This window comes from Pongo pygmaeus, chromosome 13 (assembly GCF_028885625.2).
Source record: "Pongo pygmaeus isolate AG05252 chromosome 13, NHGRI_mPonPyg2-v2.0_pri, whole genome shotgun sequence".
NCBI classification, from domain to species: Eukaryota; Metazoa; Chordata; class Mammalia; order Primates; family Hominidae; genus Pongo; species Pongo pygmaeus.
Genome location: NC_072386.2, coordinates 69,884,507 through 70,028,685, shown reverse-complemented (window position 1 = coordinate 70,028,685; position 144,179 = coordinate 69,884,507).

Here is a 144,179-nt window from a genome sequence, read left to right as displayed (position 1 = left end):
TAGAACTACTGGGTTCAAGCAATCCTCCTGCCTTAGCTTTCCAAGTAGCTGAGATTACAGGTGCAAGCCACTATGCCTCGCCCTTTATCTTTTAATGCTGTATTACTTTTCTAGGTCTGCCATAGCAAAACTCAGTTGCCTTTCTATATCTGTGGGAAATTGGTTCCAGCACCCCTACAAATACCAAAATGCAGGGATACTCAAGTCTCTTATGTAAGTGGCATAGTATCCATGTAACCAACACACATTTTCCCTTATACTTTAACTCACCTTGAGTAATTGTAATACCTAATACAATGTAAATGTAATGTAAATAGCTGTTATACTGTATTGTTTTCTGATTTGTATCATTTTTTATTGTTGTATTGTTATTTTAGATTTGATGTTGGTTGAATCCCCAGATGCAGAACCTGTGGATACAGAGGGGTGACCGTACCACACACTGTGTGACTTAAAACAAGAGAAAATTATCATTTTAAAGCTCTGGAGGCGAAAAGTCTAAAAACTAAGGTATTAGCAGGGTCATGTTCTCTTCAAAGGCTCTAAAGAATAATCGTCCCTTGCCTCTTTTACTTTCTGGTGGTTGTCAACAATCCCTGCCCTTCCTTGGTAGCCTATCTGTGTTACTTCAGTCTCTGCCTTCATCACCACATGACCATCTTCTCTCTCTGTTTGTATGTGTGTTTCTAAATATTTTTTCTTATAAGAATACTGATCATTGGCTTTGAAGTAACCTAATCCAGTATGACCTCATCGTAAGTTACATTCAAGTTCCAGGTGAATATGAATTTGGGGGGACACTATTCCACCCAGGGAAAATACCTTTTACAGTACTTTTTCCTTGCCTTTTGTACAAGGTACCCTGCATTTTCATTTTTCACTAGGCCCCAAACATTATAACTAGCCCTGCTCTCACCTTCTTATCGATAAAGCTCATGTTGGAAACATGGTTTAATGAGCCAGCCAAATGAATTGGCTAACTGAACCCCAGAATTGTACAGACTTTCCCATTCTTGCAGCTAGTTGGTTCTAGGCAAGCCCATGTGAGAGAAGCATGCCTATATAAGACTTATGCCTATGTGGCATGAAAGATAAATGCTTATAGCATTTGTGTCTATGGGCAGGCTGCCTCCCAAGATTAAGAAAAGAAAGGGCTAAACAAAGCATGGCCAGTTATTCTTTCCAAGTATCCAGTTAGACAGGGCATTTCACCAACCACCAGTGGTCAGAAGTATACTAATGAAATTCCCTTCTCATGGAAACAACATTAGGAATAAAAATAAAAATCTGTCACTAATACTCTACTGCTCTTAATTATTTTAATCCTTTGAACTATGCCTTTAAGCTCATAGTCAATAGAGCATGGCTAACCCCTTCAGGAGAAAGGATCAGAGGTTCATCAGAATATCCCTGCTCCCATTTTCATGAGGCTACTCATGTGGGTAACTCCCTGGGACTTCTGGTAGGCAACCTAGATTTTTGTCCCAGAAGTCTCTGAAATGGGTGAAAAAAATGCATTAATTAAATCAACTCCAAGGCTATTAATATCCAATGATTAAAATCAACTTTCTATTCTATTACCCACCCTAACATACATCTAGCTACAGAAATATGACAAAGAGGTTAAATGACAAATTAAGATGAAATATATACATAGTTATTTAAATAATATAATTTAAGGGTGATATCGACGTCCATATTTAAAAGTAAACCCTTCCCATTATCAAACTCCTCAGGGAGAAATTAAAGGGCGTATATTAAACCATCTTACAAATTAAGGTCCTAAAGTGATAAAGTCCAAGTTTGAAATCAAATTTCCTTGTCATTGTGGGTTAAACGTCAAAAATTTGAAAGGTCCATAAATAAGCCTCCCAAGTGTCTTATTTGGTTCATTCTCAGTGGCAGGGTTGTCTGTACCTCAGTGGGACTCAGGTCTCCTTTAATACTTGCTACTTGGCTGTCTCTCACTGATGTGAGTGTAGGTCTTCCAGGGTCTCAGATGTCTTATCAGTTTAATGCACGTCTCTCATAAACCATGTTTTTAAAGAGTCCAAATAGTTAATAATATTTAATAGCATTAGCCCCAGTACCAAGAAATTTAGAAAGTGAGCCAACTCCCAGCCCTTGGAGCAATTAAACTAGGCAAGATTTTGTTCCAAGAATCCAGTATAGAATGTGGTCAAAGAACGTAGCAGGAACTCAATGGCATTTGAGAGAAAGATAAAGTCAGTTTGGTTTTGGCCTCACTAGGAGGTCTATCAGTTTATGTCACTTACTTGAAATTTTTGACCTGTGAACTTAGAAGTTGGAAGATTCTTTTAGCATGAGGTTAATTTAACACCATGAATTTGTCTTTCAGTCTTCAATTATACTTCCTTTTTGATCACTCTCTTGCTTACACTTTAGTACTGAACTGATTATGGGTTCTATCTAATAATATTGCATCTGCAGCCTCTGGTGTGTCAAGTTTACAGTCCTATACCAAAATAGCTGTTTTCACTGCCTCCTGCTATTGAATCATATGGAACAAATAAAGCTGCTTTTTAGAGAACATTTTTCTCTCATGTAATGAACAGGTTCAAGATTAGCTTGAGTCTACTTGGTAAAGGGAGTCACTCAAGCCTACAGCAAGCCACATGTGTCAATGCCAACAAGTCCTGATTTCCCTACAACTGACTCTGTCTCTCAGTCAAGCCTACTTAGGAAAAGCTTTGCCTGAAAAGTAAGCTAAGGCAGGCAGCTGCCCAAGATTTTCTTGCCCAACAGACTCTTAAACACCTTAAAGTCCAGTGCCAAGTCTCTGTACAATAAGGATTCTCCTGGTCTCTTCTTCATTCTGTTTCACTCATTCTCTCAGCTACCTGCACTTCTTCAGAAACACCCATGCTCCTATGCTGTAGACTGCAGTCATCAGCCAAAATCAAAGTTATCTTATGGCTGGTAAAATGAGTTGAATGGTGGTCCACCAAGAATATGTCCATGTCCTAATTCCTAGAACCTGTGAATGTGACTTCATTTGGAAAAAAAAATGTTTTCATAGATATAATTAAGTTGAGGATCTTGAGATGAGTTTTCCATCCTGTATTATCTGGAAGGGCCCTAAATGACAAATGTCCTTATAAGAGAAGCAGAGAAGAAAATTTGAGATAGACTGAGAGAAGAACTTATGAACATACAAAGGGGAAGGTGATATGAAGACAGAGGTGGAAGTAATGTGGCAACAAGCCAAGGACACCACAACTACCAGAAGCTAAAAGAGGCAAGGAATGGATTCTATCCTACAGCATCTGTAGAGAATATGGCCCCGCTGACACTTTGATTTCCATCTTTGGGCCTTCAGAACAGTAAGATAACAAATTTCAGTTGTTTTATGTCATGAAGTTTGTGGTTATTTGCTACAACATGCACAGGAAACGAATACAGCAAGTATTAAACCTTTCCCCAGGCTTCATCAGTTTATTGCACAAACCTGCCTGGCCTAATCTATTTTCAAACCATCAAGGTCAAAACACTCCATCACACATTAAAGACCAAGGCACAGAACAAATTTTCATGGCAGTATCTAAACACTTTTCACATGGACAGTTGATTCTTGAAAATTATGTAAGAGTACAACGCTATTTTGGTTACTGTAGCCTTATAGTATAGTTTGAAGTCAGGGTTGTGTGATGCCTCCAGCTTTGTTCTTTTTGCTTAGGATTACCTTGGTTATTCAAGCTCTTTTTTGGTTCTACATGAAATTTAAAATAGTTTTTCCTAGTTCTGTGAAGAATCTCAATGATAGTTTAATAGTAATAGCATTGAATCTATGAATTGCTTCAGGCAGTATGGCCATTGTAAGGATATTGATTCTTCCTATCTATGAACATGGAAAGTTTTTCCACTTGCTTGTGTCTTCTCTGATTTCTTTGAAGAGTGGTTTGTAGTTTTCCTTGTAGAGATCTTTCACCTCCCTAGTTAGCTGTATTCCTAGGTATTTTATTCTTGTTGTGGCAACTGTTAATGGAAATTCATTCCCGATTGGGCTCTCAGCTTGACTGTTATTGGTGTATAGGAATTCTAGTCATTTTTGCACATGATTTTGTATACTGAGACTTTGCGAAGTTGTTTATCAGCTGAAGGAGCTTTTGGGTTGAGACTATAGAGTTTTGTAGATATAGGATCATGTTGTCTGCAAACAGGGACAGTCTGACTTCCTCTCTTCCTATTTGGATGCCTTTATTTCTTTCTCTTGACTGATTGCTCTGACTAGGACTTCTAATACTATTTTGAAGAGAAGTGGTGAGAGAGGGCATCCTTGTCTTGTGCCAGTTTTCAAGGGGAAGGCTTCCAGCTTTTGCCCATTAAGTATGATGTTGTCTGTGGGTTTGTCATAGATGGCTCTTATTACTTTAAGGTATGTACCTTCAATACCTAGTTTATTGAGAGTTTTTAATGTGAATGTTGAATTTTATTGAAAGCTTTTTCTGCTTCTATTGAGATAATCATGTGGTTTTTGTCTTTAGTTATGGGTGTATGTGATGAATCATGTTTATTGATTTGTGTATGTAGAACCAACCTTGCATCTCAGAGATAAAGCCTACTTGATCATGGTGGATAAGCTTTTTGATGTGCTGCTGGATTCAGTTTGCCAATATTTTATTAAGGATTTTTGCATCAATGTTCATCAAGGATATTGGCCTGAAGTTTTCTTTTTTGTGTTATATCTCTGCCAGTTTTTGGTATCAGCATGATGAAGACCTCATAGAATAAGAGAGGAAGGAGTCCCTCTGCTACAACTTTTTTGAACAAAAACAAACAATGGAAAAAGGACTGCCCATACAATAAATGGTGCTAGGATAACTGGCTAGCCATATGAAGAAGATTGAAACTTGACCCCTTCCTTATACCATATACAAAAATTAACTCAAGATGGATTAAAGATGTAAATGTAAAGCCCAAAACTATAAAAACCCTATAAAACAACCTAGATAATACCATTCAGGATATAGGGACAAGCAAAGATTTCATGACAAAGATTCCAAAACCAATGGCAACAAAAGCAATAATTGACAAATGGGATCTAATTAAACTAAAGAGCTTCTGCCCAGCATAAGAAACGATCAGCAGAATAAGCAGACAACCTACAGAATGGGAGAAAACTTTTGCAAACTATGCATCCAACAAAGGTCTAATATCCAGCATCTATAATGAAGTGAAAGTTATAAGAAAAAAAAAAACTAAAAAGTGGGCAAAGGATATGAACAGATACTTTTCAAAAGAAGACATATGTGCAGCCAACAAGCATATGAAAGAAAGCTCAATATCACTGATCATTAGAGAAGTGCAAATCAAAACCACAATGAAATACCATCTCACACCAGTCAGAATGCGTAGTATTAAACAGTCAAACAACAACAACGACGACAAAAACCAAACAGATGGTGATGAGGTTGTGGAGAGAAAGGAATGCTTATACACTGTTAGTGGGAATGTAAATTAGTTGAACCATTGTTGAAGACAGTGTGGTGATTCCTCAAAGACCTAAAGACAGAAATATCATTTGACCTGGCAATCCCATCACTAGGTATATACCCAAAGGAATATAAATTGTTCTGTTATAAAGACACATGTACATGTATGTTCATTGCAGCACTATTCACAATAGCAAAGTAATGAAATCAACCTAGGTGTTGATGAATGGTGAACTGGATAATGAAAATACATTACATATACACCATGGAATACTACAAAGCCATAAAAAAGAACAAAATCATGTCCTTTGCAGCAACATGGGTGCAGCTGGATGTCATCATCTTAAGCAAATTAACACAGGAACAGTAAACCAAATACTGCATATTCTCACTTTTAAGTGGGAGCTAAACATCAGGTACTCATGGATATAAAGATGGCAGCAGATAGACACTGGAGACTCCTAGAAGGGAGAGGGAGGGAGGAGGGTTGAAAATCTAACTCTTGGGTACCATGATCAGTACTTTGGTGATGGGGTCATTTGTACCCTAAGCTTCAACATCTCACAATATAGCCAGGTAACAAACCTGCATTTGTACCTCCTGAATCTAAAATTAAAATTGGAAGAAAAAAAACTGAAGTTATTCCTTTGTTTTATACTCCTTCATTTTACACCAGAGGCTGCAGTTCTCAAACTGTTCACTGGAATAGTCTCTTTCCTTCAAATTCCTTTTTCAGATTACTTTTGTTCTCAGGAGAGTAATGCGTTGTGACTGAAGGCAAGGAGACAAAAGGTATTTTAGGGAAAAAAAGTTCATGTAATGCACTCTGTGGACCAGTAGAGTCCAGAGGACTCTGTATGTCCCCACATTAACTTTCTATAACTTACATTTTCCGTGATCAAGACAAGAAAAGAGAGAGTGAGAGTGTTCGAACTCAGGTTGCCAGCTATGGTTTATTGTCACTATCACAATCTCATCCAAAGCTGGCCACAGGTTCATTTGATGTGACTGGAGATGAGTGCTTTAAAAATTGTCAAATTAAAGGTAATCCCACCTGGCAACTATAAATTGCTGTTATTATTAAAATATTTCTATTAATTATTAAATTTTTTTAGAAAATATATCACTTTGACAAATTTTATCTCAACATGTTTGCTTCTGCAAACTCAATGATCTCAGAATAACAACTTGCCATCTATCTAATGCTATTTAACCTCACAAGGACAAGTAAGAGAATATTCTATATCTCAAAAAATGTATATTGTGCCTCTACTCATTGGACAAGAAAAATAAAGAGGTAATTTTTTTGTAGAATATCTTTGCCCAAATTTCTTTGTATTGTCCTGAAGCCCCAATATGCATTATATGCTTGATGAATTTTTCCTCTTTGGGAAAAAATGGAAATAACATGACTGTCATTTATGGTTTTCAAATGAGTCTGACATATAATCATCATTTTTTCAGAGTTCCTGTGAAATCTTTGTCCAAAATTTGTACGAGCTTGTAATTTTTGTTCCAACAAAGGAAATCAACAGATTGATTTGAGCTCTCCCCAAATGATTACAAGAAATTATGGTTAAATGCCATATCTGTAAATGATTTCTGCCCTGGAAATGTTAGAAAGGGCTTATAATATTTCTCCTTTTTTTTTTTTCAAACAGAATTTGGATCTTAGCAAAGCTTTTTGTGCTCCACTGACCTTAGCCTTTTTTGGGGATGTAATTCCAAATTTGCTCTGACATGCTATAAAAGGAATCTTATGAGCAGAGGGCTAAAACCAATTTTGTAGTATATTAATTATGTCCAATGTTATTTTAAGTAGATGTTTTAAAATGAAAAAAATATATAAAAATAGTTTTACAGATCATTGTTCTTGGTTCTGAAACTTCTGCATGTCATATGTCTGATACACGTCAGCCCCAAGAAAGAAAAACATGCCAATGAAATAAGCCTGAGAAACAAAGTTCAAACTAGAGAAAGTCATGTAGGATTTTCCAAATGTTTCTTGTCATGATGAACCTTCCAGATCCTAGGACAGTAACACACATTTTGCGTGTCCTGTCACTAAAAGCATGTATCTTCTCTTGGTCGTAAGAAGGTCTAGAGTGATATTTACATGACAATAATGTGTGGTGAAGAGTGGGCCCAGCAGGCATGTTCATAATGATCAAATTGTATTGATCATATTTTAATCCAATACATTGTTCCACTATTAACTGGCAAATAAATGATGTATTTGCTTTCTAGAGATATTCCAGGAAGGCCAGAGAAACTGGATTCTTATCCATGTGGGATATCCACTGGTGAATTTCTTTCAGGGTAGACAAAAATGGATCTAGAATATAATCTTTACATATTAGATTCTTCACACAAGACCAAAAAGAACATCTGGGCTGCAAGTCTCCATTAGAAGAGAAATGTGGCATGACACTGTGTGACAATTGATGGTCCCTGCCCTACATCTTCTTAGAAGACTGGAGGCCTGTGTGGGCCACAGACAACTTGTGAGTTAAGGTAAAGACCTCCTCCTAGGTGCGCATGTGTTTATTACACATATGCCACCGTGCTAAGTACCCTACGGGCTACAGGAAAGAATGAGAAAGCACGATGTCTCCACGATAAGGAGCCACACAGGCCAGAGCGTGAGCTGTGGAATCAGCCTGGGTTTAAAGTCTGGCTGGGGCACTGCCACCTGAATCAACTGAGGAACGGTCACAGACTTAAATGTTGTTTTAGGGAATTTGTAAAAAGAAATGACAACACCCTGCCAGGAAGGGAGGTGGTAGGGGCAGCATCCTGTCAGGTCAGGGCACCGCGGCCTCTCCTTAGAAACCTGCGCAGGGGAGCTGGTGGCCCTAACGGCCAGGGCGGCCATGGAGAAGGCAGGCCTGGCTCCAGGCAGCACAGAGAGACTGGAGAGGCCCCGGGGGGAGCCTGGCAGGATCTGGATGGCCCTGTGTTTGGCTTCCAGCAGGCTCTGCCCCTGTGACCCAGAGGACAGGGCCGGCCAAGACAGGGCCACTGGGTATCAAGCCAGCGCCCAGGCCAGGTGCCAGGCGAGAAGGGCTCTGGCGGATCAGGCCCCGCTTCCCGCAGAGTCCTCACAGAGAGGCCCACTCACCCTCCGCAGCAGCAGGACAACCCCGGGTCCCCGGGGCTAGAGAGTCTCGCTGGGCCCGGCAGGGGGCCTTGCCCTTTCTCGCTGACCTTATTTTAGGAGCCTTTGCTGGGCCCACGCTCCCTGGTGTCCTCCTCTGTCAGTATCCGCATGGGGATGTCTCAGCTACCAGGGGGCTGAGATGAGTCTCAGCTACCAGGGGGCGCCCGGCCACCGAAGAGCGGATGACGGAGGAGCGTCACTTCCGCTTCTGTCCTTCTTCTCAGTATCACAGGCGCACAACTCACTGGAGACAGGCAATTTACTTCACATGTTTCTTCCCTGGTCTCGCTGCAGCCTCCCGGGCCAGGGCCCACCCCTCACCCTCAAGGCCTCCGCACCTGCCCGGGACACCCAGGCCCTTCCTGATTCCTGTTCAACCCGCGGCCGCCTCCTAGGCCCTCATCTCCAGGCAGCTTGTGCGGCACCCCTTGTCCTCTCCCGCACTACAAGGGCGACCCTCTGGGGTTCCTGCAGGCTATGGCCTCCGAGCCGCCTGTTGGGAACTCCCGGAGGCTGCCGCACCCAGGGTCCCTGAGGACCCTCCTCCTGGCCGCAAGGTCGCCCGCCCACTGCCTTCACCACTTGAGCAGGTCCAGCCAGGCTTCTGAAGGAGACAGAGGGGAGGGCCAAAGAAGAGCCCAGAACAGTAACGCAGGAGCATCACGGAGAGACCCAGGAGCAGGATGACAAGAAAAGGACTCCCGTAGCCAGAGGGAAGTGTCATCCACATCCAGGGCCCTGGAGACCCGGGGAGGCCTCACCTCTTTTGGGTGCAGGCCCGGGCCTCTGCAGGGAAATGCCCACCCCTACTTGTCGGAAAAACTCTTTACAGAGAGAAGGCCCAGGTGTCTCCAGTCAGTGAGTAGCTCCTTCTGGGAGGGCCATGAGGCCCCCAGCTCACACAGCCCTGCTGGAGTTGCCTTCCTCTTGGGAAGCCTGACCCGGCTCCAGCAGTGGTCCCGGCCCCGGCCCCGGCTGCTCCCTGCTGCCAGAGAAGGCGGCCCGGAAGGTGCTGGATGAAGACCACCCGCCCAGCTCTCCAAGCTTGCTGATGTCCGGGAAGGAGATGCAGATGTCAGGAAAGAAGAAGCCTTCAGCTCTTGCATCATGGAGCTCTTCTCCCGACAGAGCTGCCAGCAACAGGCCCTGTGAAAGGAAAATGTGGATTCCACCGCTGCTGCCTCTGGCCCCACGCTGCGATTGATGTGGGATAGAGGTGAGCTCTCTCCACTTGCTGAGCTTCTGTGCCTGCCCATTGAGGGATACCTGGGCAACTTGGAGAAGAGCATGGGGTGTAAACAGAAGAGAAAACTTCTTCAAGGAGAAAATGGAGGCTTTGGAGGATAAAACGGAGGCCAAGGTAAACTGCAGCACCACTCAGCCTGCCCTTGCTGTCTCCCCACCTGAAGAGACTTCAGACTCCCTGTCCCTGGCCACCTACACTTCGCAGGTCCCAGCTCCTCCGTCCGTCTTTGACTTGGCTGAGATGGCTGCCAGACCCCCCTGCCTGTTTGTCCACCTGACCCCTCACCAAAAATATCCAAAATCCCTAACTTCCCACTGTCTTTTTTTTCCACTGACTTTGTCCCTATATTGGGGGTTCTACCTAATGAGAAAAGAGGTTCTTCTCATTCTGGAGTAGCTTCAGCATTTCTCACTTCTGACCCCCAACACCTTCTAGCCCCACACCTGTCTCCTTCCAGCCTCCTTTCAGAAGAGAGCCAGCCCTGTGTGCTTTCCCCTCCTCCTCTTTCCTCTCCCACCTTTCTTCCAGGCCCTTCCACAGATCTCTGTTACCACCAGCAAGCAGATGATTTCCACAGCAGTCATTTCCACCATCACAGCAAACACATCTGCCCACCAGATATTGGAGCCTCCTTAAGACCATCAGGCCATCAACAGAGACGCCACTTCCCCTCCTAAGGCTGTTACTTTCAGAACTTCCTCAACCTCCAGGATGAGAGCTCTCCCAATTTCCCAAGTAGATAGCCGTGCACAGCAGGGGCCCCCTGGTAAGATTCAGTCTACATCCACCCAGCTACATTTATATTCCCCAGCGCCACCCCTCAGCCCAAATTTGGAGCCCCTGATTTGGCCAACCCAAACTGCAGCACCCTCCAGCCTACCCCTGCTGCCTCCCCACCTGCAGAGACTTCATACTCCCTGTGCCTGGCCACCTACACTTCCCAGGTCCCAGCTCCTCCTCCCACCCCTGACTTGGGCATTGCCTCAGCCCACATCTCCACCAGTTTGCCTGCACAGCCAGTCATGAGACCAATGGCAACTTCTAACCACACTATAAGTCTGGGAGCCACTGTTCCACTCACATTCAGGGTCCCCAGTGGGAAGCAGGAAAAGCCTGTGTCCCTAATATCCCTGTTATTCTGAGCCATCCCATTATGACACCTCCAGACACCTCCACTTTAGGGAGCAGCACCTCTGCAACATCATCATCTTTTCCTACCATTGATAGCAGTGCTGTGGATACTACCCTTATTCAAAAGCTGTCATCTTCCAGTCTGCCACTATCTCATGGAAGAAGTGCACTGTGCCTTACCTGGGGCTCCTTGGTTCTGGGTATTCACAAGCAACCCAGTGGCAACATTACTTCAGCCATGTCTCCACCAGTTTGCCTGCAGTCAGTCATGGGATCAATGGCAACTTCTCCACATGCTGTAAGTCCAGGAGCCACCTCCCAGCTCATATTTGGGGCTTCTCATGGGCAGGATAAGTCAGACCATTCTTTTATTCTGGGAAACCCAGCAACCCCAGCACCAGTTATAAGCCTAAGGTCTCCTGCAACCCAGCCACTCAGTGAGTGGCAGCATTATGGCAGCAGATCTCACTGGTGTGACATCACCATATTCCACATTTGGCCTGCCTGTCAATGTGCAGCCACATATGGTTAATAACTCAAGTGCTTTCCTCATTGCTACAGCCAAGTCTTCTATATTTAAAGTTGCCACTAGCATGCCTGGCAGTGGGGACAGTACTGCATTGGTTGGCAATTCAACTCTAGTCCCACTAGGGATTATGAGACCTGGAACCCCTACAGATGGTGAGAACATAGGGGTTAGCATGTCTGCCTCAGGCCCCAGTTCAACATCAGGAACATTGAAAGCTGTACCAGGACGGAGGAGAACAACCAGCACCAGTCTGTTCCCCCATTTAGTCAGGTAGCCTGGGGCTCACCTGCTCATACCACATGGGTAGTGGCTACAAACACCAGCAACATCTCTGCTTGTTCTACCTTCATGCCAAGTATCTGGCATGCACCACTCCAGAACCCAGGTGTTGCACCAAGAGGAGGCACACTCATTTCCATTGTCGGAGGCCCTTGTGCTTCCTTTTTCCATCAGTCCATGGTTGGCCCATCTGGACACAGGTGGTGCATCTACAGTGAATACCACCATAGCTATAATGAGAGGCCTTCATGTGCTGGCATGGCAGCCAAACACCCAAGGCCTCCTGGACAATGAACAAATGGTGTGATGGGGTTCAGCACCACAAATGCTGTGAGTGGCCACACTTATGGTCCCCATTCACCAAGAACACCTGAGGTCCACCTGGTACACACAGATGGTGCAATGCAGGACAAATAAGAGACAAATAAGACCTGCTCATATTTGAACTTTGCCCCTTGAGGAAGGGGCTCAGTCTCTTTAAGTTAAATTTAAGCTGCTCTCTCCCTTTAGAAGCTGGAGGCCCCAAACCTGTGTGTTTGTATGTGTGTTGGAGGACATGAGGAGGCTGATAAGCCCACTTGGAACCATAGAGTATTTGAGATATTCCCCTATGGAAGGTAGAGGAAACCAGCATGTGTCAGCTGTGCTCTCCCTGGCTTGACTGTTAACCTGGCTGCCCCAAGCCCCCAGCCAGTTCTCTAATATTTGAACTGACAGGATGCCCACTACTATTTACAGGTGTTACTTTTCCCCTTGCCTATATTCCTCAATGAGTCCTTATCTTTCCCAATTGTGTGTATTAAAACCTTGCTCTTACTAATATGCCTCTGCTCATGTGTTTTTGCTCTTTGATTCAACTGTGGAGGAAGAATTGACATGAGGGGTGATGTGTTGAGGCAGACTTTATGCAAAACTTTCTGTGTTCCAGGGAATAGGATGTGGAAGAAGCCACTTTTTCTGACTTCACAGGCTGAGTCCTGAAGCCTCCATGTGAAGTCTGAGCATCAAGGATGACAACCTAGTGAGATATGAGGTTCAGACCAGGGAAAGACCAGGTGGCCCATCCTTGCCTCTTCCATCTGTTCTTCTCTCCAACCACTCTTACCTCACTGGAGGCAATATATTTCCTGATGTGTGTTAGGAAATTGTACTTTTTTCATTTTTAAAAATGTATAAATAAAGGGTATTCAATTAGGAAAAGAGGAAGTCAAATGTCCCTGTTTGCAGATGACATGATTATATATCTAGAAAACCCCACTGTCTCAGCCCAAGATCTCCTTAAGCTGATAACCAACTTCAGCAAAGTCTCAGGATACAAAATCAATGTACAAAAATCACAAACATTCTTATACACCAATAACAGACAAACAGAGAGCCAAATCATGAGTGAACTCCCATTCACAACTGCTTCAAAGAGAATAAAATACTTAGGAATCCAACTTACAAGGGATGTGAAGGACCTCTTCAAGGAGAACTATAAACCACTGCTCAGTGAAATAAAAGAGGATACAAACAAATGGAAGAACATCCCATGCTCATGGGTAGGAAGAATCAATATCGTGAAAATGGCCATACTGCCCAAGGTCATTTATAGATTCAATGCCATCCCCATCAAGCTACCAATGACTTTCTTCACAGAATTGGAAAAAACTACTTTAAAATTCATATGGAACCAAAAAAGAGCCCGCATCACCAAGTCAATCCTAAGCCAAAAGAACAAAGCTGGAGGCATCATCCTACCTGACTTCAAACTATACTACAAGCCTACAGTAACCAAAACAGCATGGTACTGGTACCAAAACAGAGATATAGATCAATGGAACAGAACAGAGTCCTCAGAAATAACACCTCATATCTACAACTATCTGATCTTTGACAAACCTGAGAAAAACAAGCAATGGGGAAAGGATTCCCTATTTAATAAATGGTGCTGGGAAAACTGGCTAGCCATATGTAGAAAGCTGAAACTGGATCCCTTCCTTACACCTTATACAAAAATTAATTCAAGATGGATTAGAGACTTAAATGTTAGACCTAAAACCATAAAAACCCTAGAAGAAAACCTAGGCATTACCATTCAGGACATAAGCATGGGCAAGGACTTCATGTCTAAAACACCAAAAGCAATGGCAACAAAAGCCATAATTGACAAATGGGATCTAATTAAACTCAAGAGCTTCTGCACAGCAAAAGAAACTACCATCAGAGTGAACAGGCAACCCACAAAATGGGAGAAAATTTTCGCAACCTACTCATCTGACAAAGGGCTAATATCCAGAATCTACAATGAACTCAAACAAATTTACAAGAAAAAAAACCCCATCAAAAAGTGAGCAAAGGATATGAACAGACACTTCTCAAAAGAAGACATTTATGCAGCCAAAAGACACATGAAAAAATGCTCATCATCACTGGCCATCAGAGAAATGCAAATCAAAACCACAATGAGATACCATCTCACACCAGTTAGAATGGCAATCATTAAAAAGTCAGGAAACAACAGGTGCTGGAGAGGATGTGGAGAAATAGGAACACTTACACTGTTGATGGGACTGTAAACTGGTTCAACCATTGTGGAAGTCAGTGTGGTGATTCCTCAGGGATCTAGAACTAGAAATACCATTTGACCCAGCCATCCCATTACTGGGTATATACCCAAAGGACTATAAATCATGCTGCTATAAAGACACATGCACACGTATGTTTATTGCGACGCTATTCACAATAGCAAAGACTTTGAACCAACCCAAATGTCCAACAATGATAGACTGGATTAAGAAAATGTGGCACATATACACCACGGAATACTATGCAGCCATAAAAAATGATGAGTTCATGTCCTTTGTAGGGACATGGATGAAATTGGAAATCATCGTTCCCAGTAAACTATTGCAAGGACAAAAAACCAAACACCGCATGTTCTCACTCATAGATGGGAACTGAACAATGAGAACACATGGACACAGGAAGGGGAACATCACACTCTGGGGACTGTTGTGGGGTGGGGGGAGGGGGGAGGGATAGCATTAGGAGATATACCTAATGCTAAATGGCGAGTTACTGGGTGCAGCACACCAGCATGGCACATGTATACATATGTAACTAACCTGCACATTGTGCACATGTACCCTAAAACTTAAAGTATAATAATAAGAAGAAAAATGTATAAATGTATTTTGTATGTGTCTTTTTGTCTGATTTAGACTTAGGTACGTCATCCTTACAGATTCCCACTTCATCCAGAGGTTGGGCTTGGCATCCAGTTTCTTGCATGTAGAGGAACAAAGAAAGGAAGAGCTCATGCCCACTCTGTAATTATTCAAAATTTATGTTTACTTAGAATTTATCATGCTGCTTAAAATGATCAGAAAATATTCTCTTTAAAAACTGCTCTGGCTCTAGTCTAAATTACCAAGATATCAAATCACAAGAGTTACAATTACACCCAGATCTGTCTGACCCTAGCATTCTGCTACGTCTCCACTAGACTAAATTGCTGAAAATACAATCTTTTCTAAGGTATTTCACAACCCAGAAGAACCATCTCAAGATGGAGAAAAGAGAAAAGTACAAGCATTTCCCTCAGCTTCTAGCATATTAAACATTTATTCAGTGAGGTTGGGCTTGGCATCCAGTTTCTTGGATGTAGAGAAACAAAGAAAGGAAGAGCTCATGCCCACGCTGTAATTATTGAAAATTTATGTTTACTTAGAATTTATCATACTGCTTAAAATAATCAGAAAAGATTATCTTTAATAACTGCTTTGGCTCTAGTCTAAATCGCCAAGATCTGGCTGACCCTAGCATTCTACTAGGTCTCCACTAGACTGAATTGCTGAAAATATAATCTTTTCTAAGGTATTTCACAACCCAGAAGAACCATCTCAAGATGGGGAAAAGAGAAAAGTACAAGCATTTCCCTCAGCTTCTAGCATATTAAACATTTATTCAGTGAGGTTGGGCTTGGCATCCAGTTTCTTGGATGTAGAGGAACAAAGAAAGGAAGAGCTCATGCCCACGCTGTAATTATTGAAAATTTATGTTTACTTAGAATTTATCATACTGCTTAAAATAATCAGAAAAGATTATCTTTAATAACTGCTTTGGCTCTAGTCTAAATCGCCAAGATCTGGCTGACCCTAGCATTCTGCTAGGTCTCCACTAGACTGAATTGCTGAAAATATAATCTTTTTAAAGGTATTTCACAACTCAGAAGAACCATCTCAATATGGAGAAAAGAGAAAAGTACAAGTATTCCTCCTCAGCTCTACACTAAACTCTGTGCTAAGCCATGGAGATATAGAGGTGAAGACGTCTCTTGCCACAAAAAATTTACAATGTAGTCGGGGAGAGAGATGACCAGACCAAACATTTATCTGGATAGGTAGGTGCTGAGATAATGGGGAGCAAGTAGAAGAACATTAACTACTTCTGGGGGAAATGAAACATGAACTGCACATTCAAGGAGGAGAAGGGGACAGTCAAGTGGAAAAGGACTACTTCCGGGTCAAAGCAATAGGATTGAAAAGTTAGGGAAGGGAGGGAGATGACCAGTCAGTAGAACACCAGTGAGGTGGTCCGCTGTTGGTAAAGAGTGAAACCAAAGCTGGAAGGTGCACCTGCAGGGTTCAACAACGGTTGTATGAACACAAATTTAAACACCACAATGGGGCACCTGTCGTTTATTCTGAAAATCATGAAAGGATTGCAAGTGAAAAAATGACAAGATTATATGTAGATTATAGAAACCTCCCTGTGACTGTGTGAGAAAAGAAGTAAATAATGCCAGGGCAGAGGCAAGAAAGTTTAGTGACATTGTAGTGAGCCAAGCAAAAATGAAGCAATGAGCTCCTGGTCTAAAGGACCTGATGGCAGGGATGGTGCGGAGGTCAGAAAAGAGGGAAGTGAAATGGGTGACAGCAACAAGCCCAGGCCTATCCTCATCATCTGGTTTGAGTAAACAAACATGAGTGATTTTAGCAAAAATATAAGTTCTACTTTTCATAGTGTGAGATGCTGATGGAAAATCCAGATTCTATTTGGAAAGTGGTTCATTCACTCTATCAGTTTAAGGTATCTGTTGAGCATCTGGGATGTGCTGTGGACTATTGTAGGATTGTAGGCAGTAGTGTCAATTGCAAGAAAAGAAAAATTCCTCACTTTGTGGACACTACATTCTTGTTGAAGGCGAGAAAGAATATCAATGAGCATGCAAATTATCTGGTAGGTTAGTCAATAACAAATGCTATGGAGAATAAAGAAGTACGGGAGGATTGAGATTGTGGATAGAGAGAAGCGGGGTTTTTATTTAAACTGTGGACAAGACAAACCTCACTGGGAAAGTGAAATGTGAACATCAGAGGCAAATGGGCCAGATATCTGAGCAAAGAGCATCCCAGGTAATAGGAATAGTCACTGCAGAGGCTCAGGGGAAGGATGGCTGGGGTCCTCAGGGAGCAGCTAGTGAGGTAATGTGGATGGAATGCAGTCAGCATGTGGGAGGGAGAAAGGCACGGAGAGAGGGAAGGGAAGAGGACAGAGAAGATGTGGGGTGAATTCCTTGTACCACCATTTATTGGTTGTATAATAACTGTGGACTCAACCTTCAAGAATCTCAATGAAGCCAGTTCTTCTACTGTGGACTGTCTACCTGACAACATTTCTAAAAGGATAAAATGAAATAAAATAAAGAAGTGACTTATAAGCTATTGCTGTTATTGTTCTATACATACGAATCGATAAATGAATAGATGGATAGATAGATGATCATTAGAGAGATAAATAGATAATAGATATATAGATAATAGAGTTATAGACTGAAATTTTGTGTCCCCTCAAAAATTCGTATTTTGAAACCCTAACCCTCAATGTGATGTTATTAGGTGGTTGGGCCTCTGGGAGGGGTCTAGGTTTTGATGAAGTCATGAGGATGGAACCCCTGTGATGGGATTTGTGCCTATATAAGAAGAGCAAGAAACACCAGAGCTTCTTCTCACAGCCACACAAGGACATAGCAAGAAGGTGGCCATCCTTAAGCCATCTTAAAGATAGATAGATAGATAGATAGATAGATAGATAGATAGATAGATAGATAGTCAATAGATAGGTAGGTAGGTAGGTAGATAGATAATGATAAATAGAGATAGAGCGTATACTTATGTATGTATGCTCCGTGAGTGAATTCCTTAGGCAGTGGTCCTCTGATTGCCTTTACTAGGCAATTCTAATAGAAGAATCCTATTTTAAAGGGAGCATAAAAATGTTTACTTTTATGAAGTAAATACCTATAAAAATATGATAACTGGGACAAAAAATGCACAGCATTGTACCTAGTGCAATATTTATTAAATGAGTCCTGTAAAAACAAAACCATCACAAAGACACTAGTGGACTCCTCCTGTTGCCCTGCTGCCTGATTCGTTTACTGTCAGTTGCTTAGTACAATTCCAGAGGGTCAAAGTTCCTGCTCACTGGCTGCAGAGAATCACCTGCCCTTTGTAGTCAGAACTGCCTCTCAGAAGCAGGGTTAAAATCCATTTGCTTTTAATAGTCCTGCACCATCTCCACCATGACTGGCAATATTACCAAAAACAATTTTAAAAATTCATATTTATGACTTTTTTTTTTTTTGAGACAGAGTCTCGCTCTGTCGCCAAGCTGGAGTGCAGTGGCACGATCTTGGCTCACTGCAGCCTCCGCCTCCCGGGTTCAAGCAATTCTCCTGCCTCAGCCTCCCAAGTAGCTGGGACTACAGGCGTGTGCCACCACACCTAGTCATGAGCAGGGTTCCATCCTCATGACTTCATCAAAACCTAGACCACTCCCAGAGGCCCAACCTCCTAATAACATCACATTGAGGGTTAGGGTTTCAAAATACAAATTTTTGAGGGGACACAAAATTTCTTTTTAGTAGAGAAAGGGTTTCACCATATTGGCCAGGATGATCTTGATCTCCTGACCTCGTGATCTGCCCGCCTCTGCCACCCAAAGTGCTGGGATTACAGGCATAAGCCACTGTGCCTAGCCTTGTGACATTTTTTTGAAAAGGCCTTCAATTATGATTCTGATAAGACAAACTTTTAAAAAATATGTGAGAGATATAAAGATAAATTTGATTTTTATGTTTTAATGCACTTACACAGCTGAAACTATTTCTAAACAAATATAATTCTGTTTATTAAAATAATATATGAGCATATCAATTTGAATAATACTGAAATTCAACCCTTCTTACTCCAGTTCCCCTCTCCAAAGACAGTTTTTAGCTACTTTGCTGTTACTCCCATAAACTTTACGCTTATTCTGCTGTATCGTGACATACCCATTTTAGAAAATATTTCCACCACCCTAACATAAGGCAGGATGATAAACTCCCTCTCCCACTCATATTCCTCATCTCTTCCTTTCCAATATGTCATGTTCATTTCATTATTTTTGCTGCTTTTTTTTATAACTTCATAAAATTTTACTAGTTTACTGATGAGGGAAAGTGGTTAAAAGCATTGGTTCTAGAAATAGACCACTGGGTTTGGAATCTTAGCTCTTCAGCTCTGCAACCCTGAGTAATTTATAGAGGCTTCCTTTGCCTCTGTTTCTTCATCTGTAAATCAGGGAAAATGCTAATACCTACCATATGGGGTTGCTCATGTTATTTAAGTGGAATAATGCATTTTCAGTCTTTAGTGTCCAACACACAGATGTTCTCAGGAAGTATTTTCGACTATTATCAATTTCTTGTTTTATCAATGTTCACTCTAATCTCATGACTTTCTGTATGCACAGAACTGTTTTCCTACAGCTCCTCTGTCTTTCCTTTCCCCTTGCACAATTCACCTCTGTCAGTGACCTTTGCTTTTGTTTTTCCTGTGAACATTTCCATTTTTTCATGCACTGGCAGCAAACAAAGTATCCCATGTTTTATCCAAAGGTTGCCCCCAAGGGTTGAAAACTAATAAATTGTATTGACTAAGTATTGCTCAGTCCTGGGGAAAAGAGTGGAATAGGGATATATTTTCTTCTCTGCAGGTAGAAGACCCCATCTTGTGTCTTTTCCATCAATTTTTTAAAATTGGGCTATATTTTAGTTTGCTTTTTACTTCAACCACTATTTTGTCATGCAGATTTCATTGCTTTTCTTACCACTTGAATTGCCCTCTCCTTTTTTCTCCTTGCATTCTTTTCACACAGAAATGTATTTTGAATTTTCAAACTCAATATTGTTAATGTGACTGGAACCCTTTCTTTTTTTGAAATCTTGTGCCTCCCCAACTCCATTGGAAACTTTACAACCAAAGTAAGAACATAATCTCAGAAGAAAGAGGGCCAAAGGGACTGCTAAAATTGCTTTTAGGTGAGGCCAAACATGCTCACTATCCACAAATTATTTTTTTTTTAAAGTCTAATTCTGAATTCATCATCCTAAGTTCCCAGATCTGTGGTAGAGACAGGAATCTGGAATTCAACCACCACTCCGGGTAAGTATAATGCAGACAGTCCACATTTCGTATTCCTCCAAATGCTGCTTTAGGCCTTAGATGAAGGCTTACCAAAGGCCTATTCATCTCATCAGATAAATAATTGTACATAGGAAGTGGAGCTAAAACCCTAGTTACTAATAAGCAGAGTATTCACCCTAAATCTATTTCTCAGGAACTAGAAAGTGGCTTGTGGGAAATTTTAGAATTTCAGAGATGTGGATACATGTCTTTCTAGCTCTAGATATTTTCATTTTAGAGATCTAGAAACTGCTCCTGGCTGTAAAGAGCGTTCCCAGGCCTTCCCTGAAGCAGTCACTGCTGTGACCCCAGGGCAATGTGATGCAGTGAGGGCCTCCTGAACAACATCTCATTCTTTTCCTGAGATACAGTGAGGAAGGACTCTCCCAGAAGTCCCAGGACAGGAGTGTCATCTTCAGGTGTGCCTTCTGGATAGGAAAACTGAGGCTCCTAGAATCAAACAGCTGCTAAGTGTTAGAGCTGCAATCTAGATCCTGGATTTATCTAAGGCAGACAGCAGGATGTGAAACGGACCAGAAAAACAAAACCAAACAAAAGCTCTGATAAGTAATGTTCTGTCTTAGGTAAATAGCACCTTTTCTTTAAATCCATACTATTTTGTTAATGACTGGTGTCAGAGACTTTCTTGGAAGTAGGTTTCATAGAATGGAATGCAAATGAAAGTTTATGGGCAAATAGATAGGGGTTTCTGGGGAGAGTGCATTGAAGTTAAGGGTTCAAAACACAACCTAGATCAGTTTATAATTTGCCATCAAACTAACTGAAGCTGTTGTATAGAAATTGAGAAGTACTGATTGGTGAAATATCAAAGTTAGCCATATTAACAATCACTACAAAGTATTTTTCTGTTTCCCTCAAGGTTTTATTGATTTCACCAAATATATATCTCATGTATGCACTGAAAATGTAAGCCTTGAAAATGCTAAAATATTCGTGAGCCTAACCTTGATGGACATCAAAACTTATGACAGAAAGTTGAGTAAGTTATAAGCTTGGAATTTGTGTTTATTAACAAACACGTTTGTTTACCCTATGACAAGCACTATTCTAAACAATTTACAAATACAAGCTCATTTAATCTTTCAAATAACCACACTATTGGTAGGTATCATTCATAATTCCACTTTCTTTTAGGAAACTGAGAGCCAAAGCAGTTAAATACCTTGTTCAATTTCACGCAATTAATAGGTGGTAAAACCCAGATTTAAAACCAGACTATCTGAACTTTTGTCACTTGGCTGTACCACCTCATTATAAACCACATGTAGGGAAAGGCCTAAATTGACAAGATTCTGAACGAAAAGCAGAAGAGGGAAATGAGAAAGTGAGTGATCCCGGAACGTGGGGAGAATTTAAGTTCAGGAGTTCTCAGGGATGAGACCTGGGATGGAGCATGAGAGGTGGCTAGAATATTAACTTGAGGTAGCACCTAAATCCCCTGCCATAGGACTCTGTTCTCCTTAAAGTTCAGAAAGACAGGTTAGATGAAATGTAATGAAAAACAAGGTAGAAAGAAAAAGAATAATGTGACTTCAGTGATGAGCAGTAACATTTTTCCTTTTAATAATAGAAGAGAGGGTCTCTGGGGAAGGAAAGACCTCTTGCTGCCAGGTGTCTAGGCATTTATTCCCTGGATGAACATGGGGAAAAGTGGCAGTCATTGTATTGGTTTCAGAAATCCCTTAAACACAAAGCTTCAGTTCCCTGGAACAGAGTTAACAGCTGTGTGTCAGGCTCTCCACTGTGTCTGCCGTCACAAGTTTTCATTGGAGTAACAGTTCCTGATAGGTATGCATTAGTCTCCTATGACCACTATAACAAATTACCCCAAACTTAGTGGCATGAAACAAAATACATGTATTCTCTTACAGTTTTGGAGGTCAGAAGTCTGAAACCACTTTCACTGGGCTGAACTCCACAGTTGGCAGGACTGTGCTCCCTCTGGAGACTCGGGAACAGAATCCACCTCCTTACCTTTCCAGCATTCCTTGGCTTTTGGCTTCATCAACCCAATTCCTGCTTTATTACGTTATTTTTGTCTATAGTAAAATCTCCTTTTCCTCCCTTTTATAAGGGCACTTGCGAGTACATTTCGGACCCACCCAGAAAATCCAGGATAATCTCTCCATCTGAAGATCCATAAATTAATCCCATCTGCAAGATCCCTTTTGACATGTAAGATAACATTCACAAGTTCTGGGAATTAGGATGTGGACATCTTGGAGCAGTGGCATTATTCAGCCTACCACAGGTAGGCTATTATTAGTTATTATTTTTCTCAGGTGCAGAAAATAAAGCTTGTGGAAGTAATTTGTTTCAACGTTTCAGAGTAGAGATTTAAATTCTGGCATTCTGACTTTAGGACACACTCTGAACCACTGTTAACTTGTATTCTTAACCACTGCACATTCTTAGTTAACAGTTTCACTGAAGTACAAAGACTTTGGTGGGGCGTGATGGCTCATGCCTGTAATCCCAGCACTTTGGGACACTGAGGTGGGTGGATCACTTGATGTCAGGAGTTCGAGACCAGCCTGGCCAACATGCTGAAACCCGTCTCTACTAAAAATACAAAAATTAGCCAGGCGTGGTGGTGCATGCCTGTAATGCCAGCTATTCTGGAGGAGAATCGCTTGAACCCAGGAGGTGGAGGTTGCAGCGAGCTGAGAACATGCCAGTGCACTCCAGCCTGGGCGACAGAATGAGACTCCATTAAAAAAAAAAAAAAAAAAAAAAAAAGGACCAAGACTTCATTGGGTAAAATGCTGTGTACTGACTCCTCTTTCACTTTGGTGTGTTTATCAACCTTGTCAGAGTACAAGAGTTCAGAAAACGGTTATGCAGGGTTGCTAAGAGAAAGCATTTACTGTTTGGTTTGCTCTCGGTAATAGAGAGTTTTCTAATAGAATATGCTGGCAAGTAGTGTTACCACCACTTCATATATTTAAACACAAAATCAAAAACTATAGACATAAAGGTGTCAAGTACTTGTCTAAAGCATCCTAGAGGGCAGAGAAAAAGTTGGTCCCAGATGCCAGATGCCCAGGTCTGGATCCATCCTATCCAGGCCTGATTAAGCACCCATTTAGAGGGACTGTGGCTGATCAGCCAACACCTCAGACCTTACACCTTGGATTGAAGATGGAAACTAGCTGAGGGGTCACATATATTTGTATTAATCACTAATCCATAATCTGCTATTCCCATCCTTTGTGAGTGACAACTTGGCACTTTTAAAATTATTTTCTGCTTCAGAAAGAGCAGAGCAGCCTATGCCCCACTACCTGTGACCTACTGCACTTTTCAAAAGTGATTTGCCAAGTGGAACTACAAACTTATCGCCAATATCACACATCTATGGAAAATTCTGGTCAGGTTTTAGGCCCAGTCACAGTACATTTTTCTGAGGATCAGTAATGATTTGCTGAGGATCAGTAATGCTCTCCATATGCTGGCTGACAAGGGCACGATCTCTGCACTTATTATACAACATTTGTCAGTTCCTTTCAGACACGGTGATCTTTGGGATTCCTTAGGAATATATGAAGTATTTAGGCACTATTTCAAAAGCTGTTCCTCCCTGCATCCTCTCATTTTCTTTTTCTAAAAAAATTGTTGGTACATAGTAGGTGTATATATATTTATGGGGTACGTGAGATATTTTGATACAGGCATACAATGCATAATAATTACATCAGGGTAAATGGGGTATCCAGCACCTTAAGTATTTATCATTTTTTTGTATGTGTTACAAACAGTCCAATTATACTCTTAGTTATTTTTAAATGTACAATAAGTTATTGTTGACCATAGTAACAGTGTTGTGCTGTCAAATACTAGAGCTTATTCGTTCTATGTAACTATATTTTGGTACCTATTCCCCCGCCCCGCTCCCCGCCTACCACCACTACCCTTCCTAACCTCTGGTAAACATCGTTCTACTCTTTTTCTCCATAAATTCAATTGTTTTAATTTTTAGCTCCCAAAAATAAGTGAGAACATGCAAAAGTTTGTCTTTCTGTGCCTGGGTTATTTCACTCAACATATTGTCTTTTTTATGGCTAAATAGTGCTCCATTGTGTATATGCACCATATTTTATCCATTAATCTGTTGACAGATACTTAGATTTCTTCCAAATCTTGGCTATTGTGAATATTGCTGCAATAAACATGGGAGTGCAGAAATCCCTTTGATATACTGATTTTTTTCTTTTGGGTACATACCTAGCAGTGGAATTGCTGGATCATATTGTAGTACAATTTTTATTTTTTTGAGGAACTCCAAACTGTTCTTCATAGTGGTTGTATTAATTTACATTTGCAGTAACAGTGTACGAGGATTTCCTTTTCTTCACATTCTCACCAGTGTTTATTATTGCCTTTTAGATAAAACCCATTTTAACTGAGGTCGGATGATAGCTCATTGTAGTTTTGCTTTGCATTGCTCTGATAACCAATGATGTTAAGTATATTTTCATATGCCTGTTTGCCATTTATATTTTTGCTTTTGAGAAATGTCTATTCAAATCTTTTGCTCATTTAATTTGATTATTTGATTTTTTCCTATAGAATTGTTTGAAATCCTTATATATTCTGGTTATTAATCCCTTGTCAGATGCGTAGTTTGCAAATATTTTCTCAATTTCTATGAGCTGTCTTTTCACTTTGTTGATTGTTTCCTTTGATGTACAGAAGATTTTAAAATTGATACAATCTCATTTTTCCATTTTTGCTTTGGTTGCCTGTGCTTATGGTGTATTACTCAAGAAATCTTTGCCCATTCCCATATCCTGGAGTGTTTCCCCAGTGTTTTATTGGAGTAGTTTTAGAGATTGAGGTCTTTGATTCAAGTTTTTAATCCATTTTGATTTGATATGTTTATATGGTGAGAGATAGGGGTCTAGTTTCATTCTGCCTGTGGATATCCAGTTTTCCTGGCACTATTTATTGAAGAGACTGTGCTTTCCCCAATGTATGTTTTCGGCTTCTTTGTCAAAAATGAGTTTGCTGAAGATGTGTGGATCTATTTCTGGGTTCTCTATTCTGTTCCACTGGTTTATGTGTTTGTTTTTATGCCAGTACTATACCGTTTTGATTACTATAGCTGTTTAGTATTATTTGAAGTTAGGTAATGTGATCTCTCCAGTTTTGTTCATTTTGCTCAAGATAGCTTTGGCTATCCTGGGTCTTTTCTATCCTAATATAAATTTTAGGATAGTTTTTTTTTAAATTTATATGAAGAATATCATTGATATTTTGATAGGGATTGCACTGAATCTGTAGATTGCTTTGGGTAATGTGGACATTTTAACAATATTGATTCTTCCAATCCATGAACATGGAATATCTTTCCAATTTTTGCATCCTCTTCAATTTCTTATATCAATTTTCTTACATCGATGTTTTACAGTTTTCCTTGTAGCAATCTTTCACTTCTTTGGTAAATTCCTGTGTATTCTACTTTATTTATAGCATTGTAAATAGGACTATTACTTTATTTCTTTTTCAGATTGTTTGCTGTTGGCATATAGAAATGCTACTGATTTTTGTATGGCAATTTTGTATCCTGAAACTTTACTGAGTTTATCAGTCCTATAGTGTTATGGGGGAGTCATTTTTTTCCAAATATAAAACCGTACTATCTCCAAACAGGGATAATTTTACTTCTTCCTTTCCAGTTTGGATGCCCTTTATTTCTTTCTCTTCTCTAATTGCTCTATCTAAAACTCCAGTACTATGCTGAATGATAGTGGTGAAAGTGGGCATCTTTGTTGTGTTTCAGATCTTAGAGGAAAGGCTTTAAGTTATTCCCCATTCAGTATGATATTAGCTGTGGTTCTGTCATATATAGGTTTTACTGTGTTGAGGTATTCCTTCTATACCCAGGTTTTTGAGAGTTGTTATTATGAAGGGATGTTGAATTTTATCACATGCTTTTTCAGCATCAAGTGAAATAATTGTATAGTTTTTGTCCTCCATCCTGTTATATGATGTATCGCATTGATTGATTTGCATATGTTGAACCCTCTTTGCATCCTTGGGATAAATTCTACTTGGTCTTGACAATTATTTTTTAATGTGTTGTTGAATTCCGTTTGCTAGTATTTTGTTGATGATTTTTGCATTAGTGTTCATTAGGGATACTGGCCTGTAGTATACTTTTTCTGATGTCTGTGTCTGGCTTTGGTAATATCAGGGTAATATTGGCCTTGAATGAATTTAGATGTATTGCCTGCTCCTCTATTTTTTGGAATAGTTTTAGTAGGATTGACATTAGTCCTTCTTTAAATGTTTGGTAAAATTCAGCATTAAACCCTCGGGTACTGGGCTTTTCATTGATGGAACTCCTTATTACAGTTTCTATCTCATTACTTGTTATTGGTCTGAATGCTCAGGTTTTGGATTTCATCATGGTTACATCTTGGTAGGGTGTATGTGTCTAGAAATTTATCCATTTCTTCTAGATTTTCCCATTTATTGGCATATAGTTGCTTATAGTAGCCTCTAATGATTCTTTGAATTTCTTTAGTATCAGTTTTATTGTATCATTTTTCATATCTGATTTTATTTATTTGGGTCTTCTCTCTTCCCTTAGTCTGACTAAAGGTTTGTTGATTTTGTTTATCTTTACAAAAAAGCTTTTTGTTTTCTTGATCTTTTTTATATTTTTGTTTCATTTGTCCCTGATCTTTATTATTTATTTGCTCCTACTAATTTTTGGTTTGGTTTACTCTTGCTTTCCTAATTATTTAAGATCCAATAGAAGTTTTTCTATTTTTTGATATAGACATTTGTTGCTATAAACTTTCCTCTTAGTACTGTTTTCACTGTATCCTATAGCTTTTTATTCATTTTATTTTATTTTCATTTGCTATAAGAAATTATTTAATTTCCTTCTTAACTTCTCCATTGACCCACTGGTCATTGAGGAACACACTGTTTAATTTCTACATCTTCATATAGTTTTCAAAATTCCTCCTGTTATTCATCTCTAGTTTTATTTTGTTGTGGTTAGAGAAGATACTTTCTATAAATTCATTTAAAAAAATTTTTAAACTCTTATTTTGTGACCTTACATATGATCTGTCCTTGAGAATGAACCATATGCTGAGGAAAAGAATGGGTATTCTGCGGCTGTTGAATAAAATGTTTTGTAAATATTCATTAGATCCATTTGTTTTAAAGTGCAGACTAAGTAGGCTGTTTCTTTGTTGATTTTACATCTGGAAGATCTGTCCAGTGCTGAGAGTAGGTCTCTAGCTATTACTTTATTGTTGTCTATCTCTCTCTTTAACTGTAATAATATTTGCTTTATATATCTCATTGCACCAGTGTTAGGTGCATATATATATTTACAATTGTTATATCCTCTTGCTGAACTGGCCCATTTATCACCACGTAATAACCTTCTTTGTCTCTTTATATAGTTTTTGTCTTAAAATCTATTTTGTCTGATATAAGTATAGCTACTCCTGCTCTTTTCTGGTTTCAATTTGCATGGAATATCTTTTTTGATGCTTTTTTTTTTTAGTCTATGTATGTCCTTATAGGTGAAGGACGTTTCTTGTGAGCAACAGATTATTAAGTCTTTCTTAAAACAACATCCGTACAGCTACTCTATGTCCTTAATTGGAGAGTTTAATCCATTTACATTTAATGTTATTATTGATAAATAAAGATTTGCTCTTGCCATTCTGTTGTTTGTTTTCTGATTGTTTTGTGATCTTCTATTCCTTCTTTCCTTCCTTCTTGTCTTCCTTTAGTGAAGGTGATTTTCTCTGGTGATATATTTTGATTTCTTGCTTTTTATTTTTTTATATCTGTTGTATTTTTTTATTTGAGGTTACTATGAGTCTTTCAAATAATTTCTTATAACCAATTATTTTAAACTGATGATAACACTGAATGCATAAACAAACAAGCAAAGAGAAAATGAATAAACACTCAACCCTTCAACTTCATTCCCCTAATTTTAGAACTTTTGTTGTTTCTATTTATATCTTATCATACTGTCTATGTTTTGAAAAGTTGTTGTTGTAGTTATTATTTTTGATAGGTTTATCCTTTAGTCTTTCTGCTCAATATAAGAGTAGTTTATATACCACAGTTAAAGTGCTATAATAGTCTGTGTTTTTCTGTGTGCTTACTATTACCAGTGAGCTTTATACCTTCAGATGACTTCTGATTGCTCATTAACATTTTTTTTCAGATTGAAGAACTCTCTTTATTATTTCTTGTAGGACAAGTTTGATGTTGATGAAATCCTCCAGCTTTTGTTTGTCTGGAAAAATGTTCACTTTCTTTAATGTTTTCACTGGATATACTATTCTAGGATAAAAGCTGTTTTTCCTTTAACATTTTAAATATGTCATGCCGTTCTCTCCTGGCCTGTAATCTTTTCACTGAAAAGCCTTATTCCAGATGAATTGGAGCTCTTTGGTATGTTATTTTTATCTTTTTTCTTACTGCTTTTATTTTATTTAATTTATTCATTTATTCATTTTGAGATGGGGTCTCACTCTTTCACCAGGTTGGAGTGCAGAGGTACCATTTCAGCTCACTACAACCACTGCCTCCCAGGCTCAAGCAATCTTCCCACCTCAGCCTCCCAAGTAGCTGGAACCACAGACATTTGCCACTATGCTCAACTAATTTTTTGTATTTTTGGTAGAGACAGGGTTTCACCATGTTGTCCAGGGTGGTCTCAAACTCCTGAATTCAGGTGACCCACCCGCCTTGGCCTTCCAAAGTGTTGGGATTACAGGCATAGCCATTTCTCCCAGCCTCTTACTGCTTTTAGGGTCCTTTCTTTATATTTGGCGTTTGGGAGTTTAATTATTAAACATTTTGAGGTAGTCTTATTTGGGTTAAATCTTCTTGATGTTCTATAACCTTCTTTTACTTGAATATTGATATCTTCCTCTAGGTTTTGAAGTTCTCTGTTATTAACCCTTTGAATAAACTTTCTATCCCAATCTCTCTATATATCTTCTCTTTAAGGCCAATAACTTTTAGATTTCCCCTTTGAGGGTGTTTTCTAGATCTTGTAGTTACGCTTAATACTTTTTTATGCTTTTCTCCTTTGTTTCCTCTGACTGTGTACTTCCAATTAGTCTGTCTTCAAGCTAACTAATTCTTTCTTCTGTTTGATCAATTCTGCTGTTAAGAGACTCTAATGTATTCTTCAATATGTCAATTGCATTTTTCAAGTCCGGAATTTCTGCTTGATTATTTTTTAGTATTTCAGCCTCTGTTAATCTAACAAGACTCTGAATATTTTCTCTGTGTTATCTTGAATTTTCTTCAGCTTTCTCAAAATAGCTACTTTGAATTATCTGTCTGAAAAATCATATATTTCTGTCTCTCTGGGATTGGTCATTGGTACCTAATTTAGTTCATTTGGTGATGTCATGTTTTCCTGATGGTCTTAATGCTTGTCAATGTGCATTGATGTCTGGACATTGAAGAAGAATTGAGTATTTATTGTAGTCTTTGCAGTCTGGGCATGTTTGTACCCATCCTTCTTGGGAAGGCTTTCCAAGTATTCAAAGGGACTTGGGTGCTGTGATCTAAGTCTTTGGTCACGGTAGCCATATCTTCATTAGGAAGCTCCCCAAGCTCAGTAATGCTATGACTCTTGCAGACTCATAAAGGTACCGCTTTGGTCACCTTAGGTAAGCTCCCTGGATTACCAGGTGGAGACTCTTGTTCACTTTTCTTACTTTCCCTCAACAAATGAGCCTTTTTCTTTGCTGAGCTGCCTGGAACTGGGGGAGGGGTGACACAGGTAGCCCTGTAGTTACTATAACTGGGATTACACTGGGTCAGACCCAAAGCAAGCACAGCACTGGGTCTCATCCAAGGTATCCACTGCCTGCCTACTACTTATATTCACTCAGGGCCCAAGAGCTCTACAATCAGCAGGTGGTAAATTCAGCCAGGATTGTGTACTTCCCTTCAGGATGGCAAGGTTCCTGTGGGCCTGGGTGAGTCCAAAGATACCATCTGGGAGCCAGGGCCTAGAGTCAGGAAACTTGGTTTCTACTGCAACTGAACTGGCATCCAAGCTGCAAGACAAAGTTCTTCCTACTCTTTCTTCCCCTTTTCTCAAGCAGAGGAGTCTCTACCCATGGCCACCCACTAGCCGTGGCCCACAGTGAGTACTGCCTGGCTACTACCAGTGTTAACTCAAGGCCCAAGGTCTCTTCAGTCATCTTGTAATGAATGCTACCAGGCCTCAATGTCACCCTTCAGGGCAGTGAACTTCCCTCTGGTCTAGGAAAGGTCCAGAAATGTCATCCAGGAAGCAATCCCTAGAATCAGGAACCCCAGGAGCCCACTTGGTGCTCTACCCCACTGTGGTCAAGCTGATACCAAAACTGCAAGACTAAGACCCCCTTATACTTCCCTCCCCTTTCTTCAAGAAGAGTGAGTCTCTCCCCACCCCCTCCCCACCATAACCACCACTACTGAGAATGTGTTTGATGACATTTGAAGCAAGCATGGCTTTAAGTCTCACCCAAGGCTTATAGTAAGTACTGCCTGACTACCACTTCTGATTATTCAGGACCTAATGCTCTTTACTCAGCATGGGTGAATTCTGCCAGGACTGGCTCCTTTGCTTCAGGCAGCAGGTTCCATTCTGGCCCAGGATATGTCTAGAAATGTCTTTAAGCTAGTGCCTGAAATTGGTGCCTTAGGACTCTGCCTGGTATTCTTTTACTGTGGCTGAGCTGGTGTCCAAGTTACAAGACATAGTCCCTTTTCCTTTCTTCTCTTCTCAAACAGAGGGAAGAAGTCTCTTCCAGAGCTGTGAGCTGTGCTGCCTAGTGTTGGGGGAGGGGTCATGTAAGCACTCCCTTGGCTGCCCCAGCTGGTGTCAGTCACGTGTACCCTCAGTCCACTGACTTCAAGCCTAGCACAGCACCAGGACTTGCCTAGGAATTGCAATCCTTGTGACCTAGACTGCCTTTCAAGTTTAATTAGACCCCCAGAGCACTTTATCACTCAGTAGCAAGGCTTACTGGAACTCAGATTCCAACCACTGCAATGGATGATTCACCTTTGGCTAAGGCTTGTCTAAATGCTCCCTCTGTGGGTGCCAGTTGAGTTCTGCTCTGTGAAGCTTTCCACTGTGACAGGGCATCCGTGAGTTCCAATGCAAAGTCCGACATCATTGTGCTCTCCCTCTCCCAAGCACACAGATTCTCTCTCCATGCCATGTGGCTGCTGCCAGGGAACTTGGGAGGGATGGGGTATACAATTCAAGACTGTCTTTCCTGCCCTTCACGACTGTCTTTCCTGCCCTCTGCAGTGTCTATTTCCTTAATATGATGTTAAAACTAGGTACTGTGATTACTTACCTGATTTTTTATTCTTATGAAGGTGCTTTTTTGTGTGGATAGTTTTTCAATTCAGTGTTCCTGCAAAGGGGACAATTCCTGGAGGCTTCTATTCAGCCATCTTGCTCTGCCTGTCTCCTTCTCTCATTTCTTACAACATTTATTAGTTCAATCTATAAATAATTCCACAGAGGTGGGTTATCAGGTGCATATGTTCCCACTCTGCTTTTCTTGAATTAGGGCTACAAATGAACTAGCAAGTCTGTCAGCTTTTTTATTTTTTTCCCACTTGATTGTCTAAGAGTGATTTGCTAGATACTGTGTGTTTTGATGTTTTGCAAAGATCAGTGGTGCAGACATAATATTGGAATTCTGCCCTGAAGACACTGACATTCTGTTAATTGTTTTTCCTATCTTAAAGAACTGAAAGGAGGTTAATCTGTCAAACAGTTACTCAAGGTTTCTCTAAATACATTGCAGAGTATCTGGGTTAGACAGGCAATTCTCCACCTATTGAAGGCACTTTGCATTTCATAAAATGAAGTCCATAGTAGATGAGAAATTTGATTTAATGTCTCATCTGTTGATTTATAAAGTTTGACTTTCTGGTATTTTCCCATCCTGATACTGTTGTGGAGAAACGAAAGTGTTGGTCAAACCCTTGGTCATATGTTGATACGTTTCCTAGTTTTTTATTTGTCTTTATGTTTAGATTGTCTTTTGTCATGTAGAATTCATTAATTATTAGGACAACATATCCACTATCATTTTTTTTTAATGGTATCTCAGTTTCATATTCTTCTTAGGAAAAGACTTCTTCATACAAAGAGTATAATTTCTTATACTATTCTACATTATTCTAAGTATTTTTTCTTACATTAGAACATTAGCAAATGTATGCTATATAGGCAGTCCTTGCTACATAAAGTTCACATGTACAATAATTTTAGTTACTATGTTTTAGTTAAATAATCATCCTCCATCAACATTCAAATTTTAGTTACTACCATATACTGTGAGAAACAGCATAACATACAAATTTCACAGCTAACTGTACATTCCACAAATCACTATATAAACAACAGACATGCATCTCAATCAGTGATCAATTAAGTCACTTCTTTAGGTCTGTTGGTGATTGGTCACAGTGCATATTATTCAACTAACACACATCAAAGTGTGTCATCATGCGGCCTTCTTGTTTCCCAGTCATAAATCTACACGACATTTTATAAAACTGGATAATTGAAAGAGAGAAAGCAAGGCAACTAAGGCAAAAATGCAGCAAAGAAACAAATAGTGATTACTCTGGAAGTATAATTCTAATGGAATGTAAGTGGGTTGTAGAAGAAATAGCTGACCATGTGAATGTTGACTCGATAGACGTTGAGAGTAAGTTTGCAGCCCAGGGAACCCAGTAAAGGCAAAATCAACACAAATGAGGAAAGTAGTTGTCACAAAAGGATGAAGATGTCCCACAGTAAGTGACATCAACAAAAAACTTCACATTAAAGAATTCTCAGATATACTTTGTAACATGGAAAACACAAAGGATGAAATGTTGAAAATTCAAGGGTAAATGTTAGAATAGAGAAAGATAATTTGCCAAGGCATAGAAAAGATTTTGACTCCTCGTAAGGTATATGAGAAGAGTAGGACAAGCACTGTAAACTACTATTGATAAGGTTTTTTTTTTTAATTTCTCCTTTTAAAATATTCTATTTTTTGGAGAAGTTTTAGATTCACTTAGAAAAATTAAGTGGAAGATATAGAGATTTGGTATATTCCACCTGTCCCCACATATGCACTGCTTCCCCCCTTACCAATATCCTCCACTAGAGTTGTACATTTTTTACAATTGATGAACATACAATAAAACTTATTGTCACCTAAAGTCAATAGTTTACATTAGGGTTCACTTGTGTTGTATAGTCTATAGATTTTGACAAATGTACAATGACATATATCCACCATTATCACACAGAATAGTTCCACTACCCTAAAAATTTTATGTAATTTGCCTATTTGTTTCTCCCTTATCCTTATCCCCTGCCAACTACTGATCATTTTTACTATCCCCATAGTTTGGTCTTTTCCCAAAAGTCATATAGTTGGAATCACATCACACAGCCTTTTCAGACTGGTTTCTTTTACTTAGAAATACACATTTAAGGTTTCTCCATGTCTTTTCATGGCTTGATAGGTCATTTATTTTTATCACTGTTTAATAATCTATTGTCTAAATGTACCACTGTTTATTTATCTATTTACCTACTGAAGGATATCTTGGTTGCTTCCAAGTTTTGGCAACTATGAATAAAGCTGCTATAAACAACCTTGTGAAGGCTTTTGTGTAAAATAACTTTTCAACACATTTGCGTAAATACCAAGGAGTGTGATCACTGGAATGTATGGTAAGAGTGTGATTAGTTTTATTATAAACTGCCAAACGGTCTTCCAAAGTGGTTATACCATTTTGTATGCTCACCACTTGTTGCCTCATGTCTTTGTCAACAGTTAGTGTTGTCAGTGTTCTGAAGATTGGCCATTCTAACCGTCATGGTAATGATACTTCCTTGTTGCTTTAATTTGCATTTCTTGAATAACATATGGTGTGAAATATCTTCTGATATGCTTATTTGTCATCTGTATATCTTCTTGAGTGAAGTTTCTGTTCAGGTCTTTTGCTCACTTTTTAATTGGGCCGCTTTTCGTCGTTGTTGAGTTTTTTAGTTCCTTATATGTTTTGGGTAATAGTCATTTATCAGATAGGTCTTTTGCCAATATTTTCTCCCAGTTTGTAGTTTGTATTCTTATTTTTTGACAATGTCTTTCATAGAACAGAAGTGGGGATTTAAACTTTAATAAAGTTCAGGTTATCAGTTTTCACTTCATGAGTTGTACCTTTAATGGTGTATCTTAAAAGTCATCACCATTTCTGAGGTCATCTAGATATTCTACTATATTATCTATTTTGAGTTTTATATGTTTGTGTACTACATTTAGGTCTATTATCCATTTTGAGTTAATATTTGTAAAAGGTATAAGGTCTGTGTCTAGATTTATCCTTTTGCATATAGATATTCAGTTGTTCTAGCGATATTTGTTGAAAGATTATCTTTTTCTTGTTGTATTGCCTCTCTCCTTTGAGAAAGATACTTGACTATATTATTTTGCATCTATTTTTGGGCTCTGTATTCTGCTCCATTGCTCTATTTGTCTATTCTTTGCCAATATTACACTCTCTTGATTACTGTAGCTTTATAGTAATTCTTCAAGTTGAGTAGTATCAGTCCTCCTATTTTTTTCTTCTCTTTTAATATTGTGTTTTCTGTTCTTGGTCTTTTGCCTCTTTGTATAAGCTTTATAATTAGTTTGTCAATATCTACAAAATAACTTGCTGGGATTTTGGTTGAGGTTGCACTGAATCTGTAGATCAAGCTGAAAAGCACTGACATCTTGAAAATACTGTCTTCTTGCCCATGAACATGGAATAGTTCTCCATTTATTCAATTTTTTTAGAATTTCTTTCATCTAATTTCTTTCATCTAAGTTTTCCGGTTTTCATCATATAGACCTTGCACATATGTTGCTAGAATTATACCTATGTATTTCATTTTTGGGGTGATGCTAATTTAAGTTGTATTATATTTTAAATTTCAAATTCCACTTATTCTTTGCTGGTATATAGGAAAGCAATTGACTTTTGTATATTTATCTTGTATTCTGCAAACTTAATACAATTGTTTATAGTTTTGAAAATATTTTCCTTCATTCTTTTAGGTTTTCTGCATGGACAATCAAGTCATCTGTAAACAAAGATAATTTTATTTTATCCTTTACAATCTGTGCACCTTTTATTTTCTTTCTCATGTTATATATTTCCTAGAATTTTCAGTACATGTTAAAATGGAATGTTGAGAGGGGACATTTTTGCTTTGTCCCTGATCTTATGGTGAAAGCTTCTAGTTTCTCATCATTAATTATGGTGCTAGCTTTAGCTTTTAGTTGAATGTTTTCTATCCAGTTGAGAATGTTCTCCTCTACCCTGGTTTTCTGGGAGTCTTTCATAATGCATAAATGTTGGATTTTGTCAAATGCTTGTTGTGCCTCTATTAATACAATTAAATAATTATTTCTTTAGCCTGTGGATGTAATAAATTATATTAATTGATTTTCCAATGTTGAACCAGCCTTGCATACCTGGGATAAATTGCACTTGGCCATGATATATAATTCTTTTTTACATTGTTGGTTTTCTATTTGCTAATAGTTTGTGGAGAATTGTTGCATCGATGTTCTTAAAAGATATTTGTCTGTAGTTTTCTATTCTTGTAATATCTTTGTCTAGTGTGTTTTGTTTTGTTTTGTTTTAGACGGAGTTTTGCCCTTGTTGCCCAGGCTGCAGTGCAGTGGCATGATCTCAGGTCACTGCAACCTCTACCTCCTGGGTTCAAGCAATTCTCTTGCCTCAGCCTCCTGAGTAGCTGGGATTTCAGGCGTGCACCACCATGCCTGGCTAATTGTTTGTATTTTTATTAGAGATGGAGTTTCATAATGTTGGCCCAGCTGGTCTCGAACTCCAGACCTCAGGTGATCCACCTGCCTCGGCCTCCCAAAGTGCTAGAATTATAGGCATGAGCCACTGCACCCAGCCTTTTTCTCTGGTTTTATTACTAAGGTAGTGCTGGCCTCATAGAATAAACTAGGAAATATTCCTTCTACTTCTATATTTTGAAAAATATTTTATAATTTCTTTCTTAAATATTTGGTAGAACTTACTAGTGAACACATCTTGGCCTGATGTTTTCTGCTTGGGAAGGTAATTATTCAATTTTCTTAGTAGATATAGTCCTATTTAGATTGTCTATTTTTATTGTGTGAGTTTTGGCAGTTTGTGTATATCTTTCTGCATCTCCACATTTAATTTACATATGCCTTTATATTTAAGTTCGGTTTCTTACAGCTCAGAAATAAACCAACTTTGTTTTTCGGTCTGCTGTAATATTCTCTTTTAATTTGTGTATTTATACCATAGAATTTAGAGTTATTATTGGTATAGTTAGATTAATATCTATGATATTTGTTACTGCTTTCTATTTATTGTTTTTGACCTTTGTTCATATGTTTGTCATTTTTTTTTTGTGGATTTTGTGGTTTCAAATGAGCATTTTAAATGATTCTATATTCTTTTATTTCTTAACATATTAATTTTCTTTTGTTTTTTGTTTTGGGTTTTTAAAAATAACTATTTTAGTTATTTCAATAACTAAAATTAAATAATTATTATAATTAATTTAATTAAGAAATTATTTAAAATAACAATTTTTAATTTTTATAAATAATTAAAGTAACTTGTTATGTAGTTATTATTGTAATATATATTTACAAATCATCTAAGTCCATACTTAAATAACACTCTACTGTTTCATAGATAGCACAAGTACCTTACAATATTACAATATTTCTAATTTCTCATTTTGTCTTTTGTTTAATTTCTGAAATTCATATAATTTATACATAAGTATACATGAGTGTGTATATATAAACACACACATATATATAGCTGCTATTATTTTGAACAAACTATTATATATTAGATTCTTCAAGAATTTAAAAATAAGTGTTTTCATTTACCTTTACTTATTCCTTCTCTAATCCTATACCTTTCTTTATGTAGATCCAAATTTCAGACATATATGAATTTCTTTCTCTCTGAAGGTCTTTATTAAATATTTCTTGCAAGGCAGGTCTACTGCCAAAAATTCTCTCAGTGTTTCAGAAAGTCTTTATCTTTGACTTTTACAGCATAATTTTATAGAATACACAATTTGGGGTTGATTATTTTTGTTTTAACACTTTAAATATTTCACTTCACTCACTTTTTGCTTACAGTATTTCTAAGAAGAAAGATGTAATTATCATTTTTCCTTTGTAGGCAAGATGTTTATTTCTTCTGGCTTATTTACAATGTGTGTGTGTTCTTTTTAATCTGCAGTTTGAATATGATATGCCTAGATGTAGCTTTTTGTCTTTTTAATTTTTGTTTGTTTTGGCATTTATCTTGCCTGATGTTCTCTGAGTTCCCTGAATCTGTGGTTCAGCATCTGACATTCATTTGGAAAAATTCTCAGTAATTATTGCTTCAAATATTTCTATTTGAAATATTTGAATATTTCCTCCTGTCTTTTTTTCTCCTTATATTATTCTCATTCTATATATGTTATACATTTTGCAGTTGTCTCACAGTTCTTGGATATTTTGTTGAGTTTCTTCTGTAATTTTTCTCTTTACTTTTCAGTTTGGGACATTGTTATTGACATATCCTCAACATTGCTATTGACATATCCTCAACATTGCTATTGACATATCCTCAAGCTCAGAGATTTTTCCTTTTCCTCAGCCATATCCAATCTACTAACAAGCCTATCAAAGGCAATATTTATTTCTGTTGCAGAGTTTTTGATCTCTAGCATTTCTTGCCGATTACTGCTTAGAAATTCTCCCTCTCTACTTGTATTATCCATCTGTTTTTGCCTGTTCTTTATCTTTTCCTTTAGAGGCCTTGGAATATTAATCATTGTTTTAAAATTCTAACTGATAATTCCAACAATTCTGCTATGTCTGAATCTGATTCTGATGCTTGCTCTCTCTTCAAACTCCTTTTTTTTTTTTTGCCTTTTAGTATGACTTTTCATTTTTTTAAAATATGGACATAATGTTTTGGCAGTAAATAGCCCTCTAGTAATGTGGTGCGTGGTAAAGTGTGAGGGAAGGGAAGAGTTCTATATTCCTGTGATTAGCTTTTTTTAGTCTTTTAATGAGCCTGCGCCCTTCCGCTATGAGCTTCACAAGTGCACTTCAGGACTTCCCTCACCTTAGGTGGGACAGGATGACTGGAGAAGATTGGAATTCTCTACCGCCAGCTTGGTTAGGCTTTGACACAACCCCTGTAAGTTAAACTCTGTTAAAATAGTTTCTCTTGAGGACAGACCTTGTTAAGAACACAAAGCTCTGGTGAATTTACAAATGGCCACTTTTCCCCTTCCTCCGCCAGAAGCACAGGGAATTTTTCTACAGCCTTCACTGTGACAGCCTGATTGATACCTCTCCAGGAGGTAAAACTTACAAGAGTCTGGGGACCTCCCTGGAGTTTTTAACTCACAGACTTGTTCACATCAACCCTCCAGCAATTCATCAATTACAGTTCAAATTTTTATATTTCAGCACTGATTTTCACAAGAGGTTTCTACCCCTGGGTTTGTACTCTGATAAGTTGTGATTCTCTGTGTTTGTCTGTCTGTCCAATTTTAGTGGGCAGTGGTTTGACCTATAACTCCCTTTTCTGATGAATTTAAGAAGTGTTACTGAATTTTCAGTTTGTTTAGTTTTTTACTTGTTATTAGGGTAAAGTGGCAACTTCCAAACTTCTGAGATGCTGGACCGGTAACTCTAAGTCTCAACAAGGTTTTACTGCAGAATAAAACATGGTAATTTCTGATGTTTTATAGTGCATTAACTAATATAAGCTTTACTTTATTTTCATTGATGTATACTTTTATAACCAACAGAAAGGGGGTTTCTAACAGTTGTCAGAAAAATTTTAAGGACATGAAACAATCATAATTTTGCCATGAATTATTACAATCACTTTGTACAGTTTCAGCTTACATGGCCATTTTTGCAGTTCCACAAGTGAGGATAAGTCTGTACTTTATCCTTTATTTTATTTCCTATATATTCATGGATTCCTCTTCCAGGTCAATGACATATCAGTGTACTACTACCACAGCTTATCAGATTTTTAAAAAAATACTATAACTTTGGAGTACCCTTTGATATCAGATATGGACATTTCTCTCCTTATCCCAATGATTATTTTTATAAATCTGCTTTATGGTAATAAACTATACTTGAACATAATGAATTTTTTAAATATGTTGCCAAAATCCGCTTACTGACATGAATTAGAATCTAAGATCTCAAAAGAAATATGTCTCTAAATTTTTAATGCATTGGTGTAATGTTGGTATAGTATTCTTTTGCAATTAAAAAAAAACTTGCCTCTGTCTTATTGCTAATCAAATCTGTATCATGTTTGCCAAATTTTGCTTAGTCATCTTTTTAAAGAACAAGCATTTGCTTTTAGCTGTTAAGTTTACTACTTTTCCTCTCTATTGTGGCTTTTCTTGTCAATATTGGCCTTCTACCCTTTTGGATTTACATTGTTCTATTTTTTTTTTTTTATTTTTTATTAAGATGGAGCCTCACTCTGTCACCCATGCCAGAGTAGAGTTGCACAATCTCGGCTCACTACAACCTCCACCTCCAGGATTCAAGCGATTCTCCTGCCTCAGCCTCCCAAGTAGCTGGGACTATAGGTGGGTACCCCCACACCTGGGTAATTTTTGTATTTTTGGTAGAGACAGGGTTTCACCATGTTGGCCAGGCTGGTCTTGAACTTCTGACCTCAAGTGATGCACCTGCCTCAGCCTCCCAAAGTGCTGGTATTACAGGCATGAGCCACAGTGCCCAGCCTGCATTGTTCTTTTTCTGTGTCCACTGTTCAATTTCTGTAGCTTTGAGGACCATTTTCAACAACTCAACCACTTCTGCCAGCTCTGTCATGCCAACTTCATCATACGTCATTAAAATTTGATTACAAACACTGAGTGAAGACTCCCCAGTCTTATTCTGCTTCCAAAACTGTCCTATGGCCATAGAGTCTTCTGAATTAGCTCTGTCATCAGGGAAAACACTAGTAAGCCTTCATACTACTTATAAGACCTGCCTTTTCTCCAGTTTCATAATAAAAGAAACAACTTTTCCACCTTTTTCTTTGGTGTTGGTCAAAAACTTAGCAAAACTTCTGTATTCAAATCCAGAAAAATGAGCAAGTCATCATTTAGACAGGCTAACTGAAGTATCTGGATTTTAAACAATGTATAACCTTGAACAATGATGCTTTCAAATACTCCATGGTTCCCCTTTTGTCCCAGGTGTCTGGAGTTTTCCATTCCTACAGTATTTTCTACACATGATCCATCTGTATCATAAACTACTCCTGAGGACACTTTTCCTCAGCAATATCTAGTAGCCTTTAATATGAGTTACATCATTTCTTATCACTTCTATTAGATTACAACCCGAAGGAGCCTATGTAATAACTGGTGTATCTAAATTATAGTTTATCATTGCTTTTGCCTCTTTGTTATTCATTCACTTTACTTCTGGCACTAGAACCTCATTTTTCTTTTACAGAAGTCCTTGTGGTACAGCTAGAGTGGGTGTTCTCTCTCTAACCATGACGTGGGCCTGGTTAATCACAATGTTTTATATATTCTCCATATGTCTTATGTGCTTTTTTTTTATTTTATATTATTTTTCCTCCAAATTTTAGTCTGGTTATTTTTTGTTAACTTTAATAATCCTTTCTTACATTTTTGTCTAATGTAATATTAAACCAAGCTGCTGAACACTTAATTTAAATGGCTGCTTTTTTCAGTTTTAGAATTTTCCTTTGATTGCTTTTTATGAATGCTAACTTTTGCTTAACTAGTACGTGCTGTCCTTTATTTTCTTGAATACATTAATCATGGTTTTAAAATAATAACATCATTGAAATATAATTTACTTTCATATTTCATATATTTAGTGTACAATTAATGGTTTTTAGCATTTTTACAAAATGATGCATCTATCACCACAATCGACTTTACAACATTCTCATGTCCCCACCCAAAAGAAAAAGAAACCTATTAGCAATCACTCACTTTCCATTTTCCCCAATTCTAGGCAACTTTTTCTTAATCTACTTAATTCTACTTAATCTCTTTTTTTTTTTTTTTTTTTTTTTGTGATGGAGTCTAGCTCTGTCCCCCAGGCTGGAGAGGCTGGAGTGCAGTGGCACAATCTCAGCTCACTGCAACCTCCGCCTCCCAGGTTCATGCCATTCTCCTGCCTCGGCCTCCCGAGTAGCTGGGACTACAGGCACCTGCCACACGCCCGGCTACTTTTTTGTATTTTCAGTAGAGACAGGGTTTCACCGCGTTAGCCAGGATGGTCTCGATCTCCTGACCTCGGGATTGGCCTGCCTCGGCCTCCCAAAGTGCTGGGATTACAGGCATGAGCCACCGCACCCAGTCTTAATCTACTTTTTTTAGATTAATGTCTTAATCTACTTTGTCTTCATCTGCTTTCCCTCCACAGATTTGCCTATGCTGAACATTTCGCACAAATGGAATCAAACAATATGTGGAAATTTGTGACTGGCTTCTTTTACTTAGCATGTTTTCAACTTTCATCCATGTTATAGCATGTGTCAGTACTTCATTTCTTTTTATGGCGGAATAATATTTCATGGTATAGATATACCATGTTTTGTATATCCATTCATCAGTTGGTAAGCATTTGAGTTGTTTTCACCTTTTGCTATTATAAATATCGCTGCTATGCTTCTGTTTGTGTGCAAGTTTCTGCAAGGGTAAGCCTAGCTATTTATTTTAAATTAATAGACAATTTTTTTCTGCAGTTTTAAGATCACAAAATAATTAAGCAGAAAGTATAGAGAGTTCCTATATACCCATTCACCTCTCTATCCAGTTTTCCCATTATTAATATCTTGCATTAGTGTGGTACCTTTTTCACAATTAATGAATTATTGATAAATTATTATTAAGTCAAGTTAATATATACATTAGGGTTCACTCTTCTTTTTTTTGCAAATGTTGTTTTGAGTTTTGCAAATGTATCATGACATGTCCACCATTACAATATTATACTGAATAGTTTCATTGCCCTAAAAATCCTCTGTGCTCCACCTATTTATCCCTTCTTCCCCCTCCCTAAACCTCTGGCAACCACTGATCATTTAACTGTCCCCCATAATTGGAACTTTTCCTGAATATCATATAGTTGGAATCATACAGCCTTTTCAGACTGGTTTCAATTCGAAATACGCATTTAAGTTTCCTTCACATCTTTTCATAGATGGATAATTCATTGCCTTTTATCACTGAATAATATTTCATTGTATGGATATGCCATAGTTTGTTTTTTTAATTCATCTCTGGAAAAACATCTAGGTTGCTTTCAAATTTTGGCTATTAAGAAAGCCACTATAAATATTTGTATGCAGATTTGCACGTGAATGTACGTTTTCAACTCATTTGGGTAAATACCATGAATTAAAATTTCTGGATCATATGATAAAAGTATGTTTAGTTTTATAAAAAAAAAAAAATCTCCCAAAGTATCTTCCAAAATGGTTGTACCATTTTGGATTACTATGAGCATTGAATGAAAATTCCTATTGCTCTGCATTCATCAGTTTTGGTATTTCAGTTTTTGGATTTTAGCCATTCTAATAGGTAAGTAGTGCTATCTCACTGTCATTTTAATTTGCAATTCCCTGATTATATGAGTTTGAGCATCTCTCATATCCTCTTATTTCCTATCAGTTGATTTTCATTGTTGTTGAATCATAGTTTTTTTAAAAAAACAGTGACTGCTAATTATAATATCTCATCCTGTCTGTTTATATTGTCTTTTTTTCTTAGTTTTTGATCATTTAGTCTTATTTCTTGGTATATCAAGTGATGTTTTGAATACTGGGCGTATTTAAAAGAGAGAGAGATAATTGTACCTCATGGATGTCCTTATCTTTCTCTGAAGAAGATTTGCTTTCTCTTATGGCAGATAGTTATTACAGGGATTGGTAACCTTAACCCATTCTCAGTTTGAGCTAATTTAAAATTGGTCTTCAGTCTTTGTAAATGCTGGTCTATTTTTGGTTTGCCCTTCCTCTTAGGATGTTGCCACTTGAAATTGCCATGTGAAAGGCTGGGTTCACCTGTGCCCTCAGATCTGTCATTGGACTCTAAGCTTACTTGTTCTCCTAGCCCTATGAGACTACCTAAGGGCTTGTCGGCCTCTTAGTTGGTGCTTTTGGCTTGAGCACTTGCCAATTGGCTTCTCTGCTCCCTGGCTTTTCAACTCCTTGGCTTTTCAGCTCCTAGGCTGTATGTTTTGAATCAGCAAATGCCGCAAGGAGAAAAGCAATGCCAAATGTCAAGCTTTCTGTTTCCCTTCTCTCCAGAAGCTTGGCCCACGTGGCATTGCTTTTTGTTTTTTTAACATTCTGATGCTTTTAAGCAGATGTTTCTTACTTTATCCAGCATTTCTAATATTTCTCAGCCCTCGCTTAATCTTAATATTGAACTATCATCACAATTTTCCCTAGGAAAAAATTTAGAATTTTAAAATTTTAAAATTTTACTATATGAACCTGAGTTCTGTAGGGACCATTTTACCCAATTGTTCAGTCTAGTTCTCTGTTACCAATGGGAAGTGGGTAAAATGTTATGAGGGATCCTAAGTATATTGGTGATGGGAGGAACCACTGATGAGTGATGTCTCTTGCTATTTTTATTTTTCCTCCTCTTACTCTAGCAGTGTAAGCTAGCCAGGGCACTGGCCACCTCATTGATCTAGTCCAATTGTCCAAAAAAAAAAAATCCCCAAAAAACCCATGATGGCAAAGACTGGACTCTAAGTAAAGTCTGCATGTCAGGAATAGCTAGATGATGAATACCATGCCAAGTTATTTTGCGTGAGAGTTTTACAGCATTTTGCAAAACCTTTTGTCTCCTACTAACACTGCTCCTATTGTTGAAGTTTTCTGGGATTCTATCTATTATACCTCTCTATTTGGTATCCCAGATGAGTTCTTCTCTATCCTGATCTCATTTCTGGGCTGATGGCCTTTGTTTTTCCTCCTTTCCCATCTAATTCTATTTGTTCATAAATTCTAGAAAGCCCTCAAAGTAAAAGTACCTTTTCCCTCTTCCTTTCTTTTTTAAGCAACATTGTTAAATATTAATATTTTGAAATTTCTTACAGTGGGAAATTGAAAGGTCAAATAATTGTGAACCCCATTAATCTATAACTCACACAATACCCTGCTCCTAAGCCTAAATGTGTGATATTCATTCCGTTTTCTTATGATACCTTCTATGTTTCTAAACTTATAATGACTTAGCTAATTCCTGAATTATGTGACAATAAGAAAGCAGTCAAATTAGCACTATAGAAATGCAGCTTAGACCTAAGAACAAAAACCAATTACTAGAAAAGCTCGTAACCAACAAATTTCACTGTGCTTTGTGTTTTAAAAATGCTGAGGATGAATGGGGAACGAGGGAGAAGCAGTTCGGTCTACTCTAGTATCACAGATCCCTACACTGAAATGAGAAAAAAAATGGCATAGTTCCTGCTTCAAGTCATTATGGATAAACAATAATAAAAGATAAACAATAATAAAACAAAAATAAAACATAAAAAGAAATAAAACAAACACTAAACAAATTACCAAGTCAGGGAGCACAGATTATACTTGCTATAGGAGTTCATTAAGGAGAGATTCCAAAAATCACTGGCTTCTTCTAAGAAAACTTCTTAGAAGAGGTAGGATTTGGGTTGGGCCTTGAACAGATATGTAGGAAGGAGAAAAAAGGAACTTTAATGCAGAGAGAAGGCACAGCATCAGGAATGAGCACAGGGGGCTTATGGAATAGAGAGAGAACCTGTCTGCAAAGAGGAGTCGTGTGTGTTGAGGAACCGTGGGAGAAAGGCTGGGTGAGGTTGGTTAATTAAAATAGAATTAGAATTAGATTGATTAGATAGTGTGGGTGGAAAGACTGGCAGAAAACTGTGGAAAGCCCCTAAAGATATAGATCAGCATAATAACGTTAGGAGCTCAGTGGTACTTGGACACTATATAAATGTCTAGTTTAAGAAAAAAGGGAGACACAATAAAAGAAGAAACTCTAATAAACTAGATACATGTCAATATGCCAGACACAAGAGAATACATACCATGTGTTACTATGTATAAGATATATAATGATAGAGGTCATTATAGGAGTTACCACTAAGGAGTATAGCATGGAAAGAAGTACCAGAAAACACTTTAGGGTCCTGGAAATGTTTCATGATATCTTGACCTGGGATTGAAAACATGGATACATACAAATGTAAAAATTTATTTATGGCCAGTGCAATGGTTATTTTTTGCATCTATACCTTTAAAAAATCCATTAGGATAATTATGCTGACAGTTGCATGAACAAAGTTTTAGTCAAGAAATCGCCAGGGTATTAATCCAGTAATAAGTTCTAATGTGCTCATTGTGGACTGGATGTACCTATTGGAAATAAGTGGCAATGTGGGCAATAAAAAAGACCAATTTTGATGGTTGGCTAAGCTGGTCAAATTAGATGACTGTACATTCAATTTAAGAACTTTGGGAGTGTTTGGATACCATTGAACAATGAGAGAAAGAAAATGCAATTTTATTGACCATATGTTTTGTGTCAATCACTGAGATTTTTGTGCATATATAAAAGTATTTAGTATTGCATCTTGTAACTGAGACAATGAGGATGAGGAAGGTAGCTGGTTTTGATGCTAAAGGTTGGTAAAGGAATTAGCTTATATGTCTAAGATATTTGAAGCAAGAGGAAGGGAATAAAGAGGGAGCACACAGTAAATGCCAGGAGCCACAAAGCATGTTTTAGAGCTCTGGAAACCACATGAGCCATAAAGCCACCATAGCTGTTAAGCTCTTTAAGGCCATCAATGAAGCAAATAAAAACAGAAGACTAAGAACTGAGTCCTTCAAAATGACAAATGTTAGAGCATGAAATAATAGAGTTATAAGAAAAATAATTGCATGCATATCCTAGCACAGAGATAGCCTAAGATCCATCTCAGCAGCTCTAAAACTGGCCTTCCACAAAATGTAGTTCCATCAAGTGATTTAAGATTTGTTCTGAGGAAAGGGCTTGGATGTCAAGTAAATTTGAGTAAGACTGAATTAAACAAAGTCAAATCAATTTTTTTTCTCCAAAACCTCTCAGTCTATAGTACAGCAATATGTCAGTTGAATCTCTAATAAGGAGATACGGCATATGGCTGTTCCCAAATGCTTTTGCCTCATAACTACATTACTATCTCCTAAAACCAGTGTTCTGCTGGACAGAGATTGTGAAATGCTGCTCTCACCCTGAAAAATCACTCACCATTCTCAGATTTGAGTCTTCCTTTTTCTGCCTTTTCTCACATTGTCCCTGACGCTTGTAATGTTTCTCTATGCCATCATCTGCCAAAACCTGGCCCATCTTTCAACAAGGAGAGGATAAGGAAAGGATTACATTACTAAAAGCATTATACTATCACATTTTATTACCATTCCTCTACATTCCTTGCCTAAAAAGAAAATTTTAAAACCATACCACAGTGACCTTAATTCTGTAAGTATGAATATATTTTGTTACTGTGAATACCATAAAAGTCAGTGCACTGCAATATATATGGATGCACATGTCTGATCTCCAGCATGTAGATCTTGCTGGTAACACTTTCATGAGCTAGGTTAGTTATTCAAAAAGCCATTGTGTTTGGCTAAGCCCTTATACCTAGGGAATATTAATATTGGAATGGTCCCTAGATATTAGGTATTTTACTCACCTTATATCTCATATAAGAAAATTGAGACCTCTATAGATTGAATAGTTTATATTGACAAAAGGTAAATAAATAAGATATTGGCAGATCTATTTTTTAGATGAAACATTCTGAGCTTTTGTAGAATACCAGAACATTATCCCCACTGATATTGAGACAATACGTTTCTTATTCATCCTCTTCTATTGCAGTGGATAAGAGATGGGGTGGTAAGGAGTTGTTAAAAGGGAAGTCAAAAATTGGAAAAGTAGAAAAATATGACAATGTTGGAGAGGAAAAGGAGGAAGAAACCTTGGGATTAGGAAATTCTTCATAGAGAAGACATTTTACAAAGCAGATGACTCTTAAGGAACAAAGAAAAAAGATAAATGATGCAATAAAAGATAGGGAGAGAGAGAATTTAAGAAAGCAAAAAAGGAAAAAGGAGTTTGAAGAAGAAGAATGGGATGCACAAAGCAAATATTACAAGGTTGGCCTAGATTCACTCAATGACAGAGTGTTCATATTTTGAGCATTGCAAAATTTGTGAAGACAATAACTATTTTTAATATACCAGTACTTCACATCTATTATCTTATTTTTAATTCTCAGAACAGCCCAGTGAGGCTGGGCATGGTGGCTCATGCATGTACTCCCAGCACTTTGGGAGGCAAAGGCAGATGGATCACCTGAGTCCAGGAGTTCGAGACCAGCCTAGGGAACACGGTGAAATCTGTCTCTACCAAGAATACAAAAATTAGCCAGGTGTGGTGGCTTGCACCGGTAGTCCCAGCAACTTGGGAGGCTGAGGTGGGATGATGGCTTGAGCCTGGGAGGCAGAGGTCACAGTGAGCCGAGATCATGCCACTGCACTTCAGCCTGGGCGACAGAGCCAGACCCTGTCTCAAAAGTAAAAATAAAAAAAGAGAGAAAAACCTAGTGAGTTGGATATTATTGATATCCCATATTTCAAATTAATAAATTGATCTGCAGAAAGGTAAAATAAAGGCCAGTGGCAGGGCTGATATTTGAATCAAGCTATTCTGATGCTTAAATCATACTTTATTCACTATGCTCCGGAGAAAAAAAACAAGATAGAAAAGAAACAGGTTGACTATTCATCAAAAGGAGATATTTAATAGAAGAGAAATGTAAAAAGGACAGCAGGAACATAAATTAAAATAGTTCCTCCAATGACTGCTAGCTGGAAATAACATACTAACATTATAGTTGGACCAAAGTTGCGAGACTCTTCATCCACATTTCCTTGGACATGGGACAAACCTGATCAAACGTGGAAAGATTCTGGAGGACAATTTTATTGTAGCTTAGGCCTGCTTCATTCTGAATTTCTTTCCTCTTGTGCCATACCAGAATTATAAAAGGAATAACAGTTGACGAGCTGATACTTGATTATTTGTTATCTGAGGACTTCTTCATCCCACAGAGATTGTCAGTCCAATCAATTATGCACTTATTAAGACTATACTAAAGACAGAGATCAAGCTATTGTTTGTGTTAGTAAATGCTTACCACAGTCACAGCACATACACATATCTCATCTAATTCTTATAACAATACAATTCACATCAGTGCTAACTTCCTGACTTAACAGATGATGAAGCTAAAGCTTAGAGTCTCACAATTTGCTCAAGATCTCACAGCTGATACATGAAAGAGCAGCTCTTACTATCTAGAACCACATGATATCCAATTACCAACACTTTGGGGTTTCCAGGAGCTTAAAGTAAATAACACATGAATCAGTAAAATAACATATGAATCATTTTCAGAGAGCTGCAACTCCAAGTTTAAACTGTAATTATCTTGAAGTTTTCCAAGTAATAGAGGTTGATAAGGCCACGTTTTAGAATAAATTGAAATAATTTGAGAAGTTTTATAGGAATTAGACCTTGACTTCTTGTTTAGAAGAAAAATTAGCAAATGTTGTTCCAACTGAAATAAGAAAAGTTATCTCAGGCAACTACCAGAAAAAAGCATAAATCACTAGAGAGTCTTCCTAACTACAGAGAAACAAAAGATAATCTCCAGCCAACCATCCATCCAAATTCCTGAAGTCTCTTCCAAACACATACAGCTATGATTCTGGGATTAAAGTTACAAATCATGACTGAAAAGAGCAACTGCTGTGGTTACTGTCCTTTGCCCTTAGGAATTATCACCAAAAATTCCCAGAAAAAGACATTGTTTTAATTGTGTACTATGTGAATTCCCAGCCCCTGGGTTTTAGCAATTTCATAGATTTTTCTATAGATGACATCATGTGTAATGAGGAAAATAAGCATAATTTGATCTTTTTGGTAACACCGAACCACAAAACCTAAGGATACTAAGTTGAAACTTGATGAACACCATAATTGTTCTGCCATTTAAATTTTTCCCAAATTATTATCACTGGATACTTGGAGACTCAAAATATTGTCCTACAGTTTTTAGATTTGTAGAGCAGGGTGTATGGTTAATTAAAGCCATTTGGACCAATGGCCTTATTTTAAAAATTAAAAAACAAAACTGAGATGAAAAGGAATTGGAGCTAGTTAGTTGCCCAATTCTCTTGATTCCTGAGCCTCTTTCTCTTATATGCCAGCGGATTTACATTACTGTTCAATCAGGAAACTTTCTGTAGGATATTGACCTAGGTCTGTAAAGGAAAGATGGTGTTAGCACATAGCAGAGACAAAGGGCTATCTTGCAAGAACTTGAAAAGGAAAGAAATTAAACCCACTTTTAAGAGTTAAATGATGAGATCAACACATTTTTTTTTAAATTCAGCATGGAAAGACAAAGTCACCTGAATGAGACAGAAGAACTCTCAGGGTTATACATTTTGACTATAATCTGATTATTTAATTAAATTATTTTATTACCATATATAAAGAAATACAGTGTGTCTCAAAAATAGAGTTAGCCATCAATAAAAATGTAGCTAAAATAGAGTACCAGAGGCAGAATTTGGCAGTACACATTTAAGCACTGGCCAGGTGAAAGTTAAGTTAGACTGTGGATTCAAATTGTTTTCTTCCTTTGGCTAAACTATTTGGCTATCATAGTATAAAATGTGGCTACTGACAATACTGAAAAACATAGATTTTGAGAACTGAATCAAAAGTGTAAGTTCAAAAATAGCTAGAAGAGAATAATTTGAATATTCCTAGTGTAAAGAAGAGATAAATAATTAGATGATGGATATCTCAATTACCCCGATTTAATTATATAAATGTATCACATTATCACATGTACTATGAAAATACATATAGCTATTATGTATCAATATTAATTTTTTTAAGTGTAAGACTATTCTGTGATTATGTGTTTTAATAAATGCTATCAGAGTAGACCACATATCTGTGAAATGGATATTTCTACTATTAACCATTCTGAAGAGAGATTAACCCTAGGATAGGGAATTAAGACTTGAGGAATTAGGCCTTAGGCTAAGATGGGGACACCATTTGTTTGTTCTCGCTAGAACTAGGAGGAAATTTGGCTTGAACTTCAAGACTTTGGAAGTTCTACAGCAGATCTGGTAGTGAGGGGTACCTGTCCCAGGACAAATGGTGACAAGCAGACAGCCAGGCCATTAACTGACCCGGTAAGAGACCCCAGGGTGATATGATATCATGTGATAGTTTGAAATCTCTTCCATTGTCCCTGGTCTTCAGTAAAGCCACATTAAAATTTTCTAGATGGGTGTCAGCTGCATTGAGAGGAACAAAAAAAGCCTCTCTCCTTGCTTAGAGCCAAGCAAGGCAGGGGATAAGAGCATCCCTTCCCTCGTGGCCAGGATCTGAGGTTATAGCAGCTATGGCTGGTGAGAGATAGCCTACCCCAATAGGGTGATCTCACAGCACCAAGGGTGATGGTGGCAGTGCAAGGAGACTGGTTGAAAAAAAGTCAACAGGATTTTCCTGAGCCAACATTACGAGGGACTTTGAGATGGTCTTGGAAATAAGTGGACCCCTTGAGACAGTCTCCTTTCTGTGATTGCGAGTAGCAAACAGGTTCATAAGATTAAAAAAAAAAGTGGAATTCACTCTGAATCACAGCCCACGTTCCTGCTCATCCAGTGCAAACTCCACCCACGTTAACACTTCTTCCAGGTCTGCGATGATTCTACCTTTGGATTCACATGGCTGGCTTCTTTGGATCCTTCCTGCCTCAGCTGGATGCTTATTGAACATTTCCCTGAACTCATAAACAGGTGCCCAAATCTGCATTATTTGGGCACATTATTTTCATCTTATCCAGTTTTTTTTCACCTTCATATTTCAGATTTTTTGTTTCCAAAGTGTGCAGTTTCTTTTGTACTTTTGTTGTTGATTTTACTTTTATTTTGTTTTCCTGAAAGATGTCTCTCTGGCTCACTATAGGTTACTCCAGAGACTAGCATAGAACCTGGCACCCAGCTAATAGCCATACACCCAAAGTGTTTGTTGAATGAATGAATGAATGAATGAATGAATGAATGAATGAATGAGCCTACAGTGTAATTAGTCTGTTCTCATTAGACGTCAGGCTTGCTCTTTTCTGATTCCATACTCATCTTTTCCCTTTGTTTTTATAGATTTTATTAAGATTCAACATGTATACAGAAAAGTTCACAAATACTTTTGATACCCAAGTTAGCCTAGCCTACAGAAAGAGGAAATACAGTTTTAAAAGATACAGAGTATAGTAATTTCTGCCTTGTTTATTTGCCATTACATCCATAACAACATTCTGCTTTTTAGAGATTATTTGTGTTTGCTAGTTCAATGTAGGTTTCCTCCTGAGAAGAGAAATTGTATTCAGCATCCTAAAAACTTTATGTTTCCAAGTCCCAGAACTGAGGGAAGGGCTCTGGGCTTTGGTAAATTCGTACAGTGACAGACAGCAGCCTCAGATGTGAGAAGAGCCATCAGTCTCCTTTTGTCCATGTGCCCCTGCGTGATTCATCCTGCTTTGATTCCTGATTTTGAACTTCTGTAGGAAAGACCTAATATGAATCACAGTGAACATGGGGCAACTCTACAATCAACATAGCTCATATATATAATATGATATGTCACAATTAACATAGGGAAAATCTGTAATAAACATATTTCATATATATTAAATGATACATATATAATTAGTAGAAAAGTATAATCAATAGGGCTGCTATCTGGCTTCCTTCTGAAAACTATCTTAAGAATATTTTGAAAAAATAAATGCTATCACTATTTAATCTGAAAAATTTCATACATGTAAGTGATTACGGAACACTTTAATATTACCATCACCTCCTTTATCACCTGGTCCTTGTAAAAATTATTGATCATAACTTTGACAGATTTCACCAAAGAAAGTGTACTTTCATTACAGAAACTATAAAGATAATATCTATACCTCCTGTTTTACAGATTTGCAGTTTTGGCATATTTTTAATTCTCATTCCATCTTCCAAAGAAATTGGGGTTGATGCATTAATAGTAATCAGCTTCACAAGATACAAACAAAAACTAAAAGCTGAGAAAAAGCAGCAGTTTCTCACATTGTAATGAGAGAGTCGGTATTTTAGAACCTTAAGATGTTATACATCATAAGAGACACCTAAAGTCAGCTGAAGTCAAACCACTGTCTTTCATCCATAGATAATTAAAATGACCCCATGTTTCAAGACGTAAGTCAAGGATTTTCAGGAGTACAGTAATCTTTAATGGCTAACCTTCAGGAAATTTTCTCTGCAACCTGGGAAAGGTACTGAAAAGAAGCTTATGGACCAAGAAGAGAATTTAATGGGCTCTTAACCCCTTTCAATTGAGGTACAAGATGTGGGATTAGGAAATGGAGCAACTATTTAAGTCTCTTCATTCTATTTTTTCACTCCATTCAGAAAGAGTCCAGCTAGCAAAGCACAGTCACTTGAAATTGTATGTGCATCTTCATTCTCTTGAGTACTGAACTTTCACATTTATGAGAGTCTTATATAGGTATCTTAGACAATCTAAAATCTCGATTTTCTACCTGTAAATTAGTGTATTATAGTGATATCAAAGAGAGTGATTTTTAATGTGATAATGGTATCAGAATATCACACTGAAATAAAACACTCCTGTTGGACTGAGAGTATTATAAAACTAAAATGCTAACTTTAACTTGTAAAAGGGTTCATTTCCTGACCTTGAATATGTTTAATTGTTACTAATATGTGTTATCCTAATTAAACATGCCTCAATAATTATATGAAGAAGCTGCAAAGCTTTTAAGACTCTTACTAATCCAGCACCCTCTGGTTGCTTTTTTCTTATTTGTTCATTTTAATGTACCAATTATGTGAATTAGAGCAAATGAACATGTTGTGAAAAATCTCTCTTCTGAGACTCTGACCCTCAAATGTTTTGAATCAGATAGAACAATCCTTGTTCTAGCTCAATTATTTAGCTTCTAGACTAAAGGATTAAAAAGCTAATTTATTTAATTGTAAATGAGCAACATATCTTGAGGTTTCACAATTTTCATTGTGAATTTTCAAGTGCTAAATATTGTTTTGATCAAATACAAAGAGGAATAAAATCAGATAAATGCATAATGAATTATTCTATCAATTTTAATGAAAACTTCATGAAGAACCATATTACATTAAAGCTGGAAGAGAAATAGTAAGACTGTTTTGTTTGTACTGTTTCTTTATGGCAGGCAATAATGACGCTATCAATTTCATAGCAGAGTTGAGGGGAACATACTGTATTGTATTTCTTTAGAGTAATGAACCTTTGACATATAGGCTTTTTACTTCTTTGTTGTTATTTGTTTACATATACTGCATATTTATTTTTCCCTGTTTAGTTATAACCCTTTTTTCAGGGTCATATTTTTCAATGGGGATATGAGGATGGATTTGTTTTAAAGTTTGGATAACAGAATATATCCAGAGTTGCTCTATCTTCCTGCTTTCCAGCTCACCTAGCAGATAATGATCATTCTGTCCACTTAGTAGATTTAATGGCACACCCTTCTGCCTAGTGCCCGTTAAAATATAAGGCTGGCACAATTCTCTCTCCTATAGAGTCACCCAGAACAAGAAAATTAAAGCTTCCTGGGTAGAAAAACCTCTCTTAGCCCAATAACTGAAATCAGTATTGATGGGAAGCTAATTCTATCATTGTAGTTGGTTTTCTTTCTTCTAAGTAGGAAAACATACTATTCCAATGAAAAATTTGAAAAAACAATAGTCACTCCCAACACCACTAACTGCAGCATCCGCTACACATATTTTCACATAATTTTTACTCCCTTTAACTTTTCTAAACATGAGGGGTTTTTTTTTTGTACCTAGCTAGTTCGCTTTTTTCAATATTACAATAAGAATTTTCTGACGTAATAACATACTTTATGATTGTAGGGTTATACAACAGTCTACTATATATGATGATGTCATAAATTTTGCTAATTATTCCAATGTTGTGTAATGAGATTATTTCTAGTTATTTGTGGCTACATATAGCATTGCTCTGGATATTCATCAAAATTGCTAGTTTGTATTTCTTAATTTATGTAAAGGTTTATTCATAGCCATAGGTATTTTACCATTGGGGTATTTTTTATTTATTTGTAAGAGTGCCTCATGTAATAATAAAAATTTTATGTAATATATGTTGGAACATGTTATTTACTGTATACTCTTTCCCTTTTATTTTGCTTGTCATGGTTTTGAATGTATGCACTCTGGTTTTATAACTTTGATACCCAAATGTAAGAAAAATGTTCATTTTTTAAAAAATTTTTGTGGCCAGGTTCGGTGGCTCACGCCTGTAATCCCAGCATTTTGGGAGACCAAGGTGGATGGATCACTTGAAGTCAGGAGATGGAGACCAGCCCGGCCAACATGGTGCAACCCTGTTGCCACTAAAAACACAAAAATTAGCTGGGCATAGTGGCGAGTGCCTGTAATACCAGCTAGTCGGGAGGCTGAGGCAGGAGAATTGCTTGAACTTGGGGGGCAGAGGTTGCAGTGAGCCGAGATCACGCCTCCGCACTCCAGCCCGGGCAACAGGGTGAGACTCCATCTCAAAAAAAAAAAAAAAAAAAAAAATTACATTGTGACTTTTCTTTAACTTTGAGCCCTTAAAATCATTGGAATGTATTTCTGTACCTATGTGAAAATTTGATTGTTCCATTTTCATTTATTTCTCTCTTTTTTCAATAAATGTGGTGTCATTTTCCTTTCTCTACCTCTTGCCTTCCTGAACAATTCAGTTCTAAAGACATTAATAGGGTCAAAAAAGGAAGGCATCTGTTTTGTATGGAGTCAGGGTATGAGACAGAAGCCCCAGGGGCTCAAGGAGGATAAATGTGTAGATGGGCTTTCCAGTGTAGAGTGGCAAAGCCTTAGCAGGACAAGGAGCCCATCTCTGCCGAAAGACAGCCTGGTGTGGGCTGGCAGAAAGCTAGTGGGGTAAGGCAAGTGGCTGTGTAGGTAAGCTGCCTGTCATGGAGTGTTGGAGCCCAGGTCAAGTAAAGACTTTCTCATGGTGGAATATCCTCATACCGGTGTCAGCGCACAGGTGAGGTGAGAGGGTGGAAGCCAAGGCCAGAGTGTTAGAACCCCAGTGGGCGAAGAGGGATATGCAGAGAAAGAGATGGTAGCAGCAGTGGGAGATTGGCTACATAAAGGGGGATAAATCACATCAGTAAATTAAGGATAATGGGGGTCATTTATGGCATTATTGGAAAAGAGAGTTACAAATATAAAAAGGGAGGAGTTAGTATGAATTCTGCAGTAATGGGTTGGCTTGAGGCATCAGTATGAACTCATAGTTTTCAGATAGATAGATAGATAGATAGACAGACAGAGATGTAGATGATGTGTGTGAATGTTCACATAAAAATCTCTATAGCTCTTTCCACTGAGAGAAAGAGACTGAGAACAACAATAATGCAACAGTAATGAGTAGACCTAGCAGCCAGGCCTTGATTCTACTAAAAGGAGCCAGAATACCTTAGAGAAAAAGCTGATTCCATGGCCTAGGCAAGTAAAGTACAAGATAAACCCATACTGTGTTGGAAAGTAAAGAGGTACACAAAGAATGATAAGAACACACCAAAGGACACAGAATCCAGATTGAAGGGGCTTCTACTGTCCAAATGTGGGACAATGTGGGCCTTAAAATATAGAAACAAATTATAACCACTGAATAAATTGGAGAACATGACTATGTACTTATATACATAAATAAATAGAATGTTTAATAAGGGATAGGATTTTTTATGATTCCAAAAATGACTCTTTATATAATACTTAATTACAAAGAGAAAAGTAGTTACTTTAAAGCCGAATAGCCTGGCCAAAACCACTTTAATCAGCTGACCAAAGGTAAATATTATCAGTAATGGGACAAAGAAAAAAGATGCATTTGATATAATAAAAACACAACATTGTTTCTATAATATTCTGGCAAAGATGCATAATCTGAATCTTATATGAGAAAACATCAGAGACATCCAAATTAGCAAATATTCCACAAAATAACTAGCCTATAATTTTCAAGAGTCAAGGTATGAAATATAAGAAAACAATGAGGTACTATTTTAGACGGAAGGAAAATATAGAGACATGATATGTAAATGCAATGTGTAACTTTTAATGGCATCCTTTTGCCAACTAAAACTTGAGTGGGGTCTAAAGATTAAGTGATAGTCTTTTCAAAAGAAGACATACATGTGGCCAACAATCATATGTAAAACAGCTCAACATCACTGATCATTAGAGAAATGCAAATCAAAACCACAGTGAGATACCATCTCACACCAGTCAGCATGGCTAGCATTAAAAACTCAAAAAAATAATAGATGCTGGCAAGGTTGTGAAGAGAAAGGAACACTTATATACTGTTGGTGGGAGTGTAAATTAGTTCAACCATTGTGGAAAACAATTTGGCGATATCTCAAAAACCTAGAGGCAGAAATTCCATTTGACCCAGCAACCCTATTACTGCACTGGGTACTTACCCAAAGGAATATAAATCATTCTACCATAAAGACATATGCACGCAAATGTTCATTGCAGCACTATTCACAATAGAAAAGACATGGAATCAACCTAAATGCCCATCAATGACAGATTGGATAAATAAAATGTGGTACATATACACCATGGAATACTATGGAGCCATTAAAAAGAACTAGATCATGTCTTTTGATCTAGGAATATGGATGGAGCGGGACACTATTATCTTTAGCAAACTAATGCAGGAACAGAAAACCAAATATTGCATGTTTTCGCTTATAAGTGGGAGCTAAAAGATGAGAACACATGGATGCATAGAGAGGAACAACACGCTGCGGTCTACTTGAGTGTGAAGGGTGGAAGGAGGGAGAGGAACAGGAAAAATAACTAATAGGCACTAGGCTTAATACCTGGGTGCCAAAATAATCTGTCCAACAAACCCACATGACACAAGTTTACCCCTATAACAAACCTGCACATGTACCCCTGAACTAAAAGGTTAAAAAAGATGAAGTGGGCTGGGCCCAGTGGCTCACGCCTGTAGTCCCAGCACTTTGGGAGTCCAAGGTGGGTGGATCACGAGGTCAGGAGTTCGAGACCAGCCTGCCCAACATGGTGAAACCCCATCTCTACTAAAAATACAAAAAAAAAAATTTAGCAGGGCGTGGTAGTGGGCGCCTGTAATCCCAGCTGCTTGGGAGGCTGAGGCAGGAGAATTGCTTGAGCCCAGGAGGTGGAGGTTGCAGTGAGCCGATCGTGCCATTGCACTCCAGCCTGGCAACAGAGCAACTTTTTTCTTCATCAAAAAAAAAGAAGAAAAAAAAAGATGAACTGATAGTAATTAATCATCAATTTTCTGATTTTGTTTGCTTTCAGAAATATTCTGACAATAATTGTATACCTTTTTTTTTGAAAGAAATCTCATGACCTATTCCACTGGCTAGAACTTTTAGAAGATTTTTCCCCCTTCAATATTCATAAAAATACCATATATTCTTATATTATTTTATGTCTTTCATGGGAATGTCTCTGATGTTTTCAACTTTGACACTAACTCCAGTGTTGATGTTACCCTAAAAACATACCTTCTCATTTCAAGGATAATGCTTTTTCCTCTCATAAAAAGGTCCAACTAATTTTCTGTATTTATTGAGATTAATATATAGTTTTATTTTTGCTTTGACCTACTAGATGCAACTAGGTATATTAACATATTTGCTTATAGTAAATAATTCATGTATCCCTGGACGAAATCTTAACTTGTCTGCAGGTTATTAACAGTTAAATATACTGCTGAATTAGATTTGCTAATATGTATTTACAATTTTTCATTTGTATATGAGAAATTTATCTGTATGTTTGCATTATGTGCTTTACTTAATATTTTAGTATAACATCATCAAAATAAAAGTTACAACATTGCACAGTTTTCTGTGTGCTACAAGAAAAATTTATATATGTCATCAATTTTCTTTTCTGTTTTCCAAATGATTAGTTTATAGCTTTGTTTTTAACCATCCTTTTCTCTACATACCTTAGATTAAGTGCCAGCAAACCTTTTCTGTAAAGGGCTGTATATAGTGAAAGGCTGTATGGCTTTATGAGACAAGTGGCCTTTGTCACAACTACTGTGTCCTTCTTACTCTGTGCTGCTATAACAAAATAACTGAGACTGTATAATTTATAAAAATATATTTATCATAGTTTTGAAGGCTGAGAAGTCCAAGATCAAGGCACCAGCATTTGGTCTGGTGAGGGCCTTCTTGCTGTGTTTGCACATGGCAGAAGGCAGAGGGGCAAGCTAGCAAAATTAGTAAATGCTGCATAAAGCCTTCTTCATAAAGCCTTTAATCTGATTCATGAGAGAGGAGTACCCATGGCCTCATCACCTCTTAAAAGCCCCACCTTTTTTTTTTTTTTTTTTTTTGAGACGGAGTCTTGCTGTGTCGCCTTGGCTGGAGTGCAGTCGTGGGATCTTGGCTCACTGCAACCTCCGCCTCCCAGGTTCAAGCTATTCTCCTACCTCAGCCTCCTGAGTAGCTGGGATTACAGGCACGTGCCACCACGCAGGGCTAATTTTTGTATTTTTAGTAGAGACGGGGTTTCACTATGTTGGCCGGCTGGTCTCGAACTGCTGACCTTGTGATCTGCCCACCTCAGCCTCCTAAAGTGGTGGGATTACAGGCATGAGCCACCAAGCCCAGCAGGCCCCACCTCTTAATACTATCACTGTTATCACTGTTAACGCCTGAATTTTGGAGGGAACAAATTTAAACCATAGCACTGCCCTGAGCCATAGATGATTTATGAAAGAATAGGTATGGCTATGTTTCAATAAAATCCTATTTACCAAAATAGATAGTGGGCTGAATTTGGCCCCTAGAGTATAGTTTACCAGCTCCTGCTTTATTCTAGGTACTCTTTAAACAAATTATTCAATATAATTTGAAATTTTAATTTTTACCTTTTTTTTAAACATTTATAGTATATAGAGACATTTGCTTTCCTCTGAGTACACCTTTGGAAGTCTCATAAATTTTGACATTCAGTGTTCTTACTACTGACATTTTTCTACATACTAAATCATTTACATTTATGTTCTTCTTGGTCTAAAAAGTATTTAGGGAAGTTGTTTGGTGCACTTTTAAATGTTGGAAAATAAAGAAAGGCTTTGAAATTAGAGACATAAATAAAAATAATTAAAGGAACACAATTAAGTGGCATTTCGATACTGGCAATGACATATGCTGTTCAGTGCAGGAGTGACAGGCTCAGGAGTATGATCCATTGTCCTGTGCTGCCACGGCTATTACTATCTGGATGCATCATAGCCAGAAAGAATCACAGTATAGGGATTAATAACCACAATTAGAAAAGTAAAGAATGATGTTAGTGTGCAGTGTGATAACCACAGAGAACAGCTTTAGAATAAGAAGTTGAAAGACTATGAAATAAAATGTTTGTATAAAAATAGAAAGGAAAGTCATAGCATGATTCTGCAAAACTTTGGATATGGTTAAGTTACAGAGAGTTATACATTTCATTATTATTTTCCTCTTGTATTGCATTATGATGAGAGAATATATTCTCTACAATGGTTGCATTTTTCAAGGTATTGGAGCTCCCATTGTTCCAAGAGTTCTATGAGTGTTGGGAAATAAATGCTAAATCTCTGCAGGATACTGGTTTATTTATGAATGTATTCGTGTGTTCCTAATCTTTCCAAAACTATAAAAAATGTATTCATCTTCCATTGGTGTGGTTTTTTCAACTTCTGGATTCTATCAACTATATATTTTAATTGTTTCACGTATTTTGATGTTGGCATTTCATGTAAGGAATTCGGGTTTTTATATTTTCTTTGAATATCCGGCCCTTCATCAATAATAAATACAGTATTGTTGATGAATTTAATTTTCTTAATATTGCATGTATTTTACCTGTCATTAATGTTGCCACCCATACTTCCTTTTTATTTAAACGAATGTTGGATACCTTTGCCTAGCCTTTGGTCTTAACCTTTGTGAATATTTTTTCAATGGTGTATAATGTGATTTTGTTTTTATATTGTGTTGTTTTATGATTTTTTCTTTTAGTAAGTGATTGTTTGTCCATTTTCATAAGGATCTAAGAGTGAGTTAAACACTAGCACTCATGTAACCATATTGAGTTGAAGTTAATAAATAGTCTATTATTCTGTAATAAACTCATAATGGTTTATGTGCTTATTCTAAACTCCTGAGTGGAAATTTTTACATAAAATTCTTATCATTGGATTTTGATTAATCAGTATCAGCAAGACTTACAGGCAGAAGCCTAATGCCAGTTGTTAGTCTTATCCTTTGCATTATCCTTAGCATCTTCTCTGGATAGACAATTAATAAACAAGAGCAATGAATATGACTTGGTCTAGAAGCTTGAAAATGCTGCTCTCCATAGAATCCATTAATTTGCATATGTCCTACTACTAAGAGCATGCAATAGGACAAGAGCAAATCAGATGGTAAAGAAAAGCAAGTGATTTTCTTGATGATATACTTCAAAAACATAAATTATCAAGACCCCAGGAAGCACAAGCATGGATGAGAAAAAATAAATTTAGTTTTTTTCTCTTTCAAATCAAACCAAAAAACTGTGAGCCTCTTCCCCTTCATGGTACATCTTTTCACTTACTCAATTACTGTCTATGACAATGATCCAGACTCAGCCACCCTCTGGGGACTGTTCTTCTGATTGAAAATGCACACAGCAATCCCCAAGAATGTTAGCTGTTACAAGCTTTATGATAAGAATGAAGGTGGTTGCTGGTTGTAAACTCTGTGGACACATAATCGATTTAGTAAACTCTGTTTTCAAATTTTGTTCTAGCTGAATTATGGGGACTGAAGTTGTTCTGTCTCTGCCAGTCCATATTCCCCTAACCTTTCTGAACATGAAGATGTCTAGCTCCCACATTACAATCTCAAGAGACTGTGTTGTTTCCCTAAATGTGTACCTTCTTCTTATTGGAGCTCAAAAGAAAAGAAAAAGAAAATGAGCAGAAAGAGAGTAATTCATAGCTATAGCCACGATTCAAAACAGGGTACTTGAAGGTTGTAGATTTACTGTGTTCCTTTATGACTTTCTTCTATCTGGCTATTTCCATCATAAAAAAAAAAAAAAAGCTCCCAGATGCATGAACTGAATGTCACTAGGGCGCACTATCTCAGGTGCTATAGCACTGAAGAGCTGTGGAATTCCTGGAGAGACAGGCTTTCAACAAAGGAATTGCATTAGGGGAAGCAGAAAGCTATAAAGCCTGTTTTCCCTTTTGGAAAGGTCATTACAGTGAACTTTCCTCCTTTATGATAGGAAGCAGCAATCAAAAAGAAGATTCCCAGACACTAACACTACAATTCTGTTGCCATCATTAGCTTCCCTAGATAGTCTGGGGTTCTAGGGGAGTGATGATCCACAAGTCCAATATATGTTGTACATAAACAGCAATGCCAGAGCAGTTTCAATTTTTTTTCAGGCAATTAAACTTTATGCCAAGCTAATTCAATTTTGCTGCTGTTTTATTAAGTCCTATGGAAAAAGAAAAGAAATCTGTTCTCTTTGGTAAATCATAAGTTTCACAACACGTTTCTTCATATAAGCTCCTTGTTCTGCTATTTTGATATATTAAATATCTAGCAACAAATTTCTGGGATCATAAATCTACAATGATAAAATTAATCCTATTGCTGAAAACAAATAAATATTTTATTGCAGTTTTATGAGGTTTATGTTCCCTCTTCACTTGCAAGTAGATGTTGTTTAGTGATACAAAGACATTTTGCTTCTGTAAAATGTATTAGAAACAATATGGCAGTAATAGAATTCATATCTACAGAACTGTTGTGCACCCTTTAGATTGAAAATTTAAAAACATCTCCCTCTAAAAAAATCGTATAAAGAATAATGTGTCAACAAAACTATCCAGTCATTATAGTCAACTCAATTTGTATCCTAAAATCTTTTATATTTCAATTTCAGGCACTAATTCTATCATGTGGCACTTCTTTTTGTTTGTTTTTGTTTTGTTTTTGGTATTAAGAGGAAATGTGAGTTGTAGGAGGGCAGAAAGTGTAAAAAAACTAAATACTCATTAAAATGTAATTCTTTTCATTTTCATGAGTGCACATACTCTGGAGGTTACAAAAGAAGTTATATGTGGAAAATTCAATGAAAACAGGATGGCAAGGATTGGGGGAAGGAAAGCTCAGAGACAAAGTGGCCCTGTAACATCAGTAGAAACTTTAATTTTCTTGACCCACCTTCAGAAAACCTTTCACAAAACATAAAAAATGCGTCTAGGAGAAGAGGAAACTGAGGATTACAGAGCTTGATTACTTACCTTGAAAATATTTTCTGCCACAACTCAGACCACACCTAGGCAATTTGACTGCCAATGCCCTAAATCTAGTACCTTTTTTATTATAACAGATTAATTGCGAAAGATTATGCCAACTTTTTTAGAATTTAGATCAGACAAAACGCCACAGAAGTGTTTTTCAATATAATCTACTCATTATGCACCTTGGCCTTTGGTCATTTCTCCAATACAGTCTTGCTTGGGATACTGCTTAAGGTTTTCCTGGGTTCACACCCTTGCATACCATGCGCATTCTCGTCTTCAATGAATCCCCATCTTCCCTAGGCTGAAATTCCCTGGGCAGGGAGGCACACTCAGAGATGGGACTATTCACAAGCACTTTTATATTTTGCAGGAAGTAACACATATGTGTCAACGGCACTTACATTCTGGCAAATTGCGAAGAACACTAAAATACTTTGTTACAATCGGGCAAATTGTGAAAAGTACCAAAATAGTTCGTAAAGCATGGGCCAATAAGAGATATTAGTACAATAATAAATAAAGGGCAAACTGTGATCTACTCTCAGCCAAGACAACAGAGACCTGATTAACCCTTCCTACCTGAAACACAAAGGAAGGAAAGAAGGAAGGGGAGGGGAGGGGAGGGGAGGGGAGGGAAGGAGGGAAGGGAGGAGAGGGGAAGGAAGGAGGGAAGGGAGGGAGGGAGGGGAAGGGAGAGGAGGGAGGGAGGAGGGGGAGGGGAGGGAGGGGAAGGAAGGAAGGGAGACAGGGAGGGAAGGGAGGGAGAGGAAGCAGAGAGAGATAAAAGGTTTTTCAAACACTGGATATGAAACAATGAAGGAACCTGATTCTTCAGGATGGGAAAGGATCAAAGTGAGCCCTTCATTTGCTCCAGCAGAGTTTCAAGGAAAAAATATTGGAGAGGAGAGAGCTATGTAGAAAGAGAACTTCTTAATAAGAACTCTAATTTATAATGAGCTGATACATTGTCAGCCAGCTAACCACTGTATTCTGTAGCCTCTTTCTCAGCCAGCTGTGACTTTGGGGCTGTTTTGGCCAATGAGACTTATGAATATGCTCTATGTGGAAGTTAACAGAAAAGGTATGCCTTTTTCCTACTGGTAGGAATGCAGTGTGATTGCTCACCTTTGAGCTGTATTGGACAATGAGGCATATGTGCAAAGCCATAGGCATTGGACCTTTGTGTCTTCTCACCACATCAATAATCGGTTGAGACATTCATAGTCCTGTTCGGGTCTCAGTCATTGGTCCACACAGGTTACCAATCTCATATACGTGGCCCATTCAGGTCTAGCAGCAATCTTCCTTTGCACACACCTCTGACTTGCTTCTTTGGGCACATGGAGATTACTCGGTTCCTCCTACAATATACTGTTGGGATATGAGAAATTCTGTGGGGCAGTGGAAGGCGTACATGAAACCCAGAGCACTTTTATTCTTGGGATTTGCTATATCTCTTGCATCTACCCAGCCATTGGAGCACAAATTTTTCTGTAAGATCCCACAAACCTATTTGAAAATATGCTGCAAGAATCAGTCCATGAGGATGACAAACTACTGCTGATGTTTTCTGTACCTCTACTTCTACTTAAAGTGAGAAACAACAAAGTTTTTTTCTTGCTAAAGCAGTGATCTCCAACCTTTTTGGCACCAGGGACTGGTTTCACGGAGGACAGTCTTTTTACAAACAGGGGGTGGCAGGGATGGTTTCGGGATGAAACCGTTCCATCTCAGATCATCAGGCATTAGTTATATTCTCTTAAGGAGCATGCAACCTAAATCCCTCACATGTGTAGTTCACAATAGGGTTAGCACCCCTATGAGAATCTAATGCTGCCACTGATCTGATAGGAGGTGAAGCTCAGGCGGTAATGCTCCCTCACCACTTACCTCCCGCTCTGTGGCCTGGTTCCTAACAGGCCACAGACCAGTACTGGTCCACAGCCCGGGGGTTGGGGGGCTCCTGTGCTAAAGTATTCACCAAAACATTTTGTTTATGCCTTAAGTCCTTCCTATTTCAATAAGGATTCAGGTTTTTGGAAAATCAAAAGTCAGCAAGAGACAACCCCCAGCTCCAGTTTCTGTTTTTAAATCCCTTCCTTGATATTGACTGACCAGGAAAAGGTTGACTGCATTTAAAACAAAGTTGGGAATTTCAGGAGAAACTAATCAATATAGACATAAAAATATTATCCTAGCACACTAGATCTGCGAACTTCACTTTCCTCCTGGCTTAAAGCTAATAAATGCCCTGATCTGGGGAAGGTATGATTAAAAGTTTTAGAAGCTTTCTCATTTAATTTATTACATGTTTTTAGAAAACACTCTTTTGCTTTCTAACAAAAACAATTTATAATGAGTTCTTAGCTTCTTTTACAGTGAATAGTTGCCCTTTTTGCTCTGGTGGTGCTAGTTTTCAGACATAATCCAAAATGTGGCATGAAGCAATCAACTGGAGCTCACATAGAAAGCAAAGAACGGCAATGCTCACCCAAGGCCTGTGCAGACTGTCAAACCACAACATTCTGTAAATGCACAAAGATAAACATGGCATGTCAAAGTCATTTAGGGAGCTTCGGACTCTTTCATACAGGAATGGAAACCCTGAAAATAGCTACAGAAATACAGGTCCCGCAAGTCATTATTTTAAAAGAAAACCGATGATGAAAGTAAAGTAGCTCATTTCTTCTTCTCTTTTTTTTTTTTTTTTTTTTTTTTGAGATGGAGTCTTGCTCTGTCACCCAGACTGGAGTACAGTGGTGCACTGTCGGCTCACTGCAAGCTCCACCTCCCGGGTTCATGCCATGCTCCTGCCTCAGCCTCCCTAGTAGCTGAGACCACAGGCACCCACCACCATGCCCTATTCTTTTTTTTAAATAAATTATATTGCGATTTTACAGAGTAAAAGGAGCCAGCTGGACTTTTGCTAGCAGCTACCCTCGGCCCACCTTACCATCCTATGATCTCTGTCTTCCAGATAAAAAGACCATGTGATTTACTGAATAATTTTAAGGTAATGACAGGATAATATTTTGAGATGTTAACTGACATTCCTTTGTCCAAGTTTCCTTATGTTCATTGCCTCCCTACTCCCAACAGCTGGGCAGCAGTAATAGATTTCTAGGTCTCATCCTAGCTGGGAATAAATAGCCACATTTTTCAATCTAATTGTTGAAAACTTGCTAAAAAGATAATTTACTAAAGGCAAAAACTTTTGCTATTTGTAAATGTGTGATTTTGATAAATTCATTATGGATTCTAATATCCAGAGCTTATAGTCCTAACATATAGTATTAAAAACAACAATGACCAAGGAGATTATGGGGGTTACAGGGTGATAATATGAGGGTTGTTTTCCCACCATAGAGCCAGGCAGGAGAAACATTTGCTGGACTGTAGCAATGAGTTTGGAGAAGATTGTGAAACAGGGCCAGAAATTAAGAGATTGGCTTGGATCTCTGTTCTCTGTTTATTTCCATGTCTGCCACCTGCCAACACTGTGGTTCAAATCTCAATTAAGAATGGGACAAAGAAAGTAGAAAATGCTATGTCTAAATTCCCATCTGGAACTTTTGGAAGAGACAGCCTCCTAACATGAGGTGATCACAATAGATTACAAATGGTGATGTATTCTCTATGATAACTTTTTAAAAAATTGAAAAGCAGTTAAAGATGGAAAAAATATTTAAGGATGCTATAAATTGTAGTACATTTATACAAAAGAATACTAGGCCAGAAGAACTTCTAATTTAAAATATCTAGAAGTTCTTCTAAGGTCATACAGAAAATGGAGAAGTGTTTATCAAGGAAATCTTATAAGTCATGGTAAACACAGCAAAAGTCGATAATATTTGAGCCATAATTTGTTCTCTCCTTCTTTCCCAGCTCACAGTGATGGAAGCTCTACTCCAGGCATGTGTAGCCAAGAAGATAGGGTTCTCTTTCATTCCGGGTACCAATGTAGGTTATGATATTCCTCTAGGAAAAGCAGGCCACTAATATTTCTTATCCTCACTTACCTCAATTTTGCAAAAGCTCTATGCGAGGAAAAACCAGTAGAGACATTGAGGGTTCCATTTTTTTTTTTTTTTAAGCCAGCTCCCAGTTGTAGGGAAGAAGCTCTATGCCAGACATGATAGGCCAAGAATAGTGGTTTCTGTTTTTCTTTTTCTTTTCTTTTTTTTTTTCTTTTTTTTAAAGATGGAGTGTCACTCTTTTCACCCAGGCTGGAGTGCAGTGGTGTGATTTCGGTTCACCGCAACCTCTGCCTCCCAGGTTCAAGCGATTCTCCTTCATCAGCCTCCTGAGTAGCTGGGATTATAGGCACCCGCCACCATGCCCAGCTGATTTTTTTGTATTTTTAGTAGAGATGGGGTTTCACTATGTTGGCCAAGCTAGTCCTGAACTCCTGACCTTGTGATCTGCCTGCCTCGGCCTCCCAAAATGCTGGGATTACAGGCATGAGCCACCGTGCCCAGCCAAGAATAGTGGTTTCTAATCACACTTTCCCCATATCTTGTGTATACCAAAGGTTCTACTACAGAAGAAAAACGAGATACCAGAGGCTACTACCTTTGTCTAGTGCCCTACTCATCGAATAGGCATACCATAAGAGAAGCAGTCTGCTGTTTTTACACCCACACACTGGAGCAGTGGCATCTATGTTATGCCCGGGGAGGGGAGAAAGGTCATAAGAATAAAGAGCTCCATAGTTTTCCCCAAGAGAACTACTTTACATGGGACAGAGTGTGGGGAAGTTCAAATCTGATAGCACTGTCAAAAACAATGTCTATTCGGTGGTAAGCAGTTAAGGCTTGCAACTGTGTATAATCAATAAGAGCAAAAACAAAATAGCTAGAAGTTTAGCAGAAATAAACAAGGAAAAAACAACTAAGAAGAGACATCCTGGGATTGAAAGAAGCCTCATTCTGGCCTCAAAGACTATCCCTTCAAACAAGTTCAACTTGAATTGCATCAAACTGCAGACTAATTTATTTACCAGAGCGTTGTAAAGAATACTAAAGCAATCAGCTATAAATTAGTGGATGCTAAATTGTCAGTCTGATATCAATACAGTCAGACCAGCCAGTAGCTTGACAGGGAGTTCAGTCAAAGACAGCCTGGAAAAAAATCTTTCATCCCAGTGGGGAAGGGGAAGTCAGAATGAATGTGTGTATGCCCAAGGCTGCATTCTCTGATAAAACAGCATCAGAGAGTGCACACTTGGGGTAAATAGTCTTTGCTAACCTAGTTCAGTGAAGTCACTAAAAAAAGAAACAAACAAATTAGCAAACAATAATGACCACCCCAAGGGTGGAGTAACAGTATCAGAGTTGTGAAAATGTTATTATAATATCTAGTTTTTGACTAAAAAATTATGAATTATGAGACAAGCAAATAAAAAGATGTAACCCTATTTAGGCTTTAAAAAAGCAGACAAAACAGAGTTTCAAAATAGCTCTCTCTTTGAGAGAGCTTCAATGTTGGACTTAGCAGACAAAGACTTCAAGGCAGCTATTGTATACGTGTATATTTCTTCTGCTAACTGTATTTAAAAAATAATTGTGTAAAATTATAGTTGTGTATTTGTATTGTTGTGTCTATAACAGATAGAAATGTAATATATTTTTACAAAGGAGGTGGATGGTAGGACACTTGTATTGGAATATAAAAATGACATCATATAGTAACTTAAATTCACCAGAAGAAACAAAGATAGGCAAAAATGTTAAATAAGAAAGTTAATATTAGCAATTCCATAAATATATACTTGTTTTCTTTTATTCTTTCAGCTTCAAGACACAAAATTATATGAGATGATAATCATAGCAATTTATTACTGTGACATATATTGATATAATATGTATACCAATAATATTATGAAGCAAGGAAGAAAAGAATAAGCTATAGAGGAGTATAATTTCTATATCATACTTCCTGACAGAATTAAGCTAGTATAAATTTGAAGTAGATCTGAATAAATTAGGCTAGTATAAATTTGAAGTAGATCTGAATAAATTAAAATGCATATTGTAAGCCTAGAAAAAACAGTAAGAAAATGACAAAAAATAAAATTTAATAATCAAAATATTATGCTAAAAATTATTCAGTTACTGCAACAAAAGAAGACTAACGGGGGAATAGAAGATGAAAAGAGGGATCTGGCAAGATGGCTGAGTAGGAACAGCTCCAGTCTGCAGCTCCCAGTGAGACCAATGCAGAAGGCGGGTGATTTCTGCGTTCCAACTGAGGTACCAGGTTCATCTCATTGGGACTAGTTAGACAATGGGTGCAGCCCAAGGAGGGCGAGCAGAAGCAGGATGGGGCGTTGTCTCACCCAGGAAGTGCAAGGGGCTGGGAACCTCCTTCCCCTACCCAAGGGAAGCCATGAGGGACTGTGCTATCCAGCCCAGATACTACACTTTTCCCATGGTTTTTGCAACCTACAGATGAGGAGATTCCCTCAGGTGCCTACACCACCAGGGCCCTCGGTTTCAAGCACAAAACTGAGCAGCTTTTTGGGCAGACACCAAGCTAGCTGCAAACGTTTTTTTTTTCATACCCTAGTGGTGCCTGGAACCCCAGCGAGACTGAACTGTTCACTCCCATGGAAAGGAGACTGAAGCCAGGAAGCCAAGTGGTCTCACTCAGCAGTTCCCACTCCCACAGAACCAAGCAAGCTAAGAACCACTGGCTTGAAATTCTCGCTGCCAGCACAGTAGTCTGAAGTTGACCTGAGGATGATCGAGCTTAGTGGGGGGAGGGGTGTCCACCATTACTGAGGCTTGAGTAGGCAGTTTTCCCCTCACAGTGTTAAGGAAGCCACAGGAAGTGGGGACTTGGTGGAACTCACCGCAGTGTGCTAAAGCGACTGTGGCCAGACTGCCTCTCTAGATTCCCCCACCCTGGGCAGGGCATCTCTGAAAGAAAAGCAGCAGCTCCAGTCAGGGGCTTATAGATAAAACTCCCATCTCCCTGGGACAGAGCATCTGGGGGAAGGGGCGGCTGTGGGCACAGCTTCAGCAGACTTAAATGTTTCTGCCTGCCGGCTCCGAAGAGAGCAGCGGATCTACCAACATAGTGCTTGAGCTCAGCTAAGGGACTGACTGCTTCCTTAAGTGGTTCCCTGACCCCCATGCCTCCTGACTGGGAGACACCTCCCAGCAGGGGTTGACGGACCCCTCATACAAGAGAGCTCTGGCTGGCATCAGGCAGTCGCCCCTCTGGGATGAAGCTTCCAGAGGAAGGAGCAGGCAGCAATCTTTGCTGTTCTGCACCCTCCGCTGGTGATACCCAGGCAAACGGTCTGATGTGGACCTCCAGCAAACTGCAGCAGACCTGCAGAAGAGGGGCCTGATTGTTAGAAGGAAAAGTAACAAACAGAAAGCAATAAGATCAACATCACCAAAAAGGATGCCCACACAAAAACCCCATCCAAAAGCCATCAGCATCAAAGATCAAAGGTTGATAAATCCACGAAGATGAGGAAAAAACAGTACAAAAATGCTTAACATTCCAAAAACCAGAATACCTCTTCTCCTCCTAATGATAGCAACTCCTCTCCAGCAAGGGCACAAAACTGGATGGAGAATGAGTTTGACAAATTGACAGAAGTAGGCTTCGGAAGGTGGGTAATAACAAACTCCTCTGAGCTAAAGGAGCTTGTTCTAACCCAATGCAAGGAAGCTAAGGACCTTGATAAAAGGTTACAGAAACTGCTAACTAGAATAACCAGTTTAGTTAGTTTTGTTTCTTTTATCCTAAAAGAAAAGAAAGATATAAAATCAATACACTAACATTTTACCCTAAGGCACTGTGAAAGGAAGAGCAAATTAATACTAAAGCAAGTAGAAAGAGAAAAATAATAAAGATTAAAATGAAGATACAGTTGATAAGAGAACTCAATGAAACAAACAACTGGTTACTTGCAAAGATCAACAAAATTGACAAAGTTTTATCTAGATTATCCAAGGAAAAAAGAGTGAAGACTCAAATTACTAAGAATTAGGAATAGAAGAGGGGACATCACTCTCAATCTTATGGAAAAAAACAATTAAAATGTAATAATATAAAAAAAGTATGCGAACACGTTAGATTATTTAGAATAAACAAATTTCTAAAAAATGATGCAAACTACCAAAACCAACGCAAGAAAATACAGAACATCTGAATAGATAGAACCACTAAAGAGAGTCAATTCATAGTCAAAAACTTCCCACAAAGAAAAGCCCAGGAAAAATTGGCTTTATTGATAAATTCTGCCAAACATTTAATGAAAAACTAATACCAGTCCTTCATAAACTCTTTGTAAATAAGTGGAAGAGGAGAGAAAACTTTCCAACACATTGTATTAGGCCAGTGTTGCCCAGATACCAAAATCGAGCAAGGACAACACAAGGAAATGAAACTATGGACCAAGATCTCTTTCAAATAGAGCCATAAAAATAATCAGTGAAACAGTAGTAAATCAAATCAAGCAAGATATTGAAAAATATACACGGTGACCAAATGAGATTTGTCCTCACCCCAGAGTGGGCAAAACTGAACAATTTGATTGCTATTTTAGCAACATCCTGAATCATGTAAGTAACATATTAACAGGCTCTGAAGATTAAGGTGTGTACATCTTTGAGAGGCCATTATTCTACCATATTATATTATTATTTATTTTATTTTATTAAAAATGAAAATATATTTTTAATATATTTTTAAGTATATTATTATTTAATTTTCTTGTTTTTAGTTTAAGGTTCTAGATGGCTATTTAATTTTTATTCTTTATTTCTTAACTATGATACCCCTATGTATTCTCTACTCTTGACACTACTATTGCATCTTTAGTTACTCCTTAATATACGTGCAATAGTTGGCTAAAACTTGCCGAGGTGTGGCTAAAATATGAACTCAAACTGACTACTCAATTTCATTTACTTTCTTTTAGTTGATGGTTTAGCTTTCTGTGATACCAATACCTTAAAATAAGTCAATTAACTGCGTAATTGGTCTCAACTGCTCAGAAACTATTTAGATGACAAACACACCTAGTCAGAAATTAACATTCACTATTATATTATAGCTAGAAAATCTTGTATCCACAGACACAACACTCAAAAACCTCACATAGGAAATAACATTTTAAACAAAAAAAATCATAGAAATGTATTTTGGAAAACAGCAAGGAAACAGTGGTGTCTATGAAGAGGCTATGTCACTACTGGGCACATTACTTAGACTCAACCACAAGCCCTTTAGCTGTCAATCCATTTGATTATATTATTACATTAATGCTACAAATTTCATGATGTGGTTTCAGAACATTCTTCATTAGTGGTGCCAAAACTATACTACAGCATTTAATAAACTCATTGGATTATGTTGTCTGAAAACAGATCAGTGCATGGCTACAAACTGCTTTGTCTGATTTGTTTTGCAAGCTTCTATTGATACCTATTGAGGTATCCTATTGAGTATCATATAGGTATCAACAGGATCTTGCGAAGATCCTGTTTTGTTTTGCAAGATCCTATTGATTGTTAACCATGAAGTGGACAAGAATGTGCCTTGAAGGATCATGCCTGATATCACCCATCCCATTTTGACTCATTGTTTTCCCTTTTTGGGAAAAGAGACCTTCAGGTGAATTTAAGAAATTAAGAGAAAAAGAGAAAAAAAAAAAGAGAAGAGAAAAAATGAGTCCTGATTTGAATTTAAAATTCCATTTTACTTCTATTCCTAAGGCTTTTTATTTTACATTTTATGTAAGGCACAAGAGTAGAGAGAATACTACATGCTATGGTCCAGAAAATATCAGGAAAACTAGGCAAACTTCTTGAGAGGTTCTTGCAATTGAACACGTGGTGGTTTAAAATAAAGATACTTTACATGTTATACTGGTCTCAGGAGAATATATAAGGGAAGAACATTGTGCTTAAATCACAGAGATCTGTCTTGCTTTTTTTTCTTTTTTTTTAAGTTCTGGGATACATGTGCAGGACGTGCAGGTTACATAGGTAAATGTGTGCCATGGTGGTTTGCCGCACCTATCAACCCATCACCTAGGTATTAAGCTCTGTATGCATTAACTATTTTTCTTAATGCTCTCCTTCCCCCTAAACCCCCCAACAGGCCCCAGTGTGTGTTGTTCCGCTCCCTTTGTCCATGCTTTCTCATTGTTCAGTTCCCAATTATAAGTGGAACATGCGCTGTTTGATTTTCTGTTCCTGTGTTAGTCTGCTGAGAATAATGGCTTCCAGCTCTAAACATGTCTCCTCAAAGAACATGATCTCATTCCTTTTTATGGCTGCATACTATTCCATTGTGTATATGTATAACATTTTCTGTATCCAGTCTATCATTGATGGGCATTTAGGTTGGTTCCATGTCTTTGCTATTGTGTAGTGCTGCAATGAAGATATACATGCATGTATCTTTAAAATAGAACAATTTATATTCCTTTGGGTATATAACCAGTAATGGGATTGATAGGTCAAATGGTATTTCTGGTTCTAGATCTCTGAGGAATTGCCACATTGTCTTCCACAATGGGTGGACTAATTTACACTCCCACCAACTGTGTAAAAGCATTCCTATTTCTCCATAGCCTCACCAGCATCTGTTGTTTCATGACTTTTTAATAATTGCCATTCTGTGTGAGATGGTATCTTATTGTAGTTTTGATTTGCATTTCTCTAATGATCAGTGATGTTGAGCTTTTTTTATATGTTTGTTGGCCACATAAATGTCTTCTTTTGAGAAGTGTCTATTCATGTCCTTTGCCCACTTTTTGATGGGGTTGTTTTTCTCTTGTAAATTTGTCTAAGTTCCTTGTAGATTCTTGATATTAGATCTTTGTCAAATGGCTAGATTGCAAAAATTTTCTCCCATTCTATAGGTTGTCAGTTCACTCTGATAATTTCTTTTGCTGTGCAAGCTCTTTAATTTAATTTGATCCCGTTTGTCAATTTTGGCTTTTGTTGCACTTGCTTTTGGTGTTTTTGTCATGAAATCTTTGCCCATGCCTATGTCATGAATGGTATTACCTAGATTTTCTTCTAGGGTTTTTATAGTTTTGGTTTCACATTTAAGTATTTAATCCATCTTGAGTTAATTTTTGTACAAGGTATAAGGAAGGGGTCCAGTTAAAATTTTCTGCATCTGGCTAGCCAGTTTTCCCAGCACCATTTATTAAATAGAAAATCCTTTTTCCATTGCTTGTTTTTGTCAGGTTTGTTGAAGATAAGATGGTTGTAGATGTGTGGTCTTGTTTCTGAGATCTCTATTCTGTTTCATTGGTCTATGTGTCTGTTTTTATACAAGTACCATGCTGTTTTCATTACTGTAGCCTTGCAGTATAGTTTGAAGTCAGGTAGCATAATGCCTCCAGCTTTGTTGTTTTTGCTTCAGGTTGTCTTGGCTATAGAGGCTCTTTTTTTGGTTCCATATGAATTTTAAAGTAGTTTTTTTCTGTGAAGAATGTCAATGGTAGTTTAATGGGAATAGCATTGAATCTATAAATTACTTCAGACTGTATGTCCATTTTCACTATTTTTTCTTCCTATCCATGAGGATGGAATGTTTTTCCATTTGTTTGTGTTCTCTCTCATTTCCTTGAGAAGTGTTTTGTAGTTCTCCTTAAAGAGATCCTTCACTTCCCTTGTTAACTGTATTCCTAGGTATTTTGTTCTTTTTGTAGCAGTTGTGAATGGGAGTTCATTCACAATTTGGCTCTCTGCTTGTTTATTGTTGGTATATAGGAATGCTTGTGATTTTTGCACATTGATTTTGTATTCTGAGACTTTGCTGAAGTTGCTTGTCAACTTAAGGAGCTTGTGAGCTGAGATGATGGAGTTTTCTAAATATAGGATCATGTCGTCTACTAACAGACAGTTTGATTTCATCTCTTCCTATTTGAATACACTTTATTTCTTTCTCTCTCCTGATTGCCCTGGCCAGAATTTCCAATACTATGCTGAATAGGAGTGGTGAGAGTGGGCATCCTTGTCTTGTGCCAGTTTTCAAGGGGGAATGATGCTTTCAGCTTTTGCCCATCCAGTACGATATTGGCTGTGGGTTTGTCATAGATGGCTCTTATTATTTTGAGATATGTTCCATCAATACCTAGGTTATTGAGAGTGTTTAACATGAAAGGATATTGAATTTTATTGAAGGCCTTTTTTGTTTCTATTGAGATAATTATGTGGTTTTTGTCCTTAGTTTTGTTTATGTGATGAACTACGTTTATTGATTTGTGTATGTTGAACCAGCCTTGCATCCCAGGGGTGAAGCCAACTTGGTCATGGTGGATAAGTTTTTTGATGTTCTGCTGAATTCGGTTTGCCAGTATTTTATTGAGGATTTTTGTATCAATGTTCATCACAGATATTGGCCTAATGTTTTCTTTTTTGTTGTATCTTTGCCAGGTTTTGATATCAGGTTGTTGCTGGCCTCATAAAATGAGTTAGGGAGAAGTTTCTCCTCTTCAATTGTTTGGAATAGTTTCATAAGGAATGGTACCAGCTCCTCTTTGTACCTCTGGTAGAATTCTGCTATGAATTCGTCTGGTCCTGGGTTTTTTTTGTTGTTGTTTATTTGGTTGATAGGTTATTTATTACTGCCTTGATTTCAGAACTTGTTATTGGTCTATTCAGGCATTTATCTTCTTCCTGGTTTAGTCTCAGGAGGTGTATGTGTCCAGGGATTTATCCACTTCTAGATTTTCTAATTTCTTTGCATAGAGGTGTTTATAGTTTTCTCTGATGGTTGTATTTCTGTGGGGTCAGCATTTTCAATATTACTAAAAAGATTTGAGAGATGAAAGATTTTTGAGTTGAGGTAGTCTGGTTAATGGCCCAATATATAGTTTTACAGACCATTTGGATGGGAAATTTCATCTATTCTCAAGGTTTAATTTGAGGAGTCTTTATTGCTTGATAAGTAGTGAACTACAGTCCTGATAATAATGATTCATATTACTATTTATTTATGATGCAGGCCTTAAATGTGTAATCTCCAGAGTCTCAAATATTGTTTGACATCTGCAGTTCCATCAAACAAAAAATACAATAAATTGTCTTCCAACAAAAATGGGAGAAAATATGAAACTTAAAGAAGTTGAAATGATTATCATCAGAAACTTTATACATGACTGTGAGATATCAAACAGCAATGCAGATAAGGGAGATGAGTAAGGAAATAAGGGACTGAAACAAGATAACAAAATAATTTTCTGTTCTGTGTTAAACAATGCTGGGACTGAGCATACATCTGTGACTCTACTCAACAATACTGAGAATAAACAAGGTAAACTTGAGTACTTGCTCTAGGAAATAAGGATGTGAACAAACTAGGATAGCTTATATACCAAGACTGACAGATTGCTTGTCATACCTCATTGCAAGACCCTCACTCCAGTCCAAAGTCATTATGTCATAAACTCTGACAAGTCCCTACCTACTCCCCTCCTTGCAAATCCCACCTTAAAATTACTCTTTTCAGACCCTAAAATCATATAAATATCTCCCTGCTGTTGAGTATCCTCTTCTGAGGTGCTACTGTATCAAGATTTTATTTCCCCTTGCTGCAGTAGGTCTAATAAACTTAACTCTGCTAAATTAACTGGATTTTCTGGCCTTTGGGGGAATTGATAGTTGTCACAACCCTCAGATTGTTATATCCTATTAGACAATGAGTTTCTAATACAGGTGCTTATACTGTGTTTTCATTGCATATCTAAAAGTGCCCCAAAATAGTGATTGCATTTATTGGGCAGTCAGAGAAACTTATTGAACTAAAACATTGCTTTATGTTATTATCAATAGCTCTATTGGAAGAACACAAGTATTTTCTTATCCTTAAGAGACTCAAAAATTAATATTTGGTTTTACTGCTTTCCAATTAATGTGAAAATTATCTAATATGAAAAAGTAAAACTCAGGAGACCATTTCAGTCCAGAGAAGACAAAAATTATTGTGTATTAAAGATATATTTTAAACATATTTTAAAAATCAGAGGGACTATGTAGAAGTACTTTGTACTAAACCATTCATGATACAGCAAGTAATCTGTTCTTAGAAGGGGCTTAAATACATTCAACAGTACAAGACAGTATTCATTCAATAAATATTTTTAATAACTACTGCAAGCTAAGTACAATTTTTGGAATTGGTATATGGTGGTGAATAAAACAAATATGTTCTCTAACTGGATAGGATTTGTAGTCTAGTGGTAAGAAGACAATCTTTAAGAAAAAGAAATGTATACAAAAGTATAAAATTACAATTTGTGGTAAGTACCTTGAAGTAAAAGAGAGTGTAGTGAAAGAAATTCAAAACAGACTCAGGCACCAGGAGACCAACCAGCTTTGTAGAAGATCAGGCATAAAATTAAGCTGGGATATAGTTTTTTTTTCTTTTTTATTTTTCCTACCTTGACTTGAAAGACAAAGCTAAATTTTCAGGCAAGTTGGGAATGTGCAATTTTTCCAAGAATAAAGGAGGAAAATGAAAGTAAAAGTGAATTTTGAGTTATTTTAGATAATGGGAAATAATAGATAACAGGAAAGAAATGTGTTTCCTTAATCTTGTTTTCAATGACAGAATAAGTTGGAAAGAAAGGATTAAGACCAGATAAAACTATCACCTCTAGAAATTCTATTTGCATTCAGCATTTCCAAAAGCTTTAGACAAAGATATCCTGAAAGAAATTGGAATTAGAGCCTACTATGAAACCCTAAAAGGAACCAGTTATTGGTATAGCAATCTAATTTATCGATTTAACTACACTCAAGGAGTAAACGCATTTTTCATTGCTTACCTAGAATGTCCAGGATATAACTTGTTCCGTAATAATGAATTTACACATCTTAACTCCAAAAGAACAGGCAAATGGGAAAAAGCATTTTAACATGAAATACACACACATGTATCTGCCCAATCACTTTAAAACAGTTTACAATTTTTAAAATAGATCTTATATTAAATTGCCTGCACTTTATACAATTTTTAATAAATTCTGCTATTCCTTTTACAGAAGAAGGTAGCTAAACAAACAATTGTATAAATACATTTTGAAGTCTTTTTTTTAATGCAGAGTCTACAATTTCTCTTCTCTGCCACTTGTGCTCTTAGAGTGACCTTGAAGTTCATATTTCTCAACAATTCCTAAGTATGTCCAAATGAAATATTAAAAGTGAGAAAAACTAAAACCTGAGCTATGATACCATTCAGCAAATGAATAGATTATCAAAACACAGGAGTTGTCACTATCACATTAGCAAAAATCTAAAAGTTTGAGAACGTACCATGTTGCTTTGATAATTTAGAGCAAAAAGGCAGTTTTATACATTGTTGATAGAAGTGTGAATTCTTAAAATTCCTAAGGAGATAAAGTTGGCAACATCTATTAGAATTACAAATATATCAACACTTTAATTCAACAGTTTTAAATTTGAGTTCGAAGTGCCCCTTTTCTTCTGGGAAAGGGGCCTATTTGTAATCCTCTGCCTCCAGCTGTTACAAGCCTTCTCTGTATTTTCACCAGCTGCTTAGTCACTGGACTGGACCTCTTCTGAATGTGTTGATCACCTAGAACCGTACTCCTAATAGTCTTTTAAAAGAAACTACCATCAGAGTGAACAGGCAACCTACAAAATGGGAGAAAATTTTTGCAATCTACTCATCTGACAAAGGGCTAATATCCAGAATCTACAATGAATTCCAACACATTTACAAGAAAAAAACAAACAACCCCATCAAAAAGTGGGCAAAGGATATGAACAGACACTTCTCAAAAGAAGACATTTATGCAGCCAAAAGACACATGAAAAAATGCTCATCATCACTGGCCATCAGAGAAATGCAAATCAAAACCACAATGAGATACCATCTCACACCAGTTAGAATGGCGATCATTAAAAAGTCAGGAAACAACAGGTGCTGGAGAGGATGTGGAGAAATAGGAACACTTTTACACTGTTGGTGGAACTGTAAACTAGTTCAATCATTGTGGAAGTCAGTGTGGCGATTCCTCAGGGATCTAGAACTAGAAATACCATTTGACCCAGCAATCCCATTACTGGGTATATACCCAAAGGATTATAAATCATGCTGCTATAAAGACACATGCACACCTATGTTTATTGCGGCACTATTCACAATAAAAAGACTTGGAACCAACCTGAATGTCCAACAATGATAGACTGGATTAAGAAAATGTGGCACATATACACCAGAGAATACTATGCAGCCATAAAAATGATGAGTTCATGTCCTTTGTAGGGAGATGGATGAAGCTGGAAACCATCATTCTCAGCAAACTATCACAAGGACAAAAAACCAAACACCGCATGTTCTCACTCATAGGTGGCAATTGAACAATGAGAACACATGGACACAGGAAGGGGAACATCACACACCGGGGCCTGTTGTGGGGTGGGGGGAGTGGGGAGGGATAGCATTTAGAGATATACCTAATGTTAAATGACGAGTTACTGGGTGCAGCACACCAGCATGGCACATGTGTACATATGTAACTAACCTGCACGTTGTGCACATGTACCCTAAAACTTAAAGTATAATAAAAAAAGAAAAATAATAGTCTTTGACCTTGATTATTGCTTGGGATCCCTGGCCAGCCTGCCCAGTTCACTTGAGGAGAGTCCCTTACATATAAGCACTTGCCTGAATGAAGTATGAATTCATCATGACCTTTTTACAACCAGCAGTTGCAGTAAGTTATTGCTCTTCAGTTGCCAGAATTTCAACCTTGCCCTACCTCTCTTTTTTCTTTGTCCAGTGCTATTGGGAGGTCCTAGCATGCCCTCTAATTCTGCTTGTCCAATATATGTTACCTAAAAAAAAGAATTAGATTGTGCCCTATTCCGCATAGTACTACACATACCAAGGAAATCAATATTTTTGAAATATTTTCTGCAAGCTAAGTCCTCTGCTAGCAACTTTTACAAATATTTTCTGATTCAGTCTTCATTGAATACCTGTGGTGTAAATGTTATTGTCTTTATTTTCTTTTGAATAAACCAAGACCTGAGAAAATGCATTTCTTAAGGTCATATGCTTAAGATTGAACTGTGATTACAGCTAGCTCTCTTGACTTTCCATTTAGTGCCATTTTTAATTAAACTTCATGGCCTTTAAACCACCTCCCTATTAATCAGAAAGGGGTGTTCAATCAAAAGTCCCTTTCTATTTCAGCAGCTTCATTAAACACAAAATTAATATTTTTTCCATATGACAATTTTGTAAACTCCCAGATACTATGTAAATTAATTGTCAAATGACTTTTTAACATCTTCTAAATATGTATTTATATTTTGTTACATTGGCCCTTTTTATTTGTTTTTGTCGTCTACCATATCAAATTTAGATCAAAGTCAAAACAAAGTACTTTCTTCATTTATGGAACATCCCAAATTATCTGTCTTTGTAAATCGGTTATATGCTTTGCCTTTTCTAGGTCTGAAACACAGCCAATTTCTGTGTTTTGGCAGCAGGTGACTTATAAAGTCCTACAAATGAGACTTGCCTTCTGTTTGATGGCTAAGGATTTCAAGCTTTGTGTGTCAAAAAGGAAATTTAATTTCTATTGATAATTATAGATTTATGTAATCAGTTTTAAAGTTCATGAGCTTAGAGAATGTATCTAAGCATGCTTTTGCTCTTCTTCTCAATTTATTTTTTTTGAAATGGAGTCTTGCTTTATCACCCAGGCTGGAGTGCAGTGGTGCAATCTCAGCTCACTGCAACCTCTGCCTCCTGGGCTCAAGCAATTCTTCTGCCTCAGCCTCCCAAGTAGCTGGGATTACAGGTGTGGGCTACCACACCTGGCTGATTTTTGTACTTTGTGGTAGAGATGGGGTTTCATCATGTTGGTCAGGCTGGTCTCAAACTCCTGACCTCAGGTGATCCACCCGCCTCAGCCTCTGAAAGTGCTGTGATTACAGATGTGAGCCACCACACCTGGCCCTTCTTAGTTTTTTAAATTTAGATTGCTCCTAGCACTTAACACAGGTTCAGTTGGTATGATTTACTTCATTAAGTACATACACTTTGTTTGTGGCACTTTGAATTAAAATTAAAAGAAGCACATTTCTGCCTTAAATTTTCTCATTAGTATAAAAGTTACTTTTTAGTTATTCAGGAGGATCAAATTTTTTTCCTTTATTTTAGTCTTCACTCTTTCACTCAACAGAAATTCCTTAAATATCTACATTTTGGCTGGCACTGGCAGTCACTTGGGTTGTCATGTTGCATGAAAGACGCATAGTCCCTGCCATGATAGGGCTTATGTTCTAGTGGGGGCAGGGCACAAAAAAACATGTAACAAATACATTAGTTTTATTCCTTAAAAACTTCACAAAGGGCAATACAATAGAATAGAGTAATGCTTGTATGAGTGTGTGTGAATGTTGAAGAAGGAGGGGTGTTGTAGACAGGAGATCAGGGCAGCGTTTTGAGAAGGTTTCATAGAGCTCAGACCTTAAGGAGAAGAGGCTAACAGTTACACAGCAGAGAAGAAAATTCAAGAAGGTAAAAGATTTTAAGCAATGGCGCTGAATCAAGAAAAACGAAAAATATGTTTTTAATGAATGAAATGATCAAAAAACACAGTAAAATTAGGGGGACAGTTGTACAGAGTGAGTCTTAATGACCTTCTAGACTTTTTAAAATAATTCTGATTTTATGCCAACTACAGTGGGATCAACTGATTAGTTGTTTTTTTTTTTTTTAAATCACTTTTGTTGCTAAATGGCGAGTAACTTAGAGAGTCAAAAGAGGGAAAAAAGACTTTATCTGAAGATTAGCAAAGAGACAGGGAAGTGATGCTGACCACCTAGACTAAGCAGAGGGCAGATTAAAAATGTATTATCATAATTTGAGGAAGATTTGAATATGGAGGCTGGGAACAATGGAAATTCAAGGTTGTTCTGGATCGAATGACCATTATTAGATAAGATAAATGTAAGTAATGCTACATTCACAAATAACTCTGGAAACCACATAGCCTCAATCTACAAAGTTTATTTCTTGCTTATGTTACTTGTCCATTCATGGATAGGCAGGGGCACTCTGCTCATCACCATCACTCAGAAATTCGGGCTGATGGAGAAAGCCTTCCTCCTGAACATCAAAGGCCATAATGCTGGAGAAAAAAGAGCTTTTCAGTGTCTCATATCAGCTACTAAATACCATAGCCTGGAGGTGACCTATGTCATTTCCAGGCATAACTCGTTGGCCCAAACTAACTACATAGAACCTTCAGACACAAGAGTGCCAGAGAATGCAACCCTACATATGATCGGAAGGCAGAGAACTGGAAAATATTTGATGACTATATTAATGATTAATTCCATGTCTCCTCTTTGTAAGATCCTATTTTTATTTTTAAGAAAAACTTGGGATATTTGTGAAAGCTGTGGCCACACTGTTCAGATGACATGAGTGCTTTCAACATAGAGTTTCTGGACTATAAATAATTTCATGTCCAGGAGGCCCACTTCTTAGGACAGCTATCTTGTGGTGGTGTCCCCAAGGCATGCTGCAGACCTACCTTAGACACCATTCACAGGCAGATTATCATCCCTGCTATTATCTGTGTTATGATAGACGTGGTGAAGAATGGGGATAGATCTTGGAATTATTGGCAACTGACCCTTTGTAAAATAATTATACAAATTGCCTTTTCCAATTTTTTTCCATTTATGAGAATCAATTCTCATTTTAACTCAAATCCTTTGATGAGCACTCTTACAATATTACACATTCAAGGATATCTTCTCTGTAGCAGGAAGGACTTTAACTTTCTTAAGACAGAGGCCAGAGTCATCTTGTTCATCGCTGCATTTACTTACATATAGGACAGTGCCTGACAAAAAGTAGTCTATTGTTCCTAAATATCAATAAGAATATGTTAGTATACATCATATATATGAATGTAGAATATGATGCTATCTTCCATAATAAAGTCTATATTTGTAATGTTTTATATGCAGTATAACGGCATGCAAATTTATATGTGAAATACATGGTATATTTTTTTATAAAGAGTTGGGTGTCTACTATATGTAAGGCATGGTGTTAGGTAAGTTAGCTTTATCTTATTTATTTCTCACAACAATGAGAAGTTCTTAGTATTTTGTTCATACTTTACAGATGAGAAAACTAAAGTTTCAACCTACTCCTAGCATTGTCAGAGGATGTGTGTTGTGGCATGTTTCCTGGACTTTGTTCCAATGTTGTATTTCCCATACAGAAGATAACAGTGGCATGATGTGTTATGAGAAGCCAGTGGACAAAACACTTCCTGGATCATCATGAATTTTGCCTAAAATATGTTTTATAAAAAAATTATTGTATAAAATATAAAATATTTAAATTCTCAAAAGAAAATAACAAAAGAAATTTTAAACACTTTTAACAAATTTCTTTACTGTTTGTTGTGTCAATTGCTTATATCTTTACTATAACGTGTATATCAGATAAGAATTTAATTCAACTGGAGTAAAGGAAAAATAAAATATCAGTGGTATATGTAAGGCAGGGGCAAGGGTTTTACTATCACGTGATGAGAAGTCTAGAGTGGGTTAGGTAGCGTAGTGCTGGCATGAGACTCTACGATATCACCAAGAACGCGACTCCTTCTATCACAGCGCTCAGCCATCCCACCCATATGCTTGTAACCTCACGGTCACAAAATTCTTCATCACTCATTCTATGTTCCAGAAATAGGGAAGACTGGAAAAGAGAAAAAGCTAAGGAACAATCTATCCAAATTTGGCCCATTTTAGATGATTTCTTGGAAGCATTAATGAAAAACTTTCTCTTAAATCTATTGGTCCGAATTGTTTCACACAGGAAAACTTAGATCCAAGGAAAGTTGTAGAAATAGACTTTTAGGGCCAGGCACAGTGGCTTACGCCTGTAATCCCAACACTTTGGGAGGCCGAGGCAGGTGGATCACCTGAGGTCAGGAGTTCGAGACCAGTCTGTCCAGCATTGTGGAACCCTGTCTCTACTAAAAATACAAAAGTTAGCTGGGTGTGGTGGTGGGTTCCTGTAATCCCAACTACTCAGGAGGCTGAGGCAGGAGAATCGCTTGAACCCAGGAGGCGGAGGTTGCAGTGAGCCGAGATGCCATTGAACTCCAGCCTGGGTAACAAGAGCAGAACTCCATTTAAAAAGAAAGAAAGAAAGAAAAAGAAATAGACTTTTAGCTGGGCAATTGATACATTCAATTAAATTAGGATTATGTTAGTAAGAAGTAAGAAATGGATATACTGAGTTGGTAACAATTACCCACTCAAATCTTAATCTGAATCGGCCTCTATCACGCCTTGTAGACATGTCCATTAGTCATTACTGAGCGGCTACCCTAAGAATTAGGCTACCTGGAAATGAAGTGGGTTTAAGGTTAAAGGTTTGAGAAGGATTGCTCTAATTCTTAGCAATATACGCCATCTGGATGACCCTTCCCCTTGCAAAATCTATTAACTGCTGCTTTAACTTGCAAGCAGACTACTAATTTATCCCTCCATAGCTTGAAATGAGGTGATATATGTCTGAAATCATTACAGATAGTCAAGCTGGGAGCTCTCCATCTTTCTGTTGACCCTGTGAATGTTCTCTGTTTGTTGTTGGAACATTTACAGTGAAAGTTGTTCTCTTAATTTCTGAGAATTTGGATGAAATAATTTAACTGTTGAGTGGCTTTACCTGGACCATGAAAATATCAAATGCAATTTAGTCAAGAGAACTCTACTATGTACAAATGGCATCAGAGGAAGCTGAAATTGACTTGATTTTGCTGTTCTGATGTGCAAGCAGCAGTGGCTTGAGAACTACCTTCTTTTCCCCCTAGAAAATTAAAACCTCTGAACCAAGACTGATGGGACTGTCCTGTCCCCAGAGCTTTTTAAAATTATTATTATTTAATCATACTGTGATCATAGGTGAACCAGGCCCTGCTGGTAATAGGGGAAGACAGCACCTTGCTTTAGAAATTCCCTCATTTACTTCAAAACAGAAGGGATACTTCACAGTACAGAAATGCCAAGATTCAAAGATTCAACTCCAAATTTTGTGCTGTTCTTAGGCCTAGTTATTTTAGGGGAAAACTAAGTATATTCTTCATTGTGGAGGCAGGATTTAGTTATTTTCTACATTACACTTCCATGATAATCTATTGTTTCCAGTTTACCCAAATCCCTCCAGAAAACCTAGAACTTGAAGGGCACAGGCAACATGCAGAGTCAAAAGTAGTTAGACAAAATCCATTATGAAGCTGAAAACTCCGTAATTAACAATGTAATACTTCATCTTTCACAGAAACACAGATAATTAAAATGGACCAACCACTAACAACTCAAAAGAACAAACAAGGCAAAGACAGCCTCACAGTGCCCCCTAGCAAACAACAAAATTCCTCTCCAGGACATTGCTTCTTTTTTATTATAAATCTGGCTCAAACTATTTTGAAGCCACAGCCCAGACATTTTGTGGTCCTAATCACTATTGAAGCAATTTGAAATATTATGGAAAAATATGCTTTTACCTATTTAATATTAGACAAGCCAACCAGAATAAGATTCTTTGATTGTAATCTGCCATAATTCACTCATATGACTGACTTATTTCTTACTCTTCTCTCGTCCTTCCTTTCCTCCTTTTAAAAAATTTTACTTAACCTGTAATGTTGAACCTAAAAATAATAAAAGTAAAAACAAAGCTAATAAGACTCATAGCTGATTTCTCTTTTCCAGAAATTTACATGTTAATCTAAATCATCACCAAGTTCTGCCAAGCAGACTGTTTTTATACAAGACTAGCCTAATTTTACAGTCTATTTATTCTACACTTTTTAATTAAATGGCCTCTACCTAGTGCCTGGTCCCTGTTCCACTGTCTTACATATCTGCTCACATTTTCCTTCTGATTAAGAATGGGAAATAGTTTCCAGGAGTGAAGTGGAAATATGTGAAAATCACAACATGCATAGCAATTTTATTTTTCAACTTGGATATTTCCTGAGCATCTCATTCAGGTCAGCCGAGCTTTTAAATGCTGTGAGTGATTAGTTGGATTTTCCTACAAAGCTGAAGGTGATGAGAGAGGGAGACATTCTGTGACAACCAGAGATAGAAGCATAAAACAATCATGTTCAATTTTGAGAAAGTCAACAGAAATGTTAAAAATTAGCTAACTCTTCCAGGTGTTATGGAAAATTGTAGAGTGGAAATAATAGGTAGATGACATTTGATTAAATATTTAATTAAGCCAAATACACACAAGGTTCTTAATTTTGAATGTGCTCTGTACAATGGTGTTCCACCAAAGTGAAGTAGAGAAACAATTTTCAACAACTTCCTTTTGATTATATTTCATTGTGACTTGGTCATACCAAGCATGTCATCCAATATTACCTTCAAACCAAGCCACATTTCCTGCTAATGTTCTACTTGTTAGACCCAGTTTTGCAGATTGGAGGATGCTCAAATCTGCAAATTTCAAATATACAAATTTCCCTTGCTTGTTCAGAATATTGACTTATTAGCATTTTGTCTTCTCGATTAATTTAAATGGCTTTGGAGAGGTTTACCTATTGGCACTCAGGGACTAACAATTGCATTAGAGGCTACTCTTGCCAATTCTGATGCTCAAGAAGAAAATATAAAGCAATGGTGCTTTTTTGAGCAATGCCAACTCTGGAAGAACAAGATAGGGGAACATTCATGATTAGAGAGTGAAGCTCAGTTCGTATGGATTGTAGGAAACTCCTGAGGGGAGACATAGCACCTTGACCCAGTAGGCTTGAATGCAGAAAATTCATTTACAAAAATGAATTCATATGCCCATTTCCACTGACTCAGCAAGCTATATAATTCTGCAATCCCAAGTCACTAAAAAATGGAGAAAAGAGATGCAATGGAAAAGATACTTTAAAAGATTTCAAAATAAAAACTTTTTCATACACATCTGAAAGCACATTAACTCCAAGTAGAGAAAGATGTCCCTGTGGGACTCAGAGTTTCTTGTCCTGCATGTCACATATGTCAGTAATATTTTTATTACTTTTGCCAGGCTATGACCCTTCCAAGATAGTATCTGAATTGTAGTCCAATTTTTATAGCAAGTATAGTAGTTGGCAGAATGTAATCGACACACCATTATTTAGTAAATTGGATTGAATTAAGTTAATACTGGTGTTACCATCCAATCAGTCAGCAAGGACTTGGAGCTTGTAGTAGGCAAAACAAACTTGCTGTTTCTGTGACTAGGTTTTTTTTTTTTTTAATAAGCTGGTTATCTAGTTTTTAATTAAAGCTGATATTGGCATTTTCTAAGCATATTAATGAGCTGTTAACTGATTCCACATTTCTCCTCAACCCCAAAGGGAACCGGGTACCTATTATACAGTCATCTTCAATATTCCAGTACCCTCCTTTCCCATAGCATAAAATAAGCTATCCCCACAGAGACTATTTGTGAATATACTTTGTTTTAATAGCACATCTATCTTGCAAGTCAATGTAATGGGTGCTGTATTTTAGAGAGGCATTGACCTCTAAATGTTTCCAGAGCACTAGACACTCAGCAGCCATTTTCTTGGTGCTGTAGCATGTGATGCACTAAAAGAAAAAAAAATAATTGCAAGGTCAAATCGTATTCAAACAAACAAGACTAGGAATACAAAGTAACTAAATAAAGGCACTTAACAGAAGAATTAAGAAGAAATCTTGTGAGGTAGATGAAGTGCTCTGTGTCATGATTAAGAGGTGAATTCAAAGTGGACCCCTGAATCAGGATAGAGAGGATTTAAATTAGGCTCTTTGTGTACTGATGTGCAGGTCCTCTCCCCTGTGGCTGCTACTCTGAACGACAGGTCAGAAATAGGCTAGAATGACCGAAGCCAGCCATGAACCACTTGGAGTGAGAACAAAGAGAAAGAAAATAGAAATGATGCAGAAATGCTGTCAGTGTAATTGGTAAAACCTTGAAAGAGAAGAGCCACTGCACCAATGTAATAACACAAAGAAATAGTTTCCTCTGATAATGCATTGCCTCAAAGTAGACAATACTATGGAGTGGAACACAGTCCATCCATAAGCCCTAGTGATCAAAAGCATCAGTAGCAGTCCTTGGAATACAGGAAAGTTATGTGGCTTGTCACAGTCAGCCTCTCCTCAGTCCCCCATTATATATGGTGTGTGCATATGTGCGCACTTACACACACACACACACAGACACACAGATACTTTCAGAGCTGGTTTGTTATAAATTAAAATACATAATGTTTAGTTAAGATCATTTACAAATTCCACTAACAGGTTCAGCAAATTCTTTAAAATCTGGACAATGTATAACCAGATTACGGATGGATAATCTGGATGGGTGGCATACATTCAAACCCTGTACTAAATTCTTTACCCACTTTATTGTGATACAACAAAATTCTTCTACTTTTAAAATTTCATTTACAAAAAATAAAAATATGAAGCAGCATCATTTTCTTAAGCACATGAAACATATTTTTTCTCAAAATCAGTAGCATAAACATGATCTACATTTATATTAGTAGATAAAAATATTACTACTGGGAGTAGTTTATGTTTATTTTTAAATTTATTTTTTATTTTGTATTACAGCAATCATGCACATAATTTTCATGTATTTTCTAAAAGTTTATAACATAAATAGTACCCCCTCTACTTTTTTTCTGTTCATCAAACTCCTCCCCAAAAACGTTTTAATTCTTTTTGCTGTTTATTTTTATGTCTATCTCAATATTTTAAAATAATTGGCTAATTGGCTATTAATTACTATTGGCTAATAATTACTATTTCTTCCATCAATTTTAGATATTAGGTTATTTTTATTACAGTAATTAAATCCACCCTGCCTCAGACACACACATGCACGTGTACATGTACACACACACACACACACACACGCAGAGTTTCCTTCCCCGCATCCTCTCAATGTAGTTATAATGTTATTTTTTAAGTGAAAGTCAGGGTTTATACTATTTAATATAACTTGGAATGATTGAATTCCTTCTTGCTTACATTTTCTCCACATATAAGAAAAGCAATTAATAATTGCCTTTTTTCCATTATTTTCCCAGTTTTCTTTGGAGTCATTAATTTTTTAAGAATGTTCCAACAGATCTTTCAATAAATTTAGTAAATTCGTCAATTTGCCTATTAGCAAATTATCCACTTGACCAGACAGAATTCCTTGTGTGCATGATTGTTGTAGGAAGACCTTCGCACTGTGGCTCTCCATCCTCTTGCTCACCGACTCCTTCCTAGGTATCTGGCATCCTGTACAGTAGTCAGACTGGGGCTTCATTGCTTATTCTTTGGATCCTCATTTGTTGGCTCTCATGTTCTCGTTTTTTGTTTCCTCCCTTGTTTTGCTGAGATGTATCCCATGGCAGCTTTCAAAAAGGAAGGTGAAGAGAAGCAAATTCTTGTGAACTTGTATACCTAAAAATGAATTTATTTTCACCTCACACTCCATTGATAATTTGCCTGTGTATAGAATTCTGGATTGAAAATACTTCCCTAAGACAATAAAACAATTGCTTCTCTTATTTTATAACATCCAATATTTTTATTAGAAAACCTAATGGTAGTTGGATTCTATTTTATTATATTTGGTCAATTTGTTATTATTGATGATAATTGTTTTTCTTATACCAAAAGCCTCTCAGAATATCTCTCTTTTTAGATTTCTTGATAGATGTAAAGTTTTGGCTGTTGTTTCGGTTTTATTTATTTGTTTGGCACACAATAGGCGCTTCCAATCTGAAGATGTGTGCTCTTCAGCTCTGGAAATTTACTTATAATTTTTTTTGATAATTTTCCATTTTCAATGCTACATTTTTAATAAGCTCCCAGGTAAAGCCAATACTGCTAGTCCATGGACCACACTTGGGGAAGCAAGTTTGTAGAAATTAAAGCAATAGGTATATACAAGCCAGTGCCAGATTCCTAAGAAATTAGGATATAACTTGATGGCAAGGTCAGTGTGAGCTAGAATCATTTTTTATTAACTATATATTTATAGTCCCTGAAACAAAGCCTTACTCTAAATAAGAGCTCAATAAATATTTGTTGAGTCAGATTGAATATAAATGAAATCTTGCTGGCCTTTTATTTCTAGTTACCATTTTAGCTAAATTGATTAAGAGTCTTTGTTACATATGGGCTGATGGTTTCGGAGTATAACTGCTGGAATCATGCTTTCAGATTCTTGCTGTTCATACACCTAAGAAATGTCTCAATATTTTTGTCAAGTTGAATTTAGCAGCATTTAAACCGAACTCTTGTGAGTTTGCTTATATCAGAAATACTAACTTTACTACTTTCCTAAATAATAACATAGGTAAATAACAAGAATTATCTTCTATTCACAAGAGCTTTTGTGTCTCTTCACAAAGAATTTTTCCTCCCTAAATCACAAGAGCTATTTATTCTTTCTTTTTCTATCTTATTTCTCTCATTGTTACAAATTCCTTGCTGGAAAGAACCACCTTATTGATAATCCAACAGCATTCTGTATTAAACTAATACTTCTCAATCAAATGATTCATTGCAAAACATTGTCTCCAAAAAAAAAAAAAAAAAGAGTCTCACTCTGTCACCCAGGCTGGAGTGTGGTGGCGCGATCCTGGCTCACTACAACTTCCGCCTCCTGAGTTTAAGCAATTCTTCTGCCTCAGCCTCCCAAGTAGCTGAGATTACAGGTGTGTGCCACCATGTCCAGCTAATTTTTGCATTTTTACTAGAGGCAGAGTCTCACCATGTTGGCCAGGCTGGTCTCAAACTCCCAACCTCAGGTGATCTACCCACCCCGGCCTCCCAAAGTGTGGAATTACAGGCATGAGCCACCATGCCCAGTCCATTACACAATATATTAGAAATGCTAGAATCTTCTTAGAATTTTTATAACGGAAAAGTGCCCTGAGTTTATCATAACAGCCTAGATTAAAAGCCGAGCTCTATCATGCTTCAGGAGGGTAGACCTACACATCAAGCAACAATCATCACAACCCACATTTAGGCCCTCATGCCAAGCTCAGATAACCACATGAAGTTGTTCCAAGAGTCAATGAATCCATAATTGTAAAGAGTACCAAACACAACGATAGGCACGAGAGTCAGTGTTTTGTGTTTTTAACTTCCAAAGCACCTTCACATTCCTCATCCTGCTTGAATGTCCCTAAGAGCACTTTGTAGTGACAATGTAAGAGAAGAGATGTTATGAGCATCATATCTTTATTCTGAAGCTCTAAAAGGCTGAGGACTAAGGATGTATTTTTAATTTTATTATTATTTTGGTGGGTTTTTTGCAACAATAAGCAATGTCTTATAATTGCTTTTCACAGATTATTTTTTAAACACCTTTCTTGAATGCCACAATGTCTAAAGTCACTAATAAAACAAACTTCTGTGTGCTAAAAAAAAAAAATGCCCAACACGACAAAAATTGCCTGTCAATTTGTTCTCTGTCATTAATATCTATTGACCTGCATTTTGCCAATAATCTATTAGTATCTGACATGCCAATGATTAATAAATGTTAGTGATCTGATGTCATTTCAAAACTGCATCTTTACACTCTCACACACCCACTCAAGAAGACATTTTATTCATACAAATACAATCTGTTAAAGTGGTTTCAGACCTGAGATAGTAGTACCTGTAACAGTGAGAGAGCTACAATTAATTACAACACTATTTCTTTAAAACATTTTCCAGAAAACCTAATTTTTTAAATGTTAGTGTGAGGATGATATAAATTAGGTATCCTTTTCTTATGAAATTTTGTCCTGTGGTTTTAAAAATTTCTGTCAAGAAATATGGTAAAAGGAATTATAACCCATGTCATAGAAATCCTTAGATATGTAATTATAGAATATAAAATAGCTATTCTGCAGCAATAACAGTCTGACAACTCAGGATAAGCATATTGGTCATTTCTGATCAACTATGTAATATTTAACATTTTGATCACAGGAAGGCTATAGGACATTCCTCTCTCTATCTCAATGGAAACTACAACTTATTATGCATGCCTCCTTCCTATTCCTGTATAATGTATCCTCCGCATATATTGTGAAGCTAAAACCTGACATGAAAGTTTATGACAGAGTGAGATTGTAAAAATGTATTTTTTATTTGAGACAATTTTGCTATAAAAGCACATTTCAGTCCTTTAAAATAACAGTCGACAAGATTTACTATATCAAATGTAAGTTTCACACTTCAGTCAGTGGTAGATTTCAAACAAACCCCAGCAGCTGAGCTGAAATTGGCTTTTAAAATCTTTAAGTTAGTTTGTTCCCAGATGAAGATCATTTTTTTTAACTTGAAAAATCACACTTATCATGCAGCTTGCAAATTATTTGGTTTGCATTTATTCATTTTATTATCCTTTTCTTATTGACAGAGACAGGAGCCATGTCAGTGCTACATTAATCCAGAAACTAAAAATAAACAGCAATATTGTGTATATTAATGCAAGGTGGCGGCTCTCATTTTTTTCCCATCCCAACCTATTTTCCATTTGAACCAATTTGTACAAAATGTATTTAAAAATGAGAAACTCAAAGACAACCAATTTTCAACTCATTGACCTATAAATTTTCCTGTGATTGCAGTGCACTCCTGCCATAGCAGGGAGAATCAGAGTGGGTGTCTGATACTGCACATCCCTGGGGGAAGGCATAATCATATGCTGGAAGTATACCCAGCCCCTTTAATGTCCAGGGTGGAAATTAGAGGACATCTAGCCAGCTCATGAGTCCCGGGAGAAGGGAGAAATTAATGTCAATAACCATAATGTCTCCATCTGTGGGAAGCCTATCTAGTTCCTGGTAATTTCAAGCTTAGTGTTTCCTGGATAGCTTGCTCTTTCACCCTCTTGTTGTCCAACTAAGTAGAGAAAGGAAGAAAGGAAAGAAAAAGGGGAAGAGGGAAGGAGGGAAGAAAGGAAGGTAGAAGGGAAGGAGGAAAGGAGGGAGGAAAGGAGGAAGGGAGAAAATTAAGCAGGAACAATCGTAACAGATTTGACCTTAGGTTTGTTTTATCTGTCATGAATATTCGGCCTTAATATTCATTTACTTTGTGAATTCATCTCTAATAATGACCAACATTTGTATAATGCTTTTAACATTCCAAAGGGTTTATACCAATATTACACACACACACACATACACACACACACACATATATATAATATATAAAAAATACACACACAATATTGGCATGATAAAACATTTTTGAGACAGGACTATAACTCCATCATACAGATCCCGAAGCTGAGCTTTGAAGAAATTATTTAAACAAAGTTCCTGAGGTGGCAATTAAAATCTACTTTTTCAAAATTCAAAGCCCAATGCTCTTTTGCCTATACTAATCTGACACTTTCAATCATTGAAATGTTAGTTTCTGCACATTTTCTATAATTTTTGTAAAAAATTTTCTATACTTTTTATAAGAAAAGAAATTTAAAATTAGGCTTCCCATATTTCACATATTTTAAAAGATAGATCTATATAAAGTACCTGAATAAAATACTAAAGTAGAATACTCTCTATGTAAAAGTAGACAGAAAATTGATGCCAAATGTCCTCTAATAGCCTTTTATCCTATAATAACAGGTTCACTTAAATGTAAAGAATTGGGATATAGGCCGGGCGCGGTGGCTCACGCCTGTAATCCCAGCACTTTGGGAGGCCGAGGTGGGCGGATCACGAAGTCAGGAAATCGAGACCATCCTGGCCAACACTGTGAAACCCTGTCTCTACTAAAAATACAAAAAATTAGCTGGGCATGGTGGCGGGCAGCTGTGGTCCCAGCTACTCGGGAGGCTGAGGCAGGAGAATGGCTTGAACTGGGAGGCGGAGCTTGCAGTGAGCTGAGATCACGCCACTGCACTCCAGCCTGGGTGACAGCGAGACTCCGTCTCAAACAAACAAACAAACAAACAAAAGAATTGGGATATAGATGGAGATAAAGAACGTTAGACACTTTCTCTTAGATCTTATTTTTGTGCCCTTTGGTCTCCACTCCACTGTGAAACTTAATAGCAGTGTGTTTTAGGGGAAGTTTCTTAAGCCTCGGTTTCCCCAGTAAAATTCTTATGGATTTGTCCCCTGAACTAATTCACAGGGTTTCATAAAGCACAAATGAGAACACTGAACTGAGAGACCACAACAAATTTATGGCATTATTTTTCACCGTCCTTACACATCTTGAGCAAGTGCCATCTCAGAAAAAAAGTCAAAATTTTAATTAATATTTCCATATAATCACCAACCCTCCATAGTTCAGTTCCCTCACATAATAAATATTACTTCTGACCCTATGTCAAGTTCAACTGGAGTTTCCTGGTTTAACTGCGTTCAGTGATTCCGTCTTTGTCTAGGTCTTTGGGCTCCTTCCCTTTGCACTGTACTTGAGAAAAGAGGACACAGAGAAAATATTCCTATTTCATAACCACTTAGTCCTAAAGAGGTTCACATCATTCCCACTTGCATTCATTAGAGGGAGAAGTAGCCACACCACCTCACCTAGTGGCAATCAACCTAAGGAAAGCATGAATCTTTATCAGTCCATTAGGCGTGTCTGCCACATTGCCGTTTTGTTCTCTTCCACAAACCACATATCAATTTTTGAGGCTCTGTCAGTTGAGCAGTTCACACTAAAATTCATAGAAACACAGATCATTTGATCTACAAACATATGAAATTCTCTGGAATATATCTTCTGCACAGTTTACTTTAAACTCAATCTGAATACCAGGGATCTGTTCACTAGTTCTATGAGATACCTTACACTCAAGAACAAACATGAGTTAGGCCAGAATCCCAATGCCCAGGTGTCAGTTCATGTCCATCTGAATTGAACAGTCTCCGTTGCTTGTGATCTTTAAGATGAGGCACATCTTGGTAGAGTAGAAAGCAGCCAGCACTGACAACTGATGTCATGATCTATCTTCTAAATGTATAAACAAATGAAATGTCAATACTTTAGAGAAAATCCTTACGTAAGACTTTTTAAACCTTCATAAATTTAATTTGCTAGCACTTAATATTAAACACTATCCTTAACAACTTTATAAATGAAAGCTTTACTTTTATAATAGAAGGTTTACATTGGATATGTGACTTATCACAAATCACAAAATTGGAACCAAAACTTGGGGCTATTACCACTGATATGTACTTTACTTCTCATTAAAGAGGAACAACATCATAAAACAAAACTGTAATGATGTTTGTGTATAGGGTACCTTAATGGTCAAATTTAAGACAAGAGTTGATAAATCCAGTGTGCTATTTTACTGCTTAAATTGGTTACTCTGCCTCTTGATGGTTAACCCAAGTAGTGCCAGAAACTTTGATTACATCAGTATTCAGCATAAATTGCATATATTCCTCATTTTCAAGTACTTGCAGACTTAAGTTTGCAAGACATAAGGCAAAAGGTATAACTTTGGAGAGTTTCTGTCACATAGCCTTTTGCTCCCAGGAAGTGGTTATTTTAATAGTCCTGTTTCCATATATATATATATATAAATGTATATAGGTAGGTCTCTCAAGCCTGAAATGAATTTTCAAGACTCAATGTCTTTATGCTAAGTATTCAGCATTCCAAAAACTATTGCTTCTGAAGGTGTGTATAGGTCGGGAATGAAGTGTTCTATTTTTACAGTGAAATGCAGATTTTCTATTAAAAAGTAAAGCTTTCATTTCCAGTGTTATAAAGGACAGTATTTGAGTTTTGGTGTATTAATTTAGGAAGCTAAAGAAGTTCTATATAAGAATTTTCTCTAGATTATGTATTTACATTTGACTTTACACTTGAACATTATTAATAATGTCCAATACTTGGCTCTGGGTATTTGGATCAAATAAATATTAGTGGCTAATATTTAAATGATCAATTTTTGTTACACTGTTTTCAATTAGATTTTTTTTATAGCTTGTATAGTTTCAGATATCAATTATTAAAATACATTGATATTACTTTTTCATTTATCTCAGTGTCTCAAAAACACTTTCACATTTTATTTTTTTACTGAAACATAATAGATGTACAACATTTAGGGGTACATGTGATAATTTTAAACATTCTAATAATCAAATCAGGGTAACTAGGATAACCATCACCTTAAATTTACCTTTTCTTTATGCTAAGAACATTTGAATTATTCTTTTCTAGTTATTTTTAAATGTACAGTTGGTTAATGTTAACTGTACTCAATCTACTCATCTGCTGAACACCGGGTCTTATATATGCATATATATGGAAACAGGACTATTAAAAACCACTTACTGGGAACAAAATCTAGATGATGAAAATTGTCCAAAGTGATATCTGATGCCTTGTGTTTTGCAAACTTAAGTCTGCAAGACTTTTAACTGTATATTTGTATCCACTAGTCAAACTCTCTTTATCTCTCTCTCCCCTCAAACTTTCCAGCCTCTTGTAACCACTAATCTACTCTCTTATCTTCCTGAGATTCACCTTTTTAGCTCCCATGTATAAATGAGAATATGCCACATTTTTCTTTCTGTGATTGGCTTTTTTCACTTAACATAATGACCTCTAGTTCCATCCATGTTGCTGCAAATGATGACATCTCACTTTTTTTATGGCCGAATAATATTCTATTGTGTATATATACCACATTTTCTTTATCCATTTATCCATTGATGGACAGTTAGGTTGATTCCATATTTCGGCTATTGTGAATAGTACTGAAACAAAATGGGAGTGCAAATATCTCTTCATTACACTGATTCTTTCTTTTGGATATATACCCAGTAGTAGTAGGTCACACAATAGTTCTATTTTTTAGCTTTTTGAGGAACTTCTATGCTGTTTTCCATAGTTGCTATACTAATTTACATTCCTACCAACAATACAGAAAGGTTTTCCTTTCTCTGCATCCTATTAAGTACCCATTATTCTCTGTCTTTTTTATAAAAGCCAGTCTAATTGGGCTGAGATAATATTATATTATGATTTTGGTACAATGTTATGGTGAGATATAATTTTGGTTTGCATTTCTCTGATGACTAGTGATGTTGAACATTGTTTCATATACCTGTTGGCCATTTGTATTTCTTCTTTTGAGAAATGTCATTTAGATCATTTGCCCATTTTTAAATTGGATTATTTGGGGTTTTTTGTTTGTTTTTGCTATTGAGTTGTTTGAGCTCCTTATGGATTCTGATTATTAATCCCTTGCAAATGTTTCCTCCCATTCTATGGGCTGTCTATTCACTTTGTTGATTGTTTCCTTTGCTGTGCAAAAGTTTTTAGCTTGGTATAATCCCACTTGTATATTTTTGCTTTTGTTGCCTCTATTTTTGAGGTCCTTCATAAAAAATTGTTGCTCAGATCATGTCTGGAAAGGTTTTCCCAAAGTTTTCTTCTAGTAGTTGCAAACTTTCAGGTCTTAGAGTTAAGCCTTTAATCCATTTTTTATTTTGTTTTTGTATATGGTGAAATATAGGGGTCTAGTTTCATTCTTTGGCATATGGTTACCTGGTTTTCCCAGCACCACTTATTTAAGAGAGTGCCCTTTTCCCTATTGTATGTTCTTGGCACCTTTGTTGCAAATTAATTGGCTATAAATATGTGGATTTATATCTGGATTTCCTGTTCTATTCCAGAGTTCTATTTCTCAGTTTTTATGCCAGTACCATGCTGATTTAGTTACTGTAGCTTTGTAGTATATTTTGAAGCCAGGTAGTGTGATGCCTCCAGTTTTGTTGTTTTTGCTCAGGTCTTTTCTCTAATGTCTTTTGTGGTTCCATATATCTTGGCCTTTTGGCTAATATCCAGTGTCATAGCTATTCTTATCAGTTTAATACTTTTAAAAATGCTATGTCTTCCTTAATGCAGAAAACAAAGTGGGCACATAAAAAGATAATATATTTCTGAATAAAAATAAGATGTAAAGAATTGTTTTTGTTTTTCATCTAGATTTAAATAGTGTTTCAAAAAGTCATTTCAAGTGAGAATAGATGTGTATTATGCAATATAGGACATTTTGGGCTTAGGGTCTTCAGTATTTCTCTCATAAGTTTGTAGACTCCATAGTCCTAAGTAAGTACAATAATTACATAGTAAGCTCCATGAGCACCTTGCCTGTGTCATCTGCATTAATTAATATACACCTATCAACTAGCACAATGCCTAGCATATAATAGATGATTAGAAATTAATGAAGTATAGGAAGTAGTAATTCTTCTATCTCTTGTTCAGTCCTGACTTGTAACGCTGTAGACACTTCCGTCAATTTTACAGTTAAGCCAAATAGGCAATTACCCTGAAAGTTCTTTAAATGGCTCCAGAAACTCCTAATGTCCCAAACTATACATTTTTCTCTGAAATTCCACTTCTAAGTTTCATTCATTTAGGTAAAAATATCACTCTTCTTAAAATGCAAAATAAAAAATATATAAAACTAGAGATCCAGTGACATGTAAAGCTATTTAAAATCATTTACACATATCATAAATTAGTATCATATTTTCTTTTCCCCAAGTGGATTTTTGGTTGGAAAGAAGGAGTCATTCTATCATCTCTGGACATCTGAAGTAAATTGAGAAAAATATGTCAATAGGATGAGTTTAATAAGTGAGAAACACCAAGAAAATTTCTGCTTATCCCGTACTGTTGCTTATGGGTGACATAATACTAAAAACATAGATATAAGCTGTTTAATACCAGGACTTGTACACGATGAAAATGATATCCACAGATGAGAACTAGTAAAATAGCTAGTCATTGGTAAAGCTAACATTAGCTTTTGGAAAATATGAGTTTTGGTTTGGTACTCTTCAGAAATTTGATCCCTTATTTACAAAAGCTAATTCTACTTTGAAGTAAACCAAATCCTACACAACATTTTGAAAATTTAAAATATCTTTAAAAATCTCAACAAATTTCCTGTCTCTGTAATTTTGTACTGTAAACACAAACAACTACTTAGGCTTCCTTAGAGGGATTTAATTATATGATATGGTTTGGCTGTGTTGGTTTGGCTGTGTCCCTAGCCAAATCTCATCTTGAATTGTAGCTCCCATAATCTCCACATGTCATAGTAGGGACCCAGTGGAAGGTGACTGAATCATGGGTCAGCTTTTTCCCATGCTGTTCTCATAATACTAAATAAGTCTCACGAGATCTGATGGTTTTATAAAGGGCAGTTCCCCTGCACACAGTCTCTTGCCTGCTGCCATGTAAGACGTGCCTTTGCTCCTCCTTCACTTTCTGCCATGATTGTGAGGCCTCCCCAGCCATGCAGAACTGTGAGTCTATTAAACCACTTTTTCTTTATAAATTACCCAGTCTGGGGTATTTCATCGTAGCAGTATGAAAATGGACTAATACACTGTGATTAAATATGAAGACTTTGGTTATAAAATTAGAAGCTAGTTTAAAAATATTCTTCATCACTTCCAAATTTGGAAACATTTTACTAAACCAACTGCTTGAAGTAATCATTGGGATTCATGACTATGGTGAAAAAATCATATGTTGCTGTAAATATTAAAAAAAACTTTTTTGCAAAGATTTATTCAATAAAGAAATTGTACTTATATTTAAGTACATACACCATGTGGAATAGGAGAATTCTGAGGTCAAGAGAGCTAAGATTCAGTAATCAGGCAATTAGGGTTCTCCAGAGAAATGGAATCAATAGGATGAATATATTTAAAAAGATACTTATTATAAGGAATTGGCTCACATGATTATGAAGGCAGACACATCACAAGATCTTCAGGATTATTCAGCTAGCTGAAGACCCAGGAAAGCCAATGATTTCACTACAGTTGAATTTGGAACACCTGAAAATCAGGAAGGCCAATGATATTGCTTCCGTCTAAAGTCTGAAAGGCTGAAGACCCAGCAAGAGTCAACGTTTCAGTTTGAGTAAAAAAAACAGGAAAAAATATGATTTTTCATTTTGAATGTCATTAGGCAGGAGAATTGCCTTTTATTCAGGGAAGGCCAGTCTTTATTTTCTTCAATTCTGCAAGAAATTAGATGAGGCCCACCCACATCATGGAGAGCAATGTGTTTTACTCAGTCTACCAATTTAAATGTTAATATTGTCAAAAAACAACCTCACAGAAACACCCAGAATGACATTTGACCAAATATCAAGGCATCCCATGGTCCAGGCAAGTCGACACATAAAATTAACCATCACAGGCAGGCAGGTTTCATTATGTACAATGCCTCGGTCTCCCCAAATACCTTGTTGCATCCATTTTTTAAAGAAAATATAAAAGCACAAGAACTTAAAAAAACATGAAACAATTCTACAACTGGCATTAAAACATATGCGGAGACATATATGGAAACTGAATGTTCTGGGATAAATGACAGAAATTACTTTAAAAGGATCAATAGTGCTGCTAAGAAAGACATATCATAAATGGAAACTAAGGCAGGAAACAAAATCCTTACCATTGGAGAGAATTGTCTTACTAGACACAGTTTAGTGAATATTTTGCAAAATGGCCTTGACCCAGCCACCTGGGTCGATGCATCTAGTATGTCCACAGAACAGGAGGACTATGCATAAAAACAAAACAGTTGTCCCATTCAAGCCTGTGCTTTACTAGACCTAAGCAACTTGACTCTATGACATCTTTAACAGAGCAGAATAGGGAGAAAAGAACTAGCTCTAAAGATGATTCCCAAGCCCTGTAAAACTGAGAAATCATTGGACAGTAGAATTAGAGAGTGGCATAAATAATGGGAAGCAAGATTGTTGTGTCTTAGAAAAAGGAAGCAAAGGGCAGCTGTGTCAATGGGAGCTGCCCCTCTGTGATAACTAGGAGCACTGTTAGAGAGCCCCTGTAACATCCCGAATCAGCTGGAGGGGACAGGAGCATTTCTTTGTAACAGGTGATCTATTACAACTTTTTTGTAGCAAAATAGTCTACTAATAAATTAATATTCATATTGTTTTATTCCTCTAGACTCATAAAAATATATGAAATGTCTCCCTATAGTGGTCTCTTAATCTTTTCCCTCCAGGGCTGCAGTCAGCCCTATGCTTTCTCATTCTTAGCTCTCCATAAAGCAAGGGGTATAGTAAATGGCTTTTTTTTTTTTTTTTTTTTTTTTTGCAGTTCTCTGAAAGACAATGGATTGTGGAGCATACTGAAGACTATTCCTAAATGGCTATTTGTGTTGGGTGGTCAAGGCTATTCAGAAAATCTCAGAGGAGGACAAACGATAGTGCACTGCAGCCAGCTTGGACTGGCTTGCAAGAGTCAGTTATTCATTTTTCAGGAATTCCATGTTGTTAAACACAGACATTATTAAAATTTAAATTACATAAACACATTCTGAAATAAATTATGTTAAAAACAAACTCATCAGTTCCTAACTATTTTATTACAGTTTACTATTGTCTATGTGCTTGAGATTATTTACCTGTGTTGAATTGGTGTGGCAGAAATACTATATGAAAAGTGCTACTGAGCATCCCTTCCCAACTCTGTCTTTAGTGACATCACATTAGTAACAGAACCAGAATGTTGGCCATGTTGGGAGCACTCACATCACAGAAACACAATTCTGGCTTTATTTTTCAGTGAGATGGCTGCTAAACATTTACCAGAACACCAATGGGTTGAAGATGTGCATGTTAAAGTCCAGTGAGAATGATCTGATCCTAAGTTAGTGTGAAGTCACTGAGGAGTAAGAAAAGAAAACAGGTTACAACTTGAACTCAGCACCCATGATATAGCAGGATTCCAAAATAAGTAGTGCCCATGGAAAGTGGATTCTAAATCATGATTATTTTAGAAACCCTTGCACTTTTGAAGGGACCATTCCAGTCCAATCAAACAGTATTTTCAGGGGTGACCTTTGCAATTGAGAACCAAGCTTTTCCTCACCTTTTCTATGAGAGAAGTTTCTGATTTCTTCTGCAAACTAAAAGAAATGATTTCCCACAATTGGTTAATACTATACGTTTGCCAAACTTGGTGGTTTGTATCTGTATCTAAATTAAAATTTATAGAAAAAAAATCTTGAAATCCGTGACATTACCTGGACCTTGTAATGTGTTGTAAAATGATTTATGCTTGTCATATTATGGAGAAAAATACCTTGCAGGAAAAAAAAGATGTGATGAAAGTATATTTATCATAAATTATATTTGTTTCTAGGTATTCTGTAGACCAAATAATTGAAATATATTTACTATAATAGAAGTGTGACCAATGTTTTAAATGCATCCATTGTATCCTCCAGAGTCTAATTAGAAAAATGAAACCATTTTACACACCTTGTCCAATCCACCACTGCTGGGCACCTTGTTGATTCTACATGTTTGCTGTGGTGAAAAGTCCTGTAATGAACACACAAATGCCAGTGCCTTTTTGTACAACAATTTATTTTCTTTTTGGATATATATCCATTAATGAGATTGTGTAGAATACTACACAGCCATGAAAAAAGAACAAAATCGTGTCCTTTACAGCAACATGGATGCAGCTGGAGACCATTATTCTAAGTGCATTAACACAGAAACAGAAAACCAAATACTACCTGTTCTCACTTATAAGTGAGAGCTAAACATTGGGTACTCATGGACATAAAGATGGCAACAATAGGCATTGGAGACTACTAGATGGGGGAGGGAGAGAGGAGAGCAAAGGTTGAAAGACTAAGTCTTGAGTACTATGCTCACTACTTGGGTAATGAGATCATTTGTATCCAAATGTATTCAGCATCATGCAAGGTACTCATGTAACCAACCTGCACATGTACCCATTGAATCCAAAATAAAAGTTGAAATTATATTTTAAAACAAAGAAATGTATGTAGCTGATTCCAGAACCCATTATGTATCACAGTTACAATCCCCTTCCCCCCCCACCACCCGCAACCCGCTGCCAACATCTCTTCGTTATTGTGAGGTTTAAAGATTATTTTTCCATGTGACATTAGGAGAAGAATTTATGAAGAGGATGAATGGGGGCATCAACACCCTCCCAAGAGTCCTAATACCCTCCTACCTCAGAAAAACTCTAAGGATGGCTGAGCTATCCCAGTTAGTCAATGCAGCTAATAAGCTGGAAAAATGAGGATATTGGGAATTTGTTTGCACCCACTGATTAGTGACTGAGTCATGAAAAAAACTGTTATCCATTGTTTCCTTCAGAGTCTAATCAGAAAAATAAAACCATTTTATACACTAAAATAAAAGAAATATAGTGTACAAGATAAGTTACACAGGAAGAGCTATGAGACCAAACAAAGGATGGTGAGACAACCCAGCGATTATTAACAATAGAAAGCCACTACTCTCCTAGTCTGAAGAGACAAAGGGCACGAGTAATGACACAAAAGCCCAGAGGCCAGCATTACCTGGCTGCCAGGCTTTTCACACAGGAGCTGCAGCCCTAGAATTGATGATATTAGTGACACATATGCCACCAAGACAGAAAGAAAAACAGAAAATATGTTGACTTCACCTGTCCTCTTGCCCCCCAGTCTGACACCAGAGATTCCCACAGGCTAAACCTATGAGCCAGTGAACAGTGGGCCCTTACATATGCAGCTTCCAGGGGTCAGCAAAGCAAGAAAACAAAAAGGAGTCCGGGTGCAGTGGCTCACGCCTATAATCCCAGCACTTTGAGAGGCCTAGGTAGGTGGATGGCTTGAAAGCCAGGAGTTTGAGACCAGCCTGGGCAACATGGCAAAACCCTGTATCTCTACAAAAAAAAAAAAAATTAGCCTGGCGTGGTGGTGCACATCTGTAATTACTGCTCCTTGGGAGGCTGAGGTAGGAGAATCACCTGAGCCCAGGAAGTCAAGGCTGCATTGAGCTGTGATGACACCACTGTATGACCCCGTCTCCAAAAAAGAAAAGCAATAGATGTGAGGAAAAAGCAGATGCAGGACCAACATATCCATAAACTCCAAAATATCTATGTCTATATTTGTATCGAGAGAGAGAGAGAGAGATTGATTGATTTCTGCAATGCCCATTAAGGTTAGGATGTAAGGGCAGAAAAAAAAAAGAATTTATTTTTAGCCCATATATATTATCTGAGTGGACAATTGATAAATAAATTAGAAGTTTATACACTTCTAATTCACACTACTCAATTGAAGGAGGCAAAAGAACAGACTGAATGAATTGTGCTGAATAATTGAGAGCTGGCTGCCTTTGCAAAGTGCTTTTATTATCCTACATGTAATCTTTGCATTCTACAAAATAGCTGGATGTAACATATTGATATTATTGCCACTCCTCTACCATATTCTCTCTGTATAAGAGTCTATCAGAAAATATACAATATTAGCCAAGACTTGGTTTTATCCTTTCTAAAGTTACTTTTCTCTTGTTTATGTACTCTTTATAAAGGTATTATTAGAGTCTTCTTTGTTATTATGAATTATACCAAGGGAATCACCTTTCTTTCCTTCTTGAACATATTATTTCAAGAGAAATGTGTTATGTTGCTTACATACACAGGCAGAGCTCTTTAAAAACAGAAAACTCATCTATTTTGCTTGCTTTCCAGACACTATCCATCTATTACAGCTAAGCACACAGGTTTGTTCTAGAAGGTTGGCAACTAAAAAACAAAAAACAGCCTTATAATATTCAAATAACTTTTAAACTGTTTTAAAGACGATATTGTTTGAACAATTAGAGTATTAAAAAAATGAAATCAAACACACTTTCCCAACAGTCTACTGTTTAACAGAAGAGAATCTACACACTGAATTCCAGTTTAAGGAGTAAAAGACAAGGAGACTTTAAAGTCTATCATAGATGACAATGTTTCTTCTCAATGGCCCTGCTTTCGAGCCATATTTCTGCTGACTACTTAAAAATTTTCTTTTTGAAGTATTTTATATTAGAACCAGAGATATCAAATGTTAGTGCTAGAAGGAACTGGCTATGGTCTGTGATTCAATTCCCATATTCTTTCTGCACCACACTCTTTAAGACCATCATCGAGTTAGTCTCAGAGTTTTGAAGCTGTAGAATTCAGGGCAGTACATTACAATATGCCAATATTACTATTCTCCTGCTCTGACATTCTCTTGATTGATTGACAGATGAAGGAGAAGGAAGGGCAGTCACCATTAACTTAGAGTAAATGAAACTGGAGTATTAAAATTCAGGATTATTTGAGTGACTGAATTGCCTGGCAGAATGTTCTCCAGTTAAGACTGGGGAAAGATTAATTCTGCACATGACACCACTACTGTATTTATACAAGTCTACTGGGACAATTGTTTGCCTTGAATTGTTTTCTTCATTCATTTCAGTCAGACAGTTGTGTTGACTGATTTTTCTTTTTGATGTATAGAATGACTATTTGACTGGATTTACCATTTAATTTCCACTAATGCACTGTAAAAACAATACGTTAGTCAAATTAGATTGGCAGATATGAAAAGTTTATCCCCAAGCTAGAGAGAAATATAATATTGCCGTCTATAGACATTTGTCATATGCCCGAGTTTGGGAAAATTGCGCCAATTTCATCTATTTTGTCACATGCCTTGGCTTTAGTTCCAGAAAAGTAGAAACACTGATTCCATAATAAAAATGTCTTTCAGGAGCACACATAAAAATAATTTTGGGTGAATCTGAGAATCACATAATAGAGTCAGGAAAAAATATATAAGCCTAATTTCACTGAGTTTCTTACTTACCAGGAGGTTTTGTATTAAACTTTTAAATATTATTCCAGAAGTTCTCGAACCATAAATATTTCAAATATATTTATAGAAAACTCTCTTTAAAGATTTATTATATCAGGCTGGGCACGGTGGCTCATGCCCGTAATTTCAGCACTTTGGGAGGCTGAGGTGGGCAGATCCCCTGAGGTCAGGAGTTTCAGACCAGCCTGACCAACATGGAGAAACCCCGTCTCTACTAAAAATACAAAATTAGCCAGGTGTGGTGTTGCATGCCTGTAATCCCAGCTACTCAGGAGGCTGAGGCAGGAGAATCGCTTGAACCTGGGAGGCAGAGGTTGTGGTGAGCTGAGATTGTGCCATTGCACTCCAGCCTGGGCAACAGCAGTGAAACTCCATCTCAAAAAAAAAAAAAAAGAGAGATTTATTATTTCAATATTTGTAGTTACTATGGTAGGCCACTTCTCCATGCCCCATTCCATAACTCTGTGTTCTTATTGAACATTTGAGAATTGGTGCCATAGGTAGGAAGGAGAGGCAATTTTGTATATTTAATTGTTATCCAATAATGCTGATTTTATAGAGCATTTCCTCCATAGCTGACTAGTTCAAAATGGCAAAGATGGTTGGATACTACTCTTTGGAATTGAAAAGGTTTTTCTGGAAGTTTCCACATTTTGCTAACCAATCTGTGTTCTTGATCAAGGCAAAATTAATTCTTTTCAAAATTAGCACATTAGCTTTATTATTTTTAATAATTCTGTTAGAATTAGTATTATTTGGAAGGAATATCTGGGGAAGATTCGAAAAAAGTAATCATAAAATTCAGAGAAAAACAAAACACAATTTTAAAAATGGTGAATAAGGACTTCTGTTTCCAATGATACTAGCTCACCCTAGAAAAACGTACTAGAAAAGCCAGGTAAATTGTATGCCATATTTAATCATGGTCATTAAACTTGCAAAAAGTAAAACGTGAAGAGAAATAAACTCACTGAATTGATACCAATGTTGTGCACGTGCTTTGCTTTTTTTTAAAAAAACTGTATATGTTTAAGGTATACAACATGACATTTACGTGCACATACATAGTGAAATTATTACTATAATCAATAACATACTCATCACCTTACATAGTTACCTTTCTTCTTTTTGTGGTAGAAGCACCTAGAATCTACCTTTTTAGTAATTGCTTAGTATACAATACAATCTTATGAACTATAGTCCTCATGCTCATGTTGGATCTCCAGACTTACTTATTCTACATAACTGCAAATTGGTACCCTTTGACCTACATAACCCCATTTCCGTTTCTTCCACAACTCTGGTAACCACCATCTCACTCTATTTCTATGTGTTCAAATTTTTTTAGATTCCACATATAAATAAGATCATACAATATTTTTCTTTTGTGTCTGACTTAGGTCACTTAGCATAATGTCCTCCAAGTTCATCCATGTTGTTGCAAATAGGAGTATCTCATATTTTAAAGCTGAATATTATTTCACTACACTTACATTATATATGCACAATTTCTGTATCCATTCATCCATCAAGGGCACTTAGGTTGTTTCCATATCTCGCCTATTGTGAATAATACTGCAATGAACACAGGAGTACAAATATCTCTATGAAGTGATTTCAACTCCTTTGTTTCCATACCAAGTAGAGAGATTGCTATTTTTAATAAGACAGTGCTATTTGTAATTTTTGAAGAACTTCCATACTGTTTTCAATAATGGTTGTACTACTATATATTCCCTCCAACAGTGTACAGGGGTTCCTTTTTCTCTACTTCCTAGCCAACACTTGTTATCTCTTGTCTTCTTGACAATAGCCATCCTATTGGGTGTGAGATGATATCTCACTGTAGTTCTGATTTGCATTTTCCTATTGATTTGCAATGGCGCGCACCTATTCCTATTGGTTATTTTATGTTATCTTTGGGAAAATCTCTATTTAGGTCTTTATTCATTTTTTAATTAGGTTGATATTCCGTTTTTGTTTTCCACTATCAATTTGTATCAGTTCCTAATATACTTTGCGTATTAACCCCTTACTGGATATATACTTTCCAAATATTTTCTTTCAACCCACAGGTTTCCTTTTTATTTTTGTTGATTGCTTCCTTTACTGTGCAGAAGATTTCTAATTTGATATATTCTCACTCATTTATTTTTGCTTTTGTTGCCTGAGCTTTGGGTGTGATATCCAAAACATTGACAGGGCCAAAATCAAGGAGCTTATTCCCTGTGGTTTCTTCTTGGAGTTTTCCCATTTTAAGTCTTATTTTGAGTTGATTTCTGTGTATGGTATAGGGTAAGAGTCCAGTTTTATTTTTCTGCATGTGGATATCCAGTTTTTCCCATATCACGTATCTAAGAGACTATCCTTTTCCCATTGTCTTCTTGGTGGCCTTGTTGAAAATTAGTTAAGTGTATATTCTTGAGTTGATTTCTGGACTCTCTATTCTGTTCCATGGGTCCATACGTCTGTTTTTATGCCAGGACTATATTATTTTGATTATTATAGCTTTGTAATATGATTGAAATCAAGGAGTATGATGCCTTCAAGTTTGTTTTTCTTTCTCAAGATTGCTTTGGCTATTTCAGGTCTTTGTGGTTCTGTATAAATTTTAGAGTTTTTTTTTTTATTTCTGTGAAAAATGCCATTGGAATTTTAATAGGGATGATATTACATTTGTATATTGCTTTGGATAGTCTGGACATTTTAACAATACTAATTCTTTCAATCCATGAACATGAAATATCTTTCCATTTTTTTCTTCTTTAATTTCTTTCATCAGTATTTTATAGCTTTTACTATACAGGTCTTTTACTTACTTGGTTAAATTTATTTCTAAGTATTTTATTATTTTTGATGCTGTTATAAATGGGATTAATTCCTTGATTTGTCTGTTGAATAGCTCATTTTTGGTGTTACAAAAGCAACTATTTTTGTGTGTTAATTTTATATTCTGCTACCTTATGGAATTAATTTATTAGTTCTAACAGGTTTTTGTGGAGTCTTTAGAGTGTTCTACGTGTACCATCATGTCATATGCAAACAAGGATAATTTGTATTCTTCCTTTCAAGTTTGGGTGCCTTTTATATGTTTTTCTTGTTTGATTTCTCCTGCTTGTACTTCCAATGCTATGTTTGATAGAAGTGATGATACTATGCCTGATAAAAATGATACGAGTGGACATCCTTGCCTTGTACCAAATCTTAGAGGAAAAGCTATTGGTTTTCTCTCATTGATTATGACATTAGCTGTGGGCTTTTCATAAATAGCCTGTAATATGTTGAGATTTCCTTCTATACCTCATTTTTTCAGAGTTTTTACAATGAAAGGATGTTGAACTTTATTAAATGATTTTTCTACAACTGTTGAGATTATCATGTGATTTTTATCTTTCATAAAATAATGTGATTTTATCTTAATGTGGTATATCACACTGATTGATTTGAATATTTTAAATCATACTTGCATCCCAGGGATAAATCCCACTTGGTCATGAAACATAATCATACGATGTGTTGTCAAATTCAGTTTGCTAGTATTTTATCGAGGATTTTTGTATCTATGCTCATTAGAGGTACTGGCCAAGTTTTTTTTTCTTGAAGTGCCTTTGACTAGCTTTGGTATCAGAGTGACGCCAGGCTCATAAATTAAGTTTGAAAATATTTCCTCTTCTTCTGTCTTTAAGACAAGAGTAATAAGGATTGGTATTAATTCTGTTAATGTTTGGTAGAAAATAAATGTAAAGCCATCTGGTCCTGAGCTTTTTTGTTGAGGGGCGGGACAGGAATTGATTATTACTTCAATCTCTTTGTTATTGGTATGTTTAGGCTTTCTATTTTGTTTTGCTTCACTATTGACAGGTTGTGTGTTTCTAGAAATTTATCCATTTCTCCTCAGTTATCCAACTTGTTGACTTTCTATTGCTGATAACTTCTTATGATCCTCTTCATTCCTGGGCGTCTGTTGTAATGTTTGCTCTTTCATTTCTGATTTTATTTGAGTCCTATAACTTTATTTGTAATTTATCCTAGCTAATGGTTTGCTATTAAAAAAAAAAACCCTAAGTTTATTTTTTCTATAGTTTGTCCATTCCCTACTTGATTAATTTCTGTTTTTTTTTTCTTCTGCTGACTTTGGGCTTAGTTTGTTCTCTTCTAGTTCCTCAGAGTGTAAAGTTAGGTTGTTTAATTAAGATCTTTCTTCTTTTTAAATTTAGGTGTTTATTACTATAAGATTTAATTTTTAATTTAATTACTATAAGCATCTTAATTTTAAATGGACTTTTGATTTCCTCTTTGACTCAATGATTTTTCAAGAATTTTTTTAATGTCCACTTATTTGTGAATTCTCAAATTTTCTTGCAATTTCTGATTTCTAGTTTCATTCCATTGCAGTCAAAAAAGACATCTGATATATCAACCTCCTTAAATTTGTTAAAATTTGTCTTGTAACCTAACACGTAACCTGTCATGGGGAATGTTCCATGTGCACTCAATAAGAGTGTGTATTCTTCTGCTGTTCGGTAAAAAGTTCTGTATATGTCAATTCCATCTAATGTGTAGTGTTGTTCAAGTTCATTGTTTATTGATTTCTGTCTGGATATTCTATTAAAAGTAGGGTATTGGTGATCATAATATTAGTGTATTGCTCTCAATTTCTCCTTTCATATCTGCCAATATTTCCTTTATGTACTTAAGAGTGCTGATGTTGTATGCCTAAATGTTTACAATCGTTACATATTTCTTCTGATTTCAGCTTTTTATCATTACATAGTGAACTTCAGAGTGGCTTTTCTTAAAAAGCCTACTTTGGTATAATTACAGCCACTATTAATTTCTTTGATGGCCATTTGCCTGGAATGTCTTTCTTTCATCCCTTCAATTTCAGCCTGTGTGTGTCTTTAAATATAAAGTGAGTTTCTTGTGGACAGTTTTTAGTGGGATCTTGGTTTTTCATTCATTTGTTCACGCTGTACCTTTTTATTGGGGCATTTAGTCTACTTACACTTAAAGTAGTTATTGATGGGCAAGAATTTAATAGTCATTTTGTTATTTTCTACTTGTCCTCCAATTCTTTTGCCCCCAATTTTCTCTCTTTCTGTCATCATTTGTGTTTTATTCTTTTCTGTTTTTTTTGTTTGTTCTTGTGAGTTTTCCTGGTATTGCTAGGTTTTGATTCCTTTTTGTTTTTATTTTGCGTAAGTTTTGTAGGTATTTTATTTGTAGCTACCAAGGGGCTTACGTAAAATAAGTTTATAACAGTGTATTTTAAGCAAATAACTTAATTTCTCTTGCAAGAATTTAAGAATTATTCACTTCTACCTCCCCCCATATTGTATGCTATTTATGTCACATTTTACAATGTTTATATTATGTACCATTTAACATAATCTAGTTATAGTAGTTTTAATACTTTTGTCTTTTAACTCTTACAATAGGATTAAAATAGCTTTACTTAATACTATCATAGTAATAAGATATTCCCTTTGTGTCTATATATTTACCTTTGTCAATGTGTTTTGTAATTTATTATCCCTTATGTTGCTTTTTAGTGCTCTTTTGTTTCAACTTAAAGAGTTCCCTTTAATATTTCTTGTAAGGCAGATCTTGTGGTGATAAACTTTCTCAGCTTTTGTTTCTTTGATAAAGTCTTTATCTTCATTTGAAAAATAGGTTTATTGGGTATAATGTTAATGGTTATTAGTTATTTGTTTCAGCATTTAAAAAAATATTTTAAGTTCTGGGATACATGTTTCTTCAGCATTTTAAATATATCATCCCACTCTCTTCTGGCCTGCAAATTTTCTTTTGAAAAATCTACCAATAGCCTTATGAAGTTTCTCTTGTATGTAACAAGTCACTTACTCTCTCGGTTTTCATAATTTTCTTTGTCTTTAACTTATGACTATTTGATTATAATGTGTCTTGATATGGGTTTCTTTGGAATCATCTTATTTTGTATTCTTTGGTCTTCTAGGATCTAGATTTCTTTTTCCTAGGTTTGGGATATTTTTAGCCATTGTTTCTTTGAATATGTTTTCTGTCCTTCTCTTTATCTCTTCTCTTTCTGGATTTCTGATAATGAACACATTGTTCCACTTGATGGTGTTCCATAAGTCACTTAAACTGCCTCCACTCTTTTTTATTCTTTTTCCCTTTTGCTCCTCAGATGGAATTATTTCCAATAACTTGGCTTCAGGTTTACTGATCTTTCTTCTGCTTGATCTAGTCTGCTGATGAACCTGTCTATTAGATTTTTCAGTTACAGTATTCTTAAGCTCTATAATTTCTGTCTGGTAGATTTTTAATATTTTCTATCTCTGTTGAAATTATAAATTTGTTTATAATTTCTCTCCTGACCTCAGTGAGTATCTTTATGATTGTTCTTTTAAGTTCTCTGTTAGGTAAATTGCAAATCTCCATTTCATTAGGTTTGATTTCTAGATTTATCTTCTTTTATTTGGGGTATATTTCCCTGTTTTACTTCATTCTCTATGTTAATTTCTGTGCATAGGATAAGACCACCCCCCACCCAGTCTTGTAAGATGTGCCATGGATAGGCAATAGATCTCCCCAATCAACTTGGCCAGAGTTATAGATGCCTCTCAAAATTTTGTGCTAGTTCAAACTGCTGTCATTGTTCTCAGTAGCCCCAGAAAATTAGGGTATACCATGCCTTGTCAGTGCCCCAAGACAGGCAAGAAAGAAGTCAGTTCCTCAAGATACAGGTGGAAAAGTTAGGGTGTTCAATGTGTGTTCCAGTTCCTTCTACCCTCGGGAAGAAGTAGAGAGTTGGAGTTTGTCTCTCACTCATTTTGCGCTAATCCAGGTAGCGGGTCTGGGGTAAATGCCTTCACTCTTATTCAGACTACACATTATGAGCCTCTTGGAATAGCCTCTAAAAGTGTGTATATTTTAAAACCTTCTCCTCGGTCTCTGTGGTCTGGGGAAACTCATGAATGCAGAGCCCAGTCAACTCCCAGAGCTCGAAAACTAAAGAGCCAGTCTGTGAGGTGGGACCTGTAGAGGCTGGGATACATGATGCACACACAAACTACTGCTGGGAAGAATCTGCAGACCTCATATAGTCACTGGAGCAATTATCATCTCCATAGATGCATAAAAGGCATTTGACATAATTCAACATCAAAATACTATTTTAAAAATTTATAAAAAACTAGAAAAAGGGAGCTTTCTTAATCTATTAAGAATTTTGACATAAAAATCTTATAGAAAAATTTCATGATTAAAATAAGACAAGCTTTGATTCAAATATGAAGCAATAAAATGATAACCACTATCATACCTTCTATTAGGTTGGTGCCCTAGAAGAGGCAATAAGGGAAAGACATGACGCTGGGAAATTTGTTATTATTTACCAATGACAAAATTTTTATATGGAAAATCAAAAAAAAATCTACAGGTAAACCATATATAAGATAATTTTGCAAGTTTACAGGATAAAAAGCCAATATAGAAAAAAATTCAATTGTAGAATTCTATACCAAAAATACTAGAAATTAAAAATTTTTAAATATCAGTTATAATGGAATCTCAAATCATCTAATACCTATAAATCAACCTATAAAAAATGGACACTATCTCAATGCAGAGAAGTATAAACTGTTATTGAGAGAAATTAAAGAAGTTCTAAATAAACGTAAGTATATATCTTGTTCATGAATTGAAAGACTAAATATTTTAAAGATGTCAGTTCTCCACAAATTTATAGATTCACTGGAATCAAAATTATAATTCCAATCAGGTTTTTATTGTTGGTAGTGGTGGTGGTGGTGCTAGTGTTGGTTAATAGTGATGTACCTTCTAAAAGGTACATAGAAACAAAGCCCCACAAAAGACAATGAAATCCTGAAGAAGATTTCTAACACTGTAGGACTTAACATTATTGTGTAACAAGACTTACTACACAGCTACTGTAATTAAGATAGTGAAGTTTGGTACAACAATAGACAAATAGATCAATGGAATGAAATAGAGGGTGTATTAACATACTCAAATACCCATGGCTATTTGATTTGTAACAAGCGGCACTCAGTTCAATGGAGAAAAGGTTATCCTTGTAATAAAAGGTGCTGGGGTAATTGTATCTCCACATGGGAAAACAATGAAACTTGACCTCTAAGTCAACACACAAAAATCAGTTTAGATTAATTGTAGATCTAAATGTGAAAGGCAATGTAAGAAATATTCTAGAAGATAATATAGGAGAATATTTTCATAACCTTGATGTAGGCAACAATTTTTCACAAAGTACACAAAAAATCATTCAGGATAAAAAAAGATAGAAAAATTGTTCTACTTTAAATTTAAGAATGATTAAAGAAGCAAAGGGCCAATGTGCAATGAGGAATAAATTATTTGCACTCTCTCTCTCTGTCTCTCTCTTGCTCTCTCTCTCTATATGTTTAATTATTATATATCTGTTATATATATAAAAATTAATCAGAAAAAATCAATTAAAAAGTGGGCAAAGCTCTGAAGATGCACTTCACAAAAGGAGATATCCAAATGGCCAACAGTTTATAAAAAAGGCTCAGCCTCAGCAGTCATGAAAGAAATGAGAATAAAATAACAATGAGATCTCACTACTTAACCTCCAGAATGCCTAAGATTAAACTGATAATATACCAAGCATTAATGAAGATGTGGAACACCTGGAACTCTCATATGGTACTCATGGGAGGGCAATTGGGAACAATATTTTTCAAAGCTGTTTGGCAATATATAATTAAGATGAAGTTACTATGCACTCCTGGTGACTCAGCAAACCCACACCTCAGTTTAAATTTTATAAACAGGCCTAGATATGTTCATCAAAACTTATGTATGCAGCTTTTCATAAAAGCACTATTCATAATAGAAAAAGCTAAACATAAACCAAATATCCCTACACAGAATATACAAATTATGGTTTATCAATGTAATGGAAAATTTTACAGCAATGAGAATGAATAAACTACAGATATATACGTTGACATGGGTATATCTTACAAACATAATTGTTTCCTTTTACTGTATATAAACTTCAAAAATAGGCAAGACTATTAGATAATGGAACTTGGAATAGTGATTACACTGGTGAATGCTGGTGTACAAAGTGACTGAAAAGATGCGAGAGGATCTGTAAAACTCTGGGAATGTTTTGTTTTGTGATCTGGATGTGCTTAGCTGGATTGTTCACCCTGTAAAACTATATTGAACTGTATACTTGTGACTTGTGCACTTTTCTATAAGTATACTACAATTCATTAACATTTTATTTCAGAGAAAAAATGGTAGATGAGAGAGTCTGGCAGGGAAACAGACTTGAGGATTTTGTGATGTCCTATTCACAGTAGAACTCACCCATAGAATTCTGGGGCAAAATAGTCATTAGGGTTCAACTGAACAATTTGGGTACTGAAAAATGACAAAAAAGAGTAGAACTTATGCATGGGGGCCTGAAAGAGATTTTACTTGGTATAAAAATTCAACATTTATTAAATAAATGTGGATATATTCACACAATAGAATAAAGTTATTAAAAATAACATTGTGAACTTGTTTCTGGGAAAGCAAACACATAAGGTGCCAAAAACTAAAGAGAAATATATGTGTTGATGGTTGCCTTCTGAAAGGAGATCTTTTAATTTTATAACAGTTAGTGTTATTAATGTGTGTGTATGTGTACAAAATCATCAAAAGAATAGATGAGACAAAAATACTCTGATGATGAATACTCCAAAACATGAGTCTTTACATGACTCCAGCCCTAATGGACATCTGATTGCAACTTCATGAAAGGCCACAGTCAGAAACTGCCAATCTGAGCCCAGTCAACTAACAGAACTGTGAGAGATGATCATAAATTATTGTTTTACACCACTAAATTTTAGGGCAGTTTATGATGCAACAAGAGATAACTAAAACCATGTTTATATTTCCTGTGATTTACATAAATTAACACAAACTCGGGGGCTTACAATACTATGTATTTTCTCACAGTTCTGGAGACCAGAAGTCAGAAGCTAATATTATGAGACTCAAATCAAGGTGTTGGCAGGGCCATGATCCATCTGGAGGCCCTAAGGAGGAATTCATTCCTTGCCTTTTCCAGCTTCCAGAGGCTGCTAGCATTCCTTGGCTTCAGGAAACATCACTCCAAGTTTCCCTTCTGTAGTCACATTGCCTCCTCCTGTTCTGTGCATTTCAACCCCCTCTTCGCCTCGTTCTTACAGGAACATTAGTGATTGAATTTAGGGATCCCCCACATAACCCAGAATAACCCCTCATCCCAAGATTCACCATTGCAAGATTCACAACTGCAAAGATTCTTATTCCAATAAAAGTGACAATCTCAGCTTCCAGAGATTGGGATGTGGATATCTCTTTTTGGGGGTGGGGGTGAGGGGGGAGGTCATTTGTCACCCAACCACAATTAGTAATTAAGATCTCTTCTTAGGGACCTCCCAGGATATAACTGAAGGGAAAAAAATCTAGGTATTCTGAGACTTACTCAGTAAGAAGTCATATACTCTGAGAGTAATGATTCTAAATAAAGCTATTTTCAGATCATCCCTGGTCCAGAGCCCTGGTGATATGCTTATGCTCTATGTTCTATTGATTAGAAGGAAATAAATTTTAAAATTTCAAAGAACTGTATCACTATGCTTAGTGAAATACTGAGGTCCTAGCAAAGGTGTTTTGGGCCACTTTAAAGGTTATATAATGAAGGATGGAACACTGCCACATAACCACTAATTATCATCCACTTGGTCATTGGGAGCCAAGGGTTCTGGTGGTTGTGCTAAATGGGCTCTAGTAGAGCAGATATGCATTCTTATGCCTAGACTATCAAGATGGTTATCAGGCATAGTTATTCTGATGAGAGACTAAGTTGTCAGGTGAGGCAGCGTCTAATTAGAGCACCACCCAGCAGTGACTACTGTTCCTGGTAGAGCCGAAGTAGGGCACACCTAAGCACTGCAGGAGGCCAGCACCAGGCAAGGACAGAAGAATGGCTTCTAAATTGAGACCAACGGAGCACAGGGAACACCAAGGCCAGGAGCAGTTACCAAGGAAGAGCTTTCAATGTATGTATATAGGGATTGGGAAACCATGATATATTTAAGAGCTGGCCCCATAAACCCTTTTAGGGTAATGTATATTGCTGTGGAAAAATAACAAGCACTTGATGTAAAAGGAGAGCACCTTCTTAAGTCACAGACAGGTGTTGTTTCCAGGATTACAAAATGAAAATGAACTTGAAGTTGTCATGGATAATCCACCAAGGAGAGGCTAAGACACAGAGATGGGAGGCAAGAGACAGAGAAAATTAAGGGAAATATTTGTGCAGCTTTGTGCTGATGCAAAGCACAAGTATGTCACTGATATAATTTGAATATTTGTCCCCTCCAAATCTCATATAGAAATTAGATCCCCAAAGTTAGAGGTGGACCCTAGTAGGAGGTGTTTGGGTCATGTGAGTGGATCACTCATGAACATCTTGGTGCTGTCCTCACAGTAATGGAGGAGTTCTCACTCTATTCATTACCATGAGATCCGATTATTTAAAAGAACATGGCACCTCCTCCTCTATCTCTCTTGCTCCTTCTCTGGACATGTGATGCTGGCTCCTTCTCTCCTTCCACCATGAGTGGAAGCTTTCTGAAGCCCTCACCAGAAGCAGATGCTGGCACCACGCTTCTTGTACCACCTACATAACTGTGAGTCAAATAAACCTCTTTTCTTTATTAATTACCCAGACTCAGATCCTTTATAGCAACACAAAACAGGCTAAGATAGCCTCCCATTTCCAAATCTTAAATCAAAGCTGCTGTGTTTTTTAAGTCTTTTAGGTACACAGAATTTCTTTTTAAAACCTCAAAATAGAGTCAAGATTCCCATCTGGATTACTACAGAACAGAGTGAAGCCAGCATATCTACCAACAGTCTGCCATATGGCAGAAGGGGCCTTGAAGCTGTGAGCTGAGGCTCACTAGGAACAGGCAGGACAGAAAAAAAAAAAAAAAAAATTGAACCGATAGAAGCTATTGGGTGGCCTTTTTGGAGTGAAATCCTATCATGATTATTTTACCAAATGGCCCCTTCCCCTCTCTGCCTCACCTTCCTTACTCCTTCTGGGGCCTGAAGGAGTTACACGAGCACTCTTTGACCTGTACTTAGTGTTCCCAGAACATCTTACTATTTGCCAACATAGGTGAAAAGCCTGCCTTACACCTGCCAGCTTCAGTTTCTCAGTCTCCCTGCTGCAGACTAGACTCGTCAACCACCTTTCCTTCCATTTCTGCCAATAATCCATCCCACTAGATGCTCCTGGCCCTTTTCTGGGGTTGGAGGAGGAGGTGAATTAAATAAGGACATTTCTGTTTCTAGAGGAAAAATTGATGACATGACTTCATGGTATTCATCTCCTCACTTGTGCAAAAGGTTTCTTAGCTTAATTATGGGTATCTGTGGCCTCCCAGACTCAAGGAGGTGTTATAAGATTGTCCTTTCCTCAGCAGTAAGCCTCTCTCCATTCTGCTCACTCTCTCTCCTTAGTCATCTCTATCCATGGACTCACGGGCTTTCTGGACCTATAAGAAAGATAAGCACTTCATAGAACCTCTGCTACAGGACCAAATAATATTGAAATGACTTTTTATGAAGATATTGAAACAACAGAAAAAGAAGACATGAGGAATGTTTCTCCTGAGGGTTCAATTATTTCGAGGGCCTGCAGCGAACTTTGATTGGTAAATCTAACCTTTCCTTCCCTGGCAATAGCTGATCACACTGTGATAAAAAACAAGTCAGAGAATGGAAAAATAATATTTGGATTTCAACAAAATAATGAAAATGCAGGGACTGTCTTGCAAGGTGAGAAAAGACTTCACAGTTTGATTAAGCAATGGCAGGAATCTCTTAATACCTGGATGTCTGCATGATGCATTTAAAAATCAACCTTTTAAAATATGCACAACACCCATGAGATTTCTTGATCTCTCTGGGGCAGGATGCACCATTACATTTCAGAGTGGTGCCCTGTACATTAAACTAATAAACATATTTTTAAGTACAGCAATGGCTGCAAGTTTGGAGTTGGCAACAGTTTGTTGAAATGTGTTCTGTTTCTAAAACTGATTGTGTAACACGTTAAACGTCCAAATTCAGGCAGGTAGGTCTTGCTAACGATCAGGGGATTCAACTCTGTTAATAGCTAAGTGTGCATTGTTAAACTCTACCTTGGCAGTTCCAGAAGCTACTGGGTTTCTTTTATCCCTTTGTTACTGTTTCCTTTGTGTCATTCTGTGTTTAGAAAAGCATAGCTGTGTTACCTTGGGAAAGTTACATTATGTCCTTGGGCCTCAGTTTTCTTCTCTATAAATACCTAAGTTTAACTCCAGTACTGCTCAGTAGAAATTTGTGATAAATGAAAATCTCCTGTACTGTTTAATACAGTATCATTATTCACATGTAACTAACAAACACTTGAAATGAGGCTACTGTGACTGAAGGACTGAATTTTTAATTTTAAGTTTATTTAACTATAAATAGCCCATCTGGCTAGTGTCTACTAGAAGTACAGGTCTAGATATTTTAAGGACACTCTCCACTCTAAAACTCTACCATTCGTTAACTCTATCTAAATATTTCTGCCTTTTAACAAGCAAAAAATAATTTATGCTTCATTTGAAATTATTTTGAAAGAAATCTGTCTGTTTGGAAACACTGTATTCCTTAAATATTGTTTGCTTTATGAAACTTTAATAATATTGGCATTTCCTACCCTCAGTGCCACCATAGTGATTATGAAAAATATCAGGGACAAATGAGGATGATTTCAAGAGATCATGAAGAGAGACCCGTTTTTGGATTTAATTTCATTATGAGAATGCTCAGAATGTCAAAGTGCTAAATATCTGAAAGTAAAAACCATGCCTTTTTGTACAGTGTATGGTTTTCTACAGGTACTTGGAAAAATGTTGAGAGTTAGCTCTTAAAAATTATCTTTAAAAACTGCACATCTTTAAATTGTCTTTGGCTATTCAAGGGTTTTATAGTACTTTATCCATTTCACTAATAATTTATTTAGTTAACAAATGTAGTTTCCATGATTACTACATATGTGTCTGTGCTCTCCAAAAGGTTGTATATTCTTTGAAGTTAGCAGCTATATTTATATTACAGCCTCCATACATATCACCATCTCCAGTGCTAATTCAGATAAAAAGATATGAGATAAAATTTTAAATTTATTATTGTGGTCATAAATATCTAGCAAATAAAACAGAAATCAAAAGCAAGTCTTTTTGTAAGACAGAATATTAAAAAAAGAATTATCTAGTGCAAAACCTTATCTCTAATAACATTGTTGTATTTACAACATGCATGCGTTAAACTTATTTTAAAATATCTCCCTATCAAAGACTTCGAAGTTGTGTCTGAAAGATTATATCAAGAGCAAAAATAGTCATTTGGTCTGGCCAGCCTGGATTATTTATGCAAAGTAATTGTAAAGAGAAATGGAGTTTTAAAAATTCATCTCTAATCTAATCTAATGGACCAACTGCATCACAATAGAAACTACAGCTTCACTGGAGATAGGACATGGCCAGTAAACTGTATTGTTACCCTCAGTACAATCATACCTACATAAAAATATATAGACTAGCATGCATTCATCAATATACATAAGTTCTTCATTTGCTGACATTGTTAGGGGATAAGGTACTGCATATTAGGAAAACATTTTTAAAAAACCTACAAATTTATTTAAAAAATTAACCAACATTTAACTACAAATTATAAAAAGCATATTTAACCATCACTTTTAGTAAATTTTTCTAAAATTAATAAATTTATTCATTAGCATATTTAACATTTCCTTGATAAATTGGGGTCATCAGTTCAATCATCATTTGTATTAATAACACAGGTAGAAACAAGACAGGCATGCTTATTAAAATTGAAGATGACATAACGCTGGCATGGATAACTAATGGAAGAGAAAAAAATCAAATTATGATTAAAAATAATCATAAGTGTAATGTTCTGAATCTCTATATATTTAGTTTCAAAAAGGGATACCACAAATACAGGAAAGAGACTCCTGTGAAATTGACTGCCTTTTCCCGTGCTTTCTTCTTCCTGTCCTTTTTCTTCTACCTTAGATTGTTCCAGAAACAGTTTAAAGCTGCTTGCAAGGCAAACTCTATTGCTTGCTTATTCTCACACAAGCTTCACATATGTCTATGAGGTACGTAGTGTTGAGGTAAAATATGATTCATCATACTAAGATCAATTGTAAAAACAGAACTGCAGAAAGGATCCTGGGAGGGCAGTGGAATAGAAAGCACTAGGAATCTGTCTCCCCACCTGGACAATTGCACTGGCCAACTCTGTCTGATGTAACTACAGTAGTCCCACCTTATCTGTTGTTTCACTTTGCATGGTTTCAAAAATATTAAAAGGAAATTTCATAAATGAACAATTTGTAAGTTTTAAATTGCATGATATTCTGAGTAGTGTGATAAAATCTCATGCCATCCACTGTGTCCTTTCAGGACATGAATTATTCCTCTGTCCAGAATACCCAGGCTGTATACAATATCTGCCCATTAGTCATTTAGTAGCCATCTTGTTTATCATATCAAAAAAACAGTTTATATAGACTCCAGTAGTATCTGCAGTTTCAGGCATCCACTGAGGGTCTCAGGACATACCCTTCTCAGATTATAAAAGGAATACTGTGTTTTATAACTCTGAAGTTTGGTGAAGGCTTGAACCTCCCAGGGTAAGGCTTGGATGGTAAATTTAGATTTATTCAGTAGTGGCTACCTATCCTACACCATTTATTCCTGTGCCTGGAGGTTGTGCAAGTGTTCCTGGGGCAGCTTGCACACAGCTTGTAGGAACCAGGGTAGACCATAAGGATCCTGTTCTCCCAATGCCAGTGATCTTTTTTTGGTTGCTGATTGCTGCTTCTGATGAGGGAAATATAGAAATAGAGGTGAAGACCCATTGTTGCACCTCATTGCCATTGTCGCAAGCTGCTCCTCCAATGGAGCAGAGGCAGCTTCCAAGGGATTTAAAGAATTAGTGTCTCCATGCCCCCACCCCTGACTTACTTTTATCTTCTTTTTTCCCTTTTAGGAGCTAGACATTCAATACTGGAATACTCAACATAACTGCTTATACAGGAGAAATTAGAAAGTCATCAAGCATGCCCAGGAAACAATACGCACTCAGAAAAGATGGGAGAAATGTTTTTTTTTTTTTTTTTTTAAGATGGAGTCTCACACTGTCACCCAGGCTGGAGTGCAGTGGCACAATCTCTGCTCACGGCAAGCTCCACCTCCCGGGTTCATGCCATTCTCCTGCCTCAGCCTCCTGAGTAGCTGGGACTACAGGCACCCGCCACCACACCTGGCTAATTTTTTGTATTTTTAGTAGAGACAGGGTTTCACCGTGTTAGTCAGGATGGTCTCGATCTCCTGACCTCATGATGCACCCGCCTCAGCCTCCCAAAGTGCTGGGATTACAGGCATGAGTCACTGTACCCAGCCAAGATGGGAGAAAATTTTAAGTTTACATCTCAGTCTGATCCTTGGCACAGAGATAATCTAAAAATTATCAAAACCAAACCAAAACAAACAACAAAATTAGTAAATTCTGAGGAAGGAGGAGAATCTGATTACCAGAGTTAACACATTATTAGATTCAAATGTCCAGTTTTCAATAATTCAAAAAATCACAAGCAGAAAATATATAATAAACGAAAAGAAAGAAACAACAGAGACTGTCCCTGAAAAAGACCAGATGGCAGACCTACTATACAAAGACTTTAAACAGTTGTGTTAAATGTGCTCAAAGAACACATACTTAATATTTAAATATAAATATTCGAATATAAATATTTAAATATAAATATTCGAATATAAATATTTAAATATAAATATTTGAATATAAATATTTAAATATAAATATTTGAATATAAATATTTAAATATAAATATTTGAATATAAATATTTGAATATAAATATTTGAATATAAATATTTGAATATAAATATTTGAATATAAATATTTGAATATAAATATTTAAATATAAATATTTAAATGGAATATAAATTAAGTTTAGAGTGCTATAATTTTAGAATATTAAGTGTAATCTTTATGGTAACCACAAACAAAATTCTTACAGAATATATGCAAAAGGAAAAGAGAAGGGAATTAAAACATTTAATTACAAGAAAATCAACTAAACAAAAAAGAAGACAGTAATGTAGGAACCACAAAAGGACAAAAATCTATAATGTATGTAGAAAAATACAGCAAAACTACAGAAGTTTCTTCTTATCAGTAACTTCTTTAAATAAAAATGGATTAAACCCTCCAATCAAAAAAAGATTGGCAGGATATATCTTTAAAAACATGATCCAACTATGTGCTGTTTAAAAGTGATTCACTTTATGTTCAAAGACACAAACAGCTTGACAGTAAAAGGATGGAAAGATATTTCATGCAAACAGTAACCACAAGAGAGCAGGAGTAACTATATCAATACCACACAAAATAGACTTTAAATGAGATATCAGTATTACCCAAAATGCTCTACACATTTAATGCAATTCCTATTGAAATTCCAATGACGTTTTTTGGAAAAATAGGAAAACCTATTCTAAAATTAATTTGGAATCTCAAGGGAACCCTAACTAGCCAAAACAGTCTCAGAATAAAAAAAAAAATAACAAAATGGAAAGGCCCACCCTTCCTGATTTCAAAACTTGATACAAAGCTGACAGTAATCAAAATAGTGTGGTACTAGCATAAAAAGAGATATGTATATAGACCAATGGAATAAAATAGTCCAGAAATAAACACTTGAAAACATGGTGAAATAAATTTCTATAAGATTGCCAAAACCAGTCAAAGGGGAAAGAACTATCTTTTCAATAAATGGTGCTAGAATTTCCATATGAAAAAGAATCAAGTTGCAGCCTTAACTAATACCATATGCAAAATTAACTAAAACTAGTTAAGAGACATAAATGTAAGAGTTAAAATTGGCTGGGTGTGGTGGCTCACGCCTGTAATCCCAGCACTTTGGGAGGCCAAGGCAGGCGGATCATATGAAGTCAAGAGTTCGAGACCAGGCTGACCAACATGGAGAAACCCTGTGTCTACTAAAAATACAAAATAACCTGGGCGTGGTGGCGCATACCTGTAATCCTAGCTACTCGGGCAGCTGAGACAGGAGAATTGCTTGAAGCGGCGGGGCGGAAGTTGCCATTAGCAGAGATCGCGCCATTGCACTCCAGCCTGGGCAACAAGAGTGAAACTCCACCTCCAAAAAAAAAAAAAAGAGTTAAAATTGTGAAACTCTTAGAAAAGAACATAGGGCAGAAACTTCACAACATTAGATTCTACTATGATCCCTTGGATATGATGCCAAAGGCACAGGCAATTAAAAAATATACAAATTAGACTTCATGAAAATTAAGAACTTTTGTGAATCAAAAGATACTACCTACAGAGTGAAAAGGCATGCTACACAATGGGAGACATTTGCAAACTATATATCTAACAAAGTATTGATATTCAGAATATATAGAGAATTCCTAGTCAACAATAACAACGACAACATTAAACAGTCCAATTCATAATGGGTAAATGACATGAACAGACTTTTAACCTAAGAAGGTATACAGATGGCCAAGAAGCATACAGATATTCTTAACATCACCTATTATTAGGGAAACACAAATCAAAACCACTATGAAATACCACCTCATACCCATCAGAATGGTTGCTCTCAAGGAACAAAAAACAGAAAGTAACAAGTTTGATGAGGATATGTAGAAAATGGTATCCTTGTACACTGTTGGTGAGAAAATTAAAATGTTATAGCTGCTATAGAAAACAGTATGATGGAGCCTAAAAAATTAAAAATAGAATTACCACATGATTCAGCAATTCAGCAATTCCACTTCTGAGTATATACCCAAAAGATTTGAAAGCAGGGTCTTAGGGTCTGAAAGAGATAATGTATACACCCATGTTTTTTTTGTTTTTTGAGATGGAGTTTTGCTTTTGTTGCCCAGGCTGGAGTGCAATAGTGGGATCTCAGCTCACTGCAATGTCCGCCTTCCAGGTTCAAGTGATTCTGCCTCAGGCACGTGCCACCACGCCCGGCTAATTTGTGTATTTTTAGTGGAGACAGGGTTTCACCATGTTGGTCAGACCAGTGTCGAACTCCTGACCTCCAGTGATCTGCCCACCTCAGCCTCCCAAAGTGCTGGGATTACAGGCGTGAGCCACCGCACCCAGCCGTGTATACACCCGTGTTTATAGCAACATTAGTTGCAATACCTAAAAAGTGAAAGCAACACGAGTTTCCCTCAACAGATGAATGGATAGTCGAAATGTAGTATACACATACAATGGAATAGTACTAAGCCTTAAGAAGAAAGGAAATTCCAACCCATACTACAACTGGAATGAAATTTGAGGATATTATAAGTAAAATAAGCCAGTCAAAAATACAAATACTGATTCCACTTATATGGGGATGGGGTACCTAAATAGTCAAAATCATAAGAGACAGGAAGTGGAATTACAGTTGCTAGAGGCTGAGAGGAAGGGGGAAATGGGGAGGAAAAAACATGGACTTAGAAACCGACTTCTAAACATGCAACGTGTAGGGCGGGGTGTCAGGCACTCATTTCCTACTGAATGTATTTTCATTTCTAATAGCTGTTCTTATTTACCAAGATCACTTCATATTGATGCCCTGTTCTACACTGTTCTACTCCCCCATCCTTACTCTCTCTATACAGACCTTCACACCCTTTGTGATGCTAGCTATTCATTTATTAAATAATCAATTGTAGGAATATTAGAATTAAACATAGAGTAAAATAAAAGTGTTGGAATCAGTTGAAGAGTTTAAGTGCCTCTACCACTAAACGCAGAGCATGAATTTAAAGAAACAGACTTGGACTTTGCCCTTGTTTAAGATCTTTCTCAAGTATACGAGGTAAATCTAAACTCAGAATTAATTTAGCAACGGAACTCACTGCTCATGCCCCTGCATTTTGTAACATTTTCAGAAGACATGGTGATCTTCCCTGCCCACTACAGAAGCTCAGGGCCCACCGGGCCCACTGTCTGTCTGAAATCTCACGACTGTAGCCAGATACCTGCTTTCCCAAAACCTTAGGGGCTTACATTTCAGTCTCTGAAATGCTCCCATTGAGTGTTGCCCATCTCTCTCTCAGCTTGGAACCTGGTCTTCTATCCCTTTCCGTGGTCTGGGCAACTACCTTCTAACTTTAGGCCTCAGTTGTTTTAGCTCTAAAATGATAGATTTGTCCTTAATTCTAAAGTCTTCATCCTCAAGCTCTAAAATTCAGTGGCTCCTTGATGTATTGCTTTTTGTTTATTTGCTTTAATTTTAGAGCTAATTAAAGCCTCAGTTATTCTAAAAGATAGCAGGTTACATTAGATAAGTAAGAAGCGCTTTTTAGAGTTGCAGAAATAGAAGGTGACTTAGCATGTTTTAAGATTCTAATGATCCATTCTCATGAGAGTGATGGGGGAAGGGCAAGAGTTAATAAAATACTAAATGAATTCTTACAAGTTAAATTAGCTAAGCTGGAGCTGATTAGTCAATATTTGAATAAGCTACAGATAGCCATCACAAATTTCCCTTTATTGTTCTAAGTGATCCTGGTGAACTGAGTCCTTTCTTGAGTAACCTCATATTCAATGTTTAAAATAATCTTTAAAAATAGTCACAGTTTCTGAAAGAAGAAATATTGCCAATCAGTCCTAATCGATGTTTTGCTATCAAGTGCATTTGAAATAAATTTATTACTTTGCCTGATCTGTTTAATATTCCAAAGAGGGAAAAATGCACAAGAATTTATGGAGTCTCAGGCTTCCACATTAAAGAGTGCAATAAATTACAATATTATTTGGCCATGAAATTAACAAGCCATGGAAACCACACCATTAGCAAGGTATACAGTGGTAAACAGCAGGCAATGATGATGATAAAAAACAAAACAGGCTCTGGATGTTGGAGTAGCTGCCAATAAAGGAACAATTAAATGCATTCATATGCATCTTAGGCAGGTAAGCTCTTTGAGGACAATTGCTGTGAATTCTACATTCCTGTCAGGATATTACGGCTCAGCTTCTATGGCTTTTATCCAAAGACCCTGGGAAGGGTTACTGTGGGCAAATTCAGACCCCTCCTCAATGTAAAAGCTTGGCAATGTGCATTCTGAACAGCAGAATATCCACAGACCCTTTTCACACTGATTCCCATCTTCCTATTCATTGCCACCTTGACAGTGCAGGGTAAAGTGTAATGGAGAGAAGGAAGGAGGGAGGGAGGGAGGGAGGGAGGAAGGGAAGAAAAAGAAAAATTAGATACGGAGTATTTCAACATTTGTATAAAACGTAGAACCAAAACTAACATGAGGTTATCCTAAACTATTATTAGCACATGCCACAGAAACCTAAATGAAAACAGTAAGCCAAACTAAGATTCTTTATTTTTTAAACTTTACGGCATATACTTGTCCATGTTAAATTCATCTATATATTTTTATCCAATAAAAGAGTACTATTTTGAATGTGTCCCCTCCAAAATTCAGATTTTGCTAATGTGATAGTACTAAGAGGCAGGGCCTTTGAGAGATTATTTAGGTCATGAGGGCTCCTCTCTCATTAATGGGATTAGGCCTTTATTAACTGCCTTTCAGCTTTATCACCTGGCTTTCAGCTAGTTTTGCTAGTTTTCTAGCTTATTCTTCTCCAGCCAAGGAGCACACTGCATTCCACTTCTGCAGCAGATGTAGCCTCACCAGACAACTGAACTTACCCTTACCTTGATCTTGAACTTTTAGCCTCCAGAACTATGAGAAATACATTTCAGTTCCTTATAAATTATGCAGTCCCGGGTATTATGCTGTAGCAGTACAAGAAAACTAAGAGAGCATTGTTTTGCAAGAGTATCTGGCTCTATCAGAGGGCATTTAAAGGTCAGATGACTCAACTTCAGCAAAAGAATTAGCCCTCAGGTGAGTTACTGCTTCTTTCTGGTTATGACCCTTTAGACTTTCCAGAAGTGTTTTCAAAAACCAAAAACCTAAAATAGTATTAGGACAACTGCCTATAAAAGTTTTATAATATCAAAATTTTTATAAGAAGAACACCCTCCTGGATTATCAACACAATGATGCCAACCAGGTCAATCCATGCTGAGAAACTTATACAACAAAAAACACTTCCCCTCTCTTATACTGACAACAACCTTTCTTTTGTAAACCTTGTGCTGCTTTCAAAAGTTAGAAATGGTCATAGTAAGCCAAAAACAGACACAGGTAATGCCAGAGGCTTAGGTTGAAGACAAAGTCAGTCATCCAGGCTAAATTCCTGGTTTAAAAATTTCAATAAGAATGAATCTCAAAAACCACATACTAAGCAAGTGAAGCCAGATACAAGAGCATACCTAGTAAATTATTCAATTTATATAAATTCTAGAATATACAAAATTAATATATAATGTTAGAAAACAGATCATTGGTCACCTGGTGTTGGAAATAAGGGAATTTTTGCCAAGAGCCAGAAGGGGAACTTTTTAGAGGTTTGGAATCATTCTCTATCTTTATGGTGGTACTGACTACACAAATGTATACATTGACTAAAATTCACTGAACTGTTCACTAAATATATATGTATTTTATTGCATGTAAACGATTCCTCAATAAAGTTTATTAAAGACAAAGCACAACAAATAAAAGGCTCTCAACCCTCAAAGAAAATGTGCTGCTTTCTCCCAAGGCATAAGATTGGAAGGGATGCATTGGTCTTTCCTACTTTAAAATATATCTAGAATTATCTACATCATTTTAAAGTGTCAGGCTTCCCTTTCAGGGGAACTCACCTATGTTTCAGCATCTTGATTTATTTCCTGTACCTTCTTCCAATCTAGTGAAGTTTAGGGAAGGAAAATCAGCTCTTCTATCATTATATAATATATTCTTTCCAAAGCTATGTAGATACATTTGGATTGCAGTTTGCAAAAGCTACCTCTTTGACACTCACATATCTTAACAAATAAACTATTGTCTCCGTTGGAAGTTGGAAAAATTAACTTGAATAGTTGATATTTGACATTTTTGTTCTCTGTGATTCTCCCTTCCACAAAGGGAGCAATGACAGGTGTGAAAGTGAGTAGGAATGTGAAACACATACATTTTTAAAATTTTTACTTGAAGTTCCAGGATACATGTGCAGAACATGCAGGATTGTTACATAGGTAAATGGGTACCTTAGTGGTTTGCTGCACCTATCAACCTGTCACCTAGGCATTAAACCCTGCATGCACCAGCCATTTTCCCTGATGCTCCCCCTCCCCTTGCCCCCACCGACAGGCCCCAGTGTGTGTTGTTCCCCTCCCTGCGTCCATGTGTTCTCATTGTTCAGCTCCGAATTATGAATAAGACCATGCAGTGTTTGGTTTTCTGTTCCTGTGTTAGTTTGCTGGTAATGATGGTTTCCAGCTTCATCCATGTCCCTGCAAAGAATATGAACTCATTCTTTTTTATGGCTGCATAGTATTCCATGATGTATATGTGCCACATTTTCTTTATCCAGTCTATCATTGATGGGCATTTGGGTTGGTTCCAGGTCTTTGCTATTGTGAATAGTGTTGCAAGAAATATATGTGTGCATGTGTCTTTATAGTAGAATGATTTATAATCTTTTGGGTATATAGCCAGTAATGGGATTGCTGGGTCAAATGGGATTTTTGGTTCTAGATCCTTGAGAATTGCCACACTGTCTTCCACAATGGTTGAACTAATTTACACTCCCCCCAACAATGTAAAGTCATTCCTTTTTATTCACATCCTCTCCAACATCTGTTTCCTGGCTTTTTAATTATTGCCATTCTAACTGGCATGAGATGGTATCTCATTGTGGTTTTGATTTGTGTTTCTCTAATGACCAGTGATGATGAGCCTTTTTTTTCATGTTTGTTGGCTGCATAAATATCTTCTTTTGAGAAGTGTCTGTTCATATCCTTTGCCCACTTTTTCATGGGTTTTTTTTTCTTGTAAATTTAAGTTCCTTCTAGATTCTGGATATTAGACCTCTGTCAGACGGATAAACTCCAAAAATTTTCTCCCATTCTGTAGGTTGTCTGTTCACTCTGATGATAGTTTCTTTTTCTGCGCAGAAGCTCTTTAGTTTAATTAGATCCTATTTGTCAATTTTGGCTTTTGTTGCCATTGTTTTTGGTGCTTTACTCATGAAGTCTTCGCCCATGCCTATGCCCTGGATCGTATTTCCTAGGCTTTCTTCTAGGGTTTTTATGATTTTAGATTTTAAGTCTTGAATCCATCTTGAGTGAATTTTTGTATAAGATATAAGGAAGGGGTCCAGTTTCAGTTTTCTACATATGGCTAGCCAGTTTTCCCAACACCATTTATTAAATTGGAAATCCTTTCCCCATCACTTGTTTTTGTCAGGTTTGTCAAAGATTAGATAGTTGTAGATATGCGGCATTATTTCTGAGGCCTCTGTTCTGTTCCATTGGTCTATATACCAGTACCATGCTGCTTTGGTTACTGTAGACTTGTAGTATAGTTTGAAGTCAGGTAGCGAGATGCCTCCAGTTTTGTTCTTTTTGCTTAGGATTGTCTTGGCTGTACGGGCTCTCTTTTGGTTCCATAAGAAATTTAAAGTAGTTTTTTCTAATTCTGTGAAGAAAGTCAATGGTAGATTGATGGGAATAGCATTGAATCTATAAATTACTTTGGGCAGTATGGCCATTTTCACAATATTAATTCTTCCTATCCATGAGCATGGAATGTTTTTCCATTTGTTTGTGTCCTCTCTTATTTCCTTGAGCAGTGGTTTGCAGTTCTCCTTGAAGAGGTCCTTCATATCCCTTGTATGCTGTATTCCTAGGTATTTTATTATTCTCTTTGTAGCAATTGTGAATGGTAGTTCACTCATGATTTGGCTCTCTGTCTGTTATTCGTGTATAGGAATGCTTGTGATTTTTGCACCTCGATTTTGTATCCTGAGACTTTACTGAAGTTGCTTATTAGCTTAAGGGGTTTTGGGGCTGAGACAATGGGGTTTTCTAAATATACAATCATGTCACCTACAAAGAGGGACACTTTGACTTCCTCTCTTCCTTTTTGAATACGCTTTATTTCTTTCCTTTGCCCTATTCATCTGGTTCACTCCTGCCCCTGGAGATGTCTCCGGAGGAGGCTGGACAACAGCCCAGATGGGTGCTTGCCCCTTCCTGTGGGATCTCTGACTTTGAGGGGACAGCAACCTAATGCCAGTAGGAAAGCTCCTGTATAGGGTGTCTGGCAACCCCTGTTGGTGGGGGGGGGGGGGTCTTACCCAGCTGTTGGGCATAGGAACCAGGACCCATTTAATAAAGCACTTTGGTTTTCCCTTGATGGAGGGGGTGTGCCATGCTGGGGGAAACCCAGTCATCTGGGCTGCCTGGATTCCTCAGAGTTAGCAGGAAGAAAGACTGAGTCTGATGGTCTGTGGAGACTATGGCCACCACTCCCCGCTAGGCATTCAGGCTCAGAGAGATCAGAGTTCTGTCCCTGAGCACCTGGCTGGAGTTGCTGGAATTCCTGCAAGGGGCCCAGCCCAGTGAGGAGGGATGGGTCAGGGTGCAGCCTGAAGAGGCAATCTGGCTGCAGTCAGCCACAGCCAGTGTGTTGCGCTATAGGGAATACCTTTTGGGACCAAGCAGTCCAGCCTCCCTGGCTCCAGCAGGAGAAAAGTGTGGCCTACAGCTATGCCTTATGTAGCTTAGTGTCTTAAGTAGATTGCAGCCTCGGTTTTGGCTGCTCCTCCTCCCCCAGGGAGCTCAGACAGCTTATACAGCTGGCAGCACCAGTGGTGGTGGCCGCCACTCCCTCAGGGAGCTCTTTTGTCTTAGGCAATGGAGGCAGTGGCTGCCACTCCTCCCTCAAGGAGCTCAGATGGTTTAGACAGCAGGCAGCAGCAGTGGTGATGGCTGCCCCTCCCCCTAAGAACTCAGTAGGCTTAGGCAGATTCCAGCAGAGAGGCTGTTGAGAATCTGCGTAGGTCCGTAGTTGGGTCCCAAGGCCCCAGTGGCATGGGTTCATGAGTGGGATCTTTTGACCCATGGGTTGCACAGTTCCATGGAAGAAGCATGGTATTCCAGGCTGGGTAGCATGCTCACTTACTGCCTCCCTTTTCTGGAGGTATGGGCTCCCTTGCCCTGTGTGGCTTACAGGTGGGCTGACCCACCATCCTTCTCCTCTCCGTAAGTCACACCAGCCACCTAATCAGTTCTGATGACAGAACCTGGTTATCTTGGTTGCTGGTGCAGGACTCACACACTGTTTTGGTTCTTTTCGGTGGGAGCCTCCAATCACACTGCTTCTAAGTTGGCCATCTTGGCCCCACTCTCCAAATACATTTTTAAAAAATTACCTTGCTGCATTTATATTACAGAGATGACACAATATGGTTAAAACTTATGTACATCTCTCTTAACTAACTCTCCATCATGGGACCTGGAATATAATCTTCATGAAGACCAGGATCTTTGACTTTTTGTTTTATTCATTTTATTTTTTTATTGATGAATCCCCAAAGCCTAGAATAGTGACTGGCAATAGAAAATGACCACTACTTGTTTGTTGAATGACTAAATGAATGATAAATTCTGGCTGACAGTGTGCATCTCAAGCTGTCATTAAACCAGCAGTTTCTACAACAGAGTATGGGAGGGAGTTATCAAGATATTTGTAGTAAACGGTTATCACGATACAACCTTTCCTTGAAATAATCCAACTTCAAATGGATTGTTATCCCAAACTTTATGGTTCTTTCCAATATAAAAACCATTAGTTTCAGAAGATTGCAGTACACATTACATCATGGATATGATTTTTTATGTTTTTTTTTTTTTTTTTTTTGAGACAGAGCCTCACTTTGTTGCCCAGGCTGGAGTGCAGTGGTGCAATCTAAGCTCACTGCAAACTCTGCCTTCTGGGTTCAAACGATTCTCCTGCCTCAGCCTCCTGAGTAGCTGGAATTACAGGCGTCCACCACCATGCCCAGCTATTTTTGTATTTTTAGTAGAGATGGGGTTTCACCATGTTGGCCAGGCTGGTCTCACACTCCTGACCTCATGATTTGCCCACCTCGGCCTCCCAAAGTGCTGGGATTACAGGCCTGAGCCACCGACGGATATGATTCTTGATGATCTTTTAAACACTATACCAGTTTATTCTTCCCTCATGCCTCTTTGCCTTAACTTAAACCTGGCTTTTCACTAATAACATATTCCCTTCTCACTCACTAAATTGTGGGTCTCTTCAACTCCCCCTCACTCTGGAAACAAACAATCAACACCTTCCTGCTCTGTAATGATACTTTCAGGTCATTATATTTTTATTGTCCTGAGGAATGACAAAACAATTTTCATATCAAAGCCATTTGAGAGCCTTTGGCCCTAAAAATTAAGATACAGTGTCTTCGAAACATATACTGGTTTAAAATTACCATAATATGGAAGTAGAGATTCAAAGTCATTTATGACAATCAGTGTGGAAAGCACCCTCCTTCTGGCATATCTAATGCTGTATGCAGTACTCTCTCTCTGGCAGATATTAAGGAAGACTGGTAATGGATGGTTGCCTTTTGGAAAGACATTCTTGGTTTCAAAAGGCTTGAAGTTCATGCATTTTTCTTGAATTAGATTCCCCATTAATTACTTTATCCACAATGAGGTATCAGCAGAACTGATGTAAGCAATTAAGGAGATGCTACTTAGTGTTTTTTTCTGCTTGTTGACTTTTCCCTGTTTCATATTCCATTTGGCTGAGACATCAGCAATATGCATGTCTTTCTATTTTTTTAACAGAATAATATATGTGCGTGTGAGTGTGTCCATATGATGAACACTTCATTAAGATAAAATATCATGAATACAATTTTAGGAAGCAGAGTTGTCTGAAGTCCTAGAAAATTTTAAAGCATTAATATTCCTGGACAACTTTACATTATCAAATTTGTTCAAAATTTTATTGACATCTAGAAAATTTTCAGATTTTCAACTATGATTATTTGTTAGCTTTATAATTATATATTATGGTAGGGGTATATTACAATTTCCATTATCTATTGTAATTTTTTCAAGTATTCCTCTCCTTGTTCTCAGAAGGTATTATGTCATATGCTAGCAAATAAGCACAGACTATCAACATGAAAGTACTTTATAGTGACAAGAACTACTCTAGCTTATCTGTATCCTAAGACAATGGACTATAAAACCACAGTGTACAACTCCAAGTCTTCCAAAGTCACAAAACATTTATCTACCCAAATTCAAAAAGAGCTACATATTCAGAAAATATATCCATAAAATTCATAAATAAACCACACTGTAACCTGCCACACATAACACACTGATTGTAATGTCCTGAGTCTCTCCCACCTTTAGGTAGCTGGAAATCATAACAAAACAGGATTATTTACCTTTGGGAGTCATACCAACTACCTCATTGCTTCTTTACAGATAACAGGAAATTAACTTTATCATGCAAAAAGTAATGTTACTGATAGAGAATCTTTTGTTTAAAGACAATAACTTCAATAGCAGTGGGAACTTTATCGCTATAGGTTTCAAATAACCCCCATATTTCTCAGATTTCCTGCTGAATTAGGAAATGCCTTATTGTGTCTGAAGCTACTTTATTTTCAGTAGTTCATTTTAAGTCAAAGCAATAAATACTGAGGAATGTTTTGGCCCTCAAATCCATAATCCATGTTGATTATGCCTGGGTAATCACTGGTACATGGTTGGAATCACAGATTAGCAGCATTCTGGCCAGCATATACATTATAAATTATACAGAATCATTTGTGGGAGGGGGGAAGGGGACTGAGAAATTCCTGTGAGGCCTCTGAGATGGCAATACGAAGTCCTAGCATGTAGAATCTTCATCCACAAGATGGGGAATGATGTTAATTGACTTCAGAAATACTTTCCCAGTCTGACATTGAAAATCCATTGTAGGTCACAGCACAAGCAAATAAGATGTGAAACGCACATCTATTCATTTGGCCAATCAACAAACATTTACTTTTAAGTCTACAATGTATGAAGTGTGCTGAGCTCTAAGGGTATGATCCTGAACCAGGAATGTCCAGTTCTAGTCCTCCCAGACCATATTACCCAGGAAACTGTCTCTGTTGTAAATGACCAGGACTGATAAATTCTAGTCAATGCTATTTTCATAAGCTATCATCAGCAGGTGACCAATACTATACAGGTTGCATTTTAAACAGGTCTCATACTCTGTCTTGCTTTCAATATTTTTGCTTTCCTTTAGTGGTCAGTTTCTCCCAGTTGATGAGGTTTGCAGAAAACTTGCCTAGTGAACAATTTCTTGTAGCCTCACTCTTTCACCACACTCTCCTTCATGCACTTGAACTAAGACCTTGATTAAAGTCACTTGCTATAATCCTATTATTTTAAAATACGGCTGCTCCCTCTTTGAGAGATTTCTGCTGGACCAATACGGTGGCAAAGCAGCACTGAAGCAGAAGCAGGTAAATTTCAACATGACAGCTCTAAAAATATCCCCTCTCCTTTTGTTCTCTTTCTTTCCCCTTGCCCTGAACACCTATGCCCTGACGCATTGCCTCTACCCTCCCATGATTACTGCTACAAAAAAGGTTTTCTAAAAGCAGAGAGTATTTACAGCGTCATTTGCTGCTGAGTCTGTGTGAAAAATATTTTTTCCTGATTTTTAATAATTTCACACTCGTGTTAACACAAAAACCACATTATTTCATTTATACTCTCTTCAACTTTATATTTATCATTCTTTCATCTGGATCAACATTGAAAGAATATTTTAAAGACAATATTTTTCCCCATTGCCCTTCCAAGTTTCATGTTCATTCCTCCACTCTCATTTCTAACCCCAATTAAGAGATATATCACAAATATATAAGAAAGTTCTTTGTGCTTTCCCTGTACCAGCCAATTATTCTCATTGTTCTGCCTGTAAAGAAGGGGATGAGAAATCAACACAAAGGCCGATTATGTGATCTGTTCCAAGAGGAAGATCTGAGGATAGTCGATTTGCTAATGAAGCTCAGTGTGTTTTAAGGATTGATAGATACAATCATCTGAAATTTTCTTCCTTTAAATTAGTGTTTTTCACCAGATACACATCTTTCATATTGGATAATATATTCTTTAAGTTCAAGATAGTTGGACAAAAAGAAAAGAAAAAAAGCAACCAACACATTTTAAAGTAATAATGCAATATTACAGCTATCACACTTCCTGGAGAATTCAGCCTACTTTATGGACACAATTTAGCACAAACCCATAAGAAAGCTAACAAAGCTCAAAACCACTTAACAATAGCCTGGAGAGGTAAAGGTCAAAAATGATTATTGCCAGGCCCAAGATACAGCAGACCTACAAAAAAAAGCACAGGACAGGAAAATCTGGAAACTTGTGCTCTAATTACAGTTATTTCAGTAATCATTAGTGTGATCTGAGTGAACTCAATCTGCCCTACTTTTTCCAATTATACAATCCTATATCATCCTCTCAGTAGAATAAAATATAAGATCTGAAAAGTTGCAGATCTCTTTAGGAAGGAAACAAAGCAAAAATCATGCTTTCTAACCAAAATTGAATAATTCAAACAGCCATTAGAATCCTAACAGAAGTTTTCCTTGTACCAAATTACATGAAGCAATTGCTTTTTTGAAAGCTATTTCTGATAATTACTAGACTTTTTATCCCCCCCAAGATGGCAGATTTGAGGCTTTTAGCAAGACTCAGTCTCTTGGAAATAGCAAGATGATGCATAAAGATAAACTCTCTGAGCTTTAATCAAGAAGGAAAATGGAAATCCACTGGAAACATGACAGACACCCCACATTCTGGGAAGGAGAGTTCAGGCAAACAGCCACCATGATGGCGTCTGGCTGATAAAAGTGAGTGATGCCCTGTTATGTGAGAGGGGCAAAGAGCCTCCCTCTGAGACTCACCTTTCCACTAGGGATCCAAGTAACTTAAGCCAAGAGAGAATACCTTGTTTCTTCTCCCAAGCCCCAGAACTATCTTGGGGAGAGGCTTAGAGACACTGAGAGGGAAAGACACCAGGAACAGCTGCAGGCATTTTCCCAGATCTGGGACTGAAAGCAGGATGCCAGTTTTAATCCAGGTTCATACAAAGTCAGCCATAGTTTGGCAAAGGGCAGGCATTTTTGCCTCAGGCTAGAGATTGGAACACCTGCTGTGGAGCAGCATAGGAGTTTTCACAGCCAGATTGTGGAAAGTGCCTCCTCAGTAAGCACTGGAATTTTGCTCTCCCTTGTCACAGGCCTGGCGTGGGAGGAGAGCTGCTACAGTCATAGTTTATTCTGGGTGACTAGACTTGTGTCAGGACTTGCTTGGTGACTTGGAACTGGTGTGTGTGTGTGTGTGTGTGTGTGTGTGTGTCATCACTGGGTGCCACAGCCTGCTCCCCTAAGATCATAGTGAAGCGAGGCCCTCTCCACTCCACTCCCAGGCAAAACAGCAGGCATTCAGAGAACAGGCTTGCCTGGACCAGCAGCCTGAGCTGCCCTGCTGCCTGGACATAGATTGTGGTGCAGTGGGGCCCTCTCTGCTCCATGCCCAGACAGATCTCAAGGCATCTGGAGCACTTGTTTGCCTGGTTCAGCAGTCTGAGCCATCCTACCCTTCTTGTGCACAGATTACAAGGCAGTGGGGCCCTCTCCGCTTCATAACCAGGCAGATGTCCAGGCGTCCAGAGCAACTGCTTACCTGGTTCAGCAGCCTGAGCTACTCCCATCCTTCCTGTGTAGAGATCCTGATGCAGGGGGGCCTCTTCACTCCACATCCAGGCAGAACTCCATGCATTTGGAGCAACTACTTGCCTGAACCAGCAGCCTGAGTTTCCTAACCCTTCCTGTGCAGAGATAGTGGTGGATTGAGGCCTTCTCTGCTTGAAGCCCAGGCAGATCTCCACGCAGTCAGAGCAGCCACTCACCCAAATCAAAAGCCTAAGCTGTCCCACCCTTCCTGTGCAAAACACGTGATAAAGCAGGGCCTTCTCTGTTCTTCACTCAGGCAGATCTCCAGGCATGCAGAGCACCCACTCATCCAAATCAGCAGCCTGAGCTGCCCCACCCTTGCTGTGCAGACATAATGGTGATGCTGGGGTTTCCCTGCCCCATGCCCAGGCATATCTCCAGGCATTTGGAGCACCCAATTGTCTGGATTACAAGGCTGAGCCACCCCACCCTTCCTGTGTAGAGACTGTTGTACAGCAGGGCCCTCTTCACTCCACACCCTGGCAGATCTCCAGGCACCTAGAGTAACCAGTCTCCTGGATTAGAGACCAAGGTGGGACCTTGGAGGTTTTAGGACCAAGGAGGTTTCCCAGCTCCACACCTAGGCAAACTTTTGGGCACTTGGTGGTCACCTACTTGATTCTCCATAGCCACTTGTCTCTGCCATCAGGCAACCTATAGATGGGCTTGCCTGGACTGGTCCTACCCATCTTGGTCCCACCCACCCCAACCGCCCTGGGGCTGATCAGGGAGCTCAGAACACTATGCACTCCTTGGTTCAGAACACTGCCTGAGGCAACAGACAGCTTCTCCAGGTAAACAAGATCAAGTCTACCCAGCCACATTGCTTGCCCCCAGCTCTTACCCATATGCACGATCTAGTGGCTTATAGGTAGAACCACACAGTCCAATATTAAACCTGCCAAATAAAGTGCATAGGGCCATAGGAGCAGAGCTGAAAGACCAGACACAACATTCTCTAAGTCACACCCCTGAGGGAGAGGGGAAGAGGAAAAGAGAAATAAAAGCCCAATAATATTATAAGGAAAAAAACAAAAAATTTTACCTACACAAAAATAATTATAAAAATTTGAAGTGCCAACATCTCCCGATGAGAAGAAACCAGTATAAGAATTCTGGCACCATGAAAAATATTAACATAGTGACACCACTTAAGGATTGTACTGCTCTCTATCAGTGGTCCCTAACCAAAATGGAAACTCAAGAATGACAGATAAAGAATTCAAAGCATGGATTGCAAGGAAGCTCAAGGAGATCCAAGACAAGGTTGAAAATCAACACAAAGAAACTTCTAAAACAATCCAGGAAGTGAAAGAAGAGATAAAATGTCTTTAAAAGGGATCATTCAGAGCTCCTGGAATTGAAGAACTCACTTTAGTAATTTTAAAATACAACTGAGAGCTTTATTGGGCAAGCACAGTGGCTCACACCTGTAATCCCAGCACTTTGGAAGGCCAAGATGGGTGGATTAGCTGAGATCAGGAGTTTAAGACCAGCCTGGCCAACATGGCAAAACCCCATCTCATGGTGGCGCATGCCTGTAATCCCAGTTACTCAGGAGACTGAGGCAGAAGAATAGCTTGAACCCAGGAGACAGAGGTTGTAGCGAACTGAGATCATGCCATTGCACTCCAGCCTGGGCAACAGAGTGAGACTCTGTGTCAAGAAAAAAAAAACCTGAAAACCTTATGAAAAGACTGGACCAAGTGAAAGAAAGAATTTCAAAGCTTGAAGACCAGTCTTTTGAACTCAAAAATAAAGAAAAAAAGCACTTAAAAAATGAACAAAGTCTTTGAGAGATATGGGATTATGTAAAGTGATAAAACCTTTGAATTATTGACATTCTTGTGAAAGAAGAGAAAAAATAAACAACCTGGAAAATATATTTGAGGGCATGAGTCAAGAAAATTTCCTTATCTTGCTAGAGAGGCAGACACCCAGATAGAAGAAATCCAGAGAACACCTGCAAGATTCTATCCAAAATGAATAGCACTGAGATATATAGTCACCAGACTGTACAAGGTCAATGCTAAAGAACAAATCTTGAAGACAGCAAAAAAAAAAAAAAAAAAAAAAAAAAAAAGGCGGTGGGTGGGGGTGTGCAGCCTACATAAGATCACATACAAAGGGATCCCCATCAGCCAAACACCAGACTTTTTCAGTAGAAACCTTAAAAGGCAAAAGAGATTAGGGGCCGATTTTCAGCATTCTTAAAGATAAGAAATTCCAACCAATAATTTCATATTCAACCAAACTAATTTTCATAAGTGAGGAGGAAAAAGAATCTTTTCTAGACAAGCAAGCACTAAATAAAGTTGTTGTCACTAGACCAGCCTTAAAAGAGATCCTTAAAAGAATTCTAAACATATAAATGAAAGAACAATACCTGCTACCACAAAAACACCCACATGCCCTATAAAGCAACCATGCAGTAGAAACTACAAAACAACCAGCTAACAATCTCACAATAGGACCAAAAACACACGTCAATATTAACCTTGAATGTAAATTGTCTAAATGCCCCTACTTCAAAGGCACAGGGTTGCAAGTATGATTTAAAAAAAAAAAAAAAAAAAAAAAAAAAACAAGCTCCAACTACCTGCTATCTTCAAGAGACCCAACTCACACATAACAGTCATAGGCTCAAAGTAAAGGGTTGGAGAAAGATCTATCACACAAGTGAAAAATAAAGCAGGAGTTTCTATGTTTATATGAGATAAAACAGACTGTAAACCAACAACAGTAAAAAAGTGATAAAGAACAGCATTACATAATGACAAAGTGGTTAATTCAACAACAAGACTTAACTAGCCTGAATATAGAGGCACCCAACATTGGAGTACCCAGATTCATAAAACAACTACTTCTAGACCTGTAAAAGGACTTAGATAGCTACACAGTAATGGTGGGAGACTTCAACACCCCACCAACAGCATTAGACAGATTATTGAGGTAGAAAACTATCAAATAAATCATAAATTTCACCCTGCACAAATTGGACCTAATAGACATCTATAGAACACTCCACCCATCAACCACAGAAGATACATTCTTCTTATCTGCACATGAAACATACTCCAAGATCAACAATATGCTCAATAATAAAGCAAGTATCAATAAATTTTTTAAAAATGAAGTTATATCAACCATACTCTCACACCACAGTGGAATAAAAATAGTAATCAATACCAAAAAGTAGAAACCACATAATTACATGGAAATTAAACAACTTGCTCCTGAATGATTTCTAGGTAAACAACAAAATTAAGGCTGAAATTATAGGATTCTTAGAAATAAATGAAAACAAAGATACTACATACCAAAATCTCTGGGATGCAGTGTAAGCAGTGCTAAGAGGAAAGTTTATAGTGCTAAACACCTATTTCAAAAAGTTAGATCTCAAATTAGCAATCTAACATTGCACCTAGATGAACAAAAACAAACTAACCCCAAAGCTAGTATAGAAGAAAATAAGTAACTAAAATTAGAGCAGAACTGAATAAAATAAAGACCCAAAAATTAATTTTGAAAAAACAACAAAACCAAAATTTGGTCCCTTGAAAAGATAAATAGGATCAATAGACCACAAGCTAGACTAATTAAATAAAAAGAAGGTCCAAATAAGCATAATAAAAAATGACAAAGGTGACATTACAACCAATCCCATAGAAATAAAAAAGAATCTCAGAGACTATTATAAACACTTCTAGGCACACAAACCAGAAAATCTAGAGGAAATGAATAAATTTTTGGAAACACACAAGCTCCCAAGATTGAATCAGGAAGAAATTGAAATCCTGAACAGACCCATATCAAGTTCTAAAGTTGAATTACTAATTAAAAAGCTACCAACAAAAAAAGCCCTGGACCAGATGGATTCACAGCCAAATTCTACCAGAAGTACAAAGAAAAGCTGGTACCAATCCTATAGACACTACTCCAAAAAATTGAGGAGAAGGGACTTCTCCCTAACTCCTTCTGTGAATTTAGTGTCACCTTAATGCCAAAACCTGGCAAAGACATAATGAAAAGAGAAAACTTTAGTCCAAGATCCTTGATGAACACAGACACAAAAATCATCAACAAAATAATATAAGACTAAATTCAGCAGCACATCAAAAAGTTAATTTACTGTGATCAAATAGGCTTCATTCCTGGGATGCAAGATTGTTTCAATATATGAAAATCAATAAATGTCATTCAGCACATAGAAAGAAAAACAAAACCATTTGATCATCATAACAGACACAGAAAAAGTCTGTAATAAAACCCACATCTCTTCATGATAAAAACTCTCAACAGGCTAGGCATTGAAGAAATGTACCTTCAAATAATAAGATCTATCTGTGACAAATCCACAGCAAACTTCATACTGAATGGACAAAGGCTGGAAGCATTCCCTTGAGAATTGGAATAAGCTAAGGATGTCCACTCTCACTAATCCTATTTAATATAGTACTAGAGTTCCTTGCCAGAGCAAGCAGGCAAGAGAAAGAAATAAAAGGCATCCAAACAGGAAAAGGGGAAGTCAAATAATGTCTCACTGCTGGTGATCCTTTACCTAGAAAACTCTAAAGACCCTGCCAAAAGTCTTCTGGAACTAATAAGTGACTTCAATAAAGTTTCCGGATATAAAATCAATGTATAAAAATCAGTAATATTTGTATTCACCAATAATTTTCAAGCTAAGAGTCAAATCAAGAATGCAATCCCACTTATAGCCACAATAAAATAAAATAAAATAAAATACTTAGCAACACATCTAACCAAGGAGGTGAAAGATCTTCACAAGAAGAACAACAAAACACTACTGAAAGAAGTCATAGATGACACAAACAAATGAAAAAACATTTCATGCTAATGGATCAGAAGAATCAATATCATTAAAATGGCTATACTGCCCAAAGCAATCTACTGATTCAATGCTATTTCAACCAAAACACCAACATCGTTTCTCACGTAATTGAAAAAATCTATTCTAAAATTCATATGGAACCAAAAAAGAATTCAAATAGCCAAAACAATCCTAAGCAAAAAGCACAGGCCAGAGGCATCACATTCACCAACTCCAAAGTATACTATAAAGCTACAATCACAAAAGCAGCATGGTACTGGCATAAATACAGACACAAAGACCAACGAAACAAAATAGAGACCCCTCAAATACAGCCACACACCTATAGCCATCTGATCTTCAACAAAGTTGACAAAAATAAGCAATGGAGAAAGGACTCTCTATTCAATAAATGGTGCTGGGATAGCTAGCTAGCTACATGAAGAAGAATGAAACTGGACTCTTACCTTTCATCGTATATAAAACTTAACTCGGAATAATTAAAGATTTAAGTGTAAGACCTCAAATTATAAGAATACAAGAAGAAACCTTAGGAAACGCCATTCTGGATGTTGACCTTGGGAAAGAACGTATGACTAAGTCCTCAAAATCAATGGAAACAAAACCAAAAATTAACAATTCATATCTAATTAAACTAAAAAACTGCTGCACAGCAAAATAAACTATCTATAGGTAAAGAACCTATAGTATGAGAGAAAATATTAACAAACTATACACCTGACAAAAGTCTAATTGCCAAAATCTATAAGGAACTTAATTCAACAAGCAAAAGCTAACCCCGTCAAAAAGCAAGCAAAAGACATGAACAGACACTTTTCAAAGGCGACATATATGAGTCCAACAAATACATGACAAAATGCTCAACATCACTTATCATCAGAGAAATTAAAATCAAAACCGTAATGAGATACCATCTCATAACACCCAGAATGGCTATTATTAAAAAGTCAACAAACAACAGATGCTGGTGAGGCTGTGGAGAAAAGGGAATGCTTATGCACTGCAGTTGGGAATATAAATGAGTTCAGCCCCTAAGGAAAGCAGTTTGGATATTTCTCAAAGAACTTAAAACAGAACTACCATTCAACCCAACAATCTCATTACTGGGTACATATCCAAAAGAAAATCATTCTACCAAAAAGACACATGCACTCAGATGTTCATCACAACACTATTCACAATAGCAAAGGAATGAAATCAGCCTAGGTGCACATCAATGGTGGATTGAATAAAGAAAATATAGTACGTGTATACCATGGAATACTATGCAGCAATAAAAAGGAATGATATCATGTCCTTTGCAGCAGCATGAATGCAGGTGGAAGCCATTATCCTAAGTGAATTTACATGGGAACAGAAAACCTAATACCTCACGTTCCTGCTTATAAGTGGAATATAAACATCGGTTACTCATGGACATAAAGACTGTAAGAACAGACTGACACTGTGGACTATTAGAGGGGGGAGGGAGCTACCACAGTGGAAAGGGTTGAAAAACTACTTATTGGGGGCCAGTGCAGTGGCTCACACCTGTAATCCCAGCACTTTGGGAGGCCGAGGCAGGCACATCACAAGAGAGACCGAGACCATCCTGGCCA